Consider the following 112,321-nt stretch of genomic DNA (forward strand, 5'->3'; position numbering starts at 1 on the left):
CTGATACAGTAGGAGGCCAGTGAGTGAAGGACAAAGTACAACTGAGAAATAGAAAGGCTTGGTGAATGGAATTGCAGCTGCCTCCTTTGGAGAAGTTGATGGTAATTAAAAAACATTTTACTTAAAAGATGTGTGGCTTGTAAATGTTGTTGAAAATAATAAATAAGTCAAATAAAAATAAGGTCAGAGTAAATTTTCTAATTTGACTATAGACCCAATGTCTTACTAACAATTAAGGGGATTTTTAGTCATAAATGCTGAAAGATCCAGGGTGGGGTGATTTTTGAAGCAAAATAGGGGGAGCTGAATGTTCTGAATTCCTCTGGGATTTCAGTTCTAAACCATTCTGAAAATTTTACCCACAATCTGTGTAGGCCTGCAACTAGCAGTTCAGATGAAGCTGCGATGTATACATAGCATCTACAAGGCAAAGTGGAATGAACAGGAGGATGTAACTTACTCCTAATGATTGTCTTGGAGGAAATGAGCTGATTTTTGCAGAGGGCACTGAGCCAGAAGAAATTGCTTGGTAATTAAAAGTCAAGGGTCCTCTTTAGGAAGGAGAAAGGTCAAACTGTTTCCCAGTTATTGTTCTGCTAATTTCCTGGTCATGCAAGAAACTGTGTTTGAGACAAAGTGGTTTGTGTGCAGGTGTACAGTACAGTTCAGAACCACATTTCTTCCCCTGTGGGCATGAGCTGTGAAAACTTCCCTGCTTGGGTAAGAAAAATAGGTGCATACTGCCTTTGGGAGTTCACAGCCCAGGCTGAATAGCATCTTCCAAATCATCCCTTACAAAAGCTCCTCAAATGAAACCTCAAGAGCTTCAGTTATGGTCTTGCAGTTAAAATCCTGGCCGTTGTATGCTGAGAGCACTTGCTGCACGTGTGAGCAGAACTGCTTCTGGAACTGGCAGGCTGCACCTGCCAGAGCTGAGGCTGAATGGCAGTGCATGGGTACCCAGCAGATTACAGTAGCAATCAATGCTCATCTTAGAAGTTAGATGCTGGTTTAGAAGTTTAAGTTTCTGATGAGTCTTTTGGATTTAACCAGCAAACACAGTATGTCATTGACAGAGCAGAAATAAAGCTTTACAACAGGAAATAGCATTTTTGCTTCTTGGCGGAAGATACCAGTTTAGTACACTTCTGACATCTATATCTGTTAGACTGTCCCTCCTGCATTATCAATGGAAGTGAGATGGGGAAGAAAGAAAGTGCTCCTGCTGAAGTTAACGTGCCTTTAAGCGATCAACAAAGGACCTTTAATAAAGGACCCTAAAGAGCAGTGTTACACATTTTAGTGTTTTCCTCACTGCTATTCCTCCACTGTGAGCCGTAACGACAAGACACAGCTATAGCCTATGCTCAGTCAGGCTCACCATGGGATGGGAGTATCATAAGGCATTGGTACTGCTACCTGACCAACAGAAATATGCTTCATCTGTTGTCACTAATAGATGTGGCATTTCCCATAGAGACATGACATGAGGAAACCTGTAGGGAGAAGGACAAACATAGCTTTGCCTAACATCATAGAAGTAATCCACCTCACATGCAGATTTCCCAGACAGGAACATACTTTATCGCTACAGTGAATCCAAAGAGGATTGACAGGTTGTTTTGTTTGCTGAAATAAATGGTTGTTACACGGTGCGCATGACTCTTGCAACTGATGTGATGCTATATAGACAGCAAATGGCTATATCCTAAAAGATGATAAATTAAGGGTTTGGGTTTCTGTACTTATACTTTATCTGAAGTTTGGATTATTTGAGGGAAATATTTAGCCCTTTTATTCAACAATTTAAGAGGTACCTGTACAGTGACTGGTTTGTCTGTGTGCTAATGTGTGCTTCAGTCACAAACATAATGTTAAAGTTGCCTGTAAAAGATCTTTTAATGTACCACATTATCATCTATTTAATGCAATTTGGACTAGGTCTCAGTCCACCTATTCCCCCAAGGAAACTTTGAGCAAAATTTCCAGCAGTCCTTATAAGGGGTGAAAGGGTTATGGCAAAGTGGTACATGCAGGTCAGGTCTTTTCTCTGGAGTTCCTTAAAGCCTACAAGGAGAGAAGGGGGCTGTCAAACCTGAGTGGGAAACAGGGATAACCTGCCAAAGAGCTGTGTAATAGAACTTACACATGTTAGTGGTAATTTGGAGTAACGTATCAGAGCTCAGAAATATCTATCAATCAAGTTAATTGCTTCCTTTATTTGCTTTTCTCAGTTATTATAAAAAAAAAATTGTGAGTATTCAGCTGTTACCATTTAGCAGCTGGAAGCCCAGACATGTTAACATGAAGGCAGATCCATGTGCAATGATGTGATTTTCACACACTCTGACGTGGGATGAAGACATCACCCTATGAACAAAATGCACCATGACTTATGTAGCTTACATGGCTATGTTGAAAGTAGTGGGAAATATCACCTAAGGTGATACTACAAAGTCCTATCTTGCTTCCTGAATTACATCTTCTGAAGGTGGTTGTTACAGGTATGAAAACATAAGTGTTAACATTACTAAAATTAAAGCCTGCAGAAATAAGAACTTGCCCTAGTAACACTGTACAACTATGAACACAGCCTGAACACAGTAAAGCTGAAAACAACCTTAGGACCACCCTGAAAACCAGTGTTGTACCTATCATGCTACCAGCCTGAGCATATAACCTCAGGAACAGCTAAGTTGCACCCACTGAAGAGAGGGAGGGTAATGCATGCCATGGCATACCTGGCAAACCTCATGCTGCAAGGGTGTACTCTTGGTCAGAGCAGGTGGATGGTTAGTGAGGGAAAGGAAGGAGTGGAGAGGACTGAGTCCATGGTGGCTGCAGTTTCTCTTACACAGTGTAAGTTCTGATAAACCACTTATCTGGTACCATTGGTAAGTCCATTGATGATGCTATAGTGAAGTTTATGTAATAAAATGAAGAAACTGATCTCTATGTTTCTCTACATACCACCGAATAACGCTCCTGTGTTTATCTTGTAGAAGATTTCATAGTGCTATGCTGTATTGTTGATCATTATTCTGCAATACAGATCATTATTGCTGTAATATAGATAATTATTTTAAATTGCAAACTACATTTTAGTTATACAGAAATCTTATTCTTGGACAGAATTGTGAATGCTTACTGCATTATTTTCAGGTGGTGATGGAACCTAAGTGTAGACCTAGCCAGTAACTTTTAACAATCTATTTTCAGAAGAAAGTCAATATAACCAGACATTTTCATGACAATGTTTCTTAGGTTCAGAGTTGACCTAAAAAGGCTTTCTGGGACTGGGATGGAAACTGTGACCAGCAGGAACCAAAGATCTAAGAACAGGTCTTCCCATACCATAGAATAATAGACTCATAAGAATAGTTAGGGTTGGAAAGGACCTCAAGATCATCTAGTTCCAACTCCCCTGCCATGGGCAGGGACACCTCACACGAAACCATATCACCCAAGGCTTCATCCAACCTGGTCTTGAACACTGCCAGGGATGGAGCATTCACTACCTCCCTGGGAAACCCATTCCAGTACCTCACCACCCTCACAGTAAAGAATTTCTTCCTTATATCCAGTCTAAACCTCTGCTGTTTAAGTTTCAACCCATTACCCCTTGTCCTATCACTACAGTCCCTAATGAATAGTCCCTCTCCAGCATCCCTGTAGGCCCCCTTCAGATACTGGAAGGCTGCTATGAGGTCTCCACGCAGCCTTCTCTTCTCCAGGCTGAACAGTTCCAACTTTCTCAGCCTGTCTTCGTATGGGAGGTGCTCCAGTCCCCTGATCATCCTCGTGGCCCTCCTCTGGACTTGTTCTAACAGTACCATGTCCTTTCTATATTGAGGACACCAGAACTGCACACAATACTCCAAGTGAGGTCTCAGGAGAGCAGAGTAGAGGGGCAGGATCACCTCCTTCGACCTGCTGGTCACGCTCCTCTTGATGCAGCCCAGGATACGGTTGGCTTTCTGGGCTGTGAGTGCACACTGAAGCTGGCTCATGTTCATTTTCTCATTGACTAACACCCCCAAGTCCTTCTCCGCAGGACTACCATGAATTTCCTTTTTGCCCAACCTGTAGCTGTGCCTGGGATTGCTCCCACCCAGGTGTAGGACCTTGCACTTGGCATGGTTAAACTTCATGAGGTTGGCATCAGACCACCTCACAAGCGTGTCAAGGTCCCTCTGGATGGCATTCCTTCCCTCTAGCGTATCAACAGAACCACACAGCTTGGTGTCATCGGCAAACTTGCTGAGGGCACACTCAATCCCACTGTCCATGTCAGCAACAAAGATATTAAACAAGACCACTTCCCAACACTGATCCCTGATGGACACCACTCGTTACTGGTCTCCAGCCGGACATTGAACCGTTGACCACAACTCTTTGAGTGCAATCATCCAGCCAGTTCTTTATCCACCGAGTGGTCCACCTGTCAAATAGATGACACTCCAATTTAGAGACAAGGATGTTGTGTGGGACAGTGTCGAATGCTTTGCACAAGTCCAGGTAGATGACGTCAACTGCTCCACCCCTGTCCATCAGTTCTGTAGCCCCATCATAGAAGGCCACCAAATTGGTCAGGCAGGATTTCCCCTTAGTGAAGCCATGCTGGCTGTCACCAAGCACCTTGTTGTTTTTCATGTGCCCTAGCATGCCTTCCAGGAGAATCTGCTCCCAGATTTTGCCAGGCACAGAGGTGAGACTGACTGGTCTGTAATTCCCCGCGTCATCCATTTTCCCCTTCTTGAAAATGGGGGTTATATTTCCCTTTTTCCAGTCATCAGGAACTTCACCTGTCTGCCATGATTTTTCAAATATGATGGCCAGTGGCTTTGCAACTTCATTCACCAGCTCCTTCAGGACCCGCGGATGGATTTCATCAGGGCCCGTGGACTTGTGTACGTTTACGTTCTTAAGATGGTCTCAAACCAGATCCTCATGTACAGTGGGCCCAAGGTCTAGATTTTCACAGTCCCTGCGTCCACCTTCCAAGACTTGGGTGGTGCGGTCAGAGCCTTTGCCAGTGAAGACCAAGGCGAAGCCATTCAGAACCTCAGCCTTCTCCAAGTCCTGTGTAGCCAGTTCTCCCGAAAGCTTCCAGCAGAGTGTGTTACCTGCCTTGTGTGAGGAACACTCTTCTGGAAAGCCTTTTTGCTGATACAGCAGAGCAAAATGAATGTCAAAGGCATTTCCTGCTTTTCATTATTTTTAGGTGAATTTTTCTCCTAGAGTCTGAAAGCATTTAGTGGTCCTTTTGTACTAATGCCTGGCTATTATTTTTGTGATGAATATTTGATTCAAACCATATAATGAAGAGATGTTGCAGTTAATAATGAATATTTATTGAATGCACAGAGTTAAACCTAACCTGACAAGTCTTTAAGAGAAGGCTGACCTTGTGATAGAAATAGTATGATTAATGGCTTGGTCCTTGCACTTTCTTATGGAAGGATTCTGTTGTCTTTCAGTTTAAACTTTGATACAACACAACCATTTTGTTAAAAGGTAAGTGCATTTAGCCGCCTGTAGTTGGACAGGAAGAAACTGTTCACAGGGAGAGTTTTCTAACTTTTCTCACCTGTATTCAAAGCTCATTTGCAAAAGCTTTGACAGGTGTGCATGCCCTCAAAGACAGAACTCCTTTGCCTCTAATAATCTGCAGATTAAATGGAGCACACTGGGCCAGCTATGATCTTTTTTGTCTTTTTAACATTTTGTCATGCAACCGGAAAAGGAGAATAGCTGTAAAACAACATGGCCATCTACTGACAGAAAACTGTATAGCTTCTAAAAGGTGCACAGCTGGAAGAAAGGGAGCATAAATTTCAGTACTTGGTTAATATGAGTTCTCTAAAGATATCATCCTCTACAGGGTGGAATTCCAAAAGAGCCAACAGCGTTTAAGGAACAGCAGGTGTAAACAATGGATCATCAGATTACTAGTTAGAGTGTGTCCACCTAGTAAAAAAATAATGGTAGAATTACAGCAGCATAAATTCTCCCATGAATAATCTGTTAATATACATGTGCATGCATAAGTCTCACTGCTCTAACTTTACGCAGGTAATTGTACCAATAAGTCCCCACATGGACCTAGAGGTAAGCACATTCCTTCAGAAACTCAGATGCTTAAGGAACTCCAAAATTCCTTCTTCCCCTTGGAAGTGAACAAATACTGTAGAAATGTTTGTTACTCATCATGCAACATAAAACTTCAATGAGTCTTCTAAATGGTGTACCACAGATACTCTGCAAGAAATAAAGACCTCTATCAGAACCTAGAGCATCTCCAGTTTACCTTTTACTAAGAACAACTGAAAAATAGGTTTGATATTTAGACACTGCCCTGGTAGAAGCAACATTGGAAACACCTAATTATATTGTGATACTGTGAGAGATAAAGCCATGCCAGTATTCAAGGGATTACCTATCAGGTTTGTTTGTGGCTTATCCTTCCTGGGCCTCTGAGCCCCTTCAGCACTGCTGGGATACAAATGTCAGCAAAGTAATTATCCTGGTTACTTTCAAGCCAACTCTCCTCTGACGCTCTGTGAATGCAGTTTTCACTACTAGACTGTGTAGAAACCAGTTAACGGTTCTTCTGTGAACTGCTCTGTAAAATAATTCTTGCACATAAGGATCAAGTTTGATATTGGCTGTGGCTGTTTCAAACAAAGTGAACTACCATCTCAGGGGAGATTATACCAGTCAGACCAGGGGGTTAGAGATCATAATTTTTTGCCATTAAGGGGATGGAGGCAGCTATCTAGAAGGAAATCACCTCTTCACTCCATACTCAGCATGAATATCAAGATTATCGGAAGATAAGGTGAGATCATCGAAGTAGGCAGAATTTAAATGCCAAGCAAAAAGTCGAAATAGCAGCATTTGACAGATGTGAGAATGAGCTGCTTCAGATTGAAGCAAAGGCACAGATCTTCCCATAAATGTTAACATACTGCCCTAAGACTAGAAAAAGAAAGTTTAACTTTCCCCCTGTGGAGTGACATGGTGAGCGGGGTTTGATCTTGTGTATGATCTTTGAACTGATAGGTGAGTGCTTACGTTGGTATATGTGTACTTGTACTCTGTGTGAAGATACACATACAAACTCTGTGAATATGATGATGCAGATAGCTTCTGATGTATTAATATGCAGAAAGAGTGTCCTTCCCTGTGATATCTGCTACTGATACGTTCAGACAAGTCCCTCAAGATATTCCAATTAATTTAGACACATAACTTATTTTAGGGAAAGTGTGAACATGAATGACATGTGAACAGATATATGCGTGCAGAGAAAAGGTACTGGCAGTTAAGTCACCCTCTGCGATTAAATGGATGAGGAATGAACAAGTGGAAAGGTTCACAAGCTGAGAGCTTTTTAATGTCTACGTACCTATGAGCCCAAACCAAGCCATATTTGTCCTCAGTGCTTAGAGGAAGATAAGGGTAGTTACGTCCCTTCCTACTTTATAGGTGCTGCCTGAGTTATTTCATTTTCTGGCACAACTTCTGCACAGATAGAAATATGCACTGATAGATACTGTCATCATCATCATGGCTTGACTTAGCGAATGAAGATTTGAGAAGGGTTTTACCCATGCTTACTACAAGTGCACTGATGACTAAAAAGGCCAATGTGGGATAGACAAATCCAGTTGCAAAAAACACAACAAAAGGTGTGGGTGGTATAGGCAGGGCGCGATTCTTTCTATGTTGCCTTTTCTCCTTGAGATTAGTTCTGCGTGTGTTCTCAAAGGAGACAATGGCGTTATGTATAGTGTGTCTCCAAGTCTCCCGATTGGAGGCCAAGGCGAACCACTGATGATAGTCAATATGGCAAAGGCTAAGGTATTGTTTCAGGGACTCCTTATATCTCTTCTTTAGGGTACTTCTTTTGCAGCAGCCAGTGGCAAGCTCACCATAGAGCACAATCTTAGGGAGGCAATGATCCTTCATCCTAGAGACGTGCCCTGCCCAGCGCAGCTGCAATTTCAGCAATATGGCCTCAATACTGGTGACCCCTGCCTGTTCAAGGACAGTAACGTTTGACACATAGTCAGTCCAATGGATGTTTAGAATTGTATGGAGGCAGCGCTGACGAAAGTGTTTGAGGAGTCACAGGTGATGGTGGTAGATAACCCATGATTCAGACCCATATGAAAGAGTAGACAGTACAATGGCTCTATAGACTTTGTACTTTTCTTCAGGTGTTTATTGCACCAGACTCTTTTATGGAGTTTCCCGAAGGCCTTTGCTATTCTGTTGTCTATCTCTTCGTTGATCATGGCATCCGAGGAAGTAATGCTTCCCAGATAGCTGAACTGCTGAACAGACTTAATCTCTGACTCGCCAATGGTAATGTGAGGGTGTTGGTAATCTTCTTGTGGTGCAGGTTGGTAGAGAGCTACTGTCTTCTTCAAGCTGACTTCCAGCCCAAAAAGCTCAGCCACCTCCACAAAGCAAGATGTTAAACGCTGCAGAGCTGCTTCTGTGTCGGCAACAAGGGCAGCATCATCAGCAAAAAGGAGTTCACGGACAAGATGATTTAAGGTCTTAGTGTGGGCCTTCAGTTGCCTTAGATTGAATAGGCTCCCATCAGTATGAAATCAAATATAAATGCTGTTTTGTTTGTCGAGGTCTACTACAGCCCTTTGAAGCATCATGCTAAAGAAGATTGTGAATAAAGTTGGTGTGAGAACACAACCTTGCTTTACACCGTTGGTTATTGGGAAGGGCTCAGAGAGTGTATCACCATATCTAACTTGGCCTTGCTGATCCTCATGTAACAGAATAATCATTTTGAGGAACTTGGGGGGACAACCTAATCATTCCAAGATCAGCCACAGGCCTTTTCTACTCACAGTGTCAAAAGTTTTGGTGAGGTCAATGAAAGTTACATAGAGCCCTTATTCTGTTCTCTACACGTTTCTTGCAGTTGTCTGAGAAGAAATACCTTGTCTGTGGTACTTCTATTAGATCTAAAACCACACTGACTTTCAGGTAGAAGTTCTGCGATAGCGGGTACTAATCTGTTCAATAGTATTCTTGCAAGAATTTTTCCAGCAATGGAGAGCAAAGTTATACCTCAGTAACTTGAGCAGTCTGACTTTACACCTTTTTTCTTATACAGAGTGATGATGATTGCATCACGAAAATCTGATGGTAATTTACCTTGTTCCCGACAGCGCACAACTAGCTCATGAAATTTAGCATGAAGTGCTTGGCCTCCGGGCTTCCAGATTTTGGGTGGGATTCTGTTGACCCCAGCTGCCTTGCCAGTTTTTACCTGCTGTATAGCCTTAAGGGTCTCTCCCATGGTAGGGGCTACATCCAGATCTTTTTTTACCAGATGCTGTAAAATGTGCTGGATTCCTTTGTCTTGGACTACATGGTTAACACTGAAGAGTGTTTGAAAATGTTCGGACCAACATTTCAGGATGGAGATTTTATCTGTAAGAAACGTTTGTCCTTCTGCACTAAGGGGTTTGAACCTGGTGTGTGGGTCCACACACTGCTTTCAGAGCCTCATAGAATCCTCTGTTGTCACCCAAATCTGCACATAATTGAGTCTTTTCTGCTAGGTTGAGCCACCACTTGTTCTGGATGTCTCAAAGTTTCTGTTGGAGTTTACTACATGCAAGCAGTAAAGGCTGCTTTTCTTACATGGCAAAGTGGCTGAGCGAGGTGTGCTTGATGGGCAGATCTCTTTGTCAGCAATTCCTGGACCTCCTGATTGTTATCGTCAAACCAGTCTCCATTTTTCTTTAAGGAGAACCCAAAGGATTCTACAGAGGACTGCAGGATGCTATTTTTAATATGTTGCCAAAGTGCTTCAGGAGAAGAATCTATAAGGCAGTCTTCAAGCCTAGTTTGAAGGTTAGACTGAAAGCTGTCCCTCAGTGCAGCTATTTGAAAATTATTAACATTGAGCCTCCTCTTCGGAATGCCACCCCTCTTCAGTTTGGGCTTGAAGTGGAAGTTAAGTTTGCAACGCACAAGGCGGTGATCTGTTTGACATTCTGCACTAGGCATCACTTGGATGTGACAGACATCACGAACATTTCTCTGGCGCACTAAGACATAATCAATAAGGTGCCAATGTTTAGATCGAGGATGCATCCAGGTTGTTTTCTGGCTGTCTTTCTGCTGGAAAATAGTGTTGGTGATGGTAAGCTCCTCCACTGCACAAAACTCTAGCAAGAGGCAACCATTATCATTGCAGCTACCAACACCATGCTTGCCTAGTACTCCTTTCCAAGCTTCAAAGTTCTTACCTGCTTAGGTGTCGAAGTCACCAAGGATTATGATCTTATCATCTATAGGAACCTTTTGAGTAAGGTGACACAGATCAGAGTAGAATTTGTCTTTTCCTGCAGGGTCAGCTTTCAGATTTAAAGCATACATGCCGAAAAGAACAACATGTTGCTTATTGTGCAGTGGAAGACGTAAGGAGATAATACAATCGGAATGACATATTGGCAAATTTTCAAGTTTAGAGACAATGGAGTTTTTTATCATGAAGCCAACTCCAGAAAGATGACTTTCAGTTTTGGATTTGCCTGACCAGTACAGTGTATAGCTGGCACCATGTTCTTTAAGGCTAACTTCCTCATGAAGTCGAACTTCACTGAGAGCAGCAATATCGATGTTCAGTCATGACAGTTCGTGGGCAATTAGCACAGAATGGAGCTCAGGACACCCACTGTTTGCTGTATCAAGCATGGTTCTGATGTTCCAACATGCGAGTGTCAATCTGGACACACCTTTGGAGGCAGGTGTATGCCTTTGTCTCTTTGCAAGCCCATGTGTTGGGCAGGGCAAAGGGAATGATTTGTCTGAAAATGGGTAGGGTGTGCCAGCAGGGGCGTCCATTAATTCTGGATTAAAATGAACCCAAAGCTATAGCCTGATAAAGGGCATCTTGTGGCCCTGCTGTCCATAAAAGCCTGGTTGGGGATGGGGGAGTCAGTGGGTTATCAGAACAGCCAGATGAAGCCAGCCGTCTGGAAACCCTAATCAGAAACCTGGGCATAGAATTCAGTAGCTCCAGGCTAAAGGTATGTGAGGCTTTATGCTTCCCCCCTTTTTTTGGTGTTTTCTACAAGCAGTTTCTCTGAAAATATGTTGAAATAAAATATAGCCCCAGCCTTTAAATGTACTGTGTTTTTATAGAAGTCAGGGCTAATGGTCCCCTCAGACTGGAGTTAATCTAAAAAATGTTGACAGTATGGACATGAGTGCCATTCTGTGTGTCAGGGCAGAAGCCTAACCATTTAAATTTACCTGCAGGTGATAGGTGATGAAGGAGCATAAACCAGTGCCTCTGCCTAGAGAGTGTATCTCACCACAGGCAATAGCACTGTCTGTATGCAAGTCTTGTCCCCCCAGCAGAGTTTTGCAGTTGAGAAACACAGCTTAATTTTTACCTTAGTGTGTGCTATGGGCTTAGTTATCATTTATTTAGAAAACAGAAAATATTTGAAACAACAGATTCTTTAATAAACTGGCAACATGAGGGTAGCAGAAGTTGTTAGAAGTTTTCGCTTATTTTTTGCCAACTTTTTTGTGAATTATAAAAATGTTTTAATGTTTCCACTTTTTTAAAAAAAATTGGCAGGAAAGTAATGTTTTCATCTGGCTTAGCCATAAGTTCGTGCTTTCTTTGCATGCTATTTTTCATGCTATTTTTCAAAGTTACAAGGAATAGAAATGCCTGAACTTCCAGTATAACATGCACTGAAATTCTTAAAGAGATTTTGATTCCTGGTGGCCCAATATTGACAGGAAAAAAAACAAATATCACAGAACTTGCATTAAAATTAAGAGAGTTGGAAATGTAATAAAGTGTGTCATCTTTAAGTCTGTTTTTCTCTACTTTGACCTGCAAATTTTAGAGACCATTATCTCCCACCTCCAAATTTCATTCTTTTAAAGATGTGTGCTATATTATTAAGGGGCAGGTGGAGGAACAATAGGAATTAGGAAGGAGAAAACAGGAAAAAATATGAGGTGTAGGATCACGATGTAATAAAGGAGTTTTTAACAAAAAGAAACCCCTATCCTAGAATACAGTGATTCACAACAAGCCAGAATATAGCTTTAAATCCTCTCCTAGGTTTTGTTTGTTTATTACTTTATTGTTTTGGTTTGGGTTGGGATGCCTTTGTGGAGAAATTGAGTTCCACTGTAGCTTGTAAGTCCTTGACCTTTGATCATTATTGGGTGAGAATCTTATCAATTACCATAGACATAATCATAGAATCATAGAATAGTTAGGGTTGGAAAGGACCTTAAGATCATCTAGTTCCAACTCCCCTGCCATGGGCAGGGACACCTCACACGAAACCATGTCACCCAAGGCTTCATCCAACCTGGCCTTGAACACTGCCAGGGATGGAGCATTCACAACCTCCCTGGGCAACCCATTCCAGCACCTCACCACCCTAACAGTAAAGAATTTCTTCCTTATATCAAATCTAAACTTCCCCTGTTTGGGGTTCGAACCCATCGCCCCTTGTCCTGTCACTAGAGTCCCTAATGAAGAGTCCCTCTCCAGCATCCCTGTAGGCCCCCTTCAGATACTGGAAGGCTGCTATGAGGTCTCCACGCAGCCTTCTCTTCTCCAGGCTGAACAGCCCCAACTTTCTCAGCCTGTCTTCATATGGGAGGTGCTCCAGTCCCCTGATCATCCTCGTCTGTTTCTAATATTATGCAGAAAATCACACATGGCAGAACCTGTGCTTCTTACCTACTTCCATAAATGTGTCATGTTGAGAACATATTTTATTTCCTTTTTCCTTTTTTTTTTTGTCTGTAAAGATGAAGAATACTAAAGATTTTTTTTTTTTGAGAGGAGCTAAGAATGCTCAGTGTTTCTCCTGAATAAAATTTAAAAATTATTCACCTTTCCCATTTCTCCCTGAATAAATGACTGCTGATTCCCCACCTTGACATTTTAGTCATATTAACATTTTAATCTTCTGAAATGATTGGGGTATTTTACCTGAAATAGAAACTTTGGTTATGATTTGATTCACAGAAACAAGTCCTGTTGGTGTGATCACATCCTCTGACACAATTTCATTGGCATCCCTGCTGTGTCATAGGGAGGGAATTGAAACACTTAACCAAATTATACCTCTTAATTTTTCCAGGTTTCTCCTTTCAGTCCCACATGATCCCCCTGTTACGTCTAAGCACTGCCTTCAACTTAATCAGCTTTTCTATTACCTTGAACTTTATCCAGGTTTCTGACCCAGGATCTGCTTTTGCAGTCGTTTATGTATTAAAAATAATGATCTGAGTACACATAAGAAGTAATCGGTCCTTTATAAGTGATCTAGGCATTGGATAAATGTTGGATTCAGTTCATGGTTAGCTATCAATCGCTTACTTTTCCAGGGTTTTCCATTCTGCATTGCCAGTTTCTGGTGGTAAACTCCAGTTCAGGTAGTTCTGACAGGCCTTGTACAGTGTTGGTTTTTGGTTTATGATTTAATGCATAATTACTGCCACACACCTTGTAAGTAATGGTTTAAATCTGGTTTTGAAAATATTAAAAAAATCTGAAATTATTTGACTGGACTGTCCTGACTAAAATGGAGGAATTTCCTCTGAAAATATAAAAAGAGGGCTTTACCTGCATATGGCTGAGGCAAAACCACTGCTGGAAACTTTTGCATGAGCAGTGCCTTGTACTCTACTGCCCTTTTGTTAAGCCTCCAGAAATTTCAGATGTACAGCAAAAATATGAATCAGTTGTCTCAGAACAGTTAAGAATAAAATGTTCCCACAAAAGTAAAGATGCTAAATCTCTCAATACTCAGACTGCCTGGCCAATTGTCTGGCTTCCAGCAAGGATAAACCGATGCTCAGCCCATGGGGATATGAAAGATTTGAGGGTATCATCAACAGGGATTTAAGTGTCAGCTTGTTATGACAGTTTGCTTGTGTAGACGTAGCAATTGGCATGACATTTCTCAAAAAAGGACTTTTGCAATATTAAAGTTTGTGGTTTTCTTTTTCAGGAGAGAAAAGACTTTCCCTACAGTCTTGTAGGTGAAATTGTGTTACTTTTGAAAAATATCTTTGAATTGGAAGTCTTCTGTCTCAATAGTATGAAATTAAACTGCTGAATATGAAGTGTGTTACACAGGTGTTACAGTCCCAACAAATTGCCAGAACTCTGAACCCTTAGGTACTGTTCAAATCCCCAGTTTGCAAAGATGCAGAAACTAACATTTTATCTATCCAATAAGCAAAAATGATGGACTCTACAAAATTCGTGATTAGTCTTTCTTACCTAAAGAACTTTACAAATGCTCGTAATAAAACCAATAAATGTAATATTGCCATTTACCCCTGGCTAATCAGTGGTTTAAAACTCTCTGCACCAAATACTGGCCTCCAAGGGCTGGCTCTTGGTTAGCCTATTCAAAGTCCGTGGTTGGTCACTCTGGAGCAAGAAGCTGTGATGTAGGAGGAGATCAAATCTGTGTTAAAGACTTCCAAAGAATAATGGTGAATACCTCAAATCTGTCAGCCCGTGTTTTAATGAAACAGAAAATGCATTACATTCAGTGGGTAATTCTGGCTATATATTAGGGAAGGGCTGCTTGAAAAGAGTTCGTACAGTGATAAATTCAGATTCTGGAGGACAACATAGCTGTTTCAATTGTAATGCTTTTAACATTAAACCTAACAGGTACTATTATAACACTTTATAATAAGTAAGATAATTTTTAAGCACAAAAAATCTAATTAGACTTCAGGTTTGAAAAATAGTGTTAGTCATTATAGTATTTTTTTAGGAAAACATAGTTCTAACACACTGAATTTCCTTCCTGCCATGGCACAGAAACTTCAAATTCACAGCACCATACTTTGGATCACTAATGTTTCTGCACTTTGGATCATTAATGTTTCTGCATCTGAAGCACTTACATAAGTATCAATATAGTATGCATCCACAAGGGGAGAGGCACTTTGTGATGTACGGTACAATCACTACTTACAGATTGGAATGTATCTTCTTACAGAAAGGAAATTATCTGCCAGTTCTATAATTTGATATTTCCCAAAATTTAGGATACTAGATTTTTTTTTTTCATATAAATGAATATCACCAGGTTAACTGAGCACAAAACTATTTTCTCTCCCCCCAAGACAGATGTTGGGCTCACTATATTTTAAGTCAGCTTTACCTCAAAATAAGGATATCTGTCACTGATTTGATTTATATTTTTAATATTGTATTTTACAAAACAAGTATGCTCATCACTCTTATTATCTTGCCAGATGAGCTTTTCCAATAAAACTGTGGTTTATACATGTGCATTAAATGTACAATCACTCTGTGTTATATGTTGGAGTACATGGTGTTCCAGCTTTTAAAGAGGATGTTTATATCCTGTAGAACCAGAGGTACTATGCAAAAGAATTTTTTTTTAATTGTCTGTAGGGAAAATGAATTTGGGTATGATTTTGTTATCAGTTATGAGAGCTATTTAATTGTACGTTGAGGCTATATCCGATGTGTTAAATTCATTTAAAGACAACTGTGCAAAATATGTTTGAAACAACAGATCAAACAGTTTGGTCCCTTGTCCTGGGTTCAGCAGTAGCAGTCATTTTTCTCATTCTTAGTAGCTGCTGCAGTGCTGTGGTTTTGACTTTCAGCTTGAGAACAGCACTGGTAACATCTATGTTTTTAGTTGTTGCTCAATAATGTTTACTCCGACCAAGGATTTTCTGAGTCTCATGCTCTTCCAGGGAGGAGGAGAAGCTGGGAGGAAGCAGAGAGGACATCTGACCCAAACTAGCCAAAGGGGTATTGCATACCACAGCACATCATACCTACTGTATAAACTGGGGGCAGTTACCCAGAAGTGCTAGATCACTGCTCAGGTGAAGTTGGGTATCGGTCGGCTGGTAGTGGGCAGTTATATTCTCTTCCCTTGTTATTTCCCTTATCATTATTATTATTGGTGGTGGCAGTAGTGATTTGTCTTATACCTTAGTTACTGGACTGCTCTTATCTCAACCCATGGGAGTTACATTCTTTCGATTCTCCTCCCCATCCCTCCGGGAGCTGCGGGAGGAAAAGGGGGGGAGGGGGGTGGTGAGGGAGGGTGGGAAGTGAGCGGCTCCGTGGTTCTTGGTTGCCAGATGGGCTTAAACCATGACATCCCTCCTGCACTTCACCGTGGATTTGGCAGTGGAAAATACCCTATTTTTCATAAAATGACCATTGATCCGCTACCAGAAACACTGGTCCTATGCTTGGTCGTCACTCGGTGTCAGTCTGAACCTTCTGAGGTAGGCCATATTCTTCCTAATCTCCAAAACAATCTATGTATTACCAAATAACTGGGGTTTACAATTTACCTGAAATTTTAGTTCTGCTTCATACATGACCATTCAAGATCCTCCATGTTTGTTTTATCTGGCTTTTGAATAAAATTGCATGTATGGGGCTGTATAAGCTGAAAGAGCATTTGTATATTTGAGTGAACTGGCCCAAATCACACAGTGGAAAGACAAAAATTATGGACAAACAAGGAACAGAATATTAGCATCAAGATCTTGGTGCCTTTTTAATGGTGTTGCTATATTTAAGAGAAAGTTATAAACAAAGATAAACTGAACTGCTAATCTGTATGCAAGCATCAGGTAATTCCATAAAATAGGGGATTTATTTATACTACATGAATCAGGCTCATGTGTTAGTAAGAGTTCTATGGCTTTCCACAGCAAGAATAGTGCTGGTATTGCATATCATTTGGAATGCAAAGCATTTTGCAGGGGTATTTTAAAACTGTTTACAGGATTAAGGCTAATTAGTGGAAACTTCCTTTTAATTCACACAGCTAATCCAGAATTCTGTAGAAAGTGAATTTGTGTTTCACTCAGGAATGTGAATTTGTGTAATAGGTATAGAAAAGCAATTTATGGTAGAAATACTTTTATAATCCTGTTTTTCAGAAGCTGTGTAAACTGGTGGGGTTTGTTCTAAGTGAGCAAACTTTCCACCATTAGTTATGATCAACTCTGCATCATCGTTGTGTATAGTTATTATGTTCTGTATGAAATTCCTGCCTTAGAGAGTTTGCTGCTCAATGAAGGTCTATTTCTGAGACAACTTGTAATGTTTACATATAAAGGGAAGAAGAAGCTGTGAGAAGGAGAGAAATGAAAGTAGAAAGAATCTGATGCTCCATCCTTGGCAGTGTTCAAGACCAGGCTGGACAGAGCCTTGAGCAACCTGGTCTAGTGGAAGGTGGCCCTGCCCATGGCAGGGAGATTGGAACTAGATGATCTTTAAGGCTCTTTTAAATACAAACCATTCTATGATTCTATGATTCATCTCAGTTCACTGTTGCTTTCATAATCATTTCAAAACATGGTTCTTCTACCTGAAGAAATACTTCAGACTGTGTCTACAGAGTGATGCTAAAAAGGGCTGATCCAGCAGAAGGATTCTAGGCACAGTAAAATGCATTCGAATGTGACTGACTTAGTAAGTGTAGCTAAAGGTGAATTGAGCCATACTTCAGCTATTGCATAAAAACACAACAGCTGATAATTTATGGAGCTCATCTTACAGTTCATAATTGCCCTTGTAGATTTTGCCAGACTTACTTGCAAAGAAAAGATAAAGATGTGGTTAAGGATTACACAGTTGAGTCCTAACCAAGCACAGGTAACAAATAGCACCTATATCTTAGCACTGTAAAAGGAATTTGTTCTAATGAGATTCCTTAAAAATTACTTGCTGCCTTCAAGAAGTGGGTTTTTCTTCTGGCTTCTACACTGAAACAAGTCACAATTGGCAAATGTCTCTGCTGCTTTCTTTTCCCGATCTTTGAACAGAGGTGATAGCACTTCCCTGAAATTCTTTCCTAGCAGTAACCTTTCTGATAACTAGTGAACAACAGCATGAGGAGCAAGGACAACTAGAAATCGGTCTGTGTAAAATGTCAAATGTTCAAACAGTGCATTCTTAGATTCAAAAAACAGTGTAATAAAATTCTTGCATGACAAAGGGCAGGGAGAAGACACTAATGCACAGCTATTAGTTATAAATACTGACTTGTGGTGAAATACACTCACATAAAGCTGACTTAAAAGCGAGAACGATCTACTGAACACGAAAAAACAGCAAGACTGTTTCAGTTATTGTAACAGTTATTGAGCTGTTTGTTGGTTTTGGTTTGGTTTTTTGTTTGTTTTCTTGTTTGTTTTCAATTATTACCTTCTACATTATTTCATGATGCTATGAAAGTTATTCACTGCACTTAAGTCTTTTACTGCTTTCTTCTTAAGACTCTATACCTGACTAACAGAACGACTTTTATTTTGAAACTCAGCCTCAGCATAATTAGTATTTGCAGGTCTTCATGCTCTGTTCATGCCTGATTTACAGAAGGGAAACATTATTTCATTTTCTGCAGTGAGATCAGAATGACATAATAGTTTCTACAGATTTCACCTTTAGGTCTTGATTTTGTTAAATTTCTGAAACACTGGGCAGTTTCCTAGCACAGGGCTTGTGAAGCATTTACACACTTCAGAGAACATTCTGTACCCAGACCTCCACCAACTTTCAACCTTTCAACTGTGTTTAGGCTTTCATAGAATTCAGTGGCACTCTCTTGTAGCTCTTCAAAGCAGTACCCTGTGCTTTCCTGTGCTTTTAAATTTCTTAAAGGAAGGTTCAGGAAAGACAGTCTAAAGACTCACAGTAGAACTGTGACTCCTTGGCAAGCATCTCACATGTCACAGCAAGTTTCCAGGGAACTTCTTTTGTGCTAGCTACAGCAAAGTCGATAACAACTACTGGTGTGATTCCTTGCTGAAATAAAATCATCACTTCAGGAGTGTACTTTCTGTTTGGATGGCTAGTTACCTCTGCAGTCAGTGTCATATCCCATGCATGGGGATGGGAGCAAAGACAGTAGATAATTAAGTCCAGAGTCCTGTTCTTTCTTCATTGACTTGAGCTAGGCTTGTACTGGTCTCGACCTGAAATGTATTTAGCTAATTTTCTTGGTTTGTTTGTTTATAATTTTTCCTTTTAAGAAAATTACTTCTGTATCTTTAAAGGCTATAAATTGACAGGTCCTTTTGGAGGTAAAGCTGCAGCCTAAAAATAAACTAAAATGATGACTGCTTTGGTAAAACAGCTATAGCCAGGTAAGAAAGTAAAAACTGTGAACAGTTTCCTGGTGGCTCTACATTTGCTCTCCAGGAGATGGGGCAAGTACAGGAGGGAGAGCTAGGAAGAACTGTGAAGCCAGGAGAAGTGTTGAAAGGACATTTCTTTGTCCAGGCCAAGTTCCAAGATTAACCTATTTCTTTTGCAGTGTCTTCATGTCACTCCTTAGATCTTTCTGGCACTGAGGAGATACCTTTTTCCAAAAGGAAAGCCATCCAATGGAAAGAGGTCTCCCTTGAGCAAGGATGGAAATTTTCTTGGTAATTTTAAACCACTGCATCAAATTGGCACCTGACAAACATCTAAACCTGACAAAAAAACTATTTGCCCCATCTTTGCAATAAAGTGACACTCCTGTACATGTTGGGCCAGCCTTTACCAAACCATTTACAGTACCATTTAAGTAGTTTTCGGAAGTCTTATTCCTTGTAATCCAACATTTTTACCTCCAGTGCAAGGGTAAATAGCGAAGTACTTTATCGAAACAGGTAAAATTTTAAACACAAAGTCTTAATTTTATGGAAGGGTTTTGGTGTTGTTTTTTTTTTTTATTCTTTGCTGGTTTAGGACTACACTAAAAGGCAAAAAGCCCCCACCATTTTTACTGTGGGTTTTTTTTTTTTGTATTTGTTGAAACAAGGGGGCTTTTTTTCAGGCAGGTTTTTACACAAAGAGGAAGATTTAATCAAAAATTGCATTGTGTAGTGTGACTTTGAGGAGATTTTATTGCTTCTGCTTTCTCACTCATGTGACCAGAGGAATGTAAGACAGATTTCTTTAACACAAGGGATGAGTGGTTACAGTAACTTAGTGTCAAATCCAAATTGCATGCATCTTTCTCAGAACAATTTAAAGAGGAGGCAGAAAATCTGCAACTATTAAAAATGTATGTCAGAGATCAAGAAAGAATATAATCTCTCGCAGTACTTAAGCACTACTGACTGAGTGCTCTTCAGGTGTTCAGAATATAATTCTGAACCTGCTTGAAAGTGCTGCAGGGTCTTTTGATCTTAGAGGGACTTCCAGGAGCTACATAGCTCTGAAAGGAAATTTGCCGTGGCTTCTATATTATTTATCTTCAAGTTATCAAGTTTTCCAAAGCACAGCAACTGTTGCAGTAAGGCAAGAATTGATTTTTTTTCTTGATTCAAATTAGTTCCTCTAACCACTTGAATATTTGAAACCCTCACTGTAATGATGGGAAGTTGCCATGGGTTCAGTAGTAGCAGGGGTGGATAATGTCCTGGTTTGAGCAGTAGCAGTCATTTTTCTCCTTCTTGGTAGCTGGTGCAGTGCTGGGTTTTGACTTTCGGGCTGGGAACAGCTGCTGATAGCAAATATGTTTTTAGTTACTGCTCAAATGTTTGGTTTTGTCCAAGGCCTTTTTCTGAGCTCACGCTCTGCCAGGGAGGAGGGGAAGCTGGGAGGAAGGAGAGACAGGACACCTGACCCAGGCTAGCCAAAGAGGTATTCCATACCATAGCACGTCATACCCAGGATGTAACCGGGAGAGACCCGGAAGGGCTGGGGCTCTGGTGGGATGGAGGAGGTATCGGTCGGTGCTCGGTCGGGCAGGGTGGGGTGAGTTATGGGTCGGTGGCTGGTGAGATGTTGTATTCTCTTCACTTGTTATTGGCTTTATCATCATTATTTGTAGTAGTAATGGCAGTAGTGATTTGTGTTGTGCCTTAGCAATTAAACTGTTCTTATCTCAATTCGTGGGGGCTACATTCTTTGGATTCTCCTTCCTAACTGTCTGGGAGTTGGGGGAGCGAGTGGGGGAGTGAATGAACGAGCTGTGTGTGGACTTGATTTAAACTACGACAGATGTTTGTGGGTTTTATTGCTACAGCATTTTTGATGGTTTAAAAATTATTACTTCTGAAATAGCATATCATAGAAAATGAAAATTATATAGATGTTTGAAATTCCAATACTGTGGCAACTAAAAAGTCATGTAACGAAAGGCACTGTGCTGTAGATTTCAAATAAAATACTGGTAAATGTATTTCAAGCACCTTCACAAGCAGCTCTTCTTTTTAATGACCACTGATGCTGTGTAAGTAGATTGAAAAGTTAGTATCAAAATGATGGCTACCATCAAATAAGTCACAGATTTTTGTCTGGCTGGAACATGATGGGAGAAAAAGTTAGGCCCATCTCATGATTTTTTCTAAGGAAACAATACCTGATCAGGGTGTACATTCTAGAAAAACTGAGGAGTGTCCTCATTAGATGTCAGCAGTTCAAAGAGCATAGTCATTAACTAGGGAAAAGTGCTAAAGTTGGAGCATGTCTCCTACTCCTTTATTACTGCTGCAATTTTGCATAAGTCGTGCCAGAAAAAGGTAGGTCTAGGAGTCTGGTTTTCTCCTAACTGACTATTTGTAAGATTTTTCTGACCCTATAACGTTTAATTTCCTAACACCTGGGACAGCAGTTAGCATGGGAGCCGTGGAGCACATAAGGAAACAATCCACTCAGCCTTTCCTAGGAGAGAAAACCTTAAAAACCCGTGATGCAACATTAAATGCTGGGAAGAAGAACGACTGAAACAGCAACAAAAAAGGTCACAAGCAAAGGATTAAACTCCTTCAGTGAAAACAGAAAATTCTTTGTTTCTGAATTGAGACAGACAGATGTTAGTTAAATGATGGGGAGGGGAACAGGGAGGCACGAGAGAAATGTACCCATCACAGTTATAATGAAAGAGACTACTGGAGCCAAACAGACTTAAACATATGAGAAACAGGAAGCTTCTGCAATTAATATTGTCTTTGCTGCACTGCCAGCAAGTGAAGGGAACAGGAAGACTTATTAGGAAAACTGGAGAGAAATTGTCACTGCTTTTCTCTCTACTGAGCCACAGTGAGGGTGCATGGGGCAGGTCTCTTTCCTCATCAGGTAAAGCTCAGGCTCTTCTAGGAACAGAGAGCAAAACTGAAGTTGCTGGCACAAAGTAAAATCGATAACTTCTGTATGCCAGAGCCTTGTCAAATGGACAGATTATTTGGCTATATTTCATGACAGAAAATTTTGCAGCATGTTGGAGCAGTGAAAAGCAGAAGCTCTAACAAAAGTTTTGTTGCACCTTAAACTGCCTGTTCTCTATGACCGTGACCAGTGACATGCAAGGTCATACTTTCCTGCGAGTGTTAATAATAATTATAACATAGCAGCAGCCACCTGAGCCCTCAATTAGAAAGATGAGTGTGTAGACAGCACACTTGTGGCATATGCTCTTAGGCAGACCAGAGACTTAAGCTGGGAAAGGTTCCCTCCAGAGCACCTGATGGATGGGTCATTAACACGTGTGGCTGTCAGAATAGCAGCAGCCAAAAATGCCACTTTTAACAGAGGAAAGTATACTGTAGGGTGTCATTAATCATAGAATCACAGACTGTCTCAAGTTGGAAGAGACCCATAAGCATCACTGACTCCAACTCAATGCCCTAACCTGTAAGCTATGATATTCCTGGTTTTGTGACACACTTGGTGTTTCAGACAGCAGAGTTTTTCTTTTCTTTTTTATACCTCATTTAACCAAGTGTGCACTGTCTTCACACAAAGAAAACAGTTTTGGCAAGTCTTCCTTCTATAACATAGCAGTTAACAAAAGCTTGCAAGTGGGAATAGAACATGGTAAATGGAAAAATTTTAAAGCAGGGTAAAAAATGCTACCCTAGCTACCTGGGTTGCCATCAATAAAAGGCAAATGCTTCTTGCTTAGTCAATTGACTGTGTACAGACTTATCATAAGGACAAATGCATTGACACTGTCCCTGCTGTCACTCATGGTGTTTTCAATGATGTGTCAAGTGAGGGGCATTTACCTCAGCTGAAAATGTAAACCTACAGTGTTTGGCTTACCCTGTCTTCTGACCGTAGGCAATAAAGCTTGTACATAAATTTACCAGCTGGGAAATGGTAGTTTCCCTGTCACAATGGGCTGTTTTGGTAAAAAAACAGCTTCCCACAGTGGCTGCCAAACTGTCTGAAAGGCAGTAGAACAGCCCATTTCCCCCCAGTCCTCTGGGCCTCTCTTTCCATCAGTTCAGGTGAAAATACTACATATTAACACAATTTATCCATCTTGTATGAAAGGGATATAGTAGTGTAACTATAAATTCAGTCAGCATAGTTGACTGCGGGTAAGGTGAATTGATTTTTCATTCTCTGTCTCTCAGAGCTTATTTCCCTGAAAACAAACAAGTCTCGATACAACCTGCGTAAGCAGTAAATCAAAAAGGCTCTTTTTCCTTGCTGTATAGTTGGATAAGATTCAGTGACCATAGCTCTTGCTTTTCTTTATATTTTTAATATTTTTTAAAAAAGAACGTAGCCTAATGTCACCCCAGGGATGTTGGGAATAGTAGCAAGGTTAGAAACTCTGATACTCATTGAATAAGATCATGTACTACAGCTTAGGTTTCATGTTTGACCAAAAATACATTTTTGTTGCTTCTAGTAAGCTATAAATACTCCTGTTTTCAAAACCTGGAATCTTTAAGGTTTCTTTTTCAGATTCCCCCCCAGTCCTTGCCCTTCCATCTCCCCACCACCCCACCCTCCCAGTTTCATTAAGCTTTGGGCCCTTAAATTTCCAAAACGTTCAAGCAAAAGTGGTTTATAAACAGTTGTACAATTAAAAGAACTGAGAATGTACCAAATTATATATCAAAACATCTTTAATTATTTTTTGAGTGAGAATAGGGTTGTCTGAGTAGAGGGGCTTTGCTTCAAGCAAACAGTTGTAGTAGTAATAAATCTGAGGGTAAGCATTTACGGTTATATAGGAGAGACAGCAAGTCATCATCTGATGTGCATAAAATCTCTAATAGCTCTGCAGTTCATTTAAAGAGCTCATAAAACTGAATGCAGACAAGCAGAGGACCTAATTTAGGAAACGCATGGGGACACGAAGGCATGTCTGCTGCCCAGGGCTGCTTCTGAGTGAAGCCTAAACATGCATGGCTTCTCAGACACTGTGATATCTTGCTCAACTCAACTGCCAAGCACTTAAAATCCTGTCCAATGTAAGTGGTGCTTGACCATGTAAATGAAAAGCTGCATAGTAGGGAGCACCCTCAACTTTCTAGAAACTTCTCTTAATTTTATTCCTCTTAAACTTTGGAACAATTTTGGAACATTGGCACATTGGAACCTTGCCAGCCACATGCCCATGCAGTCACATGCAATACAGAGTGGCAGGGGATGTGTTTACACCTCTTTGCTGCTTACATGAATGGTGATTTTTATTTGGAGAAGGAGTACCTTGCTCTCACGCATTTTGCAGTATAAAACTAGAGAGCAAAAAGAGTTTGTTGATTTGATTTCTCATTTTCTGCCTATATCTTTCCATCCAAAAAACTGTTTTATTTTCACATACTTTTTTATTCCTAGCACTTTGTTGAAGCTAGACCTTTTACTGGTTTCCCAGAAAAATGTGGTTTGTTGTTCTACTACAGGTGTTACAGTAACAAAAATTACAAATCAAGGGCTACATTAAAATCCTAGTGAAAAAATCAGTTCACCATATTGTTATGCCTGGTTACAAAACAGCTCATCACAGTCTCATACCTAGGATACTTGTGAGCTTGTTTCCATGATGTTACAGTGATTGAATCACTAGTTTAATTATTACTAGTTTTTGAACAATCTGACTTACCCGATAAGGTGGGGCATTCCTGCTGCTATATTGACATAAATTACATCTTATGAAACAAAATATTGCCAAAATATGCAAACCAGAAAATTTCATGGAAAAAAAATCAGCTTTGAAAAGTTCTTGTAGAGGAGATGGGGCTCATACAAATGTGTCTAGCAGTCTGTACTTGGCAAAGTTTCATCAGGAGATCAGATCCACATCAGGCAGAAAGGAGAACTAACACCAACTTCGCATACTTTGTATTTAAATACTCTGGGATTTTAAAAAAAGCCCAAACCAAACTTTTGTTCTTTCTCAGTTAAAGAGGAAGAGATGAGTTCTGGGCCAAGGTTTTCACTCTGTGTGTTACCCACAGGCCTGCTGACACTGTCCTGTTTCCTGAAACAAGAGAGAGGTTTTGCTTATAGTTCAAGGAGAGGAAAAAGCTAAAATGTCCAAAGCTTTAGTAAGATGAAGTTTCTGTTTTCGTTAAGTTATCTCCACTGGAATCAATACAACATAGCTGTGCTGAGAAGACTTTGACCACTGCTGGCTAGGTGGTTGTGTTTTGCAAATGAGCAGCACATACCTTCCTCCTGTCAGCTGAGGATTTGCAGGAACGTTGCTTGGTGCATGCCTGCTGTAGCTTGTTGGAATGCTAGTAGGTGCAGTTTAGGTGCAGTTAGTTTCAGTTTATCCATAGGTGATAATCTGGCGAATCTAAGCACAAAATGTAAGGGACGGAGGGAGAACACTGAGACTAGGAAACCAGGGAGCTGGTTTTAACGCTGTTACCAGTGACCTCTTGTGGCTCAGATAACGCTGTGCCACGAAAACACTGCTTGGGCCAGACTGAGGGGCTTAAAACAGTCTGCACTGCAGGTGGCTCAGCTGTTGCTCTGCCTATGTTGATCCTCCAGCATCATCATATGGTTTGTCAACCTGCAAGTATGCTGAATCTCTCCTTCCAAGCCTTGAGTGAGGAAAAGGGTAAGTTACATGGGAGATGTCTTTATATGCTGCTAAAATCTTGGGTTTTCATTCTGCTTGAGGCTGCCACTTCTCAGTCACTCCCACCTGCATGCTGGTAGTTTAGGGGCACTGTAAATTCAAATCACAGGTCTTAGCAGGCTTTCTTTCATGAAGCCTGCGTATGGACAAAATTTCTGGGAAACTACAAGGTTTTGCTGAGGGAAGTATCACAAACCTCATGATTTCTTGGACACATACCTGGAATTGGCATTCATGTGAAGTTACTGCAAGCTGCTGGCAAAGACAGCATTCCACGTCATAACACATCTAGGGTAGGGAGTGTATCAAGTGCATGAAATGCCTTCACAACAAAATTAATGACAGCACTGGCAAATGTGACAAGTCCACCCTGCTTTGATGAGGCTGGGCCCCAAGGTCATATCCCACTGATCTACCCTCATCAATCACTACCCAGCGAGCAGACAAGAAAAGAGCAGACCGGAACAGGAAGCAGGGGGTGCTCCAGAAGCTGTCTTGTAGAAGTCCTGGGAGCTACCCTCAATGCCAGATGCCTGTGAACTGCCATTAAGAGTTTACTGACTGCATTTTCCAGTCAATCCCAATGATGGTCTGAGTGGAGTGGGAGCCCAAATAACTCTATCTAGGTCAGAAAGCTCTCAGCAACTTCTGACAGACTGTGAACAAAGGGATTATCACAGAGCAAGGGGTCTGGGTCCATATGAAGAGGTGCCAGGGATAAAAATCAAGAAAGAGCTTTTTTTCCTTGAACATTGTCAGAGCAAAAAGATGAAAAGCACAGGATGGTTTGTTTAAACTTACTGTTCCTCTTAATTTATAAGCAGCCAACTATTATAGTACTGGCCTTCAAAATCCATATTGCTGAGACTGCTGCTCTCTCTGCTGGTAGCATGCCTGCAAAACAAGAGTGTGTCCCCCATTTCCTTTTACCCACAGGCATCACACAGAACATGGCTTACAGAAGGGAGTACAGGGAGTATGAGCCATTTAGATTTGTATGGTCCTGCTTTCTGCATTCGAAATGTATATACATTCCAGTGGCAACCTTTGGGTGTTCCTAAGCTGGCTTTCTGCAAAAGTTGCATGGCTGTAAGGTACATAAACAAGATAGAGTGCTAGAGGATAGTGGACACACAAGCAGAATAGCTCTCCTTGTTCATGCAAGGAAGTACCACATACTTTGACACCATGCATGTCTGCTGTGCCCCATACAGTGGTTTATGAACTATCATCCATGGACAGTTGTCATTGTCAGTAGACAGGTGTGTGCATTAAGTAAAGTATGTGAGTGCTTCTGCTGATCTCGGGATGTTTAGAAAAGCAGCCATTGTAGTCTTCCTATCACTTTGGAGTATCAGTTATGTCTACAGCATTTTTGGGCAGTTGACTTCCAGATCAGAGGTATCTAGTAGAAATTATCCTTTTATATACTTCTTAATAGAAGGAGATGAAGCTCTTAACACTGCTTCATAGACATAGGCTTCCTCTGTTTTCCCATTCTGCTGCAGAGACCTTGGATCAGACCTGAAGGCACTGGGGTGCTGTCAGGTGGCATAAACAATATGTGAAATCTCTGGGTGAAACAGCACATTGCAAAAGCTGAATGTGGACCATGAAGTTGAAAAACAGGTGAAACAATTTACTTCGAGATTTTATTGCTGTAATGCCCATGATGTGGTTCAATCTACTTGGAGGTTTTCCCACTAATACTTCCCAGACCAGGGGTCTGGGGAGGACTCTCATGACTGTTACAGATACATTATTGTAAGGAATGAAATCATCAATCTGACAGAAGGCAGCTGAGGTAAGCATGCAGCAGGTATCTCTGATGCCTGACCTGCTTTCTGGGGGCAATTCTTTTACATAGTGCCACTGTCAAAAGAATCACAGAACAACAGCATGAACCCTCTAGTACTGTTTATATCCCAAAAGACAGAGTAGTAGATCACAAACAGGCATCCAAGTATCTACATTAAAGGAATTTGAGCAAATCTGAAGAAATCAAGGCCATTCAAACGACCTTTTGTCATTCTCCAGTGTATGGATTAGTGTAAATTAATCAGTCCCTCAGAGGAATGCTACAGAAGTTTTCGCAGGCAGGTCCCCAGGACATGGCTATGTTGTTGCTTTATCTTTTTTTAGCATTTTTTAAGTCCTCCAGACTTCACTGAGATTTCCTCCACTTACATACACACAATATCTTCATGACACATTTGCTAAAACTAAGAAAACTTGAAAGGACAAAACTTTAGGTTCTTCCAGTGTCACAGACTGATCACAATAAGGGGAGAAAAGCCTACAGATGTTTCTCACCTTACCACAGATAATCTAGGTATGAGGTATATTAGGTGACTCAGAGGAGAAATGAGCCTGACAATGGGGCAAGACAGCATGGTTACTGTCACCTTTTACAAAATGGCAAGTAACATTTACAGCAGTAGGCAAGTCGAGTCAGTAAGTTGTGATATTGATCTGTCAGACAAATTGAAAAATATCTTTAACATACAATTGTTAAAAGTCCTGTTAAAATAAAATATTGGAAGCTAGCATCAACTATATTCCATGAATTGATTTCAGAAGAGGAAGCATCCACCAGTGTGTGTAAAGACTCAAAGAAGGATGCAACTGGTATCTGAACTTTGCTCAAGTATCTTACTCCGGATATTTTTGCTGAGAGAACAAGGGCTGGTATTACCCATCATGTTATTGATTAGAATGTGCTTTCTTAAAAGTTGCAGGACAGCTGAACCCCGAAGTACAGCAACAGATAAACCCAAAACTAATACGGAAAGTCAGTGAGCAGCCTGTGGGACACCCACCAGCGTCATCCCAAAATGGAACAGGGACATTTGGCTCCAGATTCCAGGAAGTTCCAGTCAGTTCAGAATGTGCTATCTGAAGTCCAAGGATGTGTGTCCCAAAGTATCATTTTGTATTGCTGGGTTTCACAACAGAGCTGTTGGGGGCACTGGTGCTCAAATCCAATCTGCTGCTCACGTCCAAAAAGAGGCAGCATGCTTAGGTGATGGTATTACTTGACAGGGTCACTAGAAGAGTATTTAGAAGTTTCTACACAACTAAAAATAAAACTCTATTATCGCAGCTATTAACCTCCAGGTGTTTGCTAGCCTGCTTGAGGATGACATCCCTAGCATACCTGATAAGGGCATGGAAAAGCTGATCAGAATTTTTCCAAGAATAAACAAATTTTCATTCTTTTACAGGGAAAAGAGGTGATTGAGAAAAAAAATAAAAAGACAAAGATAAGTAAAGCTTAATTAAACTGCCTTTTACACCTTAAAGAAGGCTTTTAGCTTGGAACCAGCTTCAGCTTTAAGAAAATAAATATCACAGTGGAAATACACACCAGGGTAGGGCTGCAAGCTATGCTAATATAGAATAATGGGCAAAACCACGCCCTTTTAAAAACTAACAGGAAAATGGATCTGCAAGGGCAATAATACATCACCACAGAAAAAAGCCATTTCACTGTAAAATTGTCATTGCAAATGGCCTGAGGTTTTATTTTTGCATAGTATGAAAACATTCCATTGAACTCATAAAATACAATCAGGTATAAGAATGTCACATACCAGTATGACTAAGAGATACTTGGTCTTGCAGACTTATGCACCAGGAAGTGGGATATAGAACGTTTTTTGGCATTTTTTTGGGGGGGGGGTGGTTTTTTTGGTGTTTTTTTTTTTATTCCCATCAAAGACACCCACTCTTTTCTCATTTCAGTTGTAATTTCTTTTATGGCACATCAGCCAAAGTCTATCACAAAAACTGATTGCTTGGGTTGCCACAGGTACTCTAACATTTGTGAATTACTGTACAAAGTAAACTTGTAGTACTGGCTTTGCAGTCATATTATTATCTACTTCTTTTTTTTTCTGCTACAAAGCAAAATGTAAATTAGTAAAAACAGAATAAAATCTCATTCACATCTGCATCAAAGAAAGTATCTGCCATCCTCAGTTGCTGTGTGGCAAAAGATATCTGGGAAGACTGACAAGACTGACTCATCCATTTGAATATGGCAAGGAATGATAAGAAAAGGAAAAAGGGCAGAAGGAGAAAAAGATTTTACGGAGAGATTACAGCCTGAGCAAAATCACAGTTTCCTGTTCTCTAACTGTATTCTTTTAATTCTTCCTTCCTAGGTGCATAACTTTGCCTATGGTTTTCTTAAAAAGCACTTCATTTGAATAGATCCTCAAAAATTGATGAAGATTTAGAGTGGAGGTTTAGAGCAGACATGAGGAAGGAATTCTTTACTATGAGGGTGGTGAGGCACTGGCACAGGTTGCCCAAAGAAATTGTGGCTGCCCCAACCCTGGCAGTGTTCAAGGCCAGGTTGGATGGGGCTTTGAGCAACCTGCTCTAGTGGAAGGTGTCCCTGCCTATGGCAGTGGGGAACTAGATGAGCTTTAAAGTCTCTTCCAACCCAAACCATTCTATGACTCTACGAAATAATAAACTGCATCACTATGCAGTGTCTCACAAGTTGTAATTACATCCACAGAATTGGTCAATGGTGATTACAAATTTTTAAATAATTGGTGTTACATATGCTTCAGCATTTAACAGATCTTCACAAAACCAGACCTTTTTCTGATGTTAGTTAGTAGGCACATCTTGTATTATAACTATGTTTGAATAAGAATATAATGTGGCATTAAGTTATATGTTGTATGAAAATAAATATGTTGGTTTTGAAAACCGGTAATCTTCACAGACAGCACCTTCAGACATTCAGGCCAAAGCTCCATCATTTTTATACTGCTAGTCCTTACTGTCTATATGAACTCCATCATATAAAACTTCTGTATTACTGCAGTTGTGCTGCTTTTGCTTGCTGTGTATGGACACAACATTAGTTTTCTTCTGTCTGCCTGGAATTTTCTAGTATTTAGGGTTATGTTCCTGCTTTAAATACTCATCCTTAACAATGTTAATAGCCTTTCATATCAAGGAACTGGAAAATATTTCATTGTATATATATTAACAGATGATATTAATGAATTTTAATATTCATATTATTATTCTGCTTTATTAACTTTCCTGGTTTTTTCTAAATCTTGTGCTGTGCTTACTGTAAGAGAGCCAATACTGGTATAGTTCCTTTGACTATTCATACTGGCCATTGTCTACTGTCTTTCTTGAAAGGCCTCAGGATGAAAATACAAATACTGAGCTTACGAGAAGTACATCAGATAGGAATGCTTTCTGTTAGCTGTGGTGAAGCATAGCTGTGTATTATTAGTGAAGGGGATATATGTGTGCATGGTCCTGATGGTGGGTAAGCAGAAGACTGAATGTACAGTGTATATAAAACCTGCATGGCCTGCCCTTATCACACTTTTGATGCTTGGAAAAAAGTCAACCAAACCCTACTTTTCACTTAGTCCTATTACAATCTCTGTTTATCCACTTTAGTGCAGAACTGACCATGATAACAGTCTGCTGCATTAGAACTGTGTCAAATGGTTGCATTTGCAACAGCAAATAAAATTAACGTCACTGAAAATGCAGTGTCATGTCTTGCCTGTGTCTATTCTGCCTTTAAAAGTGAGAACTAATTCATCTTTCCAAGTAATGGTAGGCTATGAAATTAAATGAGCTGAAAAGTGTTTTTTAAGGAGAGATACAGCATATCTTGAAATGTAGAGGTGCAGGAAATGGCTAATCACAAACCTAAGCAAGTCTTGGCTTACAGTAATTTCAGGTTCCCTGAAATTTAGATTTAAACAAAAAATAATATGATTATATTGGTGTGTAGGTTCTTAAATACCTTGGTCTTCCTACCATAAATGCAAACATGCTATATTGCACTAACTTGTACATTTTCACATCTGAGACAGGTCAACAAAAATATTAAACTTACGAAGTCCATGTGCTAGCTTCAGTTTTCAATTTATTTTCTTTTTCCCTCGTCTTTAACTTTCAAGACACTTTTAACTGTTGAAGGAAATCTAGCCACTTGAGGCAAGCAGGGGATGACAGTTTACTTCTGTCACTCAGTTTGAACTGGAAAACTAAGACTAGCATATGAGTATAAAATTTCATTTAAACTTTTTAAATACTAGACTGAAATGCAAAGAAAAACAGTACATAGGCTGCAGGGAACTGGTGTTGCTAAAAGCACAAAGACAGAGCTCAGCTAAGTAACAGCCCTTAAAATGACAACATAACACTAAACTGGAGGTTCACTAAAATAATATGAGTAAAATTGGAATTTGTAAGTGGTAAGTAAACTGCTGGAGCTGTGGCTGGTGTAGCCTGGCTTTGGGTAAAACTCAATGGAAATAACTAAGCGTTAAATACAAGTACCACCAGACCCTTTCAACCTATTTACTCCTGTGTAATAATGGCTTTTCATTTCTAACTCATTTAACTTGAATGACCTCATCACACCCGCTGAAATAATTCAAACATTTTCAGCACTAGTTAAAAGCAGCATATGTAACCAGTTCATCTTCAGAGATCTTCCTACTGATGAGAAATTATTGGCAGCAGTTCAGCCTCTGCAGCGATTCATGCTTTTGAATTATTTTTGTCTGACTGAAGGGCACTCCATAGTCTTAGCAGGATGAAATTGGGAAGCATTTCAATTTCTCAGTCACTTTCCACTGTTGTAACTCCATGTAGAAACCAGTTTTTAGGGAAGTACTCACAGCATCTAACAGAACTGGCCACGTTCCCTGATTAGATGAAGTCATTAAAACCGAAGTAAATGTTAGCTCAGGGCTTTAACCAATCTACATTAAGTTTCTCTGAAGTACAATGCCTGCTGCTCAACCTGCCTCTCGCCCAACTTTTTCACTAACAAAATGTTTACTGCTCTTGCTTTCAGCATAACTGCATGAAGTCTAGACACATTTTCTGTTTCTTTGTTCCTCTTCTGTTACAGCTAGGCAGTAGTAAGCTGTTTTCCATGGGATTATCTAGCAAAAGACTTAAAAAGACATCTTAGGGAAAAGCATAAATTAGCTTTTGTAGAGAAGTAAAAATTGATGGACTGAGAAGGAAATGTACTACTCTTTAATGAATTTCAGATTATGTGAAATGTGCCATAACTTTATCACATTAGGGAGATTATATGTGAAGATAAAAATTAAAACCTTCAATTAAAAAAGCCTGAAGTAAATTACCAAAACTCTGGAACTATTTGTATCATAGCAGCCTGCTGAACAGGAAAGACACATTAAAATTGGATGTAAAATTTGAAGATTTAATTCCAGTTTTCTGTTGAATATCTCTGAAGAAGGTTAACCTATGTCCTTGTAGACATGAAGTTAATTGAAAGTGTGACTGCAGAAAAGCTGCAAAATATAGTATATTAAGCAACACAAATCAAGAGAACAAATAAAGATTTATGCTGAGCTTAAAGACAGCAGTCCTCCATTTAAAATGTATAGTCACTGTTTTCCAGACATTTGCTTCAAAACATCAAATCAGAAATATGATTACAATAAACTTTTAAATGTCCAATTTGCTTCTGGGACTTCATGTCTTTGTGCCTGTTTTATATTAAACCTCACTAAAGCCTTTTAAATTAAGAGCCTCTTTGGAAAGAAAAGGAAGAAATATGGATTTTAATGTTAAGAAATAGGTACTCTGAATAATGCATCTCTGTAAGAAAAAGATCCCAGTTCCTGAAATCCTTCAGGATTTCAGTGAAAACTCTAACTCAAAGGGTAGGTTATAGACTCTCTTCTGGCTGCATGAACCTAGTATGCATGTGAAACAGCTGAGCATTGGTACCCTGCAAGATCTGTGCTATTCCACATGCACTAAAAACCCCATTCTAACTTACTTCTTTGCAACAGGCTTCTCAGCCTCTGACCTCAGGAATTGCTCACAGCCACAGGAAACAGCTCCTTCTGTAACTGATGGGGAGAATACTGGCTGGACCACACTAATTTTTCCAGTGATGTTGCTCAAGGATCTGTTGAAGAAATCTCACTTCCAGAAAAACTCTCTGGTGTGCTACAGACCTGCCCTATGGAGCCTAAAGGAAGGCCACAGTCTGACTGGACAGAAGAGAAAAAAATTTCAAATTGAGAACAATCAGCTGTTGGAATAATCTCCCCAGGGAAGTGGTGGATTCCCCAGCCTTGGACACTTTGAAGATTTGGCTGGACAGGGTGCTTGGACATCTAATCTAGGTTATGCTTTGCCTGGAAAGGTTGGATCAGATGATCCCTGATGTCTCTTCCAAATTGGTATTCTAGGATTGTATGAATAAAGTAGTGATACAGCTGTCTAGGAGAGGTGCAGACTGTGTCCAACATCATCTTTAGCATCAGCAATCAGCTGGCAAACAGCAAGCATCAGGTAAATGTGTGCCTGTTTCTTTCCTGCCACAAGCAGACACTAGCACCAGTCCAAATTCTGCCCCCGAACTTGTGATGTAAAGTTACACTTTTCTGAACTGTGTTTGTACTGTGGCCTTATTTTTAGCTCCTCTTTTTTATTGTGTTGCTTAATCCCCAAACCAAATAACTGTTACCTTTTCATCTGTTTAGCTGTTCATCTGAGAATACAATTTTTTATCAAATTAATGTGCTATCAAATTGATTTCTTTTAAAGAATCCTGTTTCAAGTTCTTCAAAACCATTTCTGCTTTTTTCTGTCTCCTGCTATGACCAAAGTACAACTAACACTGTTCTGAAACACTTTTTGTAACTTGATCTTATGCTTGTCACAAGAAGAAGCAACAGATTGTCTCTTACTTTTTACTCTGCTCTGTGTTCCATTTCAATGGCTTCACCAGTAGGCGGCAATCACTGAAAACTAATCCTTTATTCAGTGATGTATGCTGCATGATTTTGTAACACATAACTGAAACTACCACAATGTCAGGTGAACCTACTTTCAGCAATCTTTGGTTCTTGGTATAAACCTCACATGCAAGAAACACAGTGCTGTCCTCAGAAGTTAGGATTCAGGGGAAAAGGAGGGTTTTAAATTGTCAAGTGTGTTAGAAAATAGGCCATGGAGTTTAAGTATTTAACACGACCTTAACTGTTTTGAGCAGATTACATTTCAGCAGCATAATAACTTGAAGATTTTACACAGGGATTAAGAACTACATTAAACAGTTCAAGAAATATCCCATTTTCTCTTCTAGAAAAGAAGGAATTAGCATTTTATTACTGATGAAGCTAGCAGAAAATTTACTGATTTACTCTGAAAAAGCCTCAAATAAATAATTTATATCCCCCACCAGGACAGCACTTCTAATCAGAACACAGCTCATTTTCAAGAGAAAGGCACACACGCTAATTCAGCCAGAAGCACAAAAGACAGAATATTCGCCAGTGTACAGCTGGGAGACACCAGGAGCTTGACATCTTTCATTCTGCTGCTTTCTTAAAAACCTGTTTTTCTTATTGTTACAAACCTGAAGGTAGCTGTCCTTGGAAAGTCTTAAATTTACCTAAGATAAATAAATTTATCCGAGATACATTTAAGTGACACAAACAGTGGAGAAAAGTAGGGGGAGTAAGTGGGTTTGCAGAACTAGTAAGTCACTATGTCAATCTTACTCCAGCTGTAATTCCCTCTAGATGTAAGACTTTGTTCTGGTGGTTTTGCTTGGTGTTTTTTAGTCTTTTTATTTATTTATTTAATCAAAACTTAACTGCTAGAGTTAGGCAAAAAGAAATTTATTGCCTGGAAGCCTCACAGTGGTTTGTATTTCAGAAGATGAGCAGATGAATGAGGAAAAACAGAATTGTGAAGGACAAACAAAAGGAGTAATTTTGGTCTCAAAAGAAATTACGGCACAAGCTAGCTGCCTTGCGATGTTAATGTGCCTTCTTTAGGACACTCCAGTAAAGACTTCACAGGCAATCCGCAGGCCCAACTTGTGTATCTGTCACCATTCTTCTCTTGCAGCACCTAGATCAGTCTGCAGAGTAACACAGGGTCTTCCAGCAGCAGCTAATTTCACAGACATGAGCGTAACATTACATTTTTAAATCAAATGCTGCAATTAATTTGTAGAATGTTAAACCCACAGCAGCAGAAGACATCACATTATTTCTGAATACAAACTCTGCCTTCAAAGCTTGATAGATAAAATGGTGATTTGGGAAGAGCTATTCTTTCCATGTCCTGTCACACTGAAGATTCTTAACCTTCATTTATGCAAGAAAAAACTTACATAACAGATATATAAACCTTCTTGCTTCTCCAGCCTCTTATTACAGATCCTTTTTCACTTGCACTGTGAAATTTCATCAACTTAACAGCATGAAGCACAACATGCGGCTTGACAGTGGTAAAAATCTGAGCTAGTAAAAATAGCTGGCTGATAAAATGTAAAGCAGGACAGTATCTGTGTATTACGAGTCACATACAACAACTGTTCTAATGAAAGCTAGAGACAAAAGCTTCATGGCTTTGGTTTTTATTTCTTCCTCTCTAGGACCTTCAAAGTTCACATAAAATAAAACATCACTGTTGACCGACCACAGTATCTCATAGGGCTAAAACATTTTTTTCTATGCTTTTAACACTCAAACAATTCAGAATTATATCTGCAGGTGACTGTGCAACACCATTTTATACAGTTCTGGTCAACTGAACAATACCTTCTTTGGTAAATGCTCATTTAACAAGCCTTACCTGTACCTAGTCTTTCGCAGGATAATAAAGATACAAAAATCTGGTTCAATATATTTTTTAAAATGAGAGTGCTTTTGTCTTCTTTTAATTTCTAAAACACTTAGTGTGATTTTCACTTATCCCCAGTCTTGTACCAGAGCTTTTCATTTATCCCCATTCTAAAAGCTTTTTTTTTTTTTTGCCTTTTTTTTTTTCTAATATCACAGACTGCTGTGCTGGACTGAATCTGTAAAAGCTGCTAACAGGAAAGTTAGCAACAAAAATTAAAAATAAGACTGCATCTCAAACACTTGCAACATTTTCTTATCACAGCAAGGAAGCATCCCTTAGTATGGTATAATATTTGGCTGCAGCTATTTGAGCAATCTGAAAGAAGTGCTTACTTTTTAACTCTGCAGGGAAGCTTAAAAGTGGCTCAATTTATTTTTTAGTCCTCTTTAATTCACAGGAAGAAGCAATAAATTTTTTAAGTGATTATTCAATTTCAGGTATCTTTTCTAAAGATATCTGTGGTATATTTGATATACATCTTCCCTGATTCCTTCAAACACAAGCTTTGAGATAATTTAGGGCAATATATAAGAACACTTAAAAAATAAAAGCAAGAGATCAGTAAAAAAAAAATTAGGCAGGATAAATAGAAAAATATTCTGTCTTCCTCTCACTACAAATAGTCTCGGCAAAATGCACTTTAAAAGCAAAGTAATCACACCACTAAGTCCAAAACTAAGAGCACTTTTCAAGCAATCCTGACTTAAGCCAGCATGTAACCTGAGTTTACATTTCAGGGATTGGGCCCATAGCAATAGGGAAGACAACAACAGCATCCAGGGGTAGATTGTTCCATGTCATTCTACCCCTTACTGAGAGAGGTACAGGAAGAAATTGGGGTGGATCTACCAAAACAAAACAGAAAACCCCAAAATAAAACAAACAAAAACCCCCCAAACGAACAAACAAAAAACCAAAAACAAAAACAAAACCAACCAACCAAACAAAAAGCCAAAAAAAAAAAAAAAAATCAAACCTTGTCCTGGCTCCATATGGGCAAAAGATGTCACTTTCTATAGCAGTGAGATGCCTGTCAATCAGTCATTCATGCCAGGCATGAATGCCATGTCAACCAGGTATTCACACCTGTCAACCAGTACTGACTCTGTCAGTAATTACCTTATCTGCATTCAGGGAGATTTTGAGAAATGTTAGCAACAGTGTCCTGCTATCCCGAAGTGACCTTTCAGTTTAAGGAGCGTACTTCAAGGACGCAAGGCATTTGCTGGAAAGGCCTGAGATGAAACCTGTGAGTTTATGAAAGATGGTCGTCTGCCCATTCAACAATGAGGGTATGCCACACTTACTCTGTAAGACAATTCCAAAGGAACTATGATTTAAAATGTGGCATCTTTCTGCACACATGAAGATTATTCCTTTGGAAAGCATGATTTCATCCTCTCATTTTATATGCTATACTGGAAGACTGCAATACTCTAAGTTAGATATTTTTACAGTTGTAAAGATATATTTTGGGAATGACATAGGCAACGCAGGATACAGTTCTTTAGGCTGAAAAGCTAATCGGAGTCTTCATCATCAAGGTATTCTTCCGCATTACTTAATGTTCGGACTGTACCTGGAAAGAAACAAAGCTCTCTCAATCCAGGATAAAATCATAAAAAGCTCCACATTTGCAATGCTTGCATCTGAGAATGCTGATTCCTCTATCATTTAGAGATGTTAGGACTACACAGATGGGGCTGTAGATCTGGATCTCAAAAGCAGGGCTAAGCCAATAATCAGATCTACTACATACAAGTAGTATTCATGACCGTCAATTGCCATCTTCTGGCTCCTTGGAACCAGAGTTGGAACTCTTACATTCTATTTTCTGTATATGTTACCACTAGATCACAAAGGAAAAGATTGGTGAGTTGGTGGAAGAACCCCTATGGTTTTATTCTGAGCACTTAACTGGCTGCCATTCTCTATTTAAAACAGAACACATTTCACCTGTTCTTTCCCCTGTTTTTTTTCTCACAAACATTTTTCCTGAATAAGTATTTCTTAGATCTACTTATAAGCTTTTCAAGGATAGTAAGGAGAAAACAGGAGTATTAATGTATATTCACCAGACATGTAGCACTGCCTGGAGAACTACATCAATCTTCGGGACTGTACAAGGATAAACAGTATGGGCTTTTTGTGACAGATAATTATTTTTAAGTGTACAGGAACAGAAATATGCGTTATATATAACATGTATTATATTATACTACTGAGAGCCAGGAATAACAAGATCCTACTCAGCCACAGCTTTGCAATAACATATTACAATAAAGTATTAAAAATATCAGCTGCAGACATAGCAAGACTGATATAATTCACAGAAGTGATAATGATATTATCCTAGGCTTCTGGGAGAGGAAAAGTAAGTAAATTTAAAACTGACCTGCTCAACTGTTTTGATAAAAGAAGCTAAAGAGAATTTTTTGGTTTTGAATGCAAGAAATAGCAAAGGAAGAAGGGAAAGAGAAGAAACAAATTGTAGACTGCTGTGCTAAAGGGCCATACTTCAAGAAAGGACAAATCCTATTCTTCTGTGTAATAACTGTTCCCCCATTCAGGAGCACAATCCTTTTGCATTTCTATGACAGGATTTTAACAACTTTCATTTCTTGGAATATAATTCTGCAATCATGACATTTGAATGTGTGTATATACAAACAAAACACAAAACTTGAAACTTAAATGGAGACAAAGTAAACTTCCTTGGGTAAAACAAAATGTTTCACAGAATGACTATGAATGAAGCCATATCTAAATAGGAATAGATTTGAAACTGGACACAGGAAGACTACTGATATAAGAAATAAATCTCTGGAAAAGAACAATCATTTCACTCACAGGTTTTGGAAATACTGAAATACAGAATCAACGCACACAGAAGAATGAAGTGAATAACTGAGAAAATACAAAATACAAGAAAAAGATACAGACCAGTGGTGTCACAGAGATTTTTAAGGCCAAATTAAGACAGAAAAACGAAGAAGCTAATACTAAAACTGCAGTTAGACTGAGAACATGAGCTCTTACCAAGGCATACAGGAAAAACTAGCATGTGAGAGTACCAGAGACTGGTAACAAATGAACTTAAACAGGGGAAGCTCCAGCTCTTTACTGTGAGAGTGGCAAACAGGTTGCCCAAAGAAATTGTAAATGCTTCATCCCTGGCAATGTTTAAGCCAGGCTGGACAGAGCCTTGAGCAAGATGGCCTAGTGTGCGGCATCCCTGCCCATGGCAGGGGGCTGAAACTGTATGATCTTAAGGTCCCTTCAAACCCTAATCATTCTAGGAAGTAAATAAGAATGACAAATCAGTCAGCCATGAAACAAAATCGGTTTAGAGGGAGAGAAGCAAATACACCAGAAGTTACCTAGCAGCAAAAAATTAAACATTAATACAATTATTCTGGACATGAGAATAGAGAATACTCCTGTAGCAGGTGCCTACAGTTGACAAAGATAAAAAAAGCTTCAAATGAAAATTAACGTTAGAAAAAGAATATGGAAACAGAAGAAACTCTGCTGTTTGTTATCACTGCTTTCTCCAGAGTCAAAACTGACGGAAATTTGTCAGGGTTTTCTGGGAAATCCAAGTATTACCTCTGTCAAAAAGCTGGACAACAGTTTTGCTGCAACTGCTCTTCTTGGCCTTCTAAAACTGTGGTCATCTATTCTACCATTTAACCCCCACCGCTAACCACCCACAGGTTAGCATCCCGTCTGTTCTCCCTAGCCCAGCAACAATACAGTTGCTAGACTGCATATCCCACTGACAGACTGCATATCCCATGGACACAAGCTGTATCTCTGCCTGTGTTTTTAAGTAATTTCTCACTTCATGTGTAATTCACCTGTAGTTCCCACCCTAACTTCAGCCTCCTGAATGCTACGGGTAACACTAATTATGCAGTACTGAACAATGCAGTCTTTGTTCAGCTTTTTAAAATAGACTCTTACATCTAACTCTTCTGGACACAGTCATTGTGCTATTAGGAGAAATAAATACAAGTGGGATGCAGTGAGACTATTTTGATAAATACCTGAAAGCATTCTTTATTTCTCTACTAAAAATATGTATCAATAAGGAAATAAAAGAGGAGCATCTGCTGGTCTTTGTTTGGCTTAGTCTGGAAGAATGGACAGGCATAAGGGGGAACATACCACATTTTTTTAGTCTCATACCTTGTCCTTTGTGGTATGCTGCTTTTAAAGTAGTTTCCATCCTTACTTGCTTTCTGTTTCTCCACTCTGAAGAGTCTGTCTTCCATTTCCTCCCCTTCTATTATGGCTTCCACATCTTTGGAGCTCTTTAGCCTCTTGCTGACACAAGATGGCATTTTGTATGGAACAGCCACACTGAATGTGATAAACCACAGGTCTCTATCATAGCTCCACTGAACTGACACTCTCAAGAGAACCCTTCCAAACACAACTTTCAGCCTATGGATTTTACGGCTATCAGTATACTGATATTTGGTCAAAATACTAAGTGTCCCCTAAAAAGGAAAAGAATGTATCAGAATAACAAAACCAGAAATACCTGCACTTTGTTTCTTCTTAAGAAGGGAAGCACAAGTTGCATTGGTTGCCATGTCTAATGCCAGTTTCTTCTCATTGTTCTTTAGATCTGTTCTTGCCCCTTTAGAATAGAAAATTTTCATCATGAATAACTCACAGATTATTTTTTGGGCAATGGTATTACAATATGAGTTTCAATAGCATGGGTTGAACAGTAATGGACATGGGAATCTCATCTGTGTACTGCTCTGAAGTAAAATAAAAACTATGGATGCTCTTCCATAAGCTACAGTTAGCTAGGGAACTCGCTGGCTGCTTTCCATTTCCAGGAAGCAGATGATGTCATTGCTATTCTGGGGTTAAGTGCCTAACTTTAACTGCAAAGCAGGATGAGATTTATCTTGAGCAGGTGAGATGTCTATTCTCCAAACAGCTGCCACAATTTTTTGCAAGGCTTACAAAGTCAGGCAGGTAAGCTGGCTAGGGACTGTAGCTGGGTTACAGAAAAACACTTAAAGAAATACGGATTAATAAACATTCAGCAATCTAGTCTGCCACACAGATCGTTGAAACCTCGGTGAAGATCTTTACCCTTTGCCAGCAGCATCTCTACAATATCTGCATAACCTTTCCATGCAGCAGCATGCAAAGCTGTGTCTCCCAATTTGTTCTGTGGAGTTAGAGGGAAAAGCAACAGGATTAAAGTACAGAAAAAAAAAAACTTTCAGCTTGTACCAAGCATGACTAACATCACACTTCTACTGCAAGGGTCAGCTGGTTTAACCTACCTGTTGATTTAACTCTAGGTTTGCCTGGGTAAACAGAACATCCACTATATCTGCATAAAACAGGGTGGGAGGGGTGAACAAAAAAATTTAGCAGAAATAAAACAGACTTTTTTGCATTCACAGTCTAAATTCCGATTAAGATTCAAAGGAAAAGTGAACCAAACAGCTAATGAAAATCTGTAGCAGTCAGACAGCATTAAGCAAGCTTTTAACTTTTCTTAAAATAAAAAATATAATGACATTTACAAAATCTTGGCTTTATTACTTAGTACTGCACTTTTAGCAAACAGACTAACAGGCAAATTAAGAAAACCAGGGATCATCATTTCAAAATAACTCTCCAATACCTTTGTGGCCTCCATGGCATGCCCAGTACAGAGCTGTGTTTCCAGCTTTGTCTAAGCCATTGACCCCAACTCGATTATCCAAGCACTCTCTCAACCAGCTTAAGTTGCCTGAAAGACAAATTCAGTTTTGAGGATTATTTTTCTCTTTGAAAAGTTAAGAGAACCATTAAAGACACCCAGTTATTTCTGAAGGATATCAGTCTTTCTATGAACTTGTGAGGAAAAAAGTAATTAGCAGCAACACTTACAATTCATAAAACAATCAGTCCAAGTCACATCAAGCACCTTTTCTTCTGCTCCCAGAAGACTACTAGATCCCTATGTAGTTAAATAGATGGTACTAAACTATTTCAATGTGTATAAACCACAAAGTGGCAATTCTACCAGGCTGTGAACCAGTTCAGCTTCTAAAAGCCACAAAACTTACCAGATAACTTGTTCAAAATACCACACAACCAATCAGACGGGATAACTTCATTTAAAATATATTATTATTTTGGCAGAAACAAACAAATCATCTTACAGCATTACGCAAACCCCGCTTACCACGTTTGGCAGCTTCATGCAGTGGGTTATCAATAGACTCTGCTTGTTCTGCCACTGAAATGAAAAAAAGAGAAATACTACTCCTGAAACTGAACAGATATTTGACACCTGTATGGAAATAAAAATTTGATTTACTCCAGAATATGTCTCCTACTGAAGAAGGGACAACATGAAGCAACCAGAATTACTAAGGCAATAGCAGTTTGCAATCTGTCATGTAAAACTGCTACCCTGCCTACATTTCCTAGGAGGACTTGGAAGAATTGTGCTGTGTTGTCTGTTCACAGGGCTTTTTAAAGTGGTTTTAGTCAAATCTGAAAAAGCATTTCTGTTCAGTTCGAACAGGTATGGAATGTTTACTGTGTTGCAATGCCCAAGAAAATAATGTTTTCTGTGGCTGAATATAATCATTAAAAAGTAAAAATGGCAAGCTGTCCCATTTGTGAAGGGGGGAGGGGGGTAGAGGAGGGATCAAAGATCTACAGAACTGCTCACAATCTGATTTAGCTTCCTGTCCATATGCAGTCCAGTCCATATCCATTACTTAACAATCCAGTATTGATTACCTACCTCCGTAAGAGGCCACCTGACACTGTACTGGGCTTCCTGACCTCAAAGCTATTAAAGGGTTGCCACTGCCCATCCTTAGGTCTACTTAAAACAAACACAATGTACAGACTGAAGGAATATAGCCAAGATACTGCTAATAAGAAGATCTTAAAAAATTTCAATACATTCATTTAGAATACCAAGAATAGAAGCCTCAGTTTTGTGTGCTGTCTGTAAAATTATCCTTTAGATCCAAGTGTTCTTTCTTTCAAAAGAGAGAGCTTCTGTTGTTACCTGCACAAGCAGAAACATGAATACTTGACAAACTCAAGTTTTCTGTAGGCAATAAAAATATAAAACAGGTTGTCCAAGGCTGATGTACAGTGGGGACCTATATTGCAGATGTATTCTGAAATATGCTGGTAGAGATCAATTTTTGAAAATCAGTATATCAGTCATTTTTGTTTAGTGATTTCCTTTGATTGTGAATGATCTTGCCAAATGGAAATAGTCTAGACATTACCATAGTTGCTTGGAATTAGTCCAGTTCTCCCTTTGCAAGTTCCTTTCCACCAGTTTGTATCACTCTGCAGAGAATAAGGAAACTATTTTAGAAGGGATATGCTGCACCTCAGAAGTATTCAGTCTTATGGGACGTGTGAGACTCACCATGTCTGAGATGTAGATAATATCTCCTTCTTCAAAGTACAGCTCATCTGGCTTAAAAAAGAAAAAAAGTAAACAAATATTTGAATGTGTGTACTTAGGTAAAACAAATACCTCGATAAAGCATACTACATTCAGCTCTCCTTTCAAAAGGACAAAACCTCAAGTTCTCCAGCAATTAATTAGACAGTCCTGATAGTCTTTCATATTATAGTTTGAATTGCCTACAGCTCACTTTTCGGATCTGTGACCTTCCTGATAACTGAAGACTGTGATCTTTCCAACAGAGCACTGTGCAAGAAAAGCAGTGAAATACATCTTCTGTTTGTTAACTTCATACCCTTTCTAGCTGGCCTCAGTTCACAAAATCTTTTAGTTCTCAAATTATCTTTGTTGCCTTTGGAAGAAAAGCAAAAAAAACATGTATATTGCTGATCTTAGATTACAGGTAACTTATACTGGAGAAAAAAGCATGCTGCTTTTAAAAAGAGCTGTACTTAAAAAAGGAGAGTGATGATTAATCACCCACGTTTATTCACATTTAGAAGGACATCCAGCAAAAAGGTCTTTTCATTGAAAGCATAATACAGCAAGTCCAATAAACCATATCTAATAAACCTAGCAGAACTGAAAAAAATGTTGTTACAGACAAGATTAAAATTACACTTCTCAAAACAGTTAAATTTAGATACACTTACCGTTCTGGGCTCAAATGTATACAGGGCCCTGAACACTTTAACCTGCCCTAAAAATGAAATAAACAAAATCAGTTTCAGTATCATACCTTTTAAACACAGCATACATATACAGCCCTCAAATCCAAGTAAATTCCTTAAAGCTGCTTGCTGAACAAATTTGTGTAATGCCTCTGAAAATTATAATCATGGTGAAAAGACTCAACCCAGCAGCACAGGTTCTAAAAGAAATGGGCCATTTGACCAGCTAAACATAAGCTGCTTCTTGTCAAGGAACAAGGACTTCACACTCACCATGCAGGTCAACTGAAGTGTTACCATCAATTTCTGAGGCAAAGTGTAGTTTCAGTCATATTCACACACACTCATATGCGTTGTATATATTTCTATTAATAATTTCAGATTTGTCAAGTGATACAGAATTAAGAATAAAGAAATAGAACAATGACCAATTGTCTGCAACATATTCTCATACTACTTGCAGTCGTTACAGAGTAGGAAAATAATGTAGTAGCACAGAAATCACTGCATTTAAGAATTACAAATGTCAATGTCAAGGCATAACTACTAAGCAAAACATTTCTGTAGTCTTGTGTCTCACACTTTTTGGGGGATAAGTATGTAAAACTATAACCATAAAATTAATCCATGTAAATATTTTAAATTGTCAAATGGAATCATACACTATGTGTGTGTGTGATTTTGCTTAAGATTTGTAACGCTATCGCATCCTCTTGCCAGATCTTATTTTTTAATAACACCATAAAATTTCAGTTTGGTTTTACTAGTCTCTCTCACAGCAGACATAAAAGGTCCAACACTTCTCAGAGTCTGCCTCAGAAACTAAACAATTGTACTGTGGCAACAACCAAAAAAGGTTGAAACTTCTGATCTGTTTGTTATCCATATAAAAATGATGAACCAAGGACATACCTCCTAGATCTAAGAGCCTCAGAATGAAATGCATGAACTCAAGCTGGGAAAAAGTAAAAACAAACAAACAAACAAGGGAAAGACAAATGACAAAACAGGATGGGTGATACAAGAGCACTATCCCTTCTCCAGGGCTTTCTTACATGTGCGACAGAGAAATGCAAGATAGAACTGCACACTGACAACTCTGGCAACTTTAACCATCACCCACCAATTTTCAAGGTTTTATGTAAGTAAAAGGAGGAAATGGACAACAAAAAGGAAGAGTAAGATATATTAAAAGGGGAAGAACCGAGAAGATGGCAGAAGACAGGGAAAAGCAACAAATACAGATTTGTGCATGTCATAGTGTTCCCTGTAATAAGGTACTGTATCTGTGTCAACAGGTTTTCTAAAACTATCACACCCTAAGGGGAGGAAAAAAGAATGGAAACACTGACACTGATGGAAGTATTGCTGACATGTTGTTTAAACAAAAGGCAATTCATGGGTTTTTTTTTTTGGCGGTGTTTTGGTTATTTTTAAGTTCTCCACAACTGAAACAGAGTTACTTCCTGAAATGTCATGCTTTGGTGTCACACACAGCACAACAGGTTCTAAGACATTTTCCTGTGATGAAATGCAAAGTACAGATTTTCATCTACAGAACTGAAGGTCTGATATAGCACCTTACATGGGAGTAAAACAGTACTCACTACTGGAACCAATCTTTTAAATATTTCTTCATAAACAGACATTAACTATGGTTATGTTGCTGCATTCAAGAGCTAAGAACAACAGGACCTTGGCATGGCAGTTATTTGTGCCGAATTCTAATAAAATAAAAAAAAAATAAACAGCCTAGAAAATTTAAAATAACAAAATGTAAAGATGCAAACAGTACATTAAACTTGAGTCCCTGGCCTGAAAATGCTGTTAAACTGTATTTCACTAGGCATATGAGTACCTGTAATCACTTGAAGTACTTTTATCTACCAATGCCCATTCCTTAGCATGCAGACAGACTTAGTGCTTGTACTGGCAGGTGTCCTTTGGAATAAGCAAAAAAGTCAGACATCACCTGGTGACTTCCTGTGCTCACCCTTACCACTTTGCTATGAACCACATTGTAGGATTCATGTAGGATAGAGAACTAATACATTAGCACTGATTTGAACTTATCAGAGTTAACTAACTACAACTCCCCCCAAGTACTTCTAAAGGAAAAATTAACTAGAACACAAAAGATACAAGTACCTTTTTAAGACTTCAAGACACCAGGCAAACATTAAATGACCTCATTCTCAACATGACTAATTAGGGGATTATTCCTTTTAAAAACACAGCAAATAGGGCACAATGTCCCACATTAAATCTTTTCCTAAGCACAAGGACAAATGTAAATGCTTTTTCCTTTCAATCCCGTACTTTAGCCACAGCATTGTATTTTCCCTTCTCAGGGAATCTGCATTAAAAATCTGCAAAACAACAGACAAAAAAAGCTAACTTGTTACACATACTAACCAGATACAAATATTCTTAGCATACAAACTCCCCCAGACACAATTTGACAAACCCTCCCTCAGCAAGACAACATGGTAAAGGAGTCAAACAAATGTTTCTCTGTAACCAGCAAAGAAAACTAAATGCTTTTTACCAGGTTGGGCTGACCTCATGCCCTTCGAATTATTTTGGATAACTTCTGCTATACACTTCTGCTTTTGTGAGGAAAGGAAACAGGCAACTCGGATTTCTGATATGACCTTCTCTCAGCTAAGTGCATAAAAGTAAAGAAACTGAGCTGATAAACAGTAACAACAATTTAAATATACAACTTCTGAACTGAAACAAGATCACTGCTGTGTTCATAACACGAACTAAGAAAATTACTATTTTCTCAAAATACTGGAAGCTTTAGAATGGGGCAGGGCGAAGAAAAATAGAAAGATCCATCTCTGCACAGCATTACGTTTGAGTGAAGGTGAACTCCCACCACCAAACACCAGGGAAGATAATTTCATTACCCATCAATTTCTATCACTTCCTCAACCAAAAAAAGAAATAAACAGCACTTGGTACAAGAACCATTTATTTTAGTTAAGAAAGTAAGTATGGCAGTAAGCCAATATTGACAGGTGCTATCAAAGCTTGGACTCGGTGGACCAGTAGGAGTCTTGCTTAGTATTTCATATCCTGCTTCACCTGCCATAGACAGACAAAATGAAATCTCATTGATGCAAAAAGGGTTCTACAAAACAGATATTGATCATGATGCAGCATCTTTTCCATAGCTGCATTTAGAGTAAGCAGGTCTAGACTACTATAAAAATCAGAATAATTAACTTACTTTACAAAAACAGATTGGCTGAGTATCACTAAGCACTATCAGTGCCTGTAATACAGAGAAAGGGATAACCCCTATGCTCTGGAAAAATCAGAACTGGCCATGGTCACCCTTTGCTAAATTGGGAAACCTCAAGTCTGTCAACTCCTATAAAGGTCCAAGCTAATTTGGTGCTGTGACCAACCATCTTCCTCCTTGCTCCTGTAAGACTGCACAGAAGCAGTAGAGAATCTGGTGCTCTCTCTAGTACCAACTTGATGGAAAACAACTAATTTGAATCCACGCGTGTAACAGATAGACCAAAAAGTTAAAATATTTAGGATGTATAATGTGGGGAAGGAAAAGGTTTAGATTTCCAGGGCCTTTGCTGCTTTAGAGGCTTCTCCCAGAACCTATGTGACCGGGAGTATGACTTTTTATACAGGTTCAGATGAATTTCTCTGAAGGAAGTGAGAGGCATCCTCTGCCTGACCTCACAGAAAGTGCGGTGGCAAAAGGACAGTGTGTTGGTTTTCTCAATGCTGGCCTAAGAATCTGCAAAAGAAGTATACAACCTGGCAGTGTACACCAACAACTTGAAGATACAATCTTTTTGTCAAGTCACAGTATCAGAGGCAAGCTGCAGATCAGAATAACTTGTGATATGCTGGCAGTTTGCTTTAGCATCATGTTATGATCTGCACATCTGTTAGGTGACATGCAATTTTATTAGAATGACATTACGGCCAGACTGATATTTTTTTTTTATTTGCTTCTGAGGAATTAGAAAATAAGGTGCTTCACATCCAGACTTTCAAGCAGAAATAAAACTAGTGGAAATATGTTTTACAGGGATGCAGCTTTTAGCCTTGCTTTTTGTAAAGACAGAGTACAATACAGCATTCAAGGATTGCTGCAACTGAGAAAAAAGTGGAGTTCCCACTATTTAGAGAACCATCTTCTACTTCTAAGTAGTGCTTGTTAGAAAGGGGAAGTGAACAGTGAACATAGGGCATACAAATTAGAGAGAAGGAAGGTGGGGATGGTGTATTAAACAAACAAAAAAAGGTAGGAATCTGTTTAGGGACATGTTGAAAAGAATGCAAAGGGTAGACTGGTTCTAGTGTAGATGATAAACCGGGGTAGGCCAGGAACAATTATGTCTGCATCACTCAGTATCTGGAGTGGAAGAAGCAAATAGCATTTGTTTACAGAAAATCAGAACGAAGGTCAACAGACCTACTTAAAGGGTGTAACCCTTTATACTACCTGTGTTATGTTTCCTTCTGCCTTCCTTCCTCTCAACTGGCATTAATTAAAAACTGATTACCTCAAAGACTGGTCTTTCTTCATAAAATGTAAATGTTGTGTGGACTCTCAGCCATGATCAAGAAACCTTACTCTATCTGGATGATACAAAATTAAGTAAGGTTTCTTTCAAACATTAATATACCACTTTCATCTCCCCCAAAGCAGTTGCTGCCCACTGTGTAAAACTAATAAAAAATGAAACATAAGATAGAGAGCACTTTCAAGGAGACGAATAGCAGAAGCCAATACAGCTTGTCAAGTTCAAAGTAACTTTTGTAAACAGGAGTAGCATGCAACACATAATATTAAAGTCAATGAGCTCTGCAGAGAAAGAACAATGCAGTCTGAGACACCAAGAGAATTCTTGACAGAGGGGCAACCCTCCCATTGCATAACGCTGACAGAGAATAAAGTCTTTGCTATTTTCGACTCCCACTCCACCCTTTTGTATGTTCAGTAGCAAGTCTAAATAGAAAATACAGCTAGAAAACAGTAATAATGCAAAGCCCTAGTAGAAAAGCAAAGCTAGGAACTTTTTTTTAAACAGGAGTCTCAAAAAAATAAAAAAATAGCAATTAAAAGCTTTTAAAGCCTCTAAAAGTAATCATGATCCATTAATCAAGGGCTAACCACGGGCCTCTAAATACTAGCTCACGTGTTGACAAACATATCAGATGGGTATCTAAAACATATTGATGTCAAAACCACTCCCTATAACTCAAATAATAATGTGCTCTGCATGCCACAGGATTAATAGAGGAGCCTTCTGTCAGATCAAATGCTCTCATGTACTGATGAAAACCACACATAATATAGCCAGGCAGTTTTTCCCTCTCCTTCCCCTGCCCCCATTTTTAAAGCACTGTCCAGCTATTGAACACTGATGTCCAACACCCCTGTGATGTACAGTGAACACTTGCTGCTATATAAAGGATAATTATTTATTTTACTTAACATTTTCACTTCCCTGACATGTGTCATATCTCCTTCCATCTCTACCTAGCGTACACTTTCCCCTGCCCCTGAACACAAATGAAAAAACTATAGCAACCTCTCCTACCGCTCTTCTTGAACTGTAACAATTCAGCAACAAGGCAAGCAGGTTCACTGTTCCCTGACCTAAGTTATAGCCCAGTTTATAGACTGGATAACTGATAATAGTCAGTGAAGACTAATTAACACAGCTTGACCAAACGCACTATGCCATTCCACAAACTGCAGTCTAAAAGCCATCAAAAGAGACAGTGTTACACTGTGGTAGCAACTATTTCACCACAAGCAGTTCATGTATTTATTTTTCTTTAATCAGGACACTTTAATGTCCATAACCCTGAGAGATTCAATGACAGTACTACATGTATCACTGACATTATACAGAGCAAAGCCAGACATATAACTACAGCAACATTCTGCAGCATGCTAGGAGACAGTCTGTTCTTGAAAACACTTTGGAAAAAAAAACCACAAAAAAACCAACAAAACAAAGCAAAGAAACAAACAAACAAAAAAAACAACAACAAAAAAACCCACACACAAAAAAAGAAAACCCAACAGTTTGCAAAACTTTTTCTCTTCAAAAATTAGGGGTTTGACAAAATTAATCTTACTGCCCTTAATCAGCTCTGAAAGCCACTACCAAGAGTTTTATTTTCTCCCTCTGCCTTCTTCTGCTATTTATTTCTACCCATTTCCTTTTGCTGTGTCAAGCACTCATGCAGTAAACCAGCTCAGCAAGTTTATTAAGACATAAAAAGTCAGAGCACTGATCCAGCTTGCCATGTCACTAAATGGAATGAAAAGGGAATGGCAGGGTATGAAAGGGATCCAGCTTGCCATACCACTAAATGGAATGGAAAGGGAATAGCAGGGTATGAACCAGGTAGGGAACTTTTTCTTTTGATGACAACCTGCATTTTAGCAGATCAAGCCTAGCACAAAACAGCACTCCTGCAACCTAGTATTAGATGTAACACATCTGTGTTAGTCTAACAGCTCCTGCAAGAGCTGTTTAACTCTGCCTTTAAATCTGCAAGAATCCTACATTAAACCTGACTCATCTTTCTGCAAATCAGAAAACTGAGTTAACAACTTCACTGGGAAAATCTGCCCTTTTTACATATTTGGCTGTTAAGAGCAACACCACACCCCTTCAGAAACCCACAGATTTCCTCAGTACCAGTTTTCAGTGAGAGTCTGCAACAGCAATGCTTCCTTTACTGACTTTCTAATTTCAAGTAAGCTCTTTTCAGAAAGAACTTAGCAAACTGCAGGACAGACAAAATTCTTCCATGGAAGAAATGCTACCTTCAGAAAGCTCTGAAATGTTTTTCTTCCATGTACTGTTCAAGGCTGATGGTCAAAACTGGGTTTGCACTTACCTGGCTTCAAATTAAAAACTTGTTTTATTAGTCGTCTAGTTAAAATATTCAAATATATTATGTTTTTCATTATTTCTAAAACCCACCAGTATTTCAAGTATCTAAGTGCAAAAAATACTGAAATTCAGATGTACTTAGAGCTCAATAATCATAGTTTGGAAAACACCAACTAACTTTTCACTAAATTTACCTGTAAAGGGTGCAGGGGCAAAAAAAAATTTATGTATCAGTGACTAAATGTACCTGAAAGGGCGACAAACATAGTAACGCCAGAATGCCAAAAGGATACATTTGGCTGCTGGGAATCCTACAGTGGGAAGCAGTCGGACGCCGTGTTAGAAGAATGTAGGTATCATGCGACTATGTGATAAAACCGCTTTTATGTGTCAACATATTGCTAACCCACGCAATCGCAGGAAAAACGCCTGAGTATTTCAACGCCGGTTTCTTAACAGGTCAGAGAGTTTCCTGTGCATCCCAGCCTACGCCAGCTTCCCCTTAGCAGCCCAGCGCCTGAGCACCGAGGGCCGGGCCGCGCGTCTTCACAGGGCAGGCCGGGGCGAGGCACGGGTGGCCTGTCCCCGGACACCGGTTCTGGCTGGGGCTCACTACCGAAACTTCTTCCGAACCAGAGCAGGCGCGGGACGCCACTCAGACCCGCGGCCGGGGCAGCTCCACGACCCCTTCCAGGCGCGGCCGCTGGACGCCGGGCGGCGAAAGCGGCTGCTTCCCCTACCGACGGAGCGCAAGGAGTGGCGGGGCGGGAAACGACAGGGGCAGGCGGGCAGCCCCGCTCCCCGTCCCGGCCGCCCTCCCTGCTCAAATAGCTCAGACCCGACCCCCAGACCATAGACGCGCGGCCCGTGAGGCCAAAGGCGAACAAAGGTCAGCTCGGGCCGTAGGGGCCCTTCTTTACCTGGCTTGGCAGGTTTAGGTGGAGGCTTAGACATGGCTGAAGTCGGCCGGAGTGTAGACGAAGCAGCGGTAGTGGTCTGCCTACGAGTGGGGCAACCCTCCCTCAGCTGCCGAACCGGTGCCCGGCCGGACGTAGGAAGAAAGGGCGAGGGGAGTGGCGAAACGAGGGAGGCGGGAGCACAGGCAGCGCCCCCCAGTGGCTGCCACGGGAGTTTCGCAGGCTCCAGGCAAGGACCCAGCCAATCCCCGCGCACGCTGAGGCCCCGCCCCCCAAAGCGGCACGAGGAGGCGGCCAATGGGGCGGGGCAGCGGAGCGGCGCGTGAAGCGGTGGGTTTCGCTCTTGGGGGTCGGTTGGTGGCGGCGGCGAGGCCCGAGGAAAGCGGGGGAGTATCTGCAGGGTGGAGGGGGGCGTAACGTCAGTGAACCGTGACGCGGCGGTGGTGAGTTGCGAGCTACGCCAAGAGCGGCGTGTGACAGGGGCCTCGTGCAGCGGGCAGTTCCGTGACGGGGCACAGGGGAAGCGCCTCGGCCGAGGCGGTCCCCTCGGTGCTGTCCCGGTGTCTGTGAGCAGCGGTTAAAGTTACGTTTACCACAGAGAAGCTGAGGTGTTAGGAGCTGTAAGTCCCCCACTTCGTGTCCCGGCGGTGTGGTTCGGTGACCGGGATACTTCCACCCGGCTGTGGCGGGGCCTGGGAGGAAGCATACCTCGCCTGTCACTGCGTGCTGCAGCTCCGTCGCGCTGTTGAAAAAAAGTTACCGTGGAAGCAGTTCCTTTTTGGGGTTAGCACGGGTTTATGTCCTGTTTAAAGATCCTAAACTGAGACCAGAGAGTTTAGGAGTTCAGTGTTACATTGGTAACAAATCTGTCGTTGCAATTCGTGCTACTTGTTACTCTGGGCGGAGAAAGAGCTCTGGTGGGCTTTTTTCATCCTGGTATTTTTTTGCCCGAAGCTGGGATTAATTTTTGTATAGACAGTGACGTAAATTAGAGTCCAAAGCTCAGCATGTGTGTCCAGATGTTGTTTAGTTTGTTACATTGCCTTTTTTTGTGGGACAAAGGCTAATCCTCTGACACACAAACCTTACTGGTGATCTTTAGATCTTTATTTTTCAATGGACTGGTTATCACTGCTTCCTCAGAGCAGATCATGTGTTTGCGCTTTCCAGATAGGTGGCCAATACCACAGATATACGATGCATTGTTGAACTTGACAGTGGCAGTGCTCTTAGAAAAACCCTTGCATGCTAACTTGCAAATTTGCCAGTGCCAACTACTGCAGGTACGCAGAGGAACATTATCACACTGGTGATGGCTTGGGCTAGTCAGTATGTCTTTTATTTTAACAGGAAAATATCTTAAAGCAAACATGCAAAGATCACATCACAGACCTGAGAAACAGCTAACTTGCAGTTGTTGCACCAAATGCAAACTCTGTATCTGAAACTTACCCTCACAGAAATGGTGTGGTTTTACTTTCAAACTGATGCCTTAAGTACAGATACTGGCTTGTTGGGCAGGGGAAATAGTAATTTTCAGTCTTAGGTGTCATAGGCTTTACCTCCTTAAGCATGACCTTGGAGGCCAGACCAGGTGAAAACCAGGGTTTTTGCATGTGGTTAAATAGTTAATGGGTTTATGCTTGTGGAAAGCAATGTTTAATGAATGTTAAACTGGTTTGATAAATTCTGTAGACTAGTGCTGCTGCCAAGAGAAGCATCCCCTTTACTGCCTTTCTCCTGCACCATACCTTTACAGGCACAGGTAAATGGATGGTAAACTGGAGGGAATTTGTGTTGCTGAAAACTAACATTCTTCCCTTCCCTCCTCCTTTGCAAAACTGTTTTTCAGTTGGAGTAGCTTTCCAGTGTAGTTCACTGTGGACTCTTCAAACACCTGCCGCAGAGGAAAGATCTGAGAAGAGTCAGGGAAAGGCACGGTTGTGTCTTCTGGCAGTTCTGACCACTGAAGGTGGTCAGCCAGCCACAGCCCCAGGGTTGGTTACTTGATAGCAACAGGTGTATGGGTATATAACCTTTTCCAGGGTTTCAGTCTTTGCTCTTTTATGAAGAAGATGAAGCGCTGTTTAGTCCATCTCAGTGCTAAGTCAGCTACAATGGCCAAAGTGCCTTTACAGTAGCTGTAATGACTCCAAATTATTCTGTGGTGGAGCAGAAGAGAAGCACTTGCATGGTTGGCACTGCTAAGTCTCATAACGCAGTGGTGAATTCTCACACTGCTAAGACAAGGTTCTTAAAAGAGTCTTTGAGCATACTCTTTGTTATAACTCTTAATGAGATTTTTAAAATGTCTTTCTCCTCAGCATGTCACTTCGTTCTTAAGCTTTTTGCTTGTTTTGCCACCACAGCTTCTATTTACCAAATCTTCTTTATACCATTAGCTTTTGATCTAGTGAATGCTTTTCTTGAGGGATCTCGTGGTATTAATATTTGTAGAACTGAGTCTCGGAGTTACCCCCAAATGATTGATATACTAGGGTAAATCTGTGATGTGGCATGTATGTTGCAGGGGGTTTTTTTTGTCAGCATTAAAACAAGCAGTTGTGGTACTGGCATTAGCCTTGCAAAAAGAAAAAAAAAAGTTAAGTTTTATCTGTAATTGGTATTTCTTAATATAATAGCTGCTTTTGTTGTTGCTGAATTAAGAGTTTTCTCTGGCTACTATTTTTGATAGTGAAAAGCAAGAATTGAGGAGAAAAACCATGAAGGTATTGATTATTGGCCTTGGAGGGTAAGTGTTAGCAATTAAATTTCCTCTGCATCTAAAGACTGGTCTTCTTTTCAGAATGAAGTGATGCAATTTCTATTGTATGTATTGTATTTCTATGAATGAATGGGGGTTGGAACTAGATGATCTTAAGGTCCTTTCCAACCCTAATTATTCTATGATTCTATGATTCTGTGTTTTTTGAAAGTAGATTACAAATACAACATATAATGGTCTCAGGAACATGTAACCCTCAAAAAAAAAAGTTAAATGTTGTCTCTCAGATCCCAGGTACCACCTTTCTCTAACCTCTTTCCTGGCACTGCTGGATTTACTGTCTGAAAGCTGTTGAATTCTTTCAGAGCTAGCGAGTATTTAATGGGAATAAACTTTTTTTGGGGGTGGGAGTTAAGGAGGAGGTTTGTTTGTGTCTAACTGTACATAAATATCTGTGTTAGCATGTACATATGTTTAAAATATTGATTTTTTTGTCTTGATGCATTTTTCCTGTTTTTCAACTCAGTGTAACAAATGGGGGGAAAACAACACTGGCAGAAAAGCTTAAGAAAATGCTTCCCAATTGTGATATAATCTGTCAAGATGACTTTTTTAAGGTAACTGTCTTGATGGAAAGACCTGATAGGTAAAAGTAGGCTTGCACAGCTTTTAGTATAGCTTCTTCTCTTTTCAGTTCTCCTCTGATAAACTTTTTAAATTGATTCTTCTTAAGATAATGTTAACTTCATGTGAAAGAGAAATAAAATGAGCACTGAGAGTAATTGAACTTTCAGTAGCCAGAACCACAGAGTATACACAGCTAAAGAAGTCCGTTGTCTTCTTTGATGCTTTTCAAGATACTCTGTGCTAATGAAGTTAATGAAATTTTGTTAACTCTATACCAGTATAGCAATAGGTAGTTCTTTGTCTCTAAAATCAAAACAGAAGAATGACTTTTGCATTGACATTGGAGTTGTTTGTTAAGGATAGTGAAGGAGCTCTTATTTCTGAAGTAAAGCTCTAGTGAACTTGTGAGGTATGATTGGGAAAATTTGTTGTTCCAGATTAAACAATATTTTTGTGTTTGTATTCTATTTTAACAGTCGTATACAGCATTTTAATTTTGAAGATAAATTTAATCATTTGGGATACAAAAGTGTATAACCCCTATGCTTGTAACTGAAGAGTATGTATCTCTGACAGTGGTCATAAAAGCTGCCTTGAAAATACTCCTTTTTTTCCTTCTTCAGCCAGAGTCTGAAGTAGAAACAGATGAACGTGGATTTAAGCTATATGATGGTCAGTAACTTTGATGCATTGCTTTGAATGTTGTATTGAAATTCTCTTATGCTGAGCTTCTGCACTTCTTGTTCTGCACTACCTTTCACTGTCTTATTCCAAATCAATCAAAACTTGGGTCTGATCCTGCCACCATTACTTCGTGTCAGATCATACATAGAGACCAGATGAAGTTCATGGTTAATCCCGGCTCAATGTGCCAATTTAATTTATAAACTTCTAGAGCCAGATCCACTTTAGGCTAGTGCTTTGGTTCAGGTAATATCTAGTTGTGAACAGTTGCTTATTGGATAATCTCTGTTGATACTTGGTGGTCACAAAATGTATTACTCAGAATATTTGCCAGACCCTTAAATTGTACCTGAAAACTGACTCTTTCTCAGCTATGTAGTCTTTAGCTCAATTTCTAGACTTCATGAAATTGGAATGTGAAACTGGAGAGGTAAGTTGGACATTCTGGTTCAAATATATAGGTTTAATGCTGCTCTTAAAACCTCCTCTAAAATGTGTTTGCTCTTCTGTTACCCAAAAGCTGCCTTCTCTATACCTTTCAGTACTTACTCAGTATGTTCTTACATGTCTACAGACAAAACAGGTGCTACATTGCACTGTTTTGCATTCTCCTTTCAATTCATCCATCCATCTCTACCTTCCAAATACCTGAACCCAATAAAAACTCAAAGCAGAAAGTGTTGAGCTCCTGCTCCCTTCACCTGTGTCAGTGACAATTGTCAGAAGGGTACAGGTCTCAGGGTAAGTAAGTTTTTTTACAAGTTTTGTGGAATATGGGAACAGTCCCTTCTGTTTCTGTTGTCAGGGGAAAGGCTGTGAAATGTGTTCACACACCTTCTGGTGCTACAGAACTCAGACAGACCACCAAAAATACCCCAGTCTTGGGGAAAGCTTTAGTTTCAGGGTATCATCAGTTGCAAGCATGGAACTACTCATACATGTGAGAGGTATTTGGGGGTAATCCTGTTCCCTTTCATATAGATTTGTATGTAGATTATTTGATTCTTACCAATTAACCTAGGTTTTGAGAGCTTTTTAATTCTTGTTTTTTTTAGAGATGCCTAACTTTCTGTTTCTGTCTAGTGCTTGATGCCCTTTATATGGATGAAATGGTGAAAAGTATTCACAATTGGATGAAAAGCCCAGCAAGCTCAGGTGTTGTGACAGAAGAGCCACAAAATACGTGTGACAATCTGAAAAATACAGATGTTTATATTTTGATTGTTGAAGGCTTTCTTCTATACAATTATGAGTAAGCAGTAGTATATAACCTGGTATATTAAAGCCACATTAAAAAGGAAGAGGGAACTAAACATGCTATTATCTTAGGCCACTTAATGAACTATGGAATAGAAGATATTTTTTGACCCTTCCTTACGAAGAGTGCAAAAGGAGAAGGAGGTAAGGTTACTGCTCATGGAGGGTCACTGTGCCCCATAACCTGGACTGGTTCTTTTATACTGTTTTTATTTTGGTTCTTGCAAAATGTAAGCTATCTGTCCTCTGTGATTCACGGAGAAGACTGTGTGGGTATTTAACCAACATTAACAAAAGCATGCTGAGCATGAGGGGAGGGGTTGTTTTGGTTTACGGCTTGGTTTGGGACTTTTTATTATCTTTATGATTTATTTATTTATATTAGAGCACAGAGATAGTAAAATGTTTTACAAACACTATAAAAAAAACTTGTCCAAATAAATGATTTTAAATTATTTAGATTACTGACTGCATATTGGAGTTAAACCATGCTTAAAATGAAAAACAGTTTAAAAAATACTAAGCAGTCTTATATTTGGTTGACTATAGCACATGATGATTATTGCTAAAGTAACAATATTCATGTGCGGGTTTAGTGTATGCTTTGTTTAGGCTGTGCATTAGTTGCACTGTTTATCTTATTTAGATTATTGAGCCAATGTCTGAAGTGCCTCCATATGTGGAGCAATATTGTGTACTTGCAGCAACAGATGTGCACACAGTCAGAATCTGATGGCTGAGTGAAGAAATCTCCTGGAGAGGATTTGGTTGATTCCACTTTGTTGCTTTCTCATTAGACTCACCTTTAAGGACTTTGGTGTCCAGGCTGGATGATGGATGTGACTAGGCAAAACCCCTAGTTATTTAAAACTTGGAAATCTATATACAGAAAAAAACAACTGAAAACAAAAAAAAGTAATTTGGTTTGGTAACCATGCACTTGACATTAACCATGCCAAGTGCAAGGTCCTGCACCTGGGTCAGAGCAATCCCAGGCACAGCTACAGGTTGGGCAGAGAAGAGATTCAGAGCAGCCCAGTGGAGAAGGACTTGGGAGTGTTGGTACATGAGAAAATGAACATGAGCCGGCTTCAGTGTGCGCTCACAGGCCAGAAAGCCAAGCGTATTCTGGGCTGCATCAAAAGGAGCATGACCAGCAGGTCAAAGGAGGTGATCCTGCCCCTCTACTCTGCTCTTGTGAGACCTCACTTGGAGTATTGTGTGCAGTTCTGGTGTCCTCAACATAAAAAGGACACAGAACTGTTGGAACAAGTACAGAGGAGGGCCATGAGGATGATCAGGGGACTGGAGCACCTCCCATATGAAGACAGGCTGAGAAAGTTGGGGCTGTTCAGCCTGGAGAAGAGAAGGCTGCGTGGAGACCTCATAGCAGCCTTCCAGTATCTGAAGGGGGCCTATAAGGGTGCTGGTGAGGAACTCTTCATTGGGGACTGTAGTGGTAGGACAAGGGGTAATGGGTTCAAACTTAAACAGGGGAAGTTTAGATTGGATATAAGGAGGAAGTTCTTTACTGTAAGGGTGGTCAGACACTGGAATGGGTTGCCCAGGGAGGTTGTGAATGCTCCATCCCTGGCAGTGTTCAAGGCCAGGTTGGACAGAGCCCTGTGTGGCATGGTTTAGTGTAAGGTGTCCTTGCCCATGACAGGGGGGTTGGAACTAGATGATCTTGAGGTCCTTTCCAACCCTAACTATTCTATGATTCTGTGATTCTATGTAACACTTTCAGTACAGCTTAAGTTACATATAATACCTTTTTAAATTAAACAAAACCCCAGACCCACAACTTTTGCCTTATCTTAAATGTAGCTTGATTGGCAGAAATAGGTAAGTTAGCAAGAGTCTATATATCACAGATTATATTAAAAAAAAGGAATCTATTTTGGTCCAATATTTATACACCCTCCCAGTCTTTTTTTTTTATTTTGGATAGATGTTGTTATTATATCAGTTGACACTAGGGGGAAATGCAAAACTTTTATGGAAAAGCAAATGTATTTTTGTGTAGCACCAGAGTCTATCAGCCAGCAGATACACCGGGTTACTTCGATGGACACGTGTGGCCTATGTATCTGAAACATAAAAGTGAATTGGAAGAGAATGCAAGTAATATTGGTATGGTATCCCTACTTTTAAACTTAGAAAATGCTAAAATGTGGCTCTTACACAGTTACCATTGGGCTGTGGGGTTGTTTTTTTTAATGGGACAAAGTTTTCTTCAGATGTTTTTGTGGCACTTGGACAGTTTGGGTCTTTTGCTGGTTTATTTTTTAAGTCTATAAGAGGGGTTTTTTTAACGATGAAAGTTATGAAGTTAAAAAGATACAAAGCTTCTGGTTACTAAGTCCATTTAAAAAGCTATTATTTTAAATGGCTAGAACATTTGTATGGTGTATGTAACAAGCTAGCACATATATGTGTGGCTTTATAGGAAACTTCCGAGACGACAGCAGATGCACTGTCACGGTTCCTCAGATCATAACTGAAATCCTTGTTAAGTCACTTGAGACACTTCCTAGTGTCTTACGTATGACTGCACTACAGTCACCAGTCTTGCATGTGAAGTTTCAAAGCTGGGCCAGCTGATGAGACACTACCGTGAGCTTGTGTAATGTTCACAGCTATACAGCTCTTGGACTGCCCACTGGGAGAATTCAAGTGACTGCTTCATCAGCACACGTCTTACTGTGCAGTGAGAATGGGAACTGTGATGCCTTTCCTTGATGTGCTGAATCCCTGAAGCTGAGGAATAACCTGAGGTCTTCCACTGCATAGGAACCCTTACTCTACTGTCCTAATGTTACTACCATTACCCTTATGGAGACTTTCATACACACACACACAAAAAAAGTAATTCTTAACTAGAGCATTTTTACTTTAGGTTATTTTTAACATCTAAAACAAGTTTGGGAACAAAGGAAAGGGAGGTATTGTTCTTGGGGTTTATTTTTTCATCTCCTGATGGCACTCACAGGAATACCAAAACCTTTGCCAATTGCTATTAAAAAATAACTGGCATAGAACTCATGAAAACTTTCTTTCATCTTTCTTAGTTTATTTGGATGGAACAAAATCCCAAGAGGAGCTTTTATCCAGTGTGTACAGTGATATAATACAGGAATTAAAAAAGCTGAGGGAAGAAAGTAAGTAATGTTAGTGAAAATTGAATGTGCTTATTCAATTCCAAGTTAACAAGAAACTAATCCTTTTATATGAAAATACTGCAAGGATTACGTAGATCTCTGTCCCCTTATGTATCACACACAGTCCTTATACATGTTTGCCCATTACTTTAAGTCATCAATTTCCTTGAAATTGGATGTTGTGAAATAATAGGTGGATCCAGTGCTATCTAATGATAAAATATTTTAAAAAAGGGAGAAGAGAAGGAATATGGGGCAAAGCATTAGTGAAAACAGGTGTGGTGTTGGTATTAGTTTCTAATATACAGTGATGTTACATGCAAACTGAGTGAGAAATGATGCTACAGGTTAAATTTATGGTTTTTATCTTTTAGACCAGCAGGTCACAGTATGATAACATAGAAAGCTTGGGTTCCGTCTGATGTGAATTGAAAGCCCCAAGACTGTCATACTTGGCAAGCCAACCAACTGAGCAGATGTTAATGTATGTTTATAATACCCATTTGGAGAATACAAGTGGATTTGTAGTGATTACTGAGTCTGTAAGCCTCAGGTATTGTTGAGTAATATCAACACTGCATTATTCTTCAGAATTTCTTTAATCAGTCATTCTTTCACTGATGTTTGATTGAATGTGTACATTTTAAAGCATATAAACATATTTTTGTATACAAAACTAAACTAGAAAGATGCAGTTCTTTTGGACTAATAAGCATATTTGAACGTGGATCAATACAATTTTAAATGTTCATATACAAAGGACAGTGATTAATTTTACAAGCTTCTAATCACTGATAAATATGGTTAGATGAACTGGTTGTATGTTGTAGCAGCAGTAATTTGAACATGGTATGAAGTGTTACACTGCTTATTCAGTAACAGAAGCTGTTATTGAATATGTAACTGAACTTACTTGCTAAACACCTCTGTGTGTTTGCAAAGTAATTTTTATGTTGTGTGTTGGTTTGAGCAGTTAGGAGTGGATATTTAAAAAAATCCAAACAAACCTGAAGAGAAGTCAGGTTGTTGGGAAAAGATGGGGGAACAATATGGAGGATAGAATACTGATGCATCGTTAATGACATTAAGTACATGTATTGTGTGAAAATCAAGGACTGGGGTGGCACAGACTACTACAATAAATGCGCGCATCAGGGAGGAGGAAGAGGGAAGAAATAATTCTGGTTAATAATCATAGCTCAGGTTGAAATTGCAGTAACGAATGTATTCAGAAAGCAGCTATGTGAAATGTATGTTGAAGCTTTTTTGTAGAATTTGTATATTTAGATAAAATAGAAAACTGGAAAGTTTAATCATTTAGGGTGGCTGAATAATTTATGAACTCTTACATTTTCTTTGAAAACTTATCATTTAGAATAGAAATCAACCTACAGACATGAAAAGCAAAGGATGGGTTATATATATGGGCTATATACTGTGTGTTAGCTGAACTGATCAGTGATTGAAATATAATGCTTTATTGTTAACAGTATTAAGGGTCCTAAACCTGTATATATCAAGAGTTTGTTAAAAGAGTGGAGTTTTGTGAAGCTTGTGTTTCAGACAAAGTGCTTCCAAGTTCTATTTTGTATTACAATTTTGCAGTAAAAATACTTCAAGATGGATTTTAAACTGTATTTTCTGTTCTCTTTTCCTTTGGAAGGGGCAACTGTGAGAGATTAGCTAATACTTGGCAGTATAGATTGTATTACTCACCCCTACAGTGCTTTCCCTTGAGCTTCACCCTCTGGGAGGGCTTCACTTGGCAGTACCAGAGTGATTTCAATTCAGCCAGTTTAGGTGTGTTTCAGATGAGGAAATGAACAATGGAATTACCTATGTTTGCAGATGATACCATGCTTTCTGAATGTCGTGTTTTAAACCAAGCACAGCTCGTTCACTCACTCCCCCCCCATTGCTCCCCCAACTCCCGGAGAGTTAGGAGGGAGAATCCAAAGAATGTAGCCCCCACAGATTGAGATAAGAACAGTTTAATCACTAAGGTATAACACAGATCACTACTGCTACCACTACTACAAATAATAATAAGCCAATAACAAGTGAAGAGAATACAACACCTCACCAGCCACCGACCCATAACTCACCCCACCCTGCCCAACCGAGCACCGACTGATACCTCCTCCATCCCCCCAGAGCTCTCCAGCCCTTCTGGGTAACTCCCGGTTACATCCTGGGTATGACGTGCTATGGTATGGAATACCTCTTTGGCTAGCCTGGGTCAGGTGTCTTGTCTCTCCTTCCTCCTAGCTTTCCCTCCACCCTGGCAGAGCATGAGGCTCAGAAAAGGCCTTGGACAAAACCAAACATTTGAGCAGTAACTCAAAACATACTTGCTATCAGCAACCGTTCTCAGCCCAAAAGTCAAAACACAGCACTGCACCAGCTACCAAGAAGGAGAAAAAATTACTGCTACTGCTGAACCCAGGACACTGAAGTAGTCAAACACTCCTCCAGTGGCAAGGAGCTCAGTTTTGTGAAATCCTTCTGTTGTCTTAAAATCAGGGTTGTTTACAGAGAGGAGATAACACACAGAGTAGAGATGTTTATTTCATCTCTGGGCAGATATGGCTGCTAGCTGGTAACTCCATGAAGCTGGCACACCCTCAGTGTGGCAGCTGTCCACTTTTATATGTTTCAAAGAGTGAAAATCAGTATTTTCCATATACGTAAGAGTGTAACTACAGTCATTGGCTTTTACATTCTCCTCTGTTTAAAGACACAGTATATATTTATTTCACCACGTATGTTCTTTGAGGAAGGGTCTTTGTGAGCAAGGGTCTCTTTATCTCAAGGGGTGTGATTTCTCATGAATCAGGTTTAGGAACACAGTTACCTTCTCTTTGGCTAGGCTTTTCAAAATTACTTCTGCCTTCCTAATCTTTCTGGTTACTCTTTTTCTGATGCAGATGGGTCATTTGTCAGTATTCTGCCTCTCCTCAAAGTCTTTGAGCTTGTAAGCAAACACTTTTTCCTTGTGTCATGGTTTGAGCAGTAGCAGTCATTTTTTTCTCCTTCCTGTAGCTGGTGCAGTGCTGTGTTTTGACTTCTGGGCTGGGAACAACTGCTTGATAGCGAGCATGTTTTGTGGGTGTTTTTGTTCAAGGCCTTTTCTGAGCATGTGCTCTGCCGGTGAGGAGGGGAGTCTGGGAGGAAGGAGAGACAGGACACCTGACCCAGGCTAGCCAATGAGGTATTCCATACCATAGCACGTCATACCCAGGATGCAACTGGGAGAGAGAGCTGGAGGGGGGGGCTCTGGAGGAAAATGGAGGAGGGAGCATGCGGTTCTCGGCCGGGCAGGGTGGAGTGAGTTATGGGTCGGTGGCTGGTGGGGTTGTTGTATTCTTTTCGCTTGTTATTGGCTGTATCATTATTATTTGTAGTAGTAAATGGCAGTAGTGATTTTGTGTTATGCCTTAGCTATTAAACCGTTCTTATCTCAATCCGTGGGGGCTACATTCTTTGGATTCTCCTTCCTAACTCTCTGGGAGTTGGGGGACTTGGTTTAAACCACGACACCTTCCCACATGTTTCTGTTCAGTTCTAAACTGAAGATTTTGAAGCTTGCACACACTGTCCTTTACAAAATCTTAACTTTTTCATTGCCAGGTAACACTTCCATGGGCAAAAGGAATAGACGTGCTCCAGTAAAGATTTATGTATTTGTGGTATATATCATTTATCAGAATATACATGGTATTGAGGTTGCAATTCAGCAACTTGTAGTTACAGCTCAGGGCAGAGATCTTTAAGAATTTTTCTGAAACCATCCCCATGGTGCAGGGCTGCATCAAAATATTAGATAAGCATCTTATGGAAGGGTGTTTGTGAACAAAACAGGTGGTGCTGTTTGTTCCTGTGTAGAACTGGTGGAACCACATTTTCAGTATAGTGCAGTTCTGGTTTCTACATCTGGAGCTAGTCCATGGTGGAGTTAAAAGAAAGGCAAGTAACAGGATCAAGGGAACAGAGCAGCCACTTTGTGAGGAGAAATGGAAAATGCTAGAAGGTGTCATTCTGCAGAGGAGAAGGCTGAGGGAAGAAAAGGGCAAGGTTTACAAAACCTTGAAAGCTATGAGTCAAGTGGATGCGGAACTAGTATTCACCAAATTTTATGAATACTAGTTTTAGGTGACATTCCTTCACTTGAAACAGATTGACCAATTCTATTAAGGTGGCATTTCACACAGCAGACAATGAGCTTCTGTGATTTAATGCCATAGGAGGCAGACAGGACCAGCAAGTTCAAAAGGGATTTGGAAGATTCATTCACCCCAGCACATAAGAATAAAAGAAGCAGACAGGGCTCTGCCATGGATGGGCAGTCAAAACTGGCTAGGGTCACCCATGTTGCTTAAACTGCATGTTCTCTTCATCGTTGCTACAGCAACTCACCTGAGGGAGAAAAGACAAGGAACTCTTCTGAGTCTGTTTGGGAAATAAAGTCTTTAAAGTGCCGTTATAAAGTTGCTATATTGGTAGAATGCTTTTGCTTTTAAAGTAGTACAGCCCCTGACAGGAAAAATCGAATTTGCCCCTAGCAGTTGCCTTTTGACTGCCAGGGCTGTGCTACCTGTAAAGAAAGCAGTTTGGGAGAGCTGCAGGGCAGGAGCCTGAGGCTCTTTTGTGAGGAAAGAATGGGCTTTTGGAAGCGGTGTCACCTTCTGCTGGCTGCAACTTCAGGCTGTCATAGCAGAAGGAAAGCTTTGGTAAGTGTCTTGCATGTCTACAAACATGGTGCAGTAGAAAGAGTGGTGTTCTATGTAAGTCCAATGGCTTATATCTAAGAAGGACTGAAAGGCAAGTACAGGTTTAGATTGACATCAAGGTGATTTCTTCATGATGTCAAAATAAGGGAAAGCACATGACAATGCAGTCACCATGAACACTGATGCAGTTGGAACAAACTTTTTACCTTGAAGATCTGTTGCTCCTTTAACCTTCAAAGTCTAAAAGCTGGATTTTTAACGTTTACACTGTGTATCATTGATTCAGATGCTCGTTTTGTCACACATACAGGGTTTTGAAAAATGGGATTGCTTGAAGAATGGGGTTGTAAATTACTAACTTCAAGGACATTAGGCTTTGTTGTCAACTACAAAGGTAAGGAAATAGTTAAGTACTGCAGAAGAATTGGCCAGAACCGGCCTGGTGGTTATTGATATGACAACGATTCGAAAACGAAGTAATGAAGGCATAGTACAATGTTTTATGTTGTAATGTGTAAGTAAATCAATGAATATGTATGTAATTAATGAATATGTATGTTTAAGGACAATATAATCACAGCCTGGTTGATGCTTGGGAGAGACACGCTAGGAGGAGCTATTCCCCCGTGTCTCCCGAAGCCACAATAAAGAATACCTGCTTGTCAACTTCAACTTTGTTGGCCAGTTCCTGGAGATTTCTCCCAATCTGAAAGTACTTCATGTGCCCTTCGGAACAATGCTTCTTTTGTCCATCCAGCTGAGGATATGTCTGATGGTTTATTTGTGGCACTTGCCACTGAGCAGCTCTGTAGTCAGAACCATCCAGTCAGGTAACACAGTGTCCAGAGAGCAAGAACAGTGTGAGAGTAAGGAAAACTGGAAAACTTCAAGAGTATTTCTGTTAGAAGACTGGTATTCTTTTTTTTCCAGAGAGAGGTGGTCAGTGTGCCAAAACCCCTTTTCTTCTGTTCCTCTCTTACATTACTTGGTTTACTAAAATAACTGACACTTCCTGCATGTCTTCAGCCAGAATTTAGTAGGACAGTGTTCTCTGGGCTCTCAAACCTAGGAGGGAGGAGACCTTCTGAAAGCAAGCTGGAGGTGCATGGCGACTTGCCACAGTACACACAAAGGGTGTCAACGCCTGGTCAAGTAGTGTTGGGTGGAGGAGGATGTGCTCGATTTTCTTCGGCGTCAAAGTGTGTTACTGTGAGGAAATCCAGCACCTTGCGCCTCACGCGTTGCTAGGCCCTGCTTAACGTTCCTCCTTGCTCTCCTCCCCCCGCAGCTACTCCCGGTGCTTCTTTCCAGGCAGCACTGCAGGCTGCAGCGCACCCTGGAGCAGCCGAGCAAGCGCACCCGCGCTCAGCAGCAACTGAACTCGTACTTCACGTTTCAGATTACGGCCCCGGAGGAGCCAGGCAGCATGCACCCTTCGCCGAAACACCCTAAAGCTGTTCCAGGGTCAGTGCCGCCATGCGGCCCTTTCATACTGGCTGAGGTTATGCCACAGCGAGGCGCCCTTCCCTTTCTGTGATCTCTGACGCATGCGCATGGCGTCCCTTGCCAGGGCGCCAGCCCAAAGGAGGGCGGGAGGCTCGGCCCCGGGAGGTTCTGTCGTTAATCGGGTCACCCGGCCCTGTCTAGCTTCCTCTACAGGCCTCTTGCGGGTCCGCCCGCTGGTGTTCTCTCGCGATGCTCTCTACAGGAAGTGAGCAAGAGAGCGTGCGCCGGCCGCGGCCGTTGGCGGCGGCTGCTGAGGGGATGTCGGCCGCGTGCGCCGTGTCCCCTGAAGCACAGCTCCCGCTGCCGCCGGGCGAGCGCGATCCTCCGGCCAAGGCGATGCGCAGGAGGCTGAGGCAGGGCCACCGGGAGGAGTGGGAGCAGTTGTCTTGGCTGGGGGAGGGAGAGGGTGGTGTCGACACAGAGGTGCAGCCGGCAGCATCGCCGGGCGACGGGGACGGGCGTAGGCGGCGGCAGGCGCAGGAGCCGCGAGCGCTGGCGAGGACGGCTACAGCGGCTAGGGGGGAGGAGGAAGCGGAGGAGGAGCGGCTGGAGCGGGAGCATTTCCGGAGGATCATCAACGCTTTCCGATATTACGGGTAACCCATACCTACCGCTCTGTGCACGGGGCACTGGCGCCGCGGCCTCCTTTCACCGGCTGCTCCGCGGGGTCACGCCTCGCTGTCCGTGCGGCGGTGTCTGGCTCCCGGGGCTCCTGCGTCCGTGTTCCCTGTGGCCGGGGGCGCTGTGCTCGTAGCGCGGGTTCCGCTCCCCTTTCCTTTCGGGATGCCCGCAAAGTCGCCTCGATGTCTTTTTCAGCTAGGAAACATACAAATAAAAAAAATCCCCAAATAGATCTTGTCGTAGTACAGCGCACCTGGAAAGGTTCTGAGAGGTCTTTATAGGAAAATGTCTTTTTAAGGTGCTTTAAGACGCTGTAAAGTACTCCAAACAGTAGCAAAGAGATGCGAACCGTGTCTCAGTTATTGTGGAAATTACTGAAGGACGTGTTAATTTGCACAAGAGATCTGGGTAATGCTTGCCATTTGTTAAGTCGGAAAAGACCTTGGTCGTCCTATGGGAATGAGGTAAAGGGGAGCGGGAAGGGACGGACCCTACTTAGTGTCCGAATCTGTTGAAGAGGAAACAGAATTAACTGGAGGGGCGGACACTGGCTGCAGAAGTCCAGTTCTCTGCAGGTTTTTGTAAACTGTATAATGTTATTCTAGGTTCGGGAAGCAGATTCGGGATGCATATTGTATATTTCAGTTGACAAACCCCGGTCATGTGAATCATTATGTGTTGGACAGTCTTGTGAGTGTAACATGAGCATCGTTTGACCATGACAGTGAGGTTCTTGGAAGGAATGGGTGATTTTTAAGAGTATTTATTCTGTTTGTTGCTTTTATTTTTTTGTTAGTTTTTTTCCCCAAAACTAGCATTTGATCACTAGGTTGGTCTAGATGACACTTGGATGTCTTTTTCCAACTGAATTCTCTAATAAAAATTGGACCATACCAAAGGCTTTGTGTTGCTTATCGCTGTTAGCACAACAGCCAAATGTAATGTACTGGTATCAGTGATGTAACTTTATCCTCTGGCCTTAAAATCTGGGAATATTCTTGTCAACCTTATGCTTAGCTGTGATTGGATTGCCTTTGAATGCTTCAATTTTCGTAAAAGCATAGCAAAAGGATGTGACTCGAATTTTCAATACAGGAATTGAATTAAATTACCTCTGCCTCAAAGAAATAACTGTGAATTGAAGCGAAATTACATATTTCAGTAAAAATTAGTAAGGCAGTAACACTCAGATGAGACCAGATTAAAGGTCTTGTTTTCTGGAGACACATGGACTTAATTTTTTATGTGTAGTTCTCCTGATTTCAGTGAATTATTTATTCTCCTAGAAGGTTTCAATTTACTGTGAAATGGTGGGGGGTTATAGTCAAAGGCTTTTTTTTTCTGAGAAAACTTTCATGCAGATGATATTAAGCCGATACGTTTTATATAAGTGATCAGCTTTCTTATTTTTCTGCTTTGTTTTTCCCTCTTAAATTTCGTTTTTTAAACCAGTGTAGCTATTGCAGTAAACATGCCCTTCTCAGTGGCACATACCTAATTTTGGAGATGTTAACTTGTCAAATTTCCAGACTGAGTTTGCAACTAGGTTGCAGCAGTGGCATCTTACTTGCTCTGATGGCTAGTTTTCCAATTCTGCTGCTGTATGCTGTCACTGAGAAACTTCAGTGATTTGACCTGACAAAATAATTTTCTGCTGCGAAAAGGGGCAGCATCTCTTGTCCTGGCTTCATGACTTCTTGTCTCTAGAGTCCTTATGACTATGGTCCAGCAACTTGACTCACTAAAGTGACAGAAATCAAATTGAGTGATATATATACATGTCTCTTTAGGGTTAGCAAGTGAAATGAACTTTGTGACAGACCTAGTGAGTGCCAGAACAGGGTAGAGGGCAGAACTGTTCTGCATGAGGAAATGGGAGAGGAAAGAGAGAAACAGGACCTCTTTCTCTTAGCACTAGATTAATCTTTTCAATTAAATTTTTTGTTTGGGGGAAGCGTAAGAGTTATTTTTAGCCTTGTAACTTGTTTAGCCTAGTTATGAGATCAAGTTTGCAATACTCATGTTTCAGGGGAATATGTTGCAAAAAGAAGGTAGCTTAGTATCTTAGTGTTGCTGCCAGAACATCAGTATGGTCCAGCTGTGACTTTTGCTGTCCTTTTAGGAGCAGTTGCTTTTGAGGATCCTTGTGTCCACTCCACATCTTGTTATTTCTGTAGGCAAAGATTACCACAACTTTCAGCTACTTACTCAATTTAAATTGGATGTATGAAGCAATCTATCTGGTTTTGATGGTTTCAGGGGTTTGCTGTTCATTAAGTTTTGTAGATTCATGTATTAAAGTGGTGATGATGTGCTGGAAATAATTGGCTGGTGATGAAACTGCAGGAAGGCAATGATTCTCTTAAACTACAACATGTTTAAAAGAGTGGTAATGTAGAACTAGAGCTTAAACATTTTGCCTAAAAAAAATCTTGAAACCTTGTCTAGTAAGAAATTGCAAATTCTGATTTCTTCCTGTGTCTAAATAAACTAATAATTCTAATTGGAATAGTTTAGGGTGAATTATTTATATTTACTGTGTGTATTGCTTCAAAATATCTAAAGACCTTAAAACTTTTGCTTTTTAGAACAAATATGCACGAGCGAGTGAACAGAACAGAGAGGCAGTTTAAATCTCTCCCAGCTAACCAACAGAGTCTCCTTCCTCAGTACCTTCCTCATCTTGACAAGATTCGGAAGTGCATTGATCATAATCAAGAGATACTACAGACCATTGTGAAAGACTGCACTCATATATTTGAAAATAAAGAATATGGAGAAGACGTATGTTAAAAATGGACCTTTTCATACTCCAGATATTAAATTCTGTCCACTTTGGGGTTTTCCATGTTTGTTTTTCACACCTTTAGGTCTCAAACTTTCTTTCCTTTTGCCACCTTTATTTTCACCTTTCATGCTTCCTGCCAGCTGTATTTTCTTACTCGTCCTTCACATCTTGTAGAGCTGATGCCTTTGCACTAGCTAAGTGCTGATCCTTTCCTGAGTATAAGGACTATCAGTTGTGCTCTGTTGTGCTGTATTATGTTGTTGGGGGTTTTTTGTTATTTTTGTTTGGTGGGGTGTTTTTGTTTTGTTCAGGTTTGTTTCTTGTTTGTTTTTTTTTAATGTGGAACCTAATCTCTTTGAGTGCTGAACTGAGACCAGCAAGCCCAAATTGCTTAGGATTCTAGGTTGAATTTGAGCCCTGATGTCAGGAGTGAAAGGCAGATGCTTTGTCAGCTACAACTCCCAATAGCTTTTATTATATGGCTTTTGTGTACTCCCTTCCCGCAAGACTAAAGATACTTGGTACCATTTGCACTAATCTTATTTTTCTCTTCCAATTTAATCAGGGAAGAGGGAAGATTACACCAGCTTCAACATTTGACATGGATAAATTAAAATCCACTTTGAAACAATTCGTGAGAGACTGGAGTGAAGAAGGAAAGCCTGAGAGAGAGTCCTGCTACCAGCCAATCATTAGTGAAATTGTAAAAAACTTTCCAAAAGAAAGATGGTAATAGTATTTTAAGACTTATTTTTTAAGACTTACTATAAGACATGTTTTTATGTAGTCATACACTGTTGCATGAATTTAAGAATGCTTTATGGAATAATGAAAAGCTTGGACTTAAAAATAGAGATATTGCCTTTATTGCAGTGGAATTTTTTAATCAAAGTTGTTTCTAATACAAGGGCTTGGAAAAGAGAATTATCATAAACTTCACAAAGGAGGTTTACCTTCATGAGGTAAACCAGGAAGAATTTTTTTCTTTTTCCCCACAGTGTGATGTAATGGCATTTCTGTTAGCCCTTAAGTAAGAGACCTCAGAAGGTTGTGAAATTAATTCAGTTGTGCAAAGTGAGGTAAAATTTGCAGGTTAGAAGTTTCTGAGTGTGCTGCAGATAAAGGGAAGGACCCCCGAGATATCAGCAAGTATGAGTATTATTGCCCTTCTTGGTGGAGGGAAGAAGACTCTTAACTTCTAACACAGTTTTGTTGCACTGTAGCTACTTAGTTCTAGCTTTGCTTTCAGGCAGTTGTTACAAGGTAAGTCTTAAAAATCTTTGCTGCATGTGTTGAGGGTAGCTTTATACAGTGTTGGCTTGTTAACACCACCAAAATAGTTATTGGTGCAGGGGTTTTAGGTAAGTAGAATTGTGCTGGTAGAATCTTGGGAGATGCTAGTCCTGTAAGAATCCCATGGTTAATGGCTCTTGGTTTTTTTTGTCAGCCCTGTACTTTTCAGTTTAAACTTAGCACACAGTCACAGGATCATTACGGTTAGAAGGGACCAACCGCCCTTTCAAGAGCAGGTTACACAGGATCGTGTACAGGCAGGTTTTGAATGTCTCCAAAGAGGGAGACTCCACGACCCACTCTGGACAGCCTGTTCCAGTGCTCTGCCACCCTCAATGTAAAGTTCTTCCTCATGTTGAGATGAAACATCTGTGTTGTAGTTTATGACCATTGCTGCTCATCCTGTGTCTGGGCACTACTGAAAATTCATGAACTATCTAAATGTTACAGGTTGCAAGTTAGTTTTGATAGAGCTGGGTGTTACTGTGGATTTTATTCTTTCTCAGTAATGGCTAATAATGTGTCTGTACCAATCTGAAAATACCTTCCACTAGCCATCTTTTAATTTTCATTAGTAAAGGCTGTTAGTGGTAACAGAAAACAGAGTGGACATGATTGATTTCTCTTTTGCTGTGGGCTAACATCTCAAGGTGGGTATGCCACTAAAAATGTTCTGTCTGGAGGTGAACTTTCTGAAATGTTTTTAGTGCTAAGAGTGCCCTATTAGCTAAAAATTAATTAAATACTACAGGTAGCCTGATGCAGATCTGTAGAAGTCATAGTTCTGAAGGTAATCACTGTGATCTTGAAGGCAGCAGTTCCTTTTTTCTCTGTAGGCTAGCTTTTAAAGCATTTTGGTTGTGGGAGAGGACTTGCGTCAGATTTGAGGAGATAATGTGTCTGAAGTTGGAAAGTCTTGCCTTTTACATTTATCATCAATGAACTTTTGTTTCAAAACCTCCAGCTAGTAGTAGGAGGCAGTACGTGGTAATAGATTGGGTGAATCTGAAATTGATAGCTTGTGCTGCTTTACCAGGAATTCTGTTTATTGTCAAGCAGAACTAAGATGACAGTGCTTCTGTCCCCATTGTGATGGCTCTGAAATACCCATTGGAGTTTTCTTTGTCTAGGGAAAATCTCAAAAGCATCACTATATAGCTGATAGATCTCTACTACAAGTTTGTCAAATGAAACATTTTTTTAATTTAACAAATGTGTATTTCATGCTGTCCTGGTTTTGGCTAGGATAGTTATTTTTCTTCCTAGCAGCTGGTGCAGTGCTGTGTTTTGGCTTTAGTCTGAGAACAATGCTGATAACACACCGATGTTTAATTGTTGCTGAGGAGCGCTTACTCTTACCCTGATCAAGGATTTTTCATTCTCTCATGCTCTGCCAGTGAGGATGGGCACAAGCCAGCAGGAAGCAGAGACAGGACACCTGACCCAAACTAAACAAAGGGGTATTCATACCAACAGCACGTCATGCCTAGTATATAAACTGGGCGAAGGCCCATATCGTTGCTGGGGTCAGGTATTGGTCAGTGGGTGGTGAGCAATTGTGTAGCACATCAGTTGTTGTGTTTTGTTTGGTTTTTTTTTGAGGTGGGATTTATTCCTATTATCATTACTGTAATTATCTTTATATCATTGGATTGTTATATGTATTTTTTTAATTATTAAACTATTATTATCCCAGCCCATGGGTTCTTGCCTATTTCGTGATTCTCCTCACCATCCCACTGGGGTGTGGGTCAGAGTGAGTGAGGGGGGCAGTGTGGTACTTAGTTGTTGGCTGGGATTAAACCATGACCCCTACATACCTATTTAAAAGCTTAATATTAATTATCATTGTGCATCTTTCATAGCAGTTATGTAAAACCTTTTTCCATTCATGTACTGTTACTTACTGTCCTCGACTGACTCTTTTTCATGGTGACCAGATGCTCTCCTCCTTAGGAGGAGCATGCCTCTTTGAGGTGAGGAGCACAGTCATTCTGAAGGGCCTGTGCTCTTTGTGTGTTGTCAGGCTTAACTGGCAGTGGCACCTCACCATTGTGCAAGAAGTAACTTCCATGCTAGGGCAGGCTGGCTTTTCAATCTGATTCTTTTTTATAGTTTCGGAGGGGTGCAGTTGTTCCAGTTCTAAGGGGTAGACAGGACCTGAACTGACCATAGTGAAGTTATTCTGACTGTTGTGTATCAAAGAGTCCATTTCCTCTGGAGAGGACTGGCTCTGGGTGCTAATGTGTAAAACCAGCCTATAGATGGAATCTCATAGTGCAGCTCAGCATTTCTTTTCAGTTCCTTTTTGTAGCACAAGGTGCTGAGGTCTCCTGAGATGGTGAAATGAAAGTGCCAGAGAAAAGGTATATTGGTGGCACTGGGTAATGAAAACAGGGCTTTTTAGATGTAGTTTGTATTTAAAAAGAGAAATAATTTTTTTCATTTAAAACCGTCAGCACAAGTAACCTTAATGGCTTCGATGGAATTGTATGTTCAGTTTCTAGTTAACTTTTTATTAACATTAATTCCATATATATTGGAATCATCTGAAAAAGGAGTTCAGATTTTTGAAACTGTTCAAATATGTTTTGCGTAATGCATACAAATGTTGTGTTGCTGCTCTTCACAAGATTGGCTTCTATTGCTTCAGTTGATATGCAAAGCACAGGAAAAACGTGCTCTGTGTGCTAGCTCTCCTGAGAAGCACAAGAGTACCAGATGCAGTGACTGAAAGCAGCTGTAAATTAGAACACTGTTGTGAGTAGGTGCTACTGTTATCTTGTGTTTCAGTCCAATCGATGATAAAAGCTGTTTCTGCACTCTGTTCCCGTTCAGAAATAATTCTTTCTTTCTGTTTAGCCCTGTAACACAGAATCTGTTAGTAGCATCAGCAAAGCAGTTTCAAATGGACTGCCATGAGATGAGGTCTTCCTGAAGAACTGATAGATTTCCTGCATTATTCACATAGGTATTTAATTGTGTTTCAGCTCACAGGGTCTCTATAATATTGTCTACCTTTTGATGATGCCATTTAAATTTCTTAGATTTCTTGGATCTGAATGAACTAAAGTCACTGCTTTATATTGGAGAAAATGTTAAAACCAATAGTTCTTTTATTTCTTGATGGAATAAGTTAGTTAAAATATTTTTACAAAACATTGTTTGGATTTTCAACTAAAACTTGCTGATGTTTTAATTCCCCTTTTGTCATCTTTATTTTCTTTCACTTCTGCTGTTACCTTTTCTACTTACGTGAAGGGATATAAAGATCATAGACTTCTTGTACAAAACAAACCAAAGAAATAATTAAGCTTTTAGTTAATTTTATTCCATGGCCCAGAACAGTAAACTTGGGTATCTTCTCCAGAGTTTTCTTTTATTCATTAACTTGGCCTCTGGAACCACCTATAGCTTGAAATTTAAATCTGTCACACTGTGAGCAATGATGACATTTTCCAAGATACAGGCAGGACAGCTTAGTTTCCTTTTTACTTGAAAACATAATTTATTAGCCTTAAGCCTGAGCTTGGCTATACTTCTTGCAAGTGCTCAGTCACAGTTATGGTGATGATAAAATTTCTGCTTTATATGATTTTAACTTTACATGAAATACATCTGTCCTTGCAGGGTTTTTAATCTCAAAAATTGTAGGTAATCTAAATTTTGCTTTAAATATTGGCCTTAAGAGCAAGCTATCGCTTCAGTTTCACTGCAGTCCATTGAATGCTTTGCAGGTCTTTATATGGAAACACATAAACCTCAGCTGCTAAGTTTGGAGAAGTGCTCTTCAAGTACTGTTTGCCTACTTTCATAATTTTATTCAAAAAGTAGTTGTGTTTAAAAAAAAATCTATGAAAATATGGTTACAGTAAAATAGTGAAAATACTATCCTGAGGATTGTATCTGTTTACTACCTAGATTTACAAACATTATAGAGATCAAACATGGGGAAAGTAGTTCCACAGTGTGATTTATGATGATCTTTCCACTGATCTTCTGTGTATGGCTTTGCATTTCTTACCAATTCTTATGATTAGATAACTTTGAATTGTAGTGATTAGTTTATGCAAGTGAGAGTTGTGTTTGATCACACACAAATCCTTCTTTTGCTGAAATTCAGTTTAGCTCTTCAGCACCATCTGTTTCTTGGGTTTTTTTTTAAGGCCACTAAGCGTAAAATAAGAAGCCCCTATTTTTATAATATATAAATTTTCCCTTTAAAAAGGGACACAAAGTTAAAATTTTCATTAATAGCATTAATAAACATCTAAAAGCTGATATATAAATCACACTGCAAAACACAGTACAGTGATGGCATGACAAATTTTAGTTTGCTGATATTCATTTACTGTGTTTTTAAGAGAATGCTGCAGTTTCAGTAGTTGAGCCAAACAGTACCATGCAGCTCTCTTCTCTGTTCTTTAGTCATCCTTTTCTCCCGCGTATCTGTCAGATTAATAAGACAATATTTCTTCCCTGTTGCCCCACCAGTTATTAATGGGTACTTGTGGGGTACCCGTTTATGTTCCTATACAATGCTAGATCTGTGTCATAGAAATTGTGCAGCTGCAGGTAGTTTGAGGGTAGCTTCATTATAGATAAGTGATATTATCAGTTATTATATTATTATTGTATTATCAGTTGTCTTTGCAACTGCTGCAATTAGATATCCACTAAAGGAAAGCAGGTTTTTTTAGCCTTCTAAATTATCTTACAACTATAGTAATTAAAAAAACCAGTTTCTGAGCAACTAAAAATTAGCTGTTTTAATGACTCAAAAAATAGTATAATACAGTGTTCTGGAGTGCTCACACTACCACTGGTTTTGGATCTTATTTTTTGAAATTCACCAAGAGCTTGTCCCTAACAATTCCTTTTAATATTTGAAAAGCAAAATGTGTTTGAGCTTTTTAATTTTTTGAGGGTGCTAGCAGGACACTATCAAGTCACTGTTATAGAGTGTGTTCACTACATACCTAGTTTTCTCTGACTACAGACTTAAAAAAATGCTTTTGAAGCATTTGGAAGGCTAGTGTCTAATTATGGACATGGATTTGATGATACTGTATTCTATTAGCTGTGCTCTGTATGCTGAAATGAATTTGGTGGCTGGCGTCAGGCCCAAGGAACTGATAAGAAGGGTATACAAAGAAATGTGATTACTAACAAGTTTCTGGATGGATTTCAGTCCCATAATAAAGAAAGGAAAATAATAAACTGCAAAGGAAAATGCAGTTAAAATCAACTCTTTTCTAAGAGAGAATTTGGGAAAACTAGTTCAGAGATAGAAAAACTATATTTTGAATAGAAAGATACAATACAATTACAAGCAATTTAAAATCAATTCAATTGAGAGGCTCTATCTCATTTATCTTTATTTTAGGATTAATAAAGATGTAGATTTTGAAACGTGGTTACACCTATATAGCTATTAGTTATCAGGTTATTTGAAGAAAAGTGTCTTTTCTAATCAGTGTATGAGAATCTTGGAAGTGGCTAAAGACTTCAACCAGTTAGAAATACATTTGGAGTAACAGCCTACCACTACAACTATAAAAAGCTTAACATTGAGGTTTTTCTAGCTTCTTCTGGAGTGGATATTTTTTTACTCCTTCTGGGTCTGTGTTTTCAAAAATTTCGTCTTGAGCAAGTAATTTTCTCCTGAATCTCTTATTTCAGTGGGACTTCCAGGCTAGCTTTCTTCTGCCTTTCCTTGTAGAAGAGAGGTAAGGAGAACTGTTGTTTTCATGGCAGTGCTCTTAAGTAATAGCAAAGTCTTTATTTCCTGCTTCTTGTTAACTGGAAAGTGAAGAATCTGAAAGTACAATGGCATGGAAATGAAAATCTTAAATGAGAACTTTTGATTTTCCATTTGGGAGGCTTCACTAGTTAGATGATTAAGCCACAAACCAAAAAGCACTATTAAAACTGCTTGTTAGTTTTTGTGGCCTTTAAAAGAGAGTAATGCTTGCTTCTGGTTTTGGGTAGTAATCTTCAGAAATGCACTACTTTTCAGAATTTTTGCAACTCCTTCACTCATCTTTGTGCTTATGCAGTGTGCTAAGTATTGTAAACCCTTTTTGGCATCCTGAATTTATATGTAGTCAGAGATTCTGCATTTTGCTTTCTCTCATGATATGTCTGGAAGTGCTGATTGTGGTTTTCTTCATTAGCTGCATATAAATTTATAGGTGTATCTTTTGTCTTTGAAGGTGACATCCAAAAGGCCAAGTAGTCTGTGTGTTAACAGGGTTTTTTTTGACATGTGAAGTTATGAAGTCTTGTTCACAACTGGAAACTGAAAAAGTATTTCCTTGTAGATTAAATATATTTTCAGTTTGGCATGGAAGTGTTTTTTGTTTGCTGAGTGAAGGTTTGATTGCACTGTGATCAAAGTCTAATGCTTAGGTTATGTATATATTACATTTACTGCATGTAAAATAAGAAAATTTTTAGATTCTTAGTCCTTTACTTGCTGAACTTGGGAGATGGAAGAGGTTTTTCTAGGTATCTCAGTAAACACATTGCTCTGTGTTCTCTGGTCGTCTTCAACTTGATACCTAGTTATGGGAAGTAAAGGGTTAGCTGCAATGTACTCTTAAGAAACTTTGTCACTAAATGTACTTCACTGAAATTGGTGAACATACACAAAACAGTCCTTGAGAGGGTAACTAAGGTTTTTGTAGTCTGAATTGCTTATCAGCTTGTGGAAGTTTTCTGCTATCAAAATACTTGTTTATTTTTCATGCAATGTAACCAAGATTTCTCGAGTATTTACAATTTATCAATGGGCTTCAAAGAAAAATGGTGCCATATGATAATGTTCTTTCTTCAATTCACTTGAGATACATAGCTTGATAACTGTAAAAGTTTTCAGGGAGAATATTGGTTTTTACTTATGTTCTGTATTCTGAATGACAGTTGTGTATGTTGAGTCATTTCTGTGGATTACTTTGTACAGTTAGCCGATCTGATCAGAGCTGGCTCAGGCTGCATTTAAAAAGTAAAGTTATACAGCAGATACATTGTAATATCTAAGTATATGGGAGTGGGGAATTTTGACAGGACCTCTGTAAGTTTTGTTAAGAGGTATCAGATAAAGAATTAACTATTATTTTTGTTCTGTTGCAGGGATTTCTCCAAAGTTAATATCCTGGTACCTGGTGCTGGGCTAGGTAGATTGGCGTGGGAAATAGCTAAGCTCGGTTATGCTTGCCAAGGAAATGAGTGGAGCCTCTTTATGCTCTTTTCTTCTAACTTTGTACTCAACAGGTACATAGCTTATGTTTTACTTGCTGATTGAAACCTAAGGAGGCAAAATTATAAATGGTGAAAACTTGAATAAATAAAACTTGCAAGAATAGATTTGTAAGTCTTAACATAGGGCTTTCAATGTAAAATGTAAAAATTACGGTTTTTAAGATGTAATAATGAACAGAAAAAATCAGTGGGATAAATGTGGGAGGGAAGCATTGTATCTGAGTGATTAAAATTATAGAAGGAAGCATGGCTTTTGGGTTATGAGACTTAAAATCTCTATACCATGTATTTTCTGCATAATCTTGAATAGATTTTATGATTTATTGTTTCTGTAAAATATATGCCTGTCTTACTAGTGTCAAATACATACTATATGATATGTGCATGATACTTGGTGGTGATCAACAGAGGAAACCTGTTAAAGTGTCACATTCTATACTGAAATTGTAGACCTTGTTTGACATTCAAAACAACCACTGAAGCACACTGAACCACTTCTTAAGCGAGTGGCTAAAGTAATAGTCAATAATTCTACAATTATGCTGAGGTATTAAATTTGAACAAAGTAAATTTCACTGTGTAGGTTTGACTTAAAGTGACATTATTGTACTTGGTATTCTGTCACTTGCATTTGAATTTACTGGTTTCATAATGAATTTCTTATTGGGGAATAAAGGCAGCAAATGCAATTATTTCTTTAAGAAAGAGGCTGGGAAGTCCAGGTGGGCAAATAGGGAAGAGTTTTGGGGTAGTGTTCTGGATTTTCTGGGGGGGAGCTGATACCGAGTTCAGACAGACAAGATTTGCCAGTTCATTCTTCTGTCAGAAATGATGCAGCTTTCCTAAAAACACCTGAATTCTAGTCTTGTATTCTGTCATCATTATCATGTTTTGGAGCCCTGTGTGTAGACTATCCATCACAGACTGATGATCTTAAATCTGTTACAGCTTACTGTTCAAAAACAACAAAGGGAAAAACACTCTTTATTGTGGCTGCTGCATGTCTGCTTAAAGTAGTAGTGGTCAGTGTGATAAAACCAGGTATTTGCTATAGGTTTATTTGTTCTTTTACTTATTTAAATGACTCTCCTCTGGTGGTGAAATTCAGTATTGCAGTTGAGCTAATCTAATGCTTTTTAGCTACTGAAAGGAGGTCACACTCTTGTCATCCTTGCCTGTTACAGCTCTGCTGACTCTTATTCTCTTCAGAACTCCTGAAGCAGCATAAAAGTATTAACTTTTCCATCTTTGGGAGCACTGATCACCTGCCATAGTGTTTCAAAGCTGAAAATTAACTTCACTCCTAACTGATATATTTTTTATCTTCCTCAAATACTGAGACTTTGGCCTATATGTGGAATTCTGAAAAACCAAGGCTTAGCTTATGATAGTAATCATTCTTAACAGTTAATGCTCCTGTGGTATTTCCTATTCATGTAAGATATATGTTAAAGAAGTGTGTATGCATTAGGCTTGCTAATGGTATTAGATTTAAATTGAATGTTGCTCAACTACTGTAATCTCCATTTTTGCTGATCCAAGGTATCAGTTACAAGTTTCCTTATCAGCATAGAATAGAATATAGCTAACCTGACTCTGAATTTCAGTCAGTTCAGCTGAAGTCCAAGTGTTCCTTTCTGCTAGATCTCACTGTGGGCTTGGGATATCTCTTAAGAAGGTTTTGGGGACTTTTGGGATCTTTAATTTTAGTCTTAAGTGGCTGTTCCCAGTTAGCCTACTGAAATGGATAAGTTTACCTTCCTGGAGCTGGAAGAAGCAGCAGTCATCAATATGAGCTGAAGATACCAATTAAGGAAGAGTGGTAAGAAAGGTTTTTGAGCATTAGTTTTTAAATACAGTCTTACTTTTGGTTTTTTTTCAGTTGGTAGAAGCATGATAATCTTGATACCATGCTACAGTTTGGATATACCTACATTCACCCTGGTTTATTTTTAGGAAGAGAAAAGTACTGTTTTGAGTGTCAAGCCAACTACTACAGTGGGCTTTTAGATGTGGTACAGTGACTTAAGTATTCTGTACACAGACTGGTATCTACTGGTTTTTATGCTTGTAAAAAAAAATATAATTCTTAAATTTTCAATTTTTGTTATTGTGAGTGAAGTTGCATAGCATGGTATGTAGAGAGTATGTCATGGCACAAGTGTGGTCACTGTAAGTATTTGAAATTAGAGTGCATTATTCCATTGAGGAAGCTCCAGTTCAAAACTGAAGTGACCCTGGAGTATCTTAACTGCAATGGCTTCAAGGCTGCTGCAGTCCTTGTATGAGTAATTCTGCTTTTTCTTGTATGGGTAAGGTTCTCACTGCTGGTGTATTTTTCTGGTGTTTACATAAGCTCTGTATATAATGACAGATGGCAGAGGTGATCACTGGTGGTGTACAGACATCTTTAATTTCTATATGTTTTGGAAGAGGAAAAAGGGAAAAGCATGATCTGTTATCCTGCCCCTGGAAAGCATCATAAAGTTTTCTGTCAGTTTAGAGACTCAGGACATGTGTTAGTCCCCCTTGACATCTGACCAGAGGGGAAGCAATGCTAGGGTAGTATCTGTGTGGAGGAAGCAGGGGCAGCTGTTTGCTGACTTGCTGTTTTCTGCAGCTGGAGATACAGAACACAAGGTCAGAAGCCTTGGTCTAACAGACCTTTAGTAGCAGTAGCCCCAGGAGTCCCACTTATTTGTGAGAAGGCTGATGTAATATATAGCACTTTGCACCAAAGTCAAAATAGGGTTGTGTCGTGTGTTTAAAAAAACTTTAATTAATACCAGTAGAATTCGTGCCAATAATTGGCTAATCTTTACTTTCTGGACTTCAGATAAATCTAGACACTTTGAGAAGGCTAATTAATTATATTTGTTCCATGCCCTTGAATGCCTTTTGTTGAAAAGGTAATCAAGCATTTTTTCTTTAAATCACTGCTCAGAAGTAAGAGCCGGCCTACCTATCTTCTCCAGAATTGTCTTTTCAACTAAATATTGATCAGTAAATGCCCCTATGGAAAACAGTAAAGTGCATCACACTTACTTAAAGATGTTACATCTTTATGACGTAATTGACATCATACATTTTCTGTTGGAAGGATAGAATTGTAAAAGTCTTCAGTACTTAGTTTTGAATTATAAATTACTGAAGATGGGAATGGAGGTTTTCAAGTTTGAATATGGAGGGGGATTGGTCTTTTATATTTAATTGGGAATTCTTTTTGCAACTGTTCAGAAGTCTATATGAATATACTTTGTGCTCACAAAAAAGCAGCTCAGAAAATCCTTTTTAATCTACTGGGATTTCTTATTTTCTTTACGTTTCCTTTTTTGTTGTTAAAGAAATACTTGACAAGGAATATAGGAAAAACTTGACTAGGAATGTAAGGAGAGTGCTAGAATGGTTAACACAGCTTATGATGGCCAACATGTTTGAGGGTTTTGGTCTTTTTTTGGTTTTGGGGTCTTTTTGTGATGGTTTGGGGGGTTTCTGTGGATTGTTTTGTTTGCTTGGGTTTGTGGTTTTGTTTGGTGTTACTTATTCATCTATTCTTCCTTTTTTTGACTGCAATATAAATACCTTTCTTGAATAAAATGATGCCCATGTTATTGGGACTTTTTCTCCTGCTTTCTTTTCCTTTGACTGACTGCATATATAGGATCATAGATTAGTTAAGGTTGGAAAGGACCTTAAGATTATCTAGTTCCAGCCCCCTGCCATGGCCAGGGACATCCACATTATCCCTAGTCTGTCTCTTGTTTGCAACATATGTATAGAAGCCTTTCTTTATCTTTCACATCTCTTGCCAGACTCAATTCTAACTGGGCCTTAGCTTTCCTGACCTGATCTCTAGCTTCCCCAACAATGTCCTGGTATTCTTACCAGGCTTCCTGTTCTCACTTCCACCTTTCATAAGCTTTCTTTTTTTTTCTGAGTTTTCTAACTGGCTCTATACTCACCCATCACCATCCTGGCCTTCTTGACCCATTTTCTTCTTGCTGGGACACAACACTTCTGAGCTTGTAGCAGGTGATCTTTGAATATCAACCAGCAGTCTTGAACTCCCCTGCCCTCTAGGGCTATATCCTGTATAACCTTACTGAGTTACTGAGCAGATTCCTGAAGAGGCTAAAGTCTGCTCTGTTGAAGTCCAGGGCAGTGAGCTTGCTTACTCATAATACTCATTACATGTGCAGATGGTTACTGAGACCAGTATACTGCTGCTCAGGTATAGGTTATTCTTGTGTTTTGTTTATTTATTTATTTTTGTTTGGTATGTTGGTTTGATTTTTTTTCCCTTTTTCTGATGAGATAGAAATATGACATGAAGAAAGTAATAAAATGTTATTTCAAAGACTTTTAGCACAGATGTTTTCTATCCACCAGCCAAAAGAGTGCACTTTCTATAACCTGATAGATTGCTAGCAGTTTATGAAGTGTTTGATGATTTATGTTTCAAGGGACAGATGTATCTTCTGTTTTCTCTGAAAGAAAATGGCTTCACTTTTTAATTACAAACTGATCCCACAGGGCTGTGGGAAAAGCTGCTCTTTATCCTTTAATGCTGTATTTTACCACTTTTAAAAAATAAGAGTTGACTTAGTTTATCATGTCAACACACAAATTTTATTTTACAAAGGCATGTTTACTTAGCATAACTGCAATGCTCCAGATGTTACTAACTTAAAATGACATCTAGTGCAAAACTACTATTTTGCAAAATGGAATTTATTAATTTCTTTTTGAAATCTGAAAGCATCCTTTGAGTTAGCATCTGAAAAATGCTTTTGTTCTGTGCTTCAAAACCCCAGTGAACGTGGTTTAGAAAAGACAGAAAAGTCTAGAATGAGAATAGATGTTCCCAATAAAATTCATGGAACTAATATTATTAACTTGCCTTTTTTTTAATAGGAAAAAAAAATTATCCAGAAAGGCTTTGCTTTATTGAATATGCTAAATCATTGATGTAGTTAGTCTTACAAAAGAATCCTGTGCATTTTCTTTCCAGTGGAGAAGTTGGAGAAAATGGTAAGAAGTGTGTAAAGAAAATCTTAAAGCTAAAAAAAGCACTTACTATTTTGGGTAGGTAATTTGTGTGTTAGAGTAAAATTGGGCTTTTTTTTTAATCAGTTTGTGAATTGATAGGCAGTGAAGTGGAAGTGTTCAAAACTAGATGAAAATCTTTTAGGAAATGTGTAGCTTTTTATCAACAATATTGATATTGGTGAAAATCTTTGACTCCTGTGTGTCTAGGTAATAGATAAGTAATTAGTTGAAACTGAATTGTGCTGATTTCTGTATTTTGCAGATGTTCTGAAATTAACTCATGTAAGCTTTATCCCTGGATTCATCAGTTTAGCAATAACAGAAGATCTGCTGATCAGATTCGTCCAATTTATTTCCCTGACGTTGATCCTCACAGTCTTCCTCCTGGTTCAAACTTCTCTATGACAGCAGGGGATTTTCAAGAAATTTATTCTGAGTGCAGTGAGTAAATGCAGACTTCTAGGCTATCCATGCAACTATCTTCAGTGTACTTGTTATGGGACAGTTTATGAATACAAATAGAACAGAACTGTATCTAGAAGCATTAAGCAAAAAGTATTAACTACAGCAAGATTTTCTTATTCCAAATCAGCTTGTCTTAGTTATGAAAAAATATAGACACCTCCTTGCGTAATAAATGTTTGCTGTAATCTTTTTCAGAGTAAGATAGCATAGTAGTATTATGGAAAGGTTTAGTAGGTTTAGAAAAGTGATGTTACAAAGGGAACAACATGACTAGTTCTCTTTTTTAGTGTATAAAATGAATATTTTTTTGTGGATGCAAACTGTTTTGGTAGTAGTAAATTATAAATGAAAAATACACTTACTGACTGTCAATAGTAAATACTTTTGAGGCACATTATATGCGTATTTAGAAGTCATTATTTTTTCCTTATACGGAATTGGATTATCACCTCAGACCTCTGTTTTCTCTTTCTACCTTTCTGCCCTATTAAACCTTTTGACATTTTTCAGTGGAATTATGTGGCTCTTGATGTGTGATTTATTATGCACTGGACTTCCAGATATTTTCTTGCAGGGGTCTTTCTTAGAGTTGCTTGATTTTCTGACAGTTCTGTCTTGTGCTAGCGCATCTGATACTGGCATAAATTGAGACTTCTAATTTTTTATTTACAGAACTTTAAATTTTTGCAATTTGAAGGATAATTGTCTGGAGTAAAACAGGGAGACTCAGGCTTTAAAAGATAGACTTTGAAAGATCCTGCTCGTTACATTAACTACTAAAAACTGGCTGGAGAAATACTCAGGTGCTGAATAAAATGTTTTAAAGCTAATTGGTTTGTGGATGTACATTTCAATGTGTGCTTCACAGACACATGGTGTTCTCAGTGTTAACTACAGAGGGCCAAAACCACTGGTTATTTTTACAGCTGTATTTTTAACAGTTGTGGTAATGAAGTTCATAGGGTAGGTGAGTTAATAGCATGCTTGGGCTTTATATAAAATGCATTGTAATATTTACATTTTACAGTATATAATAATATATATCCCATTTATGTGACATGTATGAACATTTTTATTAAGTGCATAAATGATAAATATAATATTTTAGAGTCTTCATGTGTACATATATGTACACATACATATAAATAGGTCACATGAACTCAAACTTAACAGTTAACTTAAACCAAAATATTTTAGTTACTTGTAAACAAAATTGAGAGCCTTTAGCTGTTTTTAATTGAAGTTAATTCTGAGTGTATAAACAAATACTGGGGTTAAATGAACTTTTGCAGGGGTAGAAACTTTGAAACTAATCTCTGTACTTTTTTTTTTATGCAGATACATGGGATTGCATAGCAACCTGCTTTTTCATAGATACAGCACATAATGTCATTGATTACATTGATACTATATGGAAAATACTGAAGCCTGGTGGAATATGGATAAATGTAGGCAAGTGTGACCAACCTCTCTTCCTGCTAGCTCTGGCTTATATTTGATCACATAACAGGCATTTGTACTTGAAAGAGCTGCGGGGAAGAATGTATTTGTTCTGAAAACTGTAGAGCTAGAAACATCTAGGGCTTGGAATCTAACTTGGATGTGTTTGGAGTACATGCAGGCGTTTGCTAGTTACAATCAAGTCAAGGCCATGTGATTTTTAAATAGGGAAGTAAATCTCTGTAGTGGCAGGTTTTGCATTCCTGCATCAAACATTTGTTATTTGACAAATGTAGTGTCCTGTATTCTTTTCTTTGCTATTTTTCTAAGAAAAAAATAACTTGTTCTGTGTGTAAATACATCCTTGAATTTTTTCATAATCTGTTGTCTAATTTGCACTGTGCTTCTAACCCCTAAACTTTGGGAATGACATCTATATGTTCCTTGGCTCAAAAGATGAAAGACTTAAGTCTTTAATGGTAAAGGAACAGCAGAAAAAGACTACAGAGTTAAAACATACTGTGTAGTAGAAACTGGTCAGTCACTACACCAGTCCTGGTCAGTGACAGAGTGGAAGCAGAGCTCCTGTGTAGGCTCCTGCCTTCCATTCTCAAAGGGCAGCAGTGCTACTAGACTGAAGAAATTTTAAGATACAGAAAAAACAATCTGGTAGGAAATAAGACTTTGTTGAATAAGCAATTGAACTAACTTTTTAATTTGCGTCGATCCTGAAATTCATTAGATAAAAATATGGGTGATAGAAATACATTCATTTGTGTGTATTTGAATATGTGAGTATGGATATAAATGTTCATTGCAATTTCAGTATGTACTTCCAATTTTTTTTTTAAACATTTTTGCCTTTTTTAATAGCCGTTCCCCTTGTATCTTTGTACTCTAGGTCCTCTCCTTTACCACTTTGAAAACTTGGGAAATGAACTTTCTATAGAATTAAGTTATGAGGATATAAGAACTGTTATACTAAAATATGGATTCCACATAGAGGTAAGAAGGTTATGTAGTTTGCAATTAACAGTACAGGTGTAAACCAAACTGCTTTGAAAAAACATTTACGTTAAATTTAGCTCTACATAATGGCATATGCTAATGACTTCTAGGAGAATTAAATGCTTGTGTGTTGCAAATTATTTGCTTTCCTCATTTTTAAAAGTATATAATAGGCCTTGAAATCTAGTAAATACATAGCATCTCCCTTCTTAAGGGAAACTTGAATACTTCTTGTAGAGAATGTGTTTTGAAAACTGCTTCTTTTTTATCAGGTGGAGGAAGAATCTGTACTGTCAACTTACACTGTGAATGAACTCTCCATGATGAAATACTACTACGAATGTGTGTTGTTTGTGGTGAGAAAACCAGAATAGAATTGTTCCGAATAGTGTAACAGGAAAAAAAAAAAAAAAAAAGATGTTGTCTTGAAAGCTAGAAGTGAGAATCAAATGGACTAGGTGATGTCTGGACACAACCTCAAATCAAGTGGTGCCTTCTTATTCCTAATAGGTTTTAGATAGTGTCTATTTTCTTAGTATCTCTGTTGCTATCCAGATATGTACTATGCCATGCATATTTGTAATATACTTGTGAAAATGGAGGAGGAAGTGTTCACATTACACTGTCTCTGCTTTTACTGCATTCAAAATAAAAGCAAAGTTTTACTGAAAATAAAACTTAATGTTTACCATAAATAGGCTTTGCAAATGCTGCTTCATTTTCTGTAGATTGATGATTTTATTTTTTTCTACTTACTGATATTAGGAATACTTAGAGATGCTTACTGTACTAGTTGTGGCATAGAGAAGTTATTTCTAAGCATATACTTTAATTATGAAGTCTGAAATGATTGGAAAGTGATAAAATTATTCATAATAGATAAAATAGCCATAAGAACTATTAGACCATTTTCTGTGGAACTCAGAATGAAGTAGATTATTATACAGATTCCAGTATTTGATTGTACTACTGTTAACAATATAATCAAAACAGAGCCCACAGACTGAAACTTTTGAAATGCTCTGTGAAAGCAGAGTACTGTGTGATGAAAAAGAAGCGTGTCACAGAGAAGGAGTATGTTAACCTCAATTGAGGAATAACACCAATCTTGATCAATCTACTAGTGTTGAAACTGAAATATGTTAGATGCTTTGCGATCTTAAAATTCATTGATTTTGAGTCACCTGCTTAATGCTTAAGCCAAAACAGTGAAGTGGTATTTTTTATTCTTGTTAACATAATTAACAGAGTCATGTAATGCCTTGATCTTTTTTTTTAAAGTTGATAATATAGCAGATTTGTCCATGCTGTATGCAGATAATGCAACAAAAAAATCCCTCAAGCTGGGGGGGCGAAGTTGTATGTATGTTGTATGTGCTGTAACCTAGCCAGCTCTACCCAAGTCAGCATATGCAGACCAACTGGTAGATAGCTTTCTTGTACCTTCAGGCTCTTTACCCTTGTGACTTAATGACTTCTTCTTGCTAATGTTTTTTTTTTCCCTGGCAGATGTGGCATAGGTGAATATTTAATCTACACATCATGGTAACTGTACAAGAGGCTGAATCTTCTGTCACTTAAGAGTGATGTATATGAGAAAATGTTAATTAATAATCACTGTGCTTACAAGAAGTACCATGTTACCCATTTCCTTAACATATTGGTTACCACAAGTACTGGTTTTAGCCATTTGGAAAATTTCTTAAATGTAAAAACATTATGGTTAATGGCTATGGACAACAGCTTGTTTGTTCTCCATTATTTCTGGTTTGTTTTTTGTTGGGTTTTTTTTTTCATGGGGGTGTCCTAATTACATCTCTTCTATAAATCTGTTACTGGTTTTTGGATTTTTCCCATTATGGCAAAAAAATTGTGCCTCTGTTTCTAAATTGAAAGTCTGCAAGGAGAAAAAGCACAAACTTTTTTTTTTTTGATAGTTTCAGTGCTGCGTAAGAGAGCAACATGCCTGGATATACTTCAGGACCATGCCACTTTCCACTCAGAATCATTACTGCAAATAAAGTGTTCTGGTCTTCAGCAGTCTTCAATTACAGCTTTGCTTTAACTAGTCTTACTTGAACTTTCTTCTTAAAAGCCCCAAAAATGAGCAGTTGGAGATCTACCGTGTTCCAGGACAAATGTGTTTAAAGCTGAAAAATTGCCAATGCCATAAAGTAGATGAAATATAAAAGCCCTTGGACACTTAATAATAATAGAAAGTTGCTTTAATTTCCTTACTTTGTTGTGAAGGGACTTTGTGCTTCTTTGCTTTCTTTCTGATTTTTATTTTTTCCCTTGGATGGAGTATGATAGTATTTTTGCCTGTTTTTCAAGCTCCTTGAATTAAGATGTGAGGTGAATGTTGATAATGCTGTTGCTGAGTAGTATATGTATTTGTAATATTGACCAGTTTCTGCCTTCTACCCAGTCTGTAGTTACACTTAAAATGCTGTATTCTGTTCTGCACAAACAGGCACTGAGCTCTTGCTTTCTGGTAGACTGTGGCTATCTTTTGTTCTAGTGGTTTTGTTCTTTGCCACCTTACATTGTCATAAGTGCCATTTTATGTGTTGCTTCTGGAAAATGTTTTTATTTCCTTACGTCAGGTATACAATGATGTGCTTCTATTTATCATCTAGAAAATGCCAGTTTTCCCCAATGTCCTTCTGAATTTTAACGGTTGCATTAGGAGTTGGAAGCAGAACAATGACGTGAAGAAACTGTATGAGTTGGCTGTGTTTTATACTTGAGCTCCTGTTGGCATTCTTAAAATTCGTAACTTGTATTTTATTCATGGGGATAATTGTGTATTACTGAATGTGATCACATTCTTCTATTCTATTGTATACATGGGGATAGGGGGGAATGCTTGAGGCATCCGTCAGCTGGAGCCAAGATCATTTAATTTAGATTACTATTAAACTGTATGTGGTATCTGGTGTAAAATAAAATGCTGCATAATCTTCCGTGTACTAACACTCCTCATACGGAGCTGTAGCGTGTCCTGTATTTCTGTTCATGTGCAGTGCGCTCTGGGACGGGTGACGACGGTAAGGATGGGAGGTTTCATGCTCTGCATGCGCTTCCCAGTGTTCTCGGTGTGGGACCGGGTTTTTCTTTGACATTAAGCTTTGCAGTAGACTTGATCTACTCGTGCTCGCTGTCATTCCCTGCCGCTGGGCGCTGCTTCCCGAGCCCACTCGGCGGTAACGGCGCAGCTGTGCCCCGCCCCTCACTGCGCAGCGTCCTGCCTGCACCCCCCTTCCGAGGCGGGGGTGGGGGAAGGAGGAGATGGGCAGGGAACGCAGTGCGCATGTGCACTGCCCAGCGGGTTGGCCGGCCGTGTAGTGCTGGGGGTCGCACACCTCCCGGAGCCGGCGGCTCCATGGCCAAGCGGCGTGGGGAGCCCTTAGTGTGTCACGTGCCCGTCAAACGGCCTCTGCGCGAGCCGCCGCTGTCCCGCGCTCCTGCGCCCGAGCGGCGCCCTAGGGCCGAAGGGGCGGGCGCCGGCCCTGCCGCCCCGAAGCGGAAGCTGGAGGAGGCTGAGGCGCCGCCGGGCAAGCGGCCCGCGCTGCGCGGGTGCAGCCCTCGCGGCGAGCAGGGGGACGTGGGGGGCAGGCGGCGGCGGCGCGGCGCGGCTACGGTGCACCAGGACCTGCGGACGGAGGAGGGACGCGCATTAGGCGAGGGCAAAGAGCACTCCGCCATCGCTGAGGTAACGGAGCAGGGCTGAGAAGGCGGGAGGCCTCTAGTGGAGCTTGCCGCGGGGCCGCTGCTGTGGGCCGGCCCCGGCTGCTCGCCTCAGGGAAGAGAAAACACTGGGTGGGCGATGTTGGTGGCAGCTGAGGCGTTACCGTGGGGCCGCGGCAGCAGCCCCTTGCGCCGGCGTGGGGGGGCCAACGGGGAAGGCCGCAGGACGTGAGGGCGGAATGTCCCTCACCCACTCCCTGCAATACGCCCTGTGCCCCCGGTGTTAACTGTTAATCGGCCTCTTAAAAGCTTTAGTTTTCATTTCTGCTCAGTCAAAAGAAGTAGCATTTCTAGCTCCTCCATGCCCTTCCGACAAACTGATGGGAAACAGCTTGTAAGGAGTTCACCTTAATTAGGTTTCCCTTCAGCCACATCCCCATCTAAAAGTATGTTGGGGAGCTTGAAGAGTTCATTTTGATAGTGCCTGTACTGTTTAAGTTTGCGGGTCAGGTTTACTATAGTATCTAACGATTTTTTAACTTACTGTTTGGGATGGCTGTTTAGTAGCAATACCAGAGCTACTGAAACGTCTGGTGAAGGCAGTGGTCAGGGGAAGGGGATCAGGTATTTAGTGATCAGGATGTACTAGAATGCACAGTGAGTTTCTGAAGTTTCACTTTTTAACAACATACATTATTCTGCGTGGTCTTGGCCACAGTTTACATATTAGGCCAGAAAACAAGATACTGCACTAAGAAAATTCTAGTTTTGCAAAAAATAAAATCCTAGGTTAGCTTTTACAGCTGTCCAGAATTTTGATGTATGCAAACTCAACTTTCCTTCCACCTCGACCTTTTAAGTAAGACTGAAGTATTTGATCCAGGAATACAGAAGCAGCAGAAAGTCTATAGTCAGGTCGAATGGGCTTTGAACTCCAGTTTTAGATTCTGTTTTTGAGAAGTCTGGGACTTTGGTTGGATAACACCCACCTATGATCTGTAAAGAAAATTGTGGCTTTTCTTTTTTGGGCTTTGCCTTATGGTGTTTTCTTGGTTGGGTGGTTGTGTTTGTTTGTTTGGGTTTGGGGGTTTTTGTGATGGATGGTAAAACTGAAGCACAAAGGAATTGAAGGGAAAATTTTACGGTCTATGAAATTATCCTTTTTAGGCTGTACCTTTTAAGCACAAATATATCTTTAATTTTTGAAGAGCGAACAAGCAAAGGAAATTAAACAAAAGTTGTGCAAGCCTGTACAGAACAGTTTTACTTCATCACAGATATTCTGAATTCTTTGATTTTCCCTAGGGTTACTAGGCATAATTTTGTAAGCTTTAGCAGTGGTAGGAAGGCCATTAAGTCCATTGGATTTCCACGCAGTAAAGAGTATTCTCTGTAAAATATTGCTGTAGGACTGTATGTTTTAACAAGTTGGTTCTATAAGTACAGTATTGTGTTATGTAAGTACAGTTTTGGCCTTAAAAATAAAGCTTGATTAACAACATACAAGAGTTTTTTTCCATTTTTCGTGTGTCCTACCTTTGCATGTTTTCAGTTTTTAACAAAGATATTTCATATGATGATTTTTACACCTTTCTGAAAACACAGCTGTAGGTTGGGATTATTCTTTGCTGTTTTGTGGATTGTGTAGGTTCATTATAGTAACAAGCATGATTAGCACGCTGTTAATTTCACAGTTTTTGTTAAAGTTACAAGCAATGCTAATTACACAACAGTTGTCCTGAGAATAAATATTACTTGAGTTTTATTTGCAAGCACACCTTTGCCAACTAGAGTTGCAAAATTAACTCCGTAAAAGTTAAACAATTTCATCCACAGATACTCAGCTTTTGTATTTCTGAGCTTGTATGTGTTACCTACTACTGTGAGCAGTAAATTAGAAAATATAAGGGAGTTTGGATTAAAGATGGGGAGAATCTGGAAGAGCAGCTGACAGTTTCTAAGACTCCATTGCTGGATATTTTTTCCCAAAGAACTTGTTAGCCACCTGCCTCAGTGTGGATGACATTGCCTAGACTGGAATACCAACTGGAAAATCTTCCCTTTCACTTTGTTGTTTGTTAATGCTGTGCAGTACAAAAATTACAGTTTACATCATGCAAATGTGTACGACTACTTACAGTTTGGCATTCTTCCAGTTTCCATGTAGTCAATCCTTCTGTTCCTGTGGCACTAAATCACTTAATTGGTTTTGGTCTCAATTCCCATTAATGGCAACTTTGGTTCTTTAATTATCCCTGAAGACAATCTTTTCCTAGTGAGCAAATTCGTATTAGTAGTACTCTACAAGCACACAGTTCTCTTGCTGCTATGAAATGTCTACATCTTTCATGCCTCCCTTAACTATTACAAATCTAGAATAACACAGGAGTTTTGTTGTAAAAAAAAAGGTTACCTAGTACAGGAAATTGTAGTTTACCAGAGGTTTTTATGGTAACCAGTAGCAACAGATATTCTTTAAATGGAAAGTATGGTGAATTTACGTACTTCTCTCTCTTGGGGAGTCCGGGGAAGCATTATTTTGCAGTATCTAAGAGGGATTCAGGGACAATACTGCTGGTTTTGAACACTAGATTTTTTTATTCTGTTGTAGAGCCAGCAGACAAAGCACGACATTTTTCAGCAACCATACCAAAAAAGTTACACCATTATTTGTTAAAAAATAATTTTGTAAGCACCTATTGAGAGGTGCAACATTAAAATAAAATATTTTAAAAATGTGATTGTATGTTAGGAAAAATAAAAACCAGTATTATACAGAAGTGCATTATTCTAGGTCTGTGGCAGCATTCAGTGTTTTTACATACCAGAAGAGCCTATGCCCTCAAGACCTAAGGAATGACTTAAGAATTCCTATCATGTCCATAGAAACATGCACATAGTGGAAACTTCTTATAACTACAACATGTGTTTATAAACATACAGTGTGTTTTCTAACAGAGATAAATAAAAAAAAAAAAAGCCATATTAAAGTAGTAGGTAAGTATGTGTTCCTCCAAGGTTTTTCTGATACTACTTAACAGTTCTGAAAATTTGTCCTGCCTGCCCCTAGAAGAGGTGTTCTTTTTTTTTCAGGTGTACTTGAGTACAAAATGTAGATACAGAAAAGAAGAAACAGAATGTGGTAGAAACAATGCTTTACTTTAGCTGTAGGTAGCATCCTCTGAATTTATGTAAAATAGCTAAACACATTCTTCTGAACGCCAGCTTCTAAATGGGTGTGATATTTGTATACCATTGTGAGAAGAAAAAGTAATGAATGGTTTTGCATATGGAGTCCAAAAATTGCACAAGTTTTACAGTATCATTGTGTGCAAATGCTGTAAATTTAAGAAATTAATGGAGCTACTCAGAGTTTGTACAGTAGTGTATAAGTGAGAATATTTGAAAAGACTGAAGTAAATTATGACTTGGGGGAGATTCTGTATGGTATTTTCCTTAGTAATAGCTCCTATTTTTTCTGTGTAAAATTATAAAAACTTTTAATATGAACAACTAAGTAAGTTTTCCCTGTTTCAGGTTTTTTTATAAAAGTATCCTTTTATTATTTTGTACTGCTGTGAAACACATTAACACTTTTTTGCTTTTTTGTTTGTCTCTTTTCAAAGCCAGAAGAATTCTGTCAGTATAACTCATTCCTCTATTGGAGAACACCATTGCCTGCTATTGATTTGTCTGATATTCAGAACATAGATGGAGAGACTCCGTCAGAAACTAAAACCCCTCCCAAGACTGATACCATGGAGACTGAAATGGAAACCTGATCAGTTGTTTCATGGTTGTACATCTACTCACAGGAAACTTGTTTCCATTTGGATTCAGGGTTTTTTTTGCTTGGAAGAAAACTAAGCATGTTTCTGCCTTCTTGAAGAAACAACATTATGTCAGTCTGCAAAAGGAAGTGTGAGTTACCTAAGTGGATGGGATAATTACTGTTGGGTACTTAATAGTAAGCTGTCTAGAGGTGTATAGTTCAGGCTGTGATGTCTGGCAAGAATGCTTGAAAACATGGAGGCAGGCTAAAAGAAGACTACAGAAAATAAGGGGTTTGGGATGCAGTTAAAAGAAATAGGTATGTCACATGCTAAAATGAAGTGGAAGATCATTTTGCCTCTCCTGAACAAACAGATGTAACTGTGGTACCCAAAAGTGAAACTTTATCATGTGAAATAAAGCACACAAACTAGTGATTAGTGTAGAGATTTCTAATGTTGTTTTTCTGGTTGCTTTTATTACATGTGTGATAGCTAAACCAAAAAATTAAGAGCCTACCAAAACTAGACGGAACATTCCCTTTTCTATGCAAACCAAAACCAAGTGTGGAAGAGAGGAGGGAAAAAAATGGGGATCTTTTCTTCTGTAAGCTGCCACTGTTCTGAAATTTTTTCATACTTTCCTTGTGAAAAAGTTTTTTCACCTTCCCCTGTTCAGATTGCCTGAAGCAGAAGGCAGACAGCTTTTAGGTTTTTGGTTCATTCTCAAGTTAATGCTATTCTTATTTGTTATAATGTTAGCTCTGAACCAGCCGGTAGCATCAAAATGGCAGGTGTGCATGTCAACAAAAGTTAATACAATATAAAATTACAACATGAGACTTTTCAGACTTAAGTGACTGAGGTGTAGTTTTTGCAGACTGTGGATCTTGCAAAAAATTTTTACAGAAGTTCACTGAATTAGTGGGTTTTTTTGCTGTGAAATAATAAATTTAATGTTTGTCTCCTGTAATTTATGTACTAGTTGAAGTACATTTAGAAATACTTTAATAATAGACTTAAGTTGTATGAGTCAGGCTTTGCAAATGTGATTTGTCTTTAAGGATAGAAAACACTGTATTTTTTTCTGGAGTTACTGAAGAAGGCAACTTGTGAACTTTATTTTTTTTAAATAATGTATTTTTAATGATGCTAAAAGAAAATAAAGTTTTGTCTGTGTGTATTTGAAAACTTTGGGAATATTACTGTCTGAAGTTCCTGATTTTATATCTTAAGATTGTTGCTTCTGTAACATTGTCATTTTGTTTGGTCTTTTTGCTTAAAACAGCTTGTCAGCCTTCTTAGTAAACATTTGGAAATTTTTTTTCAGTATTTGTGCTGTGAGGTATCTCTGTGTATTCACTGCTTATTTGTTTAGATTGTTAGGGTCTCTTAGTACCTATGGAAGAAAGAAGGTGCCTTATTGATTCAAGCTTTTCATGGTGCTTGTTTGGGTATGTTCCTACGTGCTGTCAGGTTAGCCAGATACACAATTAAACAACATTTACTTTTCTCACACATTTTTAGTTACATTTTTTAAATTCCAAGTACATCAGTTTGTCATAGGAAGTACTTTTAAAACTTTTTTTAAAACAAACTCCTTTTCTGGCAAGAATGCAACTCCTATTTCACATTTACTATAACTAAAATAAATTAATGAGGAAATAGTTTTGTTAGTTCATTGAGGTATGTGGTTTGGCTTTGGTTGGTTGTGGGTTTTTGCCCTAGGTAATGTATGCATTCTTATATTTGTGAAATTTAAATTTCACACCATTCAGTATTCTCAGGATCCAGTATTTTGCTCGTGTGAAGTGTTCCTGCTCATGGCAGGGGGGGGTTGAACTAGGTGATCGTAGGGTCCTTTCCAACCCTAACTATTCTATGATTAGTTAGTATCTTTGCAGACATAACTTAGGTCACTCTCAAATCTTCTTGAATCTTTATACACAGGAGATGTGTCCTAGCAATAGACTGCATTTTAATGCTGAAATCTGTCTTGAGTATATTTACAGGACAGACAAGGTTTTATTATTGTCTTTTTCCATAACAAAATAATTAAGCTCTTTCCAACAAATTAGGCTTGCACTGTGTTATAGGCCATATACTTACTTTGTTTGCAATTACGCTGTAGGCAAGCACTTTCCGCTTAGCTTGTTCCAGTCATGGGCTCTGGTTTATGTGCTGGAATGTTAACAGGTACTTCCAGAGTATTTGCTCAGCTGATTAATTTTTTCCATTTGTCTGTTTGCAAACAGAGGCAAATTTAAAAGCCTTGGAAAACTTTTTGAGATGAGTCTGAGAGTTTGGGTTATTCAAAAGGCTGGGCAAGGTAAGGCGAGAGATGCTAGATGACATGAAGTGCATTAGAGTTGCCAAAAGGTGTGATTGAGACATGCCATTGTTCAGTGTCTGGTGTTTCCAGACACCATGTGTCACTGTGGACTACCAACACACTGGTTTTGACTTCTGACTCCATTTTTCTAGAGGACTGCTCTTCAAGGGCTGCACATAAACTGTAAGTAAGCTTAAGACATTTTGTTTTGCAAGTGTGTTTGTACCCAGTGAGAAGAAAAAGTTTTTCTGAAATAACAAAATGTCAGCACACATTCTAAGATAAATCAGGAGTAGCATAATACTTACTAACTGACGATCATAGGGTTGGAAAGGACCTTGAGATCATCTAGTTCCAGTCCCCTTGCCATGGGCAGGGACACACCCCATGAAACCGTACCACCCAAGGCTCTGTCCAACCTAGCCTTGAACACCACCAGGGATTGAGCATTCACAACTTCCTTGGGCAACCCATTCCAGTACTCACCACCCTTAAAGAACTTCCTCCTTATATCCAGTCTAAACTTAGGGATCCCTAAGTTTTAACCCATTACGTCTTGTCCTGTCACTACAGTCCCTAGTGAATAGTCCCTCCCCAGCATCCTTATAGGCCCCCTTCAGGTACTGGAAGGCTGCTATGAGGTCTCCACGCAGCCTTCTCTTCTCCAGGCTGAACAGCCCCAACTTTCTCAGCCTCTCAGATATATTCTTAAGTTTTCAGAAGAAAATTGTTTATATGCTCTGTATGTAGTTTGATTTTCCCTAAAACGTTTCCCTCTAAAAGGAAGAACTACTGTCACAAGTGAAGAAAGCATACGGTGTAACCACAGACACCATCTAGGTACTTCCCAGTTTGAAAAGGGTGTAGAATCTGGAAGTAGCACCAGTAAGGTTATGGGCATACTGATGAGAAATGAAATGCTGGAGTTAAAATATGTTTCTGAGCACATTTAAATAGCATGCCTGCCTGCCTTTGTGAATTTTCTGCCTCATTCTAAACTTAAGGCCTGTTTTACATGGTCTGATTCATGTTTATTGACGGTCTGCACTGTACTTATGATTCCTGAGATAGAAAAACCTCCAGGAGCTTTTTAAAGCTCACTCAGAATCAGGAAAGTGAAGAGCTAATATCAAAACCAGGCTGCGTTGGTGACCATGTATTGTGTAATTCGACTGTGGCAGGGAGGTTGGAACTGGATAATCAAGGTCCTTTCAGACCCTAACTATTCTATGATTCTATGACTGTGGTAGAAAAAAAGAAGAAAGGGAGGGGGAAAAGATAGGTGATGGTGAATAAGTGGCGTAGCAAGTGGGTGCAAGCATAGTTGGCCAGCAGACCAATGACATGAAGTAGTATTTTCAGCACAGATCCTTCATGTAGCAAATAAGACAGTCTGATGTATGTTTCCAGGTGCCACCAAAGATAGTTACTGTCCAGCGTTTGGCAGCTAATTATGGTTACAGCAGATTCATTGCGGGGAATTCATGTTGCCCTTTTTGTGAAAGCATCTGGTGGCTACAGTAAGCAATGTTAGGCTGCACAGACTTGTTTGGTATATGAAACCTTATGTTCAAAGAAGCATTTTGAAATACCTCGTATGCATGGTCTGGCTTAATTACTCCCATGCCTACAGTTATAACCTTGACTCTAGGTGGCAATATACATACACAGTAAACCACAGTGAATCTGGAAAACCTTTTGGGTATGCTTTTATTCTGAACTGCTACTGAAAATTTGACCAGTGACATCATGAATATTAATCATTTCCTTGCTGTGGTAGGTAAATGAAGGCAGATCAAGTCACAACTTCCTCATTATAAGGTGAACAAGGTGTTCACCATAACTGGACTAAAAACATTTCCTCAAGAATTCTTGGTTCCTCTTGTTTCCACACACCCCCAAAAAACCCCAAAGCTCTCAATTTGTGGGCACTAGTTCTCGGGACTGTTTCTATCAGTTAGAACTGGAAAGCAATTTTTAGCCAATTGTGTGTTGGATGGATAAACTTCAGTTGATGGCTGAAGGCTACTTGAAATGTACTCGTTAAAAATGAGGGAAAAAAAAGGTAAGTGCTAATTCATAAGAAACTGAACTCATGAAGTCATATTTAAATGTTGATACAGAGTTAACAGTATATTTGAACTGTATGAGAAAATTTCAAATAAGGCTTTTCAAACAGTCATTAAAAGGTTGCTTATTTAAAATTTCTATTTCAAACTTCTTGTATTAGAGAACTTGTTCCTGTGAAGCAAACAGTATATTTTAATTACTGGTATTTAATTTGCAAGTGAACTCAAGTGTTTTAAATGCTCTTGGTCAAAAGATAAACCACCATTCATGACTTCTTAGTAACTTCTAAGGACTTAAAAATAATTTTTGTTCCTTCTCTTAAAGCTTGTAACTGTTTCATTACTGAAGGGTTTAAAAGTTTTCTTATTACAGATAAGTTACCATTCCCAGAGCAAAAAAATTGTTAAAGGAGGATGGAGTCAAAGTCAAATTTTTGTTTGTAAAGTTATTTTGCTTTTAAGAATTACTGTGGTGGGTTTTCCTGGTTTTGTTTTGTCTTCTTTCATAATAGTGAGTTTTTGAAAGAAGGGATATGGACTGGCTAAACATTAAATTTTTTTCCTCTTTTCTTACATGAATACCCGGGGTTCATGTTTAGATTGGAATATGATGAAATAAGTGGCTTACCAAGTATGAGATTGAGAAAAGTAAACAAAACCACTATTGTACTATTTTCAATGAAGTGTAAGCCAGAGGAAAGTTTTCTAATGCACAGCTATGAATGGAAATGAGCCACCTCTGTTCTCTGTCCTCTGGCACAGGTGAATTGTGTAATATCCTTCATTTGAGCTGCACATGGTGCTCTTCTAACTAAATATATTTCCTTTTGACACTTCAACTTGTAGAATATGAAATTTGTTTTCAGTTTCTTTTCCTTCCTGGCATTTTAGAAAACTAATTTTGCTTCTGACTGCATAGAAAGCAATTATTATCTATGAACTTCTTTGTCATAAAACAAGCTACCAAAATCTTATGGTTGCATGATTGTCAATTGTAAACTACAATTTTTTGTTTATCAAATAATGACAAAATGTTTCATCTGCATATCACATAATAAGGTTTTTCTACTTCTACTTTTGAGGAATTGGAGAAACCTGTGATTGAAAAGAGGAGACTCTGTGTTTCCAAATGTGTAATGTGTAAGTACAGAGATACCAAAGACTGTTTTTCATCATTTAAACTGAACACATAAAAAAGTAATTCTAAAGTACGATCATGAAATACAGTAGGATATGACAGGGAAAGGTATGGGTAATAAGCAAAGTATGGTTATACTTTGGACATTAATAATAATATCAAACCTGGAAGGGAAATAGTAACATGTTTTAATTTCTGGGGAGAAATTATAATGGTTTTGGTAGCCAGTATGTTTGTTGTTTTTTTTTTCTTAAAGACCACTTATGCCATGTGGACTCTATGCCCTAAGTTGGACATATGCCCATAAAGTACTTTAACGATACAGCTTGGTCAGTGGAGTCCCTCTGAATCAAACAAATAGGTAATGAGAATGCTGACTTGCATAATTGTTTTTATGCCAACAATAGCGTAAAAGGTAGAATATGCTCCCCATTATCTTTCTCATTATTCTGAGCTGTGAGACAGATTCTAGTACCTGAATTTCAATATGTTCCTTTCTCCCCCATTTATGTTGTGCAGCTTATCTGTGAATATCCTGAATTTGTCAGTGCTAACTACTGCCATCTGAAATCATGCTGGGTTTTATCTCTGTTGGGTGAATCCATACGGCCTCTTGTGCTGTGGTGGTCCTACCATCAGGCTGTGCCTGATGGGAGCCATTGCCAAAACCCTAACAATTGCTAGGACAGCATGGGAAACTCAAGAGCCAAGTGGTCTGGAGTTGGTAGCAGAGCCCTCATCAATTGTATCTTAAAGGCACAGTGTCAATATGAATATAGATGTGCCTTCAGATGCCCACAGCCTTTGGAAGACTGGACTGGGATTGTACTACCCTCCATGAATCAGTCCATTTTACAAGGAATAATCTGGTGTTGCTTTTAAGTTTCTGCACAGGTGTATTCCACCCTCACAGCATGTGTGCTCAGTGTATTTGGTGGATACCCTATTAAGTGTTCTCAGGTTTTCCTTTTGCCTCCAGCCATAGGTCTATAAAAGATAGATGTCCTTTGCGAAGCACTGTGCTCTGTGTACATTTATCACTGTTTAACCCTTATTTTTTTTTAGGAAAATAGCTTTTGGTTAGTTCAAAATAAAAAGGTGATATGGATAAGGTTCTTCTCAGTCTCAAGCAGGAAGTTTTTGTTTGTCTTCTTCCGAAGCTTGAAGCATTTGCTTTGACACATCTTTTGAGTGTGGTTACTTAACACTAACCTACATCCTCCCAGTTCTACCTTCTGTGTAGTCCCTGTGAGAAAGTTGTATTGTATATGGTATATAAAAAAAAAGTGAGATAGAAAAGAACATGCTTTAAAAATTGTTATAAAATGAGGATTTGAAAGCTCTGGAGTCACCTCTAGAGAAAGACTCACTGAAGGGTCCATGTGCCTGTCATTCGACCCAGGCCAGGGAGCTGACAAATGAGAGTTTACATCTTCTGGGAGTACTCCGAAAGAGTCTCAAAAATCTACCAGTCAGGGATATAGGAAATGGCAGAGCAAACTGAAGAGGCAGTGTTCCATAAGACTTCTACAAAAGCCCTATGACTTCTTAGATGTAGGCATTGTGTTAACACTGAAGAAAGGTTCCCCAGAAACTTCATAATTTTTGAGGTGTTACAGTTTACCTACACATAGCATCTGATGAGTCAGCTAACTCTGAGGTAAGAATGGCAATTGGTTATCCTTTTATCCTGTATCTTCCTTGTGTTTGTCTCCATGATTGTTACCCTACATAAGCACACTGTGCTTCTCCATCCCATAATGTGAAGGGTTTATTCTGAAGAGATGGAGGCTGCTATGTCTTAAAGCTGTTAAACACAATCCTGCACTGAGTCCTCTTGGGCCTTCTTCACTCATTTTCTGCCTCTGTTGAGAAAATTGAGTAACAAGAGACCAATGACATCATCTGAAATGGTAATTTTTAGTTCTGGACTGTTACATCCTGCCTTAGGAAGTATTATGCTGGTTTCCGTGAGACTATTGCCAGAAGCACAGAAACTACTCAAAACTGTAGCAAGACTAAACTGTACTATCACATTCTGTTCTTTGGACCTGCACTGACTTCAGAGGAATGTACAGAATGTATTTCAGGGGAATTGATGGTTGGTTATTTGCAACTGTAAACTCACAAAACCTACCCCACTACATTCCTGGCAACGTACTACAACTCTTAATAAAACCTTTTTGAAAGCCAATTTTTCTCATGTAACAAATTCTGCAGACAGTCCTGTTGACTTTGAATAATTCTTCTTGCAGATATGATGTCTGAACTATCTTGAAGAATTTTGAGCCATTTTCAGGTATCAGTAACTACTTGTTGCCATCACTGGATGATCTAATTTAAAAAAACAAAACCGCAAGAACACATGGCATCCTGGCTGTATATAATTCAATATTCAAGACTGTCCTTGTTCTTGCCTCCTTTTGAAGCACATCTGTCATGTAAACCAGTAGCTGATGTGCATTTTTATGCCTGCCTGGGTTCTGTCAGCCTTAACTTTACCTAAAAATATCAGATTATTTATGACGAGGGAAGTCATGTTCTCCTTCTTAGAAAAGTATTTGCTAGCAGATCAGTGCCTAGTATCAGTGTGAATTGGGCAACAGGAGGGAATACTTACTACAATCAAACCTGAAATAATCACTGCATATTTGCATGCTGTGAAATAAATAATAAAGTATGCTGTAAGCTTGTTACAGGATGTTGCCTGTACACACTGTAACTTGAAGGATGAAAGCAGAAGATTCTATTCTGTTGTAGTCCGTCTTCTGCATGGTAAAACAAGATTTAAGTTTTTCACTATATAGAAAAATAACCTGCCACAGTGCCTTTCACAGCATGCTAAAGCAGTAGCTGAAACAGTCATCGTCTGGTGAGCATCCAGTGAATGTATGTGCTGCCAGCCTTTGGTGTTGGACTAACTTATGAGACTTCTTTTTTTTTTCATGTGGGAAGATAAAAGTAAATAAGCCTAGTGTCAGGATGATTTGTTGTGGGACAGCGAGAAACCTAGAAGCAGTCTCTACCAGTGTTATTCCTTGCTCCTCTCTTTGCTGCTTCATTAGTTCTTGAAGATCTGCTAGGGAACTAAGGCAAAGGTAAAAGTTTGTAGATGGTCTTATGAAACTCAGTGTCTTCAATGTGTTTGGATATGATGAAACAATGAAACTGGGAGTTCCTTTTAAAGCAGATCAGTGCATAAGATACAGATTACTTCTGTCTTTTTCATTGCAGAATTTGGACACACCTTTAGGAGCTGTGATTAAACACAGTTGAAAATATAAACCAAAATTAATATACTTGCTGGATAGGAGGTACGATCTAACAGAACACAGTGAACAGAGTGGGTATCTGGATATTTGTACCTTTACAGGCTCCCCATGTAAAAAGTAGAAACAAAGCCATTGCTGTTTTGGTAGAAGTTTCTGTTAAGCATATTATCCTCCTTTAAGATTGCTTTTTGGTAGCAGATTTTTGGACTTTGAAAACAATGGAAGGTTATGCATGAATTAATGCAGTCATACATTGACATGTCGGCATTTCACTTACTTAGGACATGAAAAGCAGGAAGTGTGATGTGTGGTTCCTAACAGCGTCCAAGAATTGAGCTGGGCATACTCCTGTTGAAGTGACAGCTTAATTTATGAAAAAAAAAAAAGAAGCATAAAGGATGGACAAACAAGATAGCGCTGATCTCAAGGTAAGCCTGTAGAAATATAGGACTGACATTCTGCAGCAGGACTGCAGGAGAAAACATCTCAACAGTTCTGTTATCTAGAGATAACAGGATAGTTAAGTGGACTTTGAGCTACTAAAATGCCTGTTATAAAATGTGTTTTCATATCAGTGAAGTGCTGGAAAATTTGGTGTGAGAATTTGCAGCAGCATAAGAATCCTTTTGTATGGCTTTGCAGAGCAGATTTTTAGGTCTTCATAATAGATTACAAATGGTGTGTCTTGATTCCAGGGAAGATTGGGAATTTCTCAGGTTTGAAAGAAGATGCCCAACTTAGAAATGGCAGAAATTTGGAATTAAGAAAATGCTTGCAGTCAGAAGAGTATGTGCACCTAGCTATGTCCCAGTTGAAGTGCAAAACATCTGCATGTGCTGGGATACGTATGTTACAGGTTTCTTACAGGTTTCAGATTCATATGAAGACTGACTGATGTATGTTATTAAAAGAGCATTAATTTATAAACATCAGGGAAACTAGGCAATTTGAGCTGAAAGTTTCTGTGCTGACTCAGGATTACCTCTTTGAGAACATTCAATTGAAAATAATATCTTAAAAGGTGTAGCTAGGGAAAGAATGAACATGCCGTTCATCACCTACTAAAATTTCTAGCAGTGTATTCTCTTATTCTGTATTCATATTGAAAGCTGTAAAGCTTTTCATGTCTTTCTGTTTAAGAAGAGCAGTGTAAGAAGTCTGAAGACAAAACAGATGCAGTGGAAGAAGCAGAAACTTAGGTCTGGCACGAGGCTGGAAGCAGTTTTCTTATCCTTGAGTTTGAATGAATAGTTCATATGAAACCACTGCAAAGTTTACCAGGTAATGTTCCAAAAGGCCCTGAGGCACACCCCAGAGCAGAGCTGGCTTTTCTGCTCTGGTTTGTGGGGTGCTGCTGAGCCCTGGGGCTTCACCTGGCAGTGGGACTATCTTCTCCCTGGTGCTCTTGGAGGCTCTGCTCCCAAGCTCCTGCACCAAGATGACGCAGTCTGAAGGCAGAGCTCTGAAGGCAGAGGAGAAGGGCACCACAGAGGAAGACGAGATTTGTCTGGGAAGGAAAATTAGACCAGAAGAAGGGAGAAACACCTAGAAAGACTATGTGGATAAAAAGTAATGATAAAATCCAGAGGCAGGTAGACACTGGAGCTCAGTCAATACAGTGGCACAACTGAAACCAACAAAATAAAAGAAACAGTAGGAAAAATACAGAGAAGGCAGAGCAGAGAAACAAAAGAACTGCAGGCTGGGATTGGTTATTAGGAAAAAGGTATTTGGGGACTAAAAAAGGATTTTTGAGTCAAGTTTGAAAAACAAGTTGAAGCAAATACATAAGACTGGAAACAAAATGAAACTCGGAATGAACTGAGAATGGCATATGCCTGTTGTGTTAGTCTGCGGTAGGTACAGCCAACTATAACTGCTGCACATGCTTGTTTTGGTCAGATGGCTGTGATCCTGCAGGGCACAGATACCTGCTGAAAGGAGTGTTGAGGTTCACCCTTTTTCTCCTCCTTGTTTTGTCAGTGCATAAAAAGGGATACAAGAATAGGAAGATCAAAAACCAGACTATTCAAAAGCTTAGGTTTGTATTTTAATTTCATCATTTTATGAAGATTTTAATTAATAAACTAGTCACATACTGGGCATTTTGTATACTGGTTGAGCTGTTCATAGAATTATAGAATAGTTAGGGTTGGAAAGGACCTTAAGATCATCATGCTGCACTGTAATACTGTTTTACACCTTTTGCTTTTCTGTAACATGTTGATTACATATGACTCTAGTCTTCATAATTCAGGAGAGAATTGTTGGCTTCCTCTTGCACTTCACGTTACATTTATCACGACTGCTGTAACCTGACGTGTTTTTTCACAACACCGTAAAACATAGCTAGGGGAAGAACTTGAGCTTTAGAGGGGAAGCTGAAATGCAGGGAAAGTCGAGACAAGAACCGTATGCCGAGTTTGGGATACTTATGATGTAGTTTCTCGACGTCGTTAAGACCTAGGAAGGGTGGAAGGAAAGCGCGACTGGGCCAGGGGTCACGGTGTAGGCTAAGACGCGGGTGCTTCCCGGCAGCGCGGAGGCAATAAACCGACCGCTCAAATCCCGAGCGCAGAAACTGGGGGTAAAGGACGGCACCCCGGATCCGCCGCGCCGCGACAGAGCACAGCCCGCCCCGCAGCCCCAGGGCGCGGATCGCCGGTGGCATGGCGGCGTGGCGGGACCTGCTCTTCTCGCAGCTGGACTCCGTTTGCCGCGGGAGCCGGGACTGGCGGGGACGAGGATGGCAGCATCCGTCCCCCGATCACAGCGCGGCGCCGGAGGAGCGAGGGCCGCGGGCATACCCGCGCTGGTCCTGTCGGGGCGGCCGTGACGCCTCGGCACAGCAGGTGAGGGCAGGCGGAGGGCCGGAGTCTAGCCGCTCTCCGCACTGGGAAGGAGTGCGCAGTCCCCGCGTGAGGGTGGGAGGTGGCCGGGGTGGCCCTCATCGGGGGAGGGCAGGCGGTGAGATGGCCAGCTAAGGCTAACCACCCACCTGCTGCTCTTTGGCCGGCGGTACGCGCTGCACTCGCCTTGTCACGAGCGGCACTTGAGCACGTCGGTCTATGGCGTCGGAGTTCAGCTGAAAGAAAGGCCAGGTTACTTGGGGAAGGAAAAGACCTAGCTGCTGGACTGACGGGCTGATAGCAAAGAGCAGCTCCTTCAGGCTACACGGGGCTGTTCTGCCAGTGATTTTATGTTCGGGTGTCGGTGTTTGTTCCCCTGTGCTTCTGCAGTTGTGCGCTTGAGTGACTTTATACACACACACACCTGCTTGTGTTCTAGTAGCCACGAGTGGCTTCCAGCAAAAAGGGTTGCCCCCACAGCAGGTCACGGTGGTTTTGTGGTAGCGTTATTTGAATTCCATGGGGTTTACAATGGAGAGATATAAAACGTAAGAAAAATGCTCTAGTAAATTTTCACTACTTTCCTTTTACCATGGTGCTAACGCTTTTTTTTTTTTTTTTTTTTTTTAATCTGAAACGTGTGTGATTCAGATGTCGGGGTTTTAAGAACAGCACTCTGTGCTTACAGGTAAAATTATGATACTGGATGGTATTTCGAACAGATCATGCTGTAGCAGCATGTCTGATGTATCCATTTCTGATATACTTGCTGGTATGAGGAATACATTTACAGTGGAATATTCCTTGTAAGTATTTCTTAATGCAGTTTTCAAAATATGCAGTTATCTGCTTGTACACTAAGAAAAAACAGGCTAGTTTTTCAAGTTGTGAACATCTGAAGTTAAACCACAAACTCGTTTTCTTGGTACCAGAACAAAATGGCCAGTTTTTAGAGATTTAGTGTATTTTGGATCTCCAAGGGGAATTGCAGTGTCATCTGCAGGGATAAGCTTATACTGGCATAAGGCTAAATTTAATTTAAAGAAGCATCATCAGTGGCTTTTTTGGTGGGTTTGGTTTTTATTTTTAATAAGAAATATGGCCTGAAGTTATTAAATCAGTTTACAGACTTTTCTTTCTAAGTTTATTTTATACCAAATTAATTTAGTTTTATTTAAAGTAATAATAGGCTCATATAGTGGTATTAAAAAACTATAAACACCAAATAGGCTAGGTTATATTTAAACCTAAGTTTCCTTAATTGTTTTGTGGCTTGATAAGGGACAAATGCTGAAGCTTACTTGGTTGTTTCAAGGTCATTGGCCCCATAGTGAGTGTGATGAAGTAGGTTTCCCCTGGAAATAACCAGTATCAGGAGGGAAGCCTAAGAATCATACAGAACCATACGAGAGAAGGACATTTCTCTCTGGGCTCGATGTTCACTTTTTTCTTTTAAAACGTAGTAGGGACAGAGAGCAGGTAAGATCGTTCTTGCCTCCCCCCACCATCCTTGAGCACCTAAGTGGAAAGCAGTAAGTCATATAGTAGTTTTAAAAGAGCAGGTGAATTTAAAATATCTATAGCTTATAGAGTAAAACAAGGTTTTGGTGAACGTCATTCTGTCCATGCAGCACACACAGTGTTCTGCTCTGGGCTGAAAGTAACGTTTTCAGAAACGTCTAAACAATTTCTGTGCATAAGGCTCAGTTTTTAAGAAGGCTGTTGGCACGTAAGAGCATGGTTCCCTCTGGGCCCAGTCAAACTTGTGTATGTCGTGGCTGCTTTACTTGTACAGAACCTAGGGCTGGGCAGCTGCAACCGGTCACTCCTCTCTCATCTCAAGGAATTCTTGTTCATCTCTGTGTAACCACAGTGGGAGATGCCCAGACATAATAGAAAACAGGTTTTAATGGTCATTGGGCCAGAACTGTCCTCAATTTATTTTATTGTCTTTAAAGCGGGATTGTGGTACAGGTTAGGAAGTCAGGGGAAGTGTGAAGCAGTAGGAGGAGAAGGTCAGTCCCTTCCTGCTGCTGTCATCACAACTCTGAACATGGCTGGTGTTATAAATAAGATGGCACAGACCATGCTGGGTTACATGTACAGTGTTCATCAGAGTGAATCTAATCTGATTACATTTGCTGAAGCTGAACAAAGCCTTCCCAGGAGGAAGATCTACGTGAAGTATGCAAAATCTCTTCGTATGTCTTTTCCTAGATAAGCCACTCCTTCATCCTGCCTTTTCATGACTCAATTATAAATTTATTTTCCACTGAGTAGCACCATGTCAACTAAAGAGGTGGGTCCCCCTACATATGTCCCCTAGCAAGCTGATCTGTAGGCTTTTAGGTGCTATCCAAGGAGGTTGTATGTCCAAGTTGGGTAATCCAAATTTCTGAAAACTGCACTAAAGAGTTTGAAACTCTTCAGACATTTCACAGCATGACTGGGCACTGAGGTGGCCATGAGTTAGCAAGTTTGATCTTCCCTTGCTGTTGTTTTCAGACTGGCTCTATCAGCTGTTGTGTAAAGCTTCCCTGATTCTTGTAATCCGTAAACATATTTCTCTGTAACGCACATACTAGGTGAACCATTGTGATCCATGCTGTATTCTTTGAATTACCAGTTCTTTTGCTTTGCATTCTGATGTCTAAAGTTTTGCCTCAGTTTTTGAGAGCTAGTCGCACCTGTCCTGAAAGAGGAGAGGCTCCTCTGAGGGGCTGTAGCTCTAAGTGTGTAAGCCTCAAGAAATGCAGTATTTATTAAGCAGTTGTCTTCATCCTTTCCTTGGAGCTGGCATCACTGTGCATCTCTGCTATAGCATGGTTGATGGTATGCGCTGTTCTAAGTTGTCCAGTTCCTTCTGTCTGTTCGTAGGGGAACAGACAGTGGCATCTAAGAACAGTATGTTGCTGTTGTTTTCATCAGGGCAGAAGCTGAGTGCTGTCATGCTGCATGTTGATAAATACAAGTCAGAAAAAGGGGGTTTTAAAGCCTATTGGCGGTGTGACGTCTTGTTGCTACTGGTTGCAAATCAAATGTCCTTGGGTTGCTAATTAAATGGGTGTGTCTGATTCTTCTTAATCGGTAAATCAGTGCTGAGAATTGGGCTCAGCCCTCTTCACTGTTGCCAGTAATGAGGAAACTCTGAATGGGCACTGTGTCAGGGCAGACACTCTGCTCCTTGCCTTGACTGGTTTTAGGTGTAATGGTCTGGAACTTGGTAAACAGCTCCTTGGTGTCAAAAAAATATCATGTTCTTATTATAAAAGTGGTTTCGTAGCTGCCTTGTGGTGCTAGGGGTTACACAGTGATGATGAGGGACACGGTCACATCTACAAGGATTGGTAGCCTGTTCTGACTGTAGTGTCAGTGGGGTTAGGCTGCATTCCTGAGGTCAGACTGCGGATATAGATTTTTCAGTAGCCTGGCTGGGGTGGGACGATTCCAGGTTTGATCACAGTCCCGCTCCTGTAAAGTACTGGTTTAGTTTATGTTATATTGGCACAGTTTAACCCCCAAAGAGGTGTAGATGAGCTTCTACTAGTGCTTACAAAATATATGCCATGCAGCCGTGGCCCTTTCATAGATGTCTGCCTGTCTTTGCTCTGGCCCTTCCCTCACTACTCATGCTGGCACAGCTCACAAGAGCATGTGAACAGAGTTGCAGCTGGAGAGCTTGGTGAGTAAGGAGTGCTCCCAGGAGGCTGGCTGGCCTTTGAGGAAAGGAGTTGTCAGCTGGATGGGGCACAGGCCTTTTAGGCTGCAGGGTAGTGTGACTGGGAGCACAGCCTGTTGTGGTGGGGACCAGGAGTCACAGCCTGGTTTGGTGCAGAGGGAGCAGTGGTGATGGCTGCCAGGGCGTCCTGTGCAGACCAGCATAAACATCAACTGAAGCTGCTCCTCACTGCCCGGCCCTGGGGAAATCCAGGCCTTTGGGAGTCCCTTTGGCTGCTGTTCCAGCATCCAGAGCAAGAAACCAAATGGTACAGCTTGAATGTATCTTGGCACATGAGGCCAAAAGTGCAAAAAGACACTGTGGAGAGTCCGAGGGTGTGTTCAGATGTCCTCTGTGGCAAAGGGGCAGGAGGATGAGTCTGTCTCAACAAGACCTCAGGTGGCTGTTCCCAGCCTGATGCTGGCTCTTCCTCCAGCTGGGCTGAGGTGGCTGTTCATGAGTCTGTGGTGGTTGGTAAGTGAATAGTGTGACTCCTATTTAAAAGCAAGACAGCACTGTAAAGAAAAGCCTTTTTTAGTTTATTTGGTTGATTTTTGCATGGTATTGAGGTGGGCAGAGCTGAGGAGAGTGCTGAGCCATGGCCAGCTGGGAAACACAGGGTGGGACCATACCTTCAGACTCCTCAGAAATCATCCAGGCTGTGCTCCCTTTTTCCCTAGAAGATGGGATTTCAGTCCTGTGACAGTCTGCCTATGTTGCGGTGTGTGTGAGGGCTGTTGTACTCAGCTGTGAAGCCTGTAAAGATTTTATTACTGTGTGAGACAAGCAGTTGAGCAAAAAGAGTAATGCTGGCAGGACTGACAGCAAACAGTTACGTGGCTCCATCCCTTAAACTTCATGGTATGACAGTGTAATATAGATGGTATCAAGCTGTGACTTGCTGGGGCCCTTCATGCTTCCTCCAGCTGAGTGTTGCAAATTGCATTTGTTTTCCACTTTAGATACTTAAGATATGGCCTGTCTTCAGAGTCACTATTCAATATTAATGCCCATGTTGTGATGATATAGAACAAACAAAAGAAAGCTCTGAGATTGGCCAGCAGATAACATTCTTCTCTTCCTCTTCTTTGTTTAAACTGTGAAGAACTTTGTGCTGTGTAATGTTGAATCCTTTGATGGAGTAATGTGTTTGTAACAGCAGTGGGTGGTTGACCTCTGTGGTTGCTCAGTGCCAGATAGGTGAGATGCAGTTTCAGAAATAGAGTTGGTTGTCTCTTTGCCAGCATCCAAGTGCTGAACAAGGAAGCATCTTTGATGAGGAAAGAGGTTTGTATTTAGTATTTCCTGCATTTTCTTTTCATGACCCCACTGCTATTTGTGTTCAGAAATACTCTTTCAATCGTATTGTATGGTCTATACAGAGATCAGAAGCAGCATTCTGGAAAGCCCACTGAAGTCAGAGTTTTTCTTTATGGGCTAAGTTTGGGATCCAAATATTGGAAACATTTTTATGAGCCTTTGATGTAAGGCCCCAGTCCAGAAGAGTACTTAGGCATACATACTTAGCTTTTAAGTGCAGTGATTAAATGTGAAAGTGTCCTGGTTTGAGCAGTAGCAGTCATTTTTCTCCTTCTTGGTAGCTGGTGCAGTGCTGTGTTTTGACTTTCGGGCTGAGAATGGTTGCTGATAGCAAGTACGTTTTGAGTTACTGCTCAAATGTTTAGTTTGTCGAAGGCCTTTTCTGAGCTCATGCTCTGCCAGGGTGGAGGGGAAGCTAGGAGGAAGGAGAGACAGGACACCTGACCCAGGCTAGCCAAAGAGGTATTCCATACCATAGCACGTCATACCCAGGATGTAACCGGGAGAGACCCAGAAGGGCTGGGGCTCTGGTGGGGTGGAGGAGGTATCGGTCGGTGCTTGGTCGGGCAGGGTGGGGTGAGTTATGGGTCAGTGGCTGGTGAGATGTTGTATTCTCTTCACTTGTTATTGGCTTATTATTATTTGTAGTAGTAGTAGCAGTAGTGATTTGTGTTATGCCTTAGCTATTAAACTGTGCTTATCTCAATCGGTGGGGACTACATTCTTTGGATTCTCCTTCCTAACTCTCCGGTAGTTGGGGGAGCAATGGGGGGAAGTGAGTAATGAGCTGTGTGGACTTGGTTTAAACCACGACAGAAAGAAAATGCCGTAGCATGCTCTTAGTTGAAGGCTGAATTGATGCATTTCTAAGAAGCTGACACCCTCCATTTGTGCCATGGAAACTAAAGTCTCTCTTCAATATGACTGAAGATTTTTAACAAGTTCTGTTATCCCTGTCGAACTTAGGTCTGCATTTACCCTGCTAGTACAGGCAATTTCTCTTCTGT

The 112,321-nt window shown here is 39.7% G+C and overlaps 4 protein-coding genes across 9 annotated transcripts; 3 read left to right on the forward strand and 1 right to left on the reverse strand.

Annotated features, from left to right (window-relative positions):
- Positions 1–35,553: 35,553 nt before the first annotated feature.
- OSTF1 (osteoclast stimulating factor 1) lies at positions 35,554–52,699 on the reverse strand. Of its 2 annotated transcripts, XM_031054135.2 has the most exons (11): positions 52,543–52,699; positions 44,706–44,752; positions 44,011–44,061; positions 43,865–43,928; positions 42,793–42,846; positions 42,247–42,354; positions 41,900–41,949; positions 41,703–41,781; positions 41,134–41,232; positions 38,086–38,163; positions 35,554–36,243 (listed from the first exon to the last, which is right to left on the reverse strand). In XM_031054135.2, exons 1-10 carry the CDS (start codon positions 52,574–52,576, stop codon positions 38,105–38,107), a joined length of 645 nt encoding a protein of 214 aa, XP_030909995.1. In that variant the 5' UTR covers positions 52,577–52,699; the 3' UTR covers positions 35,554–36,243; positions 38,086–38,104. The 2 variants fall into 2 exon arrangements, with proteins under 2 accessions (XP_030909995.1, XP_005155022.1); XM_005154965.3 differs by having other exon boundaries at positions 35,554–38,163.
- Positions 52,700–52,826: 127 nt separating this feature from the next.
- NMRK1 (nicotinamide riboside kinase 1) lies at positions 52,827–62,630 on the forward strand. 5 transcript variants are annotated; one of them, XM_005154964.2, is made up of 9 exons: positions 52,827–52,869; positions 55,235–55,291; positions 55,791–55,881; positions 56,515–56,563; positions 57,659–57,827; positions 57,905–57,976; positions 59,859–59,965; positions 60,904–60,993; positions 61,368–62,630. In XM_005154964.2, exons 2-9 carry the CDS (start codon positions 55,263–55,265, stop codon positions 61,385–61,387), a joined length of 627 nt encoding a protein of 208 aa, XP_005155021.2. In that variant the 5' UTR covers positions 52,827–52,869; positions 55,235–55,262; the 3' UTR covers positions 61,388–62,630. The 5 variants fall into 5 exon arrangements, 2 of the variants coding, with proteins under 2 accessions (XP_005155021.2, XP_033928953.1); XM_034073062.1 differs by lacking the exon at positions 52,827–52,869 and adding an exon at positions 54,263–54,304; XR_004081366.2 differs by having other exon boundaries at positions 59,859–60,993.
- Positions 62,631–67,403: 4,773 nt separating this feature from the next.
- CARNMT1 (carnosine N-methyltransferase 1) lies at positions 67,404–90,125 on the forward strand. Its single transcript, XM_005154963.3, has 8 exons — positions 67,404–67,825; positions 70,439–70,634; positions 71,204–71,367; positions 79,066–79,206; positions 84,506–84,684; positions 86,047–86,160; positions 87,050–87,153; positions 87,429–90,125. Exons 1-8 carry the CDS (start codon positions 67,419–67,421, stop codon positions 87,528–87,530), a joined length of 1,407 nt encoding a protein of 468 aa, XP_005155020.2. The 5' UTR covers positions 67,404–67,418; the 3' UTR covers positions 87,531–90,125.
- Positions 90,126–90,511: 386 nt separating this feature from the next.
- CZH9orf40 (chromosome Z C9orf40 homolog) lies at positions 90,512–95,948 on the forward strand. Its single transcript, XM_034072684.1, has 2 exons — positions 90,512–90,871; positions 94,473–95,948. The coding sequence occupies exons 1-2, from the start codon at positions 90,542–90,544 to the stop codon at positions 94,626–94,628; spliced, it is 486 nt and encodes a 161-aa protein (XP_033928575.1). The 5' UTR covers positions 90,512–90,541; the 3' UTR covers positions 94,629–95,948.
- The last annotated feature ends 16,373 nt before the right edge of the window (positions 95,949–112,321 follow it).

Source organism: Melopsittacus undulatus, chromosome Z, assembly GCF_012275295.1.
Source record: "Melopsittacus undulatus isolate bMelUnd1 chromosome Z, bMelUnd1.mat.Z, whole genome shotgun sequence".
NCBI classification, from domain to species: Eukaryota; Metazoa; Chordata; class Aves; order Psittaciformes; family Psittaculidae; genus Melopsittacus; species Melopsittacus undulatus.

Bases quoted from the DNA above. Each gene is read 5' to 3' on its own strand.
- OSTF1 (XM_031054135.2), bottom strand. From the start codon at position 52,576: ATGTCTAAGCCTCCACCTAAACCTGCCAAGCCAG. The intron at 44,062-44,705 runs GTAAGTGTATCT...TTCTTTTTTAAG, and splicing joins ATACATTTGAGCCCAGAACG to CCAGATGAGCTGTACTTTGA. The intron at 38,164-41,133 runs GTATTTCTGGTT...GTTTCTTTCCAG, and splicing joins TAAGAAGAAACAAAGTGCAG to GTACAGTCCGAACATTAAGT.
- NMRK1 (XM_005154964.2), top strand. From the start codon at position 55,263: ATGAAGGTATTGATTATTGGCCTTGGAGG. The intron at 55,292-55,790 runs GTAAGTGTTAGC...TTTTCAACTCAG, and splicing joins TTGATTATTGGCCTTGGAGG to TGTAACAAATGGGGGGAAAA. The intron at 57,828-57,904 runs GTAAGCAGTAGT...CTATTATCTTAG, and splicing joins TTTCTTCTATACAATTATGA to GCCACTTAATGAACTATGGA.
- CARNMT1 (XM_005154963.3), top strand. From the start codon at position 67,419: ATGCTCTCTACAGGAAGTGAGCAAGAGAGCGTGCGCCGGCCGCGGCCG. The intron at 84,685-86,046 runs GTGAGTAAATGC...TTTTTTATGCAG, and splicing joins AGAAATTTATTCTGAGTGCA to ATACATGGGATTGCATAGCA. The intron at 86,161-87,049 runs GCAAGTGTGACC...TTTGTACTCTAG, and splicing joins TGGAATATGGATAAATGTAG to GTCCTCTCCTTTACCACTTT.
- CZH9orf40 (XM_034072684.1), top strand. From the start codon at position 90,542: ATGGCCAAGCGGCGTGGGGAGCCCTTAGTGTGTCACGTGCCCGTCAAA. The intron at 90,872-94,472 runs GTAACGGAGCAG...CTCTTTTCAAAG, and splicing joins AGCACTCCGCCATCGCTGAG to CCAGAAGAATTCTGTCAGTA.